This window comes from Pelodiscus sinensis, chromosome 30 (genome assembly GCF_049634645.1).
Source record: "Pelodiscus sinensis isolate JC-2024 chromosome 30, ASM4963464v1, whole genome shotgun sequence".
In the NCBI taxonomy this organism is placed as follows: Eukaryota; Metazoa; Chordata; order Testudines; family Trionychidae; genus Pelodiscus; species Pelodiscus sinensis.
The window spans coordinates 2,519,507-2,653,837 of record NC_134740.1 but is presented as its reverse complement, the minus strand read 5'-3'; the positions used below and the strand labels follow the sequence as shown (position 1 = coordinate 2,653,837).

At 57.4% G+C, this 134,331-nt stretch overlaps 10 protein-coding genes across 14 annotated transcripts in view; 8 read left to right on the top strand and 2 right to left on the bottom strand.

Moving 5' to 3' along the window:
* Positions 1–18,937: 18,937 nt before the first annotated feature.
* LOC112546641 (immunoglobulin lambda-1 light chain-like) lies at positions 18,938–21,755 on the top strand. The gene is made up of 3 exons (XM_075912213.1): positions 18,938–19,027; positions 19,486–19,848; positions 21,254–21,755. Exons 1-3 carry the CDS (start codon positions 18,985–18,987, stop codon positions 21,583–21,585), a joined length of 738 nt encoding a protein of 245 aa, XP_075768328.1. The 5' UTR covers positions 18,938–18,984; the 3' UTR covers positions 21,586–21,755.
* A 3,884-nt stretch (positions 21,756–25,639) lies between these two features.
* LOC142821381 (immunoglobulin lambda-1 light chain-like) lies at positions 25,640–28,775 on the top strand. The gene is made up of 3 exons (XM_075912289.1): positions 25,640–25,889; positions 26,735–27,097; positions 28,300–28,775. The coding sequence occupies exons 1-3, from the start codon at positions 25,847–25,849 to the stop codon at positions 28,629–28,631; spliced, it is 738 nt and encodes a 245-aa protein (XP_075768404.1). The 5' UTR covers positions 25,640–25,846; the 3' UTR covers positions 28,632–28,775.
* Positions 28,776–34,507: 5,732 nt separating this feature from the next.
* On the top strand, positions 34,508–38,126 carry LOC112546642 (immunoglobulin lambda-1 light chain-like). The gene is made up of 3 exons (XM_075911900.1): positions 34,508–34,550; positions 35,989–36,354; positions 37,649–38,126. The coding sequence occupies exons 1-3, from the start codon at positions 34,508–34,510 to the stop codon at positions 37,978–37,980; spliced, it is 741 nt and encodes a 246-aa protein (XP_075768015.1). The 3' UTR covers positions 37,981–38,126.
* Positions 38,127–49,175: 11,049 nt separating this feature from the next.
* Positions 49,176–68,859, top strand: LPCAT4 (lysophosphatidylcholine acyltransferase 4). Of its 2 annotated transcripts, XM_075911977.1 has the most exons (14): positions 49,176–49,334; positions 55,833–55,975; positions 56,074–56,294; positions 57,169–57,281; positions 57,400–57,460; positions 61,027–61,085; positions 61,168–61,202; positions 62,100–62,154; positions 62,262–62,344; positions 63,164–63,289; positions 63,425–63,548; positions 64,155–64,253; positions 64,545–64,701; positions 68,456–68,859. In XM_075911977.1, exons 1-14 carry the CDS (start codon positions 49,260–49,262, stop codon positions 68,593–68,595), a joined length of 1,491 nt encoding a protein of 496 aa, XP_075768092.1. In that variant the 5' UTR covers positions 49,176–49,259; the 3' UTR covers positions 68,596–68,859. The 2 variants fall into 2 exon arrangements, with proteins under 2 accessions (XP_075768092.1, XP_075768093.1); XM_075911978.1 differs by lacking the exon at positions 64,155–64,253.
* Positions 68,860–69,170: 311 nt separating this feature from the next.
* NUTM1 (NUT midline carcinoma family member 1) lies at positions 69,171–77,441 on the bottom strand. Its single transcript, XM_075911976.1, has 6 exons — positions 76,068–77,441; positions 75,338–75,466; positions 75,126–75,262; positions 74,177–74,448; positions 71,573–71,689; positions 69,171–71,461 (listed from the first exon to the last, which is right to left on the bottom strand). The coding sequence occupies exons 1-6, from the start codon at positions 76,505–76,507 to the stop codon at positions 69,596–69,598; spliced, it is 2,961 nt and encodes a 986-aa protein (XP_075768091.1). The 5' UTR covers positions 76,508–77,441; the 3' UTR covers positions 69,171–69,595.
* An 824-nt stretch (positions 77,442–78,265) lies between these two features.
* On the top strand, positions 78,266–80,298 carry NOP10 (NOP10 ribonucleoprotein). Its single transcript, XM_006128280.3, has 2 exons — positions 78,266–78,424; positions 80,009–80,298. Exons 1-2 carry the CDS (start codon positions 78,371–78,373, stop codon positions 80,147–80,149), a joined length of 195 nt encoding a protein of 64 aa, XP_006128342.1. The 5' UTR covers positions 78,266–78,370; the 3' UTR covers positions 80,150–80,298.
* A 3,252-nt stretch (positions 80,299–83,550) lies between these two features.
* On the top strand, positions 83,551–111,912 carry SLC12A6 (solute carrier family 12 member 6). 2 transcript variants are annotated; one of them, XM_075912268.1, is made up of 26 exons: positions 83,551–83,708; positions 85,005–85,972; positions 94,935–94,979; positions 96,248–96,336; positions 96,436–96,567; positions 97,427–97,573; positions 97,670–97,724; positions 97,887–98,017; positions 98,099–98,340; positions 98,420–98,634; positions 100,742–100,900; positions 100,982–101,080; positions 101,209–101,266; positions 101,357–101,531; positions 103,175–103,293; positions 105,226–105,324; positions 107,136–107,255; positions 107,496–107,600; positions 107,680–107,848; positions 109,597–109,792; positions 109,875–110,044; positions 110,127–110,258; positions 110,848–110,955; positions 111,029–111,198; positions 111,371–111,504; positions 111,581–111,912. In XM_075912268.1, exons 2-26 carry the CDS (start codon positions 85,699–85,701, stop codon positions 111,670–111,672), a joined length of 3,435 nt encoding a protein of 1,144 aa, XP_075768383.1. In that variant the 5' UTR covers positions 83,551–83,708; positions 85,005–85,698; the 3' UTR covers positions 111,673–111,912. The 2 variants fall into 2 exon arrangements, with proteins under 2 accessions (XP_075768383.1, XP_075768384.1); XM_075912269.1 differs by lacking the exon at positions 94,935–94,979.
* A 31-nt stretch (positions 111,913–111,943) lies between these two features.
* On the bottom strand, positions 111,944–115,640 carry EMC4 (ER membrane protein complex subunit 4). Of its 2 annotated transcripts, XM_075912270.1 has the most exons (6): positions 115,505–115,640; positions 114,734–114,819; positions 113,093–113,207; positions 112,839–112,992; positions 112,598–112,758; positions 111,944–112,521 (listed from the first exon to the last, which is right to left on the bottom strand). In XM_075912270.1, exons 2-6 carry the CDS (start codon positions 114,811–114,813, stop codon positions 112,486–112,488), a joined length of 546 nt encoding a protein of 181 aa, XP_075768385.1. In that variant the 5' UTR covers positions 114,814–114,819; positions 115,505–115,640; the 3' UTR covers positions 111,944–112,485. The 2 variants fall into 2 exon arrangements, with proteins under 2 accessions (XP_075768385.1, XP_075768386.1); XM_075912271.1 differs by lacking the exon at positions 115,505–115,640.
* On the top strand, positions 115,590–125,641 carry LOC102461598 (granzyme B-like). 2 transcript variants are annotated; one of them, XM_075912273.1, is made up of 4 exons: positions 115,590–115,706; positions 118,170–118,315; positions 121,679–121,945; positions 122,060–125,641. In XM_075912273.1, the coding sequence occupies exons 2-4, from the start codon at positions 118,217–118,219 to the stop codon at positions 122,174–122,176; spliced, it is 483 nt and encodes a 160-aa protein (XP_075768388.1). In that variant the 5' UTR covers positions 115,590–115,706; positions 118,170–118,216; the 3' UTR covers positions 122,177–125,641. The 2 variants fall into 2 exon arrangements, with proteins under 2 accessions (XP_075768388.1, XP_075768387.1); XM_075912272.1 differs by lacking the exon at positions 115,590–115,706 and having other exon boundaries at positions 117,937–118,315.
* Positions 125,642–132,525: 6,884 nt separating this feature from the next.
* Positions 132,526–134,331, top strand: part of LOC102463428 (granzyme B-like) — a 5,505-nt gene continuing 3,699 nt past the window's right edge. Inside the window, exons 1-3 of the mRNA XM_014578957.3 lie at positions 132,526–132,589; positions 133,702–133,849; positions 134,262–134,331. The exon at positions 134,262–134,331 is cut by the window's right edge and continues 66 nt beyond it. Of these exons, the coding sequence (XP_014434443.2) occupies positions 132,526–132,589; positions 133,702–133,849; positions 134,262–134,331 (282 nt within the window). The remainder of the gene's footprint in view (positions 132,590–133,701; positions 133,850–134,261) is intronic.

Here is a 134,331-nt window from a genome sequence, read left to right as displayed (position 1 = left end):
TTTTTCGAAAGAGAGCACCCAGCGAGTCTGGATGCTCTCTTTCGAAGACGGCCTCTTTACATTGAAGAACGCCTTCCTTCGAAAGAGGAACTTTCGAAGGAAGGCGTTCTTCCTCGTGAAACGAGGTTTACCGCCATCGAAAGAAAAGCCGCGTTCTTTCGAAATAATTTCGAAAGAACGCGGCTTGAGTCTGGACGCAGGGGAAGTTTTTTCGGGAAAAGGCTACTTTTCCTGAAAAAACCCCTGAGTCTGGACACGGCCTAAGGTGCCACAGGACTCCTCGACGCTACTGCTCTGTAGTATCCACAAAGATGACCTGGAGGATTTATGGAGTACTTGTTAAGAGTCAGGAGCTGATTTTTTTTCAGATGGACTCCGAAATGTCTCCTTGGTCTTCTAACCACTCTGAGGCCTGAAGTTTGAGGCCAGGGAAAAGTCCAGCATAAATCCACATTCCAAACCGCGGAAGGGGCTGGTTTGGTTCAGACAGAAGGAAAAAGAAGAGTCGTGGTTGGGAGCTCCCCAGACCGCCACAAGAGGGCAATGAACTACTGAGAAAAAACTCACATCTGCTCCGAAGCAGAGGGTCTGGCCTTACGCCTGGGAAATACAGATTTGTTCATCCTTCTCTGTGCTATCATCTAACTCTTCCATCTGCACTTACGTAGCTATCTAGTTCACACATCTCTCTCCCTCTCTGATGATTTTTTCCTTTCAACCTCTCTAACCTCTTCATTGTATATTGTGGAATCTGAAGGCACACTGACTTTTAAATGTTCTCGGATTAATACTATTCACGGAAACCCCATGTCACTTTTTCTTAGTTTTCAGCCTATCCCTGTTGGTTTCGTTTGGGGCTTTCTTTTCATGCAGAGCTACGTATAATGAGTTTAGATGTTTGTACGCAGCGCCAATCACAGCAAAATTGTTACTGATGCTTCAAGTGACTTTCGCCATAAAAAATGAGAGCTTTTAAATAAATAAGTCCTAATGTATGTATGTATGAAACAATCTAATGAAATGTCAATGTATTAAGAACATAAGAACATAAGAATGGCCGTACTGGGTCAGACCAAAGGTCCTTCTAGCCCAGTATCCTGTCTGCCGACAGTGGCCAGAACCAGGTGCCCCAGAGAGGGTGGACCGAAGACAATGATCAAGCGATTTGTCTCCTGCCATCTTTCTCCAGCCTCTGACAAACAGAGGCCAAGGACACCATTTTATCCCCTGGCTAATAGCCTTTTATGGACCTAACCTCCATGAAATTATCTAGCTTCTCTTTAAACTCTGTTATAGTCCTAGACTTCACAGCCTCCTCTGGCAAGGAGTTCCACAGGTTGACTACACGCTGTGTGAAGAAGAACTTTCTTTTATTCGTTTTAAACCTGCTACCCATTAATTTCATTTGGTGTCCTCTAGTTCTTCTGTTTAGGGAACTAATAAATAACTTTTCTTTATCGATCCTCTCCACACCACTCATGATTTTATAGACCTCAGTCTCCTCTTTTCTAAACTGAAAAGTCCCAGTCGTTTTAACCTCTCCTCATATGGGACCCGTTCCAACCCCCTAATCATTTTAGTTGCCCATTTCTGAACCCTTTCCAAGGCCAAAATATCTTTTTTGAGGTGAGGAGACCACATCTGTACACAGTATTCAAGATGTGGACGTACCATAGTTTTATACAGGGGCAGTAAGATATTCTGGGTCTTATTTTCTATCCCTTTCCTAATAATTCCTATTGCAGGTATCTGTTAAGAATCATGACTGTACAGTCATAGAAATATAGAATCCTAGAGCACTAGGACTGGAAGGGACCTCGAGAGGTCATCGAGTCCAGTCCCCTGCCCTCACGGCAGGATCAAGCATTATCTAGATCAGGGCAACTCGACTTTGGAAGCCCCCGGGATCACACTGATACTCACAGCACATGCCGAAGGCCACAATTTAAGTATGGCTGCATATACATGATAGGCATGCCCAGGCACACCCTAATGCAGAGGCGGACTGGCCCAGTGGGCCATTGTGACGGGCTGGCCGAAGCCTGCACGACGGGTGGCGCGGCCCCATCCGATCCGCTGGCCGGTGGAGGAGCAGAGCGCCACCGGGGAGGGGGAAGTGCGGCGATTCTCACCACCGGGCTGCCTGCATGCAGCTCTGGTGCGAGGCGGTGGGGCCCGAGCCAGAGGGCGGGATGCTGGCAGATGCCAAGACACTGGTGTGACGTGGCATTGTGACGTCACGGCTGGCGACCGCCGGATTCAAAAAGGCTCCGGCCGCCCTGCAACTGGAAGGCAGAAGCCAGGAAGGGGTGGGGGAGGGGGGAAATAGGGGGAGGGGGCTTGTGCTGAGGGGAGGGGGCCAGGTCAGGAGAAGAAAGGGGAAGGCACCAAGGGTTGGGGTGCAGGAGAGACAAATGCCAGGGGGCCAACTGGAGACAAAGAGTAAAAGAGCAGGAGGGGAGGTGTCAGTGGGAGGGTGGAGGGGGCAGGGTGGTGCTGGGAGAGGAGAGAGGGGAGGGGAGGGGCATTGGAAGCTAGAGGGGGAGGAGGAGGTGCTGGAAGAAGGCTTGAAAGAAGGGGTGGGCATGAGGAAGGCAGGGATGGAGCAAGTCATGTGTGAGGGCAGAGGAGCATGAGGGGAATGGGGGCAGAGAGTGCTGAGGGGGTGGGTATCAGGGAAAAAGGGGGCAGAGGCAGTGAGGGAAGGGGGAGGCACCAGGAGGGTGCAGGGATAAGGGAAGGTGCAGGTGCCAGGGAATTCTGGGGGTGAAGCAGAAGGGCAGACACCTGCAGGGGAGGGACCAGCACTAGAGGAGAGACACAGGGCAGGTGTTAGGAGAGGGGATGAGGAGGGGTAGCTCACGTGATCAGAGTGGGGTAGTGGAGGAGTGGGCACAGGGGGGAGAGAAGGGCTGGTGGAGGGGGGCAGGTTGCAGCAGGGCTGAGGGCAGTGAGAAGGGCAGGAGTCAGGACAGCAGACGAGGGTGAGGGGTTGGGGGGCAGCAGGCACCAGGGGAGCTGATGGAGCAAGGGGAGGAGACATGGCAGCAGAGGGAAAAAGAAGAGGTTTATAAGAAATGTATTAATAACTTGGGTGTCACAGTGGCACACCCAAACAAGCCCCGTGAACTCGGTACTGGTGCACAACACAAAATTCACTCTGCTCACGGGAGGAAACTCTTCAAGGGAACACTTCCCCCAGCTCTCCGCCCCCCCCGTTAATGTCACACACGTTGGGTTAATGCAATTGCAGGATAGTTGCATGAGGAGAGTTTGATGGGAAAAGTCCTTAGAGGGGGGTCACATGACACCTTTTACTTCTGGTGATGTGTCCATCTTGTCCCAAGAGTGTTACCTCCAGAGACGTGGCTAATGGGAGTCAGGGGGTGTGGCTAATGGGAGTCAGGGGGTGTGGCTAATGGGGGTCAGGGGCATGGTTAACAGGGGTCAGGGATGTGGCTAATGGGAGTCAAAGAGTACATTTAAAAAAATTCTTTGGGTGCACACCCTACTGGAATGTGCTGCGCACGCCTATATTATACATGCAAATCTATAGGCAAATATAGGCAAATAGCTTCTTTCACACTGACGGGCATGGAAACAAAGCACTTCCCACAATGCTCCAGTGCTCCTGGCACTTCCTCCCTGGGGCTAGAAACGCCGACACCCTGTACCCGTCTGTTCCAGCCAGCCCGTCCGCTTGTGTCTTTCAGTGCACACCCTGCTTGGGAGATGCCTCGCCATGTTCAAAGAATCCCGCCCGTGGGCAGAGGTGGAAAGTAACTAAGTAGAAATACTTCATGACACGACTCAAGTTTGGGGATATTTGTGCTTTACTCAAGCCATTTATTTTTGTGATACTTTGACTTTTACTCAAGTAGGGTTGGTTTTTTTTTTGAAAATATTGTAATTTTTACTCCACTACCCTTTCTGGACGCACTTAGTTGCTCACGAGGGATGATAGGAGTTACTATAGAGAACTTTCTGGGTGTCTGGCTGATGAGTCTGGTCCACATGCTCAGGGTTTAGCTAATCGCCATATTTGGGGTCGGGAAGGAATTTTCCTCCGGGGTAGATTGACAGAGGCCCTGGAGGTTTTTCGCCTTCCTCTGTAGCATGGGGCACAGATCACAGCTGGAGGATTCTCTGCATCTTGGGGCCTTCAAAGTATCTGAAGGCTTCAATATCTGAGGCTATGTCTAGACTGCAGGCTTCTTTCGAAAGAGCCTCTTTCGAAAGATCGCGTCTAGACTGCAGGCGGATCTTTCGAAAGAGAAATCTGCTTTTTCGAAAGAGAGCACCCAGCAAATCTGGATGCTCTCTTTCGAAGACGGCCTCTTTACATTGAAGAACGCCTTCTTTCGAAAGAGGAACTTTCGAAAGAAGGCGTTCTTCCTCGTGAAACGAGGTTTACCGCCATCGAAAGAAAAGCCGCGTTCTTTCGAAATAATTTCGAAAGAACACGGCTTGAGTCTGGACGCAGGGGACGTTTTTTCGGGAAAAGGCTACTTTTCCCGAAAAAAACCCTGAGTCTGGACACGGCCTGAGATACAGGTGAGAGGATTATTCTGGGAGGGGTGGGTGAGATTCTGTGGCCTGCACTGTGCAGGGGGTCAGACTAGATGATCATAAGGGTCCCTTCTGACCTTAAAGTCTATGAGTCTATGAGACTTTTCTCACCCCACTGACACGTGCATTCTGATTGTGCATTTGAGCACTCTGATGTGCTAAAACAAAGCCACATGAACATGGGGGCCAGGTAAGGGTGGGGAGACACAAAATCTGAACCCCTGGATTTCATACTTGGGGTTTGCTTAAAGCTGGATGGCCTGGCTTCAAAAGCAGCACTTAGCTGCAATAGAGTCTGAGCGCTTGCAGCTTTGTCTTTGCAGCAGGGAATTTGTTATAAAAGAGGGAGGCAGGTGATTAAGAATAACAGAAGACTGGGCATTCGAACAATGAAGGGATCCTTCGATCATCATGAAAACATTGCCAGGTACTTAAAAGCTAGGGAAGGGGAAAAGGTGTAGCAAGGAGTGTTGTGCTACTGCGATTTGCATTTTGACCAGTATCGTTAAACGTTTAACATGTTTGGTTAGACTTTAAGGTGCGACTAGACCACATGCAGCCGGCCCTTTTCCCCCAAAAGTGCGGCTCTTGAGCCCCCGTCCAACGGCCCTCGCCCCCGATTTCCCTGTACTCACCAGGCCGGTGATTCAAAATGGCACCCAAGTGGGCGGCCATCGACAGGAGCCTGATATGGCCAAAAAGCCTAAGCTTGTTTTTTAAAGCTGCAGCCTCCTTTTTTTTTCCCCCCCTCAACAATTCTTCACATTTTTTCCACTGCTGTTTCGGCTCTCTTTGTTAAATAGGTTGGCCACCATTGTATTAGACCAGGGGTGTCCAAACTTTTTTCAAAGAGGGCCAGATTTGATGAAGTGAACATGCGTGAGGGCCGACCATTTTGCCTGATATTCTTTGAACCATTACAATTAAATGCAAATTAACTATTTTATGCAAAGTTTATTGCAAACGGCATACTTTTCATTTCGTTACATTGATGACAAATCTAAACAGGTGTTAAATCACTCTGCCTTTCATATCTGAAGGCCAGATGAAAAAAAAATCCAGGAAGCTGAAATATATGTCAGGAACATTGTAAAGTACATTACATATTATTGGTAATAAAGGTTGTCTGTCAACTTTTAAGTTCAAAAAATATGAACAGGAACATAACACCAAGTATACATGTTGTGTCCAAATATATTTATAACTGATTTAGACCAACTGACATTAACTGAGATTTTACAATGTATTCATCTCAATACATATGGATTCGTTGGGGACCATAAAAGATAGATATTGGCAAATTACCTGGGGGGCCGTATTAAACCGGAACACGGGCCGCAATTGGCCCGCGGGCCGGACTTTGGACATGCCTGTATTAGACTATTTGTGGGTTTTTTTAAGTTTTTCCTTTTTAAACTTTTAAAAGTTCTTGGTAAACGGGGAGGTGGCCAAATTTGCAGATATTGCAAAATTACTCAAAATAGTTAAGTCCAAAGCTGACTGCAAAGAGTTACAAAGGGATCTCACAACACTGGAATTCAGTGGTGATTAAGTGCAAAGTATTCCACATGCAAAAGTGCAATCCCAACTATGCACACGAGGAGTAACGGTAGTTCAAATTAGAGATCCTAATTCGAACTACCTACTCCGTGCCGCATGTAGCCGCGGGCATGGAATCCGCACTAAGGGGGATTTAAAAATGGCGGCGCCCGGCAAGATGCAAATGAAACCCGGGATATTTTAATCCCGGGCTTCATTTGCAACTTCGAATGGCTACATTAACCACCCTAGTTCAAACTAGGGTGGCAGTGTAGACATACCCATAGTGTCTCTATATAAAATCCTGGTATGTCCACATCTTGAATACTGTATGTAGATCTGGTCACCCCATCTGTTAAGGCTGTTCCCCACACTGGCATGACAAATGGAGAAGTGGGGGCCCACAAAAGCACCCCAAAACCTTATATCTACAGGCTTTGGCACAAAAAACGTCCCCCCGAAATCCTAATACCCAGACTTTAGGAAATTCGCTGTCACTATCAAGTGCTTTTGAACCCGCAAACAAGGTTGGACATTTGAACCTAACCCCCAAAAGAGCTTGAAAAAGAGAAAAGAGAAAAACGAGCTGTAGTCTGTGATAGCTAACTCTTCAGTCAGTCAGACAGACAGACCTTCCAGGACACAGAAATCCACCAATACCGGCTAATTAGAAAAAGAAACCTTTTATGATCAAAACAAAGCTATAGTTGCAAGCATAGTTAAGAGGCTAGATGAAAAAGAGCCACCAATTGATTTAGATACTCCAGGGAAAAGCCTTCACTTAAACTTAGTTACAAAAGAAAGGGGAAAAAAAACATTTTTAAAGAAAGAAAAAACATTTTTAACAGCACAGACCTCAGTTCCAAATTCCCAAACCAGAAAACACTAAAACCTGACGGACTAGCTAAACTTTGACCTACTTACACCTTACACCTTGTCAGCAGACTTTTCTTGAAGAGAGAAAAGGCCAAATACTGTCTAGACCATCCCTGATAGACATTTATCTAACCTACTCTGAAATATCTCCAGAGATGGAGATTTCACAACCTCCCTGGGCAATTTATTCCAGTGATTGACCACCTTGGCAGTTAGGAAGTTTTTCCTAATGTCCAATCTAAACCTCCCTTGCTGCAGTTTAAGCCCATTGCTTCTTGTTCTCTCCTCAAAGGCCAAGATGAACAAGTTTTCTCCCTCCTCCTTACGACACCCTTTTGGATACTTGAAAACCGCTATCATGTCCCCCCTCAATCTTTTCTTTTCTAAACTAAACAAACCCAATTCCTTCAGCCTTCCCTCCCTGTTACCTGGAAGAAACTGCTCTGACTCAGACAAACTTTCTCCCAGTTTGAAATCCTCACCTGCATTGTTCCTGGATGACCAGATACCTGGCTAGAGATGGGAGACACAGTTAACCTTTAGTCCCCAGGTTGCTGGTCAGTCCACCTGATTATGACACCAGCTGCAAAAAGATCTCTTGGATTTGGAAAAGGTACAGAAAGGGCAACAGGGATGAGTAGAAGTAAGGAATAGCCTCCATGGGAGGCGAGATGAACAAGACTGGGACTTCTCAGCTGGGAAAAGAAATGACTAAGGCATATGTTTCTAGAGATCTAGAAAATCACAGATGCTGCAGATCCCTATCCCACTCCCTGGTAGCCCCCTCCTGCACACTGAACCCCTCATTTTGCTTTCACTTCAGAGCCTGGGGAGGAGCTCAGAAAATCTACTAATCCGGGGACCCCCCAAAAGTTAATCTGGCCTGTAGGAAACCCTGAAGCTTGGTCCTTCTCCCTGCCTCCTCTCCCCTCCCTCCACTGCCATGGGGCTAGATCATCCCTGATAAGTGAACGATAGTTCTACATAATAACCCTCTGCAATCCGGTTTTGATTACAATCGCATTTACAAATGTAGGTCTAGTTCCTGATAAACGTTCATTAGCATGGCTGGCCTGTTTCCAACTCCATCTGATGTTATTTCAGAGGGTTTGTGGACATTTCTTTTAAGCAACCAACGTGTGCACGATGCAGTCTGATGAGGCTTCATTCTGCTTCCAAGTGTTTGCAAGAAGCAATCGTGTTAGCAGACAATGAACATTTCATTTGGTTTCCAGCACCCATGAGGAGCGACCAGGAAGTGATCAGTTTCTCCGGCTTGGATGCGTTAATTCAGAGCAATGGTTTAAGTTATACCATGGTTTAAGTTAAGAAAGCTATTGTAGAATCATAGATAGAATCATAGATTACTAGGACTGGAAGGGACCTCGAGAGGTCATCGAGTCCAGTCCCCTGCCCTCAAGGCAGGACCAAATACTGTCTAGACCATCCCTGATAGACATTTATCTAACCTACTCTGAAATATCTCCAGAGATGGAGATTTCACTATCTCCCTGGGCAATTTATTCCAGTGTTTAACCACCTTGGTAGTTAGGAAGTTTTTCCTAATGTCCAACCTAAACCTCCCTTGCTGCAGTTTAAGCCCATTGCTTCTTGTTCTATCCTCAAAGGCCAAGATGAACAAGTTTTCTCCCTCCTCCTTACGACACCCTTTTGGATACTTGAAAACTGCTATCATGTCCCCCCTCAATCTTCTCTTTTCTAAACTAAACAACCCCAATTCTTTCAGCCTTCCTTCATAGGGCATGTTCTCCAGACCTTTCATCATTCTCGTTGCTCTTCTCTGGACCCTCTCCAATTTCAATTTCTATCGAATGTGGCATGTTTCTATAAGCACTTATTAATGACGAGATGGCACCAGCCTTCCTCTTAACTCAATTCATCTTTGTTGTTTGGAAAATGAAATGAAAAGGTTCGTGCTTCATGTCAATCACCGCTCTGGGGCAGGGCTGGAGAGGAAGGGTTCAGGGTGCAGGCCACTGCAGAGAGAAAGGACCACCCTAGCCCTCTCTCACTGCAGCAGCTTGGGCAGGGGCAGATTTACAATGAAACATACTGCGCCCTAGCACCTGGGGGCCCCCAACAACGTGGGTCCCCCAGGGCTGGGCAGTCCAACACTGGATCCACCAACCCCCCCCTCCCTCCCCATGAAGAGATGGCCACTCTGGGGGGGAGGAGGCCGTCCCTCTGCAGAGAAGACTGTGGGGGAGGGTGGAACATTTGTCAATTTCAGCGCTATTGACAATTGAAGGTGCCTCTGTACAAAATCGGACTTACGATGAGTGAATGGACGATTTTGTCAAAAAGTGTAGCGAGCAAGCTAGCTGAATATTGATTGTTTTTTCAAACTGAATACATTTCTTCAGAGGAAGTAAACCTTTGTTTTTCCATTCGTGCGTCAGCTACAGATTTTATTTTTGCACATTTTCGTGTCGGCTTAATGCAAATACAATCTCTCAGCGCGGCCGGAAGTTCTCAAACGATGCTCCGAGAACACCAGTCAGATGGAACGAGGAAAAGTTATTCGTTTTTGGGTTTTTTTAATAAAACACTCCTATCCAAAGCACATTCCGATAATGAGCTCGTGGTACAAACGATATTTGGACAGATCATGAAGCGGACCACCGAGACTGCAGCCGTTTTCAAATAGTCTGGGGAAAAAAAATGTTAGATTGCAAAAACCATCACGGTGCCTCGCTTTAGTTTCATTTGCTACTTATTACTTGTAGGAGGATGAAAAAAAAAGAATGTTTGCAGATGACACTAAGCTAGGGGGAGAGGTAGATACACTGGAGAGCAGGGAGAGGGTCCAGAGTGATCTAGACAGATTACAGGATTGGGCCAAAAGAAATCAGATGAGCTTCAACAAGGACAAGTGTAGAGTCCTGCCCTTGGGACGGAATAGTGATAGAAATGTAGCCGTGTTAGTCTGGGGTAGTTGAAGCAAAATGCAGGACAATGTAGCACTTTAAAGACTAACAAGATGGTTTATTAGATGATGAGCTTTCGTGGGCCAGACCCACTTCCTCAGATCAAATAGTGGAAGAAAGTAGTCACAACCATATATACCAAAGGATACAATTTAAAAAAATGAACAAATATGAAAAGGACAAATCACATTGCAGAACAGAAGGGGTATGCGGGGGGGTGGGAAGGGGGAGGAAGGAAGGTAAGTGTCTGTGAATTGCTGATATTAAAGGTAGGGAGAGTGGGATGTTTGTGAGTTAATGGTATTACAGGTGATAATTGGGGAAACTGTCTTGGTAATGGGTGAGAAAGTTCAAAGACTTGTTAAGTCCTTGTTGGTAAGTGTCGAATTTTAAGTTTCCCCAATTATCACCTGTAATACCATTAACTCACAAACATCCCACTCTCCCTACCTTTAATATCAGCAATTCACAGACACTTACCTTCCTTCCTCCCCCTTCCCACCCCCCCGCATCCCCCTCCTGTTCTGCAATGTGATTTGTCCTTTTCATATGTGTTCATTTTTTTTAATTGTATCCTTTGGTATATATGGCTGTGACTATTTTCTTCCACTATTTGATCTGAGGAAGTGGGTCTGGCCCACGAAAGCTCATCATCTAATAAACCATCTTGTTAGTCTTTAAAGTGCTACATTGTCCTGCATCTTGGGACGGAAGAATCCCAAGCATAGTTACAAGCTGGGGACCGACTGTCTAAATAGTAGTTCTGCAGAAAAGGCCCTGGGGATTCCAGTGGATGAGAAGCTGGAGATGAGTCAACAGGGCGCCCTTGTAGCCAAGAAAGCTAACGACATATTAGGTTGCATTCGGAGGAGCATGGCCAGCAGATCCAGAGAAGTGATTATTCTCCTTTATTGGGCTCTAGTGAGGCCACATCTAGAGTATTATGTCCATCTCTGCCCCCCTCCCCGCCCCCACTATAGAAAGGATGTGGACACATTGGAGAGGATCCAGTGGAGGGTGATCAAAATCATTCGGGGGCTGGAGCACAGGACCTACGAGGAGAGGCTGAGGGATTTGGGCTTGTTCAGTCTGCAGAAGCGAAGAGCGAGGGGAGATTTGAGAGCAGCCTTCAACTCCCAGAAGGGGGGTTCCAAAGAGGCTGGAGAGAGGCTGTTCTCAGTGGGGGCAGATGGCAGAACAAGGAGCAATGGGCTCAAGTTGCAGTGGGGGAGGTCTAGGTTCGATATTCGGAAAAACGATTTCCCTAGGCCGGTGGGGAAGCCCTGGGATGGGTTCCCTAGGGCAGGGGAGGAATCTCCATCCCTAGAGGCGTTTCAGTCCTGGCTTGACCAAGCCCTGGCTGGGATGGTTGAGTTGGGTTGGTCCTGCTTTGGGCAGGGGGCTGGACTTGGTGACTCCTGAGGTCTCTGCCAACCCTGGGAGTCTATGATGCTACAGGAAAAGTTCTTGAACAAACAGACAAACTCTCTCAAATATACAATAGACTAGAAGACTTACATGGGGTAAGTTGCTTAGGTACAGGCCAAGACCAGGTGTGTGTGTGGGGGGTGGGGACCTCGCAGGCCTCTATCCAGCTGTCCCTGGATCTGTGGGGGGTGGTGCCAGGATGGGAGGGCAGTGTCTAGGAGTGGGGGAGTTGGTGGGAAGCAGGCCTTTGAAGGCCTTCCACCCACGCCCCCCAGGCTCATGCCATACAGGCGGTGTGGGGGAGAGGGGAGGGGCCAGGCTGTGGTTCCTGTGGGAGGGGCTAGGGGTGCATTGTTTGGCTCCAGTGGTGCTTTCAGGGGGGCACAGTGGTGGGGCTGATGTAGCTTCTCCCCTCCCCGTCGAGTGCTGGGGCTGCTTACCTGGTGGGCTGGCCAGGAAGAGGGTGGGGCCCATCCCCAGGGTGGGCTGGCCAGGAAGAGGGTGGGGCCCATCCCCAGCTGCCCACTCCCTTGGGGGGTGCGGCTGCCCCCAGGGGTCACTCTGCAGTAGCACGCTCCCAGCTCATGGAGACTGTGAGGGTCACGTCCCTCCTCTCTGCCCTCTCCCTTTCCATGTTCTGGAAACCAATCCCATTCCAGGGGCATCAGAGTGTACGGGCAGGAAAGGGGCATGGTGGCCCACAGCAACCCATGGCCATGGACAAAACCATGGAGTTGATCCATCTAAGCCAACCACCCCACCCTCATCACACGGTTGTATCACCAGCCCCAAGGTCGGCTCTCTCGGCTGAACGACCAAGCAGCCCAAGGCCACCTGGTGTTTATAACTCAGGGTGTTTTTCTCCTCTCCTCCCTCAGCCCTTGTTTGATTTTCTGCCCCTCTTGGTGCTGTTCTGAGGCGCAGGGACTTCCCGCCGGACACCTGCGTCTCCGGAGCAGGGCCGAGGGGACGCCCCGGCTCCTCAAATAGACCTTGTGTTCTTCCGGGAACGGAAACCGAGAAGGGGCCGGAAGGCGGAGGTGGGACTGGTTGAGATACCAGGGTGACTGCAGGCCCTACGCAGGACCCAGATGGTCTCTCAGAATGGGGGTCGTCTCCTTTGCCAGGAATAGCCACATCCCTCTCTGTGGCCCATGCCATATTCCCATGGCAACCTTGTGCCCAGATCCCCTGGGATATCTCAACTCAATGCACCATGCATCTCCCTTCTTCCCCCTGGTTTGGGAGCACATTGCACCTTGTCTGTGGGGTCTCCATGGGGCTGGAGCTTGTAGGGACGGAATGGCCCAACCCCCTTTGAATTTCAGTGGCCTTGGGGTCCCGACTCCCAGAGGTTCCCTTGGAACTCCCAGCCACTGGATGTGACCTTCTCCCCTGGCTCGGGACCATCCCACCAGAGTGGACATAGTGTAGGATGAGCTAGGCCCAGATTGTGAGCTGAGGTGTGTGTGGAAGGGGCAGAGCCAGCCTGCCCCAGGGCTGAGATGCTGCGAGATCCTTCATTGGCCTCTCTAGGGCCATGGGTGGAGAATTCCTGCTTCCCCAGGACCTCTGATGGTGTCCATGAGAGTCCAAAGGACGGGTCCAGCCATCCAGCCAGGCCTCACTCATGTTCTGAAGACCACAGACCATGGGGACATGTCCCTGGGGCAGCCTTTGGCTGATTTCCAAGCAGGTTTCTTGCCCCCTGGCTGAGGCGGGGGGGGGGCAGACAGAGGAGGGGGCTGGTTTCTGGGACATGCCCCTGAGTTTGCAGAGAGCCTGAACCCAGGGGGAGGGAATGGCCCCAGCTCTCCCCGTGTGTCCAGGGCAGGGTTTGCCCCTGGGGTTTGGTTTGGGGGATTTCTAAGAGGAGGGGCAGTGAGGGAGGAGGGATGTGAGTTGTCATTTCTCTGCATGGGTTGGGTTCTGTACATCTGGGCTCCTTTGCTGCCTGTGTGTGGGCAGCGAGGGTTAGCGGTGAGAGCTGGAGGGATCAGGACTCTGGGGTTCTGTGCTCAGCTCTGGGAGGGGAGTAGGGGCTAGTGGTTAGAGAAGGGTTTCCAGGGAGCAAAGACTCCTGGGTTCCATCCTCAAGCATTGAGAGATGAGTGAGGACTAGTGGTTAGAGCAGGGTAGGTCTCTGGGCCCTCCCATCTCTCTCTGTGACCTGTTTCCCCTTCCCTGTCCTCTTCATGCCTCACTGTCCACATAGCTATTTCCGTGCCCCACACAGAGGGGTACCACAGCCCCCCATGGCACCAAGATCCTGACCCCCCCTCCTGGGGATCCCCCTTATATCTCCCCAATCTCTGCACTGACCCCTTCACCGATACCTCTAGCACTGAGCTGCAGGTTTGCTCCCCACCTTCTCTGCCCCACACTCTGCCCCCTCTAGTCCCAGCCCAGCCAGAGAGGACCCAGCTGGGGGGCAGGAGCAGATCTGTGTTGGGACCACCCCAGCCAGGACACACTGAAATCTGCCACCCTCCTTCCTTCCACCCCGTAACTCCATCCCATCAGCCAGGGTTACCTTGTGGGGCAGGCTTAGAGCCACGTGTCACCTCCCCATGCTTTATGCAAATTGGGTTATGAATATGCATCACTCAAAGACGGTTTATGCAAACCAGGTCATGCAACGTGTCAATTTCAAACGTATCATCTGCTGAAATTGTAGATCCTTTTTTTTGTGCCATAGCATTCTTCTATGGAGGTTAGAAATAGGACGTGTGGGTCTGTTTGTGATGGGGTGAATCCCAGAACCCCCCCTGGTATGTTGATTATACCACTCATGCCCCCCTTCCGTCCCCACCACCCTGTCCTGATAGGCCAGATCTTCTGGTCTCCCCCAGACAAGGCACAGAGTTGGGGTGACTGCCCCCTACAAAGCAACCCAGACACTGACCCAACTCAGCTCTGGGAGGGCTCAGTACCCAGGAACCCAACCCCTAAAAGGGACCAACCTCCCAAATTGATCCGACTTTCGGAGTAGTAAGTTCATAAGATGTTCCACCCATTTCATCAGTGAAGAGAGAGATGCACAGTGGGCGCCCCCCTTCTCCACACAAATACATGGGTAACAATAACACCGGGCTCGATCATAAACAAAGGTGTTTTTGTGAAGTCCAAAAAAGGGGGATTTCAGTGGCCACCAGTGAGAACAGTCAGATCGCAGAGGGTCACTCAGTTAAAACGAACAAAAACAGGCCGGCGAGATGCCTAATCCACTACGAAACTTGTTACATGCAAATTCTTACCTCAAACAGCTGCTCTTGTCTCAGGGGAAAAGCTACACGTCTGAGTTCATCCTCCCTCCGGCCCAGCATTACAGCTTCTCCAAAGTCCGTGTGTCCTCGCTGCAGGGGGATGCGCAGTTTCAAAGACCAGCTGAAAATACAGGGGTGAGGGCTTCCCGTGGCTTCAGTAGACTTTCCCCCATGCTGGGAATCCTTTGTTCGATAATGCCCATTCCTATGGAAAAATACCAGGTTCAAGATGGAGTCCAGTTCAAGGCGGCATGGTCCCACTTCTTTCTAGGACCAACCACAGCTTGAGGTTATAGGACAAACATGGCCATTCACAGATTGTTGGCTTAATTACAGAGTCATTAAGTACCACAAGTATGACTAATGGCCTTCTTTTGCACATCATAGAATCATAGAATCCCAGGGCTGGAAGAGACCTCAGGAGTCGTCCAGTCCAACCCAAAGCAGGACCAAACTCAACTCAATCATCCCAGCCAGGGCTTGGTCAAGCCAGGACTTAAATACCTCTAGGGATGGAGATTCCACCCCCTTCCTAGAGAACCCATCCCAGTGCTTCTCCACCCGCCTTGGGAAATAGTGTATCTTCATATCCAATCTAGACCTCCCGCACTGCAACTTAAGACCAGTCCCCTGCCCTCATAGCAGGATCTAGCATCATCTAGACCAGCCGTAGCCAACCCGAGTCATGCGACTCTTCCCCCCAGCCCAGATGTGGCTTGTGAAGCTCCTCCCCCCCCATGGCTCGTAATCCACCCCCACACCGCCAAAAATGGCCCTCTCCTCCTGGCTCCCTGTGCTGACCTGGACTGGGGAGCCATCTGGCGTGGCCGTGAAAGATGAGAATTAAAGATGACATTGGCCAAAAAGACCCAAAACCCATTTAAATGTGTTTTCTTAAAGGGGCGGAGCTTTTTTGTTGTTGTTGTTGTTGACAACTTTGCCCTGGCTCTTCAACTGGATCCACTGCTATCTTGGCTCTTTGCCCAGAATGGGTTGACCACCCCTGGTCTAGACCATCCCGGCTAGATGTCTATCCAACCTGCTCTTGAATATCTCCAGAGAAGGAGATTCCACATTAGGGTACGTCTACACTGCACGCTATTTCAGAATAAACTATTCTGGAAGGAATTCTCTGAAATAACTTATTTCGAAATAGCGAGTCTACGCTACAGAGAAGTCTCAACATGAGTCTGAGGCAGACTCCCCTAATGTGAACGTGTTACCTCGATTTAGAGCCCCAGGAAACAATGGGGAGTATTTACTTTGAATGACCCTGGGAGAGGAGCTATTTCAAAATAGCAACATCGGAGCGTCCACACGACTGCTATTCTGAAATAGCTATTTCGGAAGAGGCGTTATTCCTCTATACTGTGGTTGGAATAAGCCATCCATTATTTCAAAATTTTTTTCAAAGTAATGGAATGGCTGTGTGGATGCACCCATCGTTATTTCGGAATAACGGCTGCTATTCCGAAATAACGATACACCCTTAGAGATATACACAGACCCATGCTTCATCTTTCTAACAGCACAAAGAAGAATGACACGTGCACAAAAACAGGAGATGCGCATTCAGCAGAACGTAACTGTAAAATGGATACGTTACATGCCCTGTTTTGCATAACGTGTCTTCAGCTTATGCATGTTCATGTCCATGAGCCAAATGTCATTAGTGATGGGGGTCCGTGACGATGTTTATAGCTCAAAATGTGTTAACGAGGGTTATCACTGGTGCTCTGGAAACTTAATGGCTCGGTGATCAAGTCAACAACTTGTGAACAGTTTTGTTTGTCCGGTGAGCCCGAACCGGGGTTGCTTGTAGACAGACATGTGGTCAGGTCCATCTGCTTCTGGACCACAATTTGGATCTTGTGTGGTGACTTTCTAGGGGAGGAATGTTTGAACCAAGTACAAGGAACTCATGCCTGGGGCCACGGAGATCCAAAGGTGTAGGGGGGTGGAATTGGCATGAAAAAGTTTTCTTACTGGATTAGGATGAGCTGGTGACTTTTGTTTAGTTTCACTTAGCAACAGACTTTGCTCTGCCTGTTCTCACCTGCCACCACATACATCCTACTTTGTACACTTAATAAAAAGCCTTTTGTTTATTACCCAACCCGGTGTAAATAATTATCCATGGGAGAAGCAACATCTGTGCCTCTCTCTGAACCAGCACCCGCTATGAGAGGCAAGGGGTGGGGGACGGGATGGTGCCCTGAGCACAGCTGGGCCTGACACAACAACAGGCCGGAGGCAGGAGGAGATGCGGTCGGCTGCCTTCCCTCTGGGGCTATTGGCAACAACAGCCCTGAGCCCTCCCCCTGCACGGTGCTCTCCCCGCAGCACCAGGCCTGCCAGCCCCCCAGCCTGGCACCCCACATCCAGACACGGCCCAGCCCCCGTCCGTGTGTCTGTCCAGCCACACCCTATGGGGTTCTGTGTCTGCCCAGCCCCCGTCCGTGTGTCCTTCCGTCCGCACCTTGTGAGGGTCTGTGTCTGCCCAGCCCCCGTCCGTGTGTCCTTCCGTCCGCGCCCTGTAGGGTTCTGTGTCTGCCCAGCCCCCATCCATGTGTCCGTCTGGCCGCGCCTTGTAGGGTTCTGTGTCCAACCAGCTCCCGGCCTGGGCCCCTGGGAATCCCCCCGCCGGCCCCGCTCCTTGTACTTTGCCTCCTGGCACTGGGCCTGGAATTAGGAGCTGCCCGTCGTGGGGAGAATCCCCTAGTGCCGCCCGGCTGTAGGCAGGGACCTCAGCCCCGACACTGCGCTGGGGGGGAGGGATGTTAAAAATGAGGCAAAAGCTGGGAAACGGGAAGTCGTTCTCATAAATCATCCTTTCTTCTGATGCCTGGGTTCCCAGAGCATCCTGCTTCTACCCGCAGCTCTGACCTAGGGGCGTTAATTGTTAGAACGGTTAAAAAACGTGACAGGTCGACACCCCGATCTCTTGGAACCGTGCAAGGCAACATCATACAATAAGAGGATTTTGTGCATCAGTAAGAGCACCTAGACTATAGGCCAGTAACATACCGACCTGTTATAAACTGATCAGATATTATTCATTTTCTCTGCAAGTACCATTCAGTAGCTAAAGTCTTGCTTATAAACTTATTTTAGATTTAGATTTAGATTTAGATTTAGATTTAAGTTTTGATTTCTATTTTGATTTCGATTTAAGTTTAGGTTTAGGTTTAGATTTAGATTTAGATTTAGATTTAAGTTTTGATTTCTATTTTGATTTCGATTTAAGTTTAGGTTTAGATTTAGATTTAGATTTAGATTTAAGTTTTGATTTCTATTTTGATTTCGATTTAAGTTTAGGTTTAGATTTAGATTTAGATTTAGATTTAAGTTTTGATTTCTATTTTGATTTCGATTTAAGTTTAGGTTTAGATTTAGATTTAGATTTATACACACACGAATATATATATCATTGCCATTAAAATATTCAACTATTATTTCAATCTCTTTCTATACTAATCATAACATTGGATCTTCTATAAACACTCAATGATAATAGGACAACAGTCATTGTCCAATCCGGTCAGTCTTTTCTCTTTATGTTTTCACCACGATTCTGCTATTTTTCCTTTTTCTTGGCACCTTAACCTGGTTAATAACATTTTTTAACCCTCATAATGCTCTGCATGTCTCACATAGGCCTATAGAGAAACCTAATTTTCTTTATCTTTTTATATATGTCACCGCAAATTTGCCGACGATTAATATATCTATAAAGAGAGCCTAATCAGAGTTAATGAAATAAAAACACACACCAATTAAATTTCAGCTTAACCAAATGAAATGTAGATCTCGACAGTTTTTGGATTTACCTGTAGATTTCCCTATGTGGATACCGTTGGCATTGTATTTTAGTGTCAGTCTATTTAAAATCATGAAAAAAGACCAAGAAAAAATGAATCCTTAATATTAAATAATCATTAATTGTTAGAACAATAATAGTAATAATAAAGTTGTTAAATAGAAAGAAAAAAAGAAGCTTTGTTCCGCCTTAGATTGTTCTAAATCATTTTCAAACAAAACCGATTCTCCTACAAAGCAAGTAGAAATTTGACTGTCAGGCGCCTCTCTCAGTCCAGCTCCACCCGATGACGGAAGCACCCACTCTGTCTGGGTGGTCAAGTCAGAGTCGTTGCACCTGCATTGGGCGATGCACAGATAAGTCTCCCTCATAGGACCCGGTGCCCGTTGGCTGGGGCGCTGTGCCGGAGAGGGGGCTCAGCCAATCAGGAGCCTCGTCGTTCCCCGTCGAGAGCTGGATTTGCATACGCGGCCTCATAAGAGGCAGCGTCTCCCTGGCCCGTCTCAACTCGGCACGAGGGACAGCGTGAAGGTCGGCCATGCGTCCGCTCCACGGCCTGCTCCTGCTTCTCGGCCTGGCCGGTGAGTTACCCCACGGACACCCCTGACCCAGCCCCTACCCTTGCTCCTGCCCCTGAACCAGCCCTTGCCATTGCCTGAGGAGACATTGGGTGTCACTGACATGAGCAGCCAGAAATAACGGGGTTGAAAGCCAAGGAAATGGATCTCCGGGTCTCCTCTCCCTTCCCATCTTCCCATCCGCACGCACGTCCGTCTGCCTCCTTCCGCCCCCCAGCGCTGACTGGATTTCCCTCCCTCTCTGCATCTCTCCTGCCTCCTCCCCATCCCTGTGTCCTTCCCACACCCCTTGCCCACGGAGTCTCCTTCTCTCTCTCCCTCCGCCCTCAGTGCCCCCACAGCTGTCCCTGGGGTCTCTCCCCTGCGTTCCCCCTTCTCCCTGGGGCGCCCGGCTGGCTGGCTCTCTGCTGCTCCGTGGCCGGGCCTAAGGGACCGCACTGCCCTTGTGTGTCTCCCGACAGACGTCCGGGGGCAAGTCGCCTCCTTCAGCCAGAGCCCCTCGGAGATCTCAGTGTCTCCCGGAGAGACGGCCACGCTGGAGTGCGCCGTGGCCAATGTCGGAGCAGACAAAGTCAATGCGGTCTGGATCCGGCAGAGCCCGGGACAGAAGCCGGAGGGGGTGCTGCTCTTCAAAACAGACCTGAAAATCTACCGAGCACCAGGCATCCCGGAGCGATTCGAACCCTCCCGAGACGCTGCCAACAAGACCTTCCTGCTCACCATCCGCCAGGTCCAGCCTGGGGACGACTCCGTCTATTTCTGCTTTGCCTCCTATACCAGTGGAGAGCAGACGTGGGGCGAGGGGACTCGTGTGCGGGTGCAGAGTGAGTACGGGGCCGGGCGCTCCCCTTAGCAGGCCCAGGGGGTGACAGAGGTGTCTCTCCAGCACCCCCAACATTACACCCACAGTGGCTTTGACAGCCGGTGTCTCTCCTACCGAGGAGGTGGGCATGGGACACAGGCTGGGGGTTGAGCGGATGGGGGGCTATGGCCATTGGTTTTCCCCACCTCTCTTTTATTTCCAAGCTGGGTCCTGTGCTCAGAAGGGACGCCCTGGGCTGGTTTGCCCCCCTAGGAGCCATTTCAAGGGACCCCCTGGGGTTGGCTGGTTGGGTTCAGTGACTGTAAAGCAGCCAATGAAAAAACACTAGCGGAGTTAATTAACGGGAGCCAGGATAAACAACCCGCAGCTAAACAAGGGGAGACTGGGTTTGACCTAATGACAAAGCCCTGAGAGGCAGGCCCTGCACACTGGAAGGGTAGTGATACCTAGTGTTTAGAGCAAGCAGGGCTGCAAGCCAGGACTGCTGGGTTCTCTGCTGGTTCTGGCTGGGCAGTGGGGTCTACCGGTTAAATCTGGGGCTCTAGAAACCAGCACTCCTGGGCTCTCTTCTGCATCCAGGCAGGCCGTGGGAACTATGGGAGGAAGCGGGTCTGGAAAGCAGGACTCCTGGGTTCTTGGAGGGAAGTCTCGGCTAGTGGTTAGAGAAGGGAAGGAGCAGAAAGGCAAGACTCTTGGGATGCGTCCAGATTCTGGGAGAGGAGTGTGGGCTAGTGGTGTGAGCATGACAGGATGGGAACCAAGGCTTGTGGGTTTCATGCTGGTTTTTAGAGGGCAGTGCAGCCTAGGAGTTACAGTGGTGGGGAGAGGGGGCCGGGAACTAGGACTCCTGGGTATTTTCTCCTTAGAGGAGGGGAGTGTCGGCTAGTGGTTATAGCATGGGGGATTTGGAAACCAAGTTTGAATGGTTTCATGCTGGCTCAGGAACACCAGTAGGGTGTAGGGGCTCTGGGAACCCGAACACCTGGTTTCTACCCTGGGGAGTGTGGACTAGTGGTGAGAGCAGGAGGAGCTGGAAACCAAAGCTCCTCACTTTAATCCCGGTTCTCTGAATCCGGTTCTGGGAAGGCAGTGGGGTCTAGTGGTTAAATGGGGAGCACTGGGAATCATGATTCCTGGGTTCTACCCGGGCTGAGGGAGGGGAGTGAGGGCTACTGGTTTGACAAGACAGGGTGGGAACCCAAAGCTACTTGTTTTCATCCTGGTTCCTTGAACCTGGTTCTGGGAGGGCAGTGGGGACTAGTGGTTAAATGAGGGTCTCTGAGGATGAGGACTCCTGGGTTCTACCCTGGCTGAGGAACGGGAGTGCGGTCTAGTGGTTAGAGCATGCAACCAGTGACCTAGCACTCATGGCCCCCTTCCCCATTGACCTCCCTCTGTGCCCGCAGGGAGCGACCTGCCCCAGCCCCGCATGCAGCTCTTCCCACCCGCCCAGGAGGAGCTGGCCACCGGCGCAGCCACCCTGACCTGCCTGGTGAGCGGCTTCTTCCCCGGCTACGTGGAGGTGCAGTGGGAGCGCGAGGGGCAGCGCCAGGCCCAGGGGGTGAGCACGGGGCCGGTGGCGCTAGGCCCGGACAAGACCTACGCTGTGAGCAGCCACCTGACGGTGCCGGTCGGCGAGTGGCGCGCGGGGACCAACTACAGTTGCCTTGTCCTGCACGAATCCCTGTGGAGCCCGCTGGAGAGGACCCTCAGCGCCCAGGCCTGCCGCCCGGCATAGCCCCGTGGGGAGCCTCTGCTGCCAGGGCCAGGGCAGGGTCCAGGACCAGCCTGTGGGGCCAGCGACAAGGCCACGCCAAGGCAGGGACCGCGGGAGGCAGGGAATTGCTTTGTGCTTCTGGGAGCCAGTCCGGCCCCCTGCCCATGGGCAGCAATAAACCATGGACTGAGAGCAAGTGAGCGCCGGGTCGTCTCCAGTGTATCATGGGCACTAGGGGCACAAGGGTGGGGTCAGGGAAGGGGCTGCTATACTGTATAATGGCACATTATTACTGGGGACCAACCATTGTGCATATCTCTCTGGCACTGACAGAGGCTGGAGCTTATGAGCCTTAACTGGGTCAAACAGTCCCACAGAGTCAGAAGCTTTCTTTCGGGAGTTGGACGATACATTTGGAATCTATAAGCTAGAGATAGGACAGGCGGCTTCGGGTCGACCGGTGAATGAGCTGATGCGGGCCCTCATAGAGGTGGCAGACACTTAATGGCGTGGTGCTCAAGTCAACGACCCATGAAAAATCTTTCTACTTTCCAGTCCCAAAAAACCAGCCACACATTCCAGTAAATTTATACTTTGGACCTTACCCACAAGATCACGCTGGGCCAGTCCTTTAGAATCTAAAATCTAATGGTTTATTAACAAAAGAGAGAAGAGGCTGGGAGTAAGGGGATAATACATCACATGCACCAATCACTAAGTTCTCGATGCAGGATCTCAGCAGAGATGTTACAACCTGCTGGCTTAAAAGTCTCCGGTGCACGTCCTCTGTCAGGATGGGACAGCAATCCATCTTGGCTCGCTGCCCCCGCAAGGCTGCATCTGGGATCAGGAGCAGAATTGCAGACAGGATGGAGGTTGCCACGTGACACTTTGTATCTCTCCTGGCGTCCTCCTAGCCAGAGCAGGTCACATGGCCCCGTGACCCATCCCGTGTCCCATGCCAGCAGCCATTATTTGCAGGTTACCAGACGCATCCCTCAGGGGTGTATTGGGTCCCCTGAGAGCCAGTGTCCTTGGAGCCCTGCTAATTAGCACAGTCGTTGGCTGGACATTCCTGGCCCATTGCTCCATCTCAGGCATTCCCAGCACAAGCCTAGAGCCCGTCTTCATAGCCCCACCCGCAGACATCGCACACGGACATGGGTAGCGTGTACAGAATCAGTAGGACATGAGCTTTCATTGGACACCTCCCACAGCCCCCTATGGACAGATTTTGGGGGAACTGACCCCCGTGGGCGCACGAGTGATCTGGACGCTCCCCTTAAAATCCAGTCACATGACAGCTCATGACAGACGTTTCGGGCATCTGGTGAGCATCCGAGTTAGCAGGAAAAGTTTCCTGGTGGCCCAGGATTGGCCGGGGCTCTGTGATGATTCTCACTCGGTACCGGGCTCTGCTCGGCCTGCTGCCCCCTGCCACACCAGGCTCCCACTGGCCACACTGAACCAAAAGCCTTTTATGTATTTCTCAGCCCAGGGGAAATGTTCCCTGGGGTAGCACAGCCTGTTCCTTTCTCTGAGCCCAACCTCCCTGAAATGCCTCCTCCGAGGGGACGGGGAGGAAGGTGCCCTGGGCACAGCTGGGCCTGACACAATAACCGGCCAGTAACAGGAGGAGATGCGGTCGGCTACCCTCACCCTCCGCTCCCTCGACATATTGGCAACCACAGCCCTGAGCTCTCCCCCCACACGGTGCCCTCCCAACAGCTCCAGGCCTGCCAGTCCGGTGCCCGGCAGACAGTCACAAGCCAGCCCCCATCCATGAGTCCATCCGTCCGCACCCTCTGGAGTTCTGTGTTGGCCCAGGTCCCGTCCGTGTGTCAATCCGTCCATACCCTGGCGAGTTCTGTGTCTGCCAAGCTGCTATCCTGAGCCCCTGGGAATCAACCCGCAGGCCCCGCTCCTTCTGTTTTGCCTCCCCGTGCTGGGCCTGGGGTTGGGAGCTGCCCATTGTGGGGAGAATCCCCCAGCGCCACCCGGCCACGGGCAGGGACCTCAGCCCAGACCTTGTGGTGGAGGGGGAGGTTAAAAAGTAAGGAAAGGCTGGGACAGAGGAAGTAATTCTTATCTATCAGAATCTGGGTTCCCAGAACATCCGGCTCCCACCCACCGCTCTGAACTGGGGGTTCATCGTTGGATCGGTTAGAAAACGTGACAGATCCACACCCCAATCTCTTGGAACCGTGCAAGAAAACATGATTTTCTAACAGCTTTTAATAAACAGGGAGCCGCATGTGTATTATAAGCCAGTAAAATGCCGTCACGTTCTCAACGTGCCAGTTAGTCTTCATTTCCCTTGTAAGGACGTCTTAGACACAACAGTGATGCTCTTCAACCTATTGTTCGCTGAACCTTTTTGTGTCTTCATGAAAAATATCATTGATCAACTCTATTATTTTAATTGTTTTCGACACTAACGATTAATCAGAACATTCAGTCTTCAGTAAACACGCGTTGAGAAGAGAAACGTGTTTCCAGAGCAATCCGACGTGGGTTCCCTCCCCTTTCCCGTCACCATGAAAGTGATGCTATTTCTCCTCTTTATCTACCCATGCTGCCGTGAACGTCACCTTCGTTAATCGGTGTAATTTTCTCTGTGGGGTACCTGCACTTAGAGAGAAACCTCATTAGCCTTCGCTCTCTCCCTGTTGCCAGGATTTCTGCCACCATGAAGGCGGGTGAAGAGAGCCAGGCCCCACGTCACAAAATAAGAGAAAAGACGTTCCCGTTAGCAAACTAAACTTTCAATTCTGACTGAAAATACAGAGATCAGGTTTGTCGTCTTTACCACGGAGATGTCTCTATGCAGTTAACTTGTGCCTTCATTTTTTATTGTTTCTGCGTTTTAGAATCAGGAGAAAAAAGAAAAAAGAAAAGAAAAAAATATTGGAATATTAATAAGACTGATAGCTATAAAATAGAAAGGAAAATCTATAAGAGAAAGATCTTGGAATTTTTTTCCAAGCTAGTTCTTTCTAAATCACTCCAGAGCAATCCCGGTCCTATTAGAAGTGAGCTGTAACCGTTCTCCTCTCAACCCCTAGCCAGTAATTTTTGCTTACAAACTCAAACTCTTTCCGTAGAGATGCGGATTAGGGGAGGTGCCTCCGGTCCATTTCCACTAAAGACAGAAAAGTTCTTCTATCGTTTCTACTTCTCTTCCAGGCACTGGGGGTGAAACTGACACGTACTGTCACCGATCTCTGTCAAAAACAGTTCATTTCCGATCAGTTATTAATCGTAGTTAGTTATGAGTTTAACCACTAATTACTAGCTCATAAAACATAGCTAGGGAATTTCTCATCAGATTTTCAAAACTCCTAGGCAATAATTCCTCACTAATCAAACTCAGAAATTCATTGATATACATTGGGCACCTCCAATCTATAAACATCCTTCGTAGTGAGATTACAGCAAGGTTCTGGTCCAGAAAGTCTATCTCCGATGTTTGGGGCATCCTTCATATAAGAGTCTAAAGGGGATTAATTAATAGAACAAAATTAGAAGGAATAAGTAAGAATAATTGTGTAATCCTGCAATTAAAAACCCATCGACCATTTGATATTCATTTCCTGCTCTGTGACAAATCTGTAAGAGCATTCCTAGCTTATTTCATATCGATATGATCTGTATAAGAAGTAGCTAATAATGAGGAGCCAATAATTACCTACTAATGATCAGTCCTGCATTGATGAGCTATTGATGAGCTATTATGGTGCCAGCCCGTGTGGGTCGGACCCCGAGCGCCAGGCAGAAGCAGGTGAGGAACAGACACAAGGACCTTACGACCCACTGAATGACCCCACTTTGACCCCAGGGGGCAGCCCCACAGAGCAGGTGGGGTCCTGTCTCTAGTCTGTCCAACCCCCCTGGACTCCTGGTCTCTGCCCCCCAGCACCTACACCGGCCCCTCCAGCATCTCCTCACCCCCGGCCCTAAGCCCTGGGGCCCCCCGGGGGCCTGTTGACCCTCCCCTGCTGGGCGCCCGTCTCAGCCAAGCCTCACCTGATGACAGCAACCGGGCCTGTGTGGCGAGGACAGAGACGAAGCCAGGACCCCGTGCGGGGGCACTTGCAAGCAAATCTCCCCCCTCACCACCAGAGTGCCCGTTGGCTGGGGCGCTGTGCCGGAGAGGGGCCCCAGCCAATCAGGAGCCTCCTCCTTCCCCATCAGGGGCCACATTTGCATACACGGCCCCATAAGAGGCAGCGTCTCCCTGGCCCGTCTCAGCGCGGCTCGAGGGACAGCGTGAAGGTCGGCCATGCGTCCCCGCCACGGCCTGCTCCTGCTGCTCTGCCTGGCCGGTGAGACACCCCATGGGACCCCTCGTCCAGCCCCTGCCCCTCCCCTTTGCCTGTCCCGTCTCCAAGAAGGCTTATATCTATCTATCTATCTATCCCCATACACCCCCTCTATCTATCTATCTATCTATCTATCTATCTATCTATCTATCTATCTATCTACGTATCCCCACACACCCCCTCTATCTATCTATCTATCTATCTATCTATCTATCTATCTATCTATCTATCCCCACACACCCCCTCTATCTATCTATCTATCTATCTATCTATCTATCTATCTATCTATCTATCTATCCCCACACACCCCCTCTATCTATCTATCTATCTATCTATCTATCTATCTATCTATCTATCCCCACACACCCCCTCTATCTATCTATCTATCTATCTACGTATCCCCACACACCCCCTCTATCTATCTATCTATCTATCTATCTATCTATCTATCTATCTATCTATCTATCTACGTATCCCCCCACACCCCCTCTATCTATCTATCTATCTATCTATCTATCTATCTATCTATCTACGTATCCCCACACATCCCCTCTATCTATCTATCTATCTATCTATCTATCTATCTATCTATCTATCTATCTATCTATCTATCTCTACACACACCCTCTATCCATCTCTCTCTCTATCTCTCTATCTCTCTCTCTCTCTCTCTATCTATCTATCTATCTATCTATCTATCTATCTATCTATCTAACTCCATGTCAACAATCTCTACTTGTCCATCTCTCTCCATTCCCATCCACCCTCCCACCGCTGCAAACTCCAAAACTCCTGCTCTTGGCTTGGGCACAAGGAGCAGGGGTGACGATCTGGTTTGTCTCCTGCAGGTGGAAGGTGCCAATATGCCTCCTTCAGCCAGAGCCCCTCGGAGATCTCGGTGTCTCCCGGAGACACGGCCACCCTGGAGTGTGCCGTGGCCAATGTCGGCGCCGACACAACCAACGTGCACTGGATCCGGCAGAGCCCGGGAGAGAAGCCGGAGGCAGTTCTGAGCTTCAAGACAGACCTGTCCGTGTACCGAGCGCCGGGGATCCCGGAGCGATTCGTCCCCTCCCGAGACGCCTCCAACAAGAAGTTCCTGCTCAGCATCCGCGAGGTCCAGGCCGGGGACGACTCCGTCTATTTCTGCTTTGAAATACTTGATGGCAAGGAGCAGACCTGGGGAGAGGGAACCCGCGTGCGGGTGCAGAGTGAGTACGGGGCCGGGCGCTCCCCTTACCAGACCCAGGGGGTGATGAGGTGTCTCCCGACACCAGACCCACAGTGGCTGTGATGACCGGTGTCTCTCCTGCCGAGGACCTGGGCCTGGGACACAGGCTGGGGGTTGAGCGGGTGGGGGGCTATGGCCATTGGTTTTCCCCACCTCTCTTTTATCTCCAAGTTGGGGCCAGTGCTTGACGGGGACCCCAGGTTGGTTTCCCCCTAGGCGCTATTACAAGGGACCCCCTCAGTTTGGCTGGTTGGATTCAGCGACTGTAAAGCAGCCAATGCTAAAAACACTAGCTGAGTTAATTAACGGGAGCCAGGATAACGAACCCGCAGCTAAGCGAGGAGACACTGGATTTGACCTAATGACAAAGCCCTGAGAGGCAGGCCCTGCACACTGGAAGGGTAGTGATACCTAGTGTTTAGAGCAAACAGGGCTGCAAGCCAGGACTGCTGGGTTCTCTGCTGGTTCTGGCTGGGCAGTGGGGTCTACTGGTTATATCAGGGGCTCTAGAAACCAGCACTCCTGGGTTCTCTTCTGCATCCAGGCAGGCTGTGGGAACTCTGGGAGGAAGAGGGTCTGAAAAGCAGGACTCCTGGGTTTTCGCAGGTGGTTAGAGAAAGGAAGGAGCGGAAAGGCAAGACTCTTGGGATTTCTCCAGATTCTGGGTAGGGAGTGTGGGCTCTTGGTGAGAGCATAACAGAATGAGTACCAAGGCTCCTGTGGCTTTTTAGAGGGCAGTGAAGTCTAGTGGTTACAGTGGGGTGGAACTAGGACTCCTGGGTTCTTTTCTACTTAGAATGGGGAAGTGCTGGCTAGTGGTTATAGCAAGAGGAGCTGGAAACCAAGTCTCAATGATTTCATCCTGGCTCAGGAAGGGCAGTGAGGTCGACTGGTTAAATGAGGGGTGCTGGGAACGGGGATTTTTGGATTCTCTCCTGGTTCCATGAGGGAAGTCAGAGCTAGTGGATAAAGTAGGAGGGAATGGAAACCAAAACTCCTTGATTTCATCCTGGCTCAGGACAGCCAGTGGGGTCTGGTGGTTATACTAGAGTCTCTGGGGAGCAGAACTCCTGGATTCTACCCTGGCTATGGCAGGGGAATGCAGGCTAGTGGTTAGAGGAGACAGCCAGGGACGCAGCACTCCCGGCCTCCCTCCCCACTGACCTCCTGCCGTGTCCGCAGGGAGCGACCTGCCTCAGCCCCGCATGAAACTCTTCCCGCCCGCCCCAGAGGAGCTGGCCACCGGAGAGGCCACCCTGACCTGCCTGGTGAGCGACTTCTTCCCCGGCTATGTGGAGGTGCAGTGGGAGCGCGAGGGGCAGCGCCAGACCCAGGGGGTGAGCACGGGGCCGGTGGCGCTGGGCCCGGACAGGACCTACGTCGTGAGCAGCCACCTGACGCTGCCAGCCAGTGAGTGGCGCACGGGGACCAACTACAGCTGCCTGGCCCAACACGAATCCCTGAGGAGCCCGCTGGAGAGGACCCTCAGTGCCCAGGTCTGCCACCCGGCCTAGCGTCACGGGAAAACACTGCTGCCGGGGGCCAGCCAGGCACTGGGACTGGCCCGTGGGGCCAGCAACACGAACATGCCAAGGCATGGAATTGTTTTGTGCTTCTGGGAGCCGGGCCGGCCCCCTGCCCACGGGCAGCAATAAACCATGGACTGAGAGCAAGTGAGCGCCGGGTTGTCTCCATTGTATCATGGGCACTAGGGCAACAGAGGGTGGGGGTGGGAAGGGGCGGCTATACTTTATAATCGGCACTAGGGCAGCAGAGGGTGGGGTGGGGGAGGGGTGGCTATACTGTATAATGGGCACTAGGGGGCAGCAGAGGGTGGGCAGGGAAGGGGCGGCTATACTGTATAATGGGCACTAGGGCAGCAGAGGGTGGGTGGGGAAGGGGCGGCTATACTGTATAATGGGCACTAGGGGGCAGCAGAGGGTGGGTGGGGGAGGGGCGGCTATACTGTATAATGGGCACTAGGAGGCAGCAGAGGGTGGGATGGGGAAGGGGCGGCTATACTGTATAATGGGCACTAGGGGGCAGCAGAGGGTGGGGCGGGGAAGGGGCGGCTATACTGTATAATGGGCACTAGGGGGCAGCAGAGGGTGGGTGGGGAAGGGGCGGCTATACTGTATAATGGGCACTAGGGGGCAGCAGAGGGTGGGGTGGGGAATGGGTGGCTATACTGTATAATGGGCACTAGGGGGCAGCAGAGGGTGGGGCGGGGAAGGGGCGGCTATACTGTATAATGGGCACTAGGGGGCAGCAAAGGGTGGGTGGGGAAGGGGCGGCTATACTGTATAATGGGTACTAGGGGGCAGCAGAGGGTGGGTGGGGAAGGGGCGGCTATACTGTATAATGGGTACTAGGGGGCAGCAGAGGGTGGGTGGGGGAGGGGCGGCTATACTGTATAATGGGCACTAGGGGGCAGCAGAGGGTGGGGTGGGGAATGGGTGGCTATACTGTATAATGGGCACTAGGGGGCAGCAGAGGGTGGGTGGGGAAGAGGCGGCTAAACTGTATAATGGGCACTAGGGGGCAGCAGAGGGTGGGGGAGGGGCGGCTATACCGTATAATGGGCACTAGGAGGCAGCAGAGGGTGGGTGGGGAAGGGGCAGCTATACTGTACAATGGGCACTAGGGCAGCAGAGGGTGGGCATGGGGAGGCTATACTGTATAATGGGCACTAGGGGGCAGCAGTGGGTGGGGGTGGGGTAGGGGCGGCTATACTGTATAATGGGCACTAGGAGGCAGCAGAGGGTGGGGTGGGGAAGGGGCGGCTATACTGTACAATGGGCACTAGGGCAGCAGAGGGTGGGCATGGGGAGGCTATACTGTATAAAGGTACATTATTATGGCAGAACAACCATTGCGCATATCTCTCTGGCATTCATAAAGCAGGCGGAGCTTATGATCCTTAGGTGGGTCATACGCTCCCACAGAGTCAGAAATTTTCTTTGGGGGTTTGGACGATACATTTGGCACCTCGAAGCTAGAGGTAGGACGGGTGGCTCCGGGCCGGGCGCTGACCCAGCTTCCGAGGGCCCTTGCCCAGGCACCAAACACTTACTAGTGTGATGCTCAAGTCAACGACCTGCGAAGAATCTTTCTGCTCCTGTGAGCCCCGTAGGGATTGGGGCCCAGATAGGCCTGTGGCCAGGCCCTTCAATACTGTGACCCACTTTGGGTCTGGGTTTTATCCCCCCCAAGGGAGACACAACTGAATGAAGCACAAGTCTCTGGTGTACATCCTATGTCAGGACGGGTCAGCGATCCTTCCCGGCGCTCTGCCCCGCCCAAGGCTGCATCGGGGATCAGGAGCAGAATTGCAGACAGGATGGAGGTTGCCGCGTGGTACTTTGTATCTCTCTTGGCGTCCTCCTAGCCAGAGCAGGTCACATGGCCCAGTGACCCATCCCCGTATCCCATGTCAGCAGCCATTATTTGCAGATTCCCAGACTCATCTCTCTGGGGTGTGTTGGGTCCCCTGAGAACCATTGGCCTTGGGGACTTCCTAATTAGCACATTGGCTGGACATTCTTGGACCGTTGCTCCATCTCAGACATTCCCAGCACAAGCCCAGAACCCGTCTTCATAGCCCCACCCGCAGACATCGCACACGGACAGGACTAGCACCTATAGAATGAGCAGGAAATGAGCTTTCATTGGACACCTCCCACGGCTCCCTCTGGACAGATTTTGGGGGAACCTCCCCACGAGGGCACGGCAGTGATCTGGCTGCTCCCCGTGCAATCCAGTCACGTGGCAGTTTGTGAGAGACGTTTCGGTGCTCTGGAGAAGAGTCAGCAGTTGCAGGAAAACTTTCCTGGTGGCTCAGGATTGGCCGGCGCCGTGTGCAGATTCTCACTCGGTACCGGGCTCTGCTCGGCCTGTTCCCACCGGGATCCCACTTCTCACACTGAACCAAAAGCCTTTTGTGTGTTACTCAGCCCAGGGGAAATAATTGTTCCCTGGCGGAGCAAGGCCTGGGCCTCTCTCTGAGCCTGGCCGCCCTGCAACGCCCCCTCTAAGGGGCCAGGATGGGACGGTTGCTGGTCACAGCTGGGCCTGACACAGCAACAGGCCAGAGGCAGGAGGAGACACAGTCGGCTGCCCTTCCCCTGGGCCTATTGGCAACCACAGCCCTGAGCTCTCCCCCTTCATGGTGCTCTCCCCGCAGCACCAGGCCTGCCAGCCCCACTGCCAGGCACCTGGCAGCCAGACACAACCCAGCCCCCGTCCGTGTGTCCATCCGTCCGCGCACTGTAAGGTTCTGTGTCTGCCCGGCCCCTGGCCTGTGCTCCTGGTAATCCCCCCGCCAACCCCACTCCTTGTTCTTTGCCTCCCGGCGCTGGGTCTGGGGTTGGGAGCTGCCCATCGTGGGGAGAATTCCCCAGCCCCCCACGTGGACTCAGCCCAGACATTGTGCCAGAGGGCGGGGGGAGAGGGGTTAAAAATGAGGCAAAGGCTGAGAAACAGGAAGTTGTTCTTGGCAAACAGCATCTGCTGCGGATGCCTGGGTACCGCCACGCACCTCTCCGAACTGGGGGTTCTTCGTTAGATCGGTTAGAAAACATGACAGATCGGCACCCCGATCTCTTGGAACTGTGCAAGAAACAACTTATTCAAACAGCCCATCATTCACCAGGAACAGCCCCTAGACTACAGGCCAGTAAAACACCGTCTCGCGATGAACCACTCCCGTCGCATTCATTGGCCTTGTCAGTACGTCTCAGACACAGCTCTATTGCTCCTCAACCTATTATTCCATGGACTCTTTTATGTCTTAATTAAAAATCTTACCATGGATAGATCTATTACTTTTAATTTCTTTCGACACTACTCGTTAATCGTCCCATTTGAACTTCTAGCCACAAACACGGTTAATAGGAATTTATTCACGGAGCGATGTGACTTCACTTTGCTCTCCTTCTTGCTATCCACCAAGATTACCCAACTTTTCCTGTTTCTTCCCAATAAATATGCATTGCACCTTTCTTAATCGTTGTAATGTTCTATATGGGCACATTTGCTTCTACAGAAATCTCCTTCCTCTTAGTTCTCTGTCAACAAAAATACTCCTGTAACTGACGTGTACAAAGACAGCATAAGAACATGTAATGAAGTCAGAAGAAGACGTTCTGATAAGAAAGCTGAAATTTCAGGTTAACCGAATGACATACAGATCTCTGGGGTTGTCTCTACACCAGCATGATTTTCCGGAAATGCTTTTAACGGAAAAGTTTTCTGTTAAAAGCATTTTCGGAAAAGCACGTCTAGATTGGCAGGAAAACACTACTGTGCTGTCTACACTGGCCCTTTTGCGCAAAAGTCTTTCAGAAAAAGACTTTTGCCCGAACGGGAGCAGCATAGTATTTCCGGAAAAGCGCTGACAATCTTACATGAGATCGTCAGTGCTTTTTCGGAAATTCAAGCAGCCAGTGTAGACAACTGGCAAGTTTTTCCGGAAAAGCGGCTGATTTTCCGTAAAAACTGGCCAGTCTAGACACAGCCTGGTTGTTCATCTTTACCACAGAGATGTAGCTACGCTGTTAACTTATGTGTTAATTTTGAATGTCTCCGTATTGTAAGAGCGGGGGGGGGGGGAGGAAAAAAAAGGAAAGATCGAATATTTTACTAATAATTATAATAGGATTAATAATAACAAAATAGTAAGGAAAATGCATAATAAAAAAGTGTTTGATTTCTTTCCCAATCTTGCTTTTTCTAAACCGCTCCAGACCAATTCGTAACTTCTTAGCAAAGAGATCTAAACATTATTGTCTCAACCTCCAGCTGATGTTTTTTCCTTTCAGAATTTAACTCTTTCCTGAGAGATGGAGACAAAGAGAGATCCACTTGGCCCATTTTCACACAGTAGCATTGAAGAACAAAATGTTTTGTCATTTCGACTTCTCTTCTAGACAACATTGTCACACAGACACATTCAGTCCCAGACCTGAGTTAAAAATATTTTTTCCTGGGATCAATTATTAACAAGTGTTAAGTATGAGTTTTAACCAAAGCTTGCTAGTTCATTAAAGACAGAAAAAGTCTTTCCCATCAGGTGTTCAAAACTGTGATTCAATCATTCTTTATTCAGTAATAAACCTTAGTAATTCCTAAAGATACATAAAGGTGCCTATAATCGATAAACATGCTTCCTAGTCGAATATGTCGATCTTCTATGCTTGATGTGTCCTTCAGAGTAGAGAAACAGAATTAATTAATAATCAATAATGATAACATTAAAATTATCAATTGAAATAATATTGCAATAAGTCACTTACAAACATATCGGTCACTTGATATCAGTTGCCTCTTCTCAGTGATGTATTTATAAAAGCATTTTTAGATGATTTCATGTAGATTCGAACTGTCTGTGACATATTAACTATTAATGAAAAGCCAAATACTAACTACTAATGATCAGACCTTCATTAAGTATAAGAAGTAGCTATTACTGGTGGATCCAATAATTACTGACTAATGATCAGTCCTGCATTGATGAGCTATTAATGGTGCCAGCCAATGTGGGTCGGACCCCGAGCGCCAGGCAGAAGCGGGTGAGGAACAGACACGAGGACTTTGTGATCCTCCGAACGGCCCCACTTTGACCCCAGGGGGCAGCCCCATAGAGCAGGTGGGGTCCTGTCTCCCCTCTGTCCACCCCCCCTTCCAGCCCCGGCCCCGTTGCTCCCTACCCGCCCATCTCCCTTCACATCCCCGCAGAGCCGGATGCCCAGCTGGCGCGAGGGGCCGGGGCTGCGCTGGAGTCGCTGGGCTGCAGCCGCAGATGGTGCCAAGCCAAGCTCAGCGCCGGGGGCCAGGGCAGGGGGGCTGGCCCAGGGGTTTCCACAGCCCCCTGGCACCGAGCCCCGAGGGCCTGTCTGCCCAGAGCCCCTTCTCAGGTGCAGAGACCCCGACCCCTCCCCGGTGTGGGGCAGAGGACTCGGGCATCCAGGCACCCCCCTCCCTGCTCCTCCAAAGGCCAATGTCCCAGGAATTCCCTTCTCTGCCCTCCAGTGCCCAGGCAAGCTCCTCCAGCATCTCAGCCACCAGTCATCAGCCCAGGGGTCCCCCGGGGGGCTGTCACCCCTCCCCTGCTGGGCGCCCGTCTCAGCCCAGCCCCACCCGACGGCAGCAGCCGGGCCTCTGTGGACAGGAGAGAGATGGAGCCAGGACCCCGCCCGGGGGCACCCGCAGAAAAATCCCCCCTCGCCACCCAGTGCCCATTGGCTGGAGAGCTCTGCCAGAGAGGTGGCCCAGCCAATCAGGAGCCTCCTAGTTCCTCGTTGGAGGTCAGATTTGCATACACGGCCCCATAAGAGGCAGCGTCTCCCTGGCCTGTCTCAGCTTGGCAGAAGGGACAGCGTGAAGGTCGGCCATGCGTCCGCTCCAGGGCCTGATCCTGCTGCTTGGCCTGGCTGGTGAGTCACCCTATGGGTGCCCCTGATCCAGCCTCTGTTCCTACCTCTGCTTCTGCCCAGCATCTATCTATCTATCTATCTATCTATCTATCTATCTATCTATCTATCTATCTCCACACACCCCCTCTATCTATCTATCTATCTATCTATCTATCTATCTATCTATCTATCTATCTATCTATCTCCACACACCCCCTCTATCTATCTATCTATCTATCTATCTATCTATCTATCTATCTATCTATCTATCTATCTATCTATCTATCCCCACACACCTCCTCTATCTATCTATCTATCTATCTATCTATCTATCTATCTATCTATCTATCTATCTATCTATCTATCCCCACACACCCCATCTATCTATCTATCTATCTATCTATCTATCTATCTATCTATCTATCTATCCCCACACACCTCATCTATCTATCTATCTATCTATCTATCTATCTATCTATCTATCCCCACACATCCCATCTATCTATCTATCTATCTATCTATCTATCTATCTATCTATCTATCTATCTATCTATCTATCCCCATACACCCCATCTATCTATCTATCTATCTATCTATCTATCTATCTATCTATCTATCTATCCCCACACACCTCCTCTATCTATCTATCTATCTATCTATCTATCTATCTATCTATCTATCTATCCCCACACACCTCCTCTATCTATCTATCTATCTATCTATCTATCTATCTATCTATCCCCACACACCTCCTCTATCTATCTATCTATCTATCTATCTATCTATCTATCTATCTATCTATCTATCTATCTATCTATCTATCCCCACACACCCCCTCTATCTATCTATCTATCTATCTATCTATCTATCTATCTATCTATCTATCTATCTATCTATCTATCTATCCCCATACACCCCCTCTATCTATCTATCTATCTATCTATCTATCTATCTATCTATCTATCCCCACACACCTCCTCTATCTATCTATCTATCTATCTATCTATCTATCTATCTATCTATCCCCACACACCCCCTCTATCTATCTATCTATCTATCTATCTATCTATCTATCTATCTATCTATCTATCTATCCCCATACACCCCCTCTATCTATCTATCTATCTATCTATCTATCTATCTATCTATCTATCTATCTATCTATCCCCACACACCCCCTCTATCTATCTATCTATCTATCTATCTATCTATCTATCTATCTATCTATCTATCTATCTATCTATCCCCACACACCCCCTCTATCTATCTATCTATCTATCTATCTATCTATCTATCTATCTATGTATCTTCATGTCTACAATATCTTCTTGTCCATCCCACCTCTCAGCGCTGACCTCTCTCCATTTCCATGCACCCTCCCACCCCCGAAAACTACAAAACTCCTGCTCCGGGCGAGGGCACAAGGAGCAGGGGTGACGATCTGGTTTGTCTCCCGCAGGGGGACGGTGCCAACGCGCTTCCTTCAGCCAGAGTCCCTCGGAGATCTCGGTGTCCCCCGGGGAGACGGCCACGCTGGAGTGCGCCGTGGCCAACGTTGGAGCGGACACAGTCGTTGTGATCTGGATCCGGCAGAGCCCGGGACAGAAGCCGGAGGGGGTGCTGTACATGACAACAGACCTGTCCGTGTACCGAGCACAGGGGATCCCAGAGCGATTTGAATCCTCCCGAGATGCTGCCAAGAAGAAGTTCCTGCTCACCATCTGCCAGGTCCAGGCTGGGGACGACTCCGTCTATTTCTGCTTTGCCTTCTACACTTCAGACGGAGTCCAGACGTGGGGCGAGGGGACCCGCGTGCGGGTGCTGAGTGAGTACGGGGCTGGGTGCTCCCTTTCACGGGTGCATCCAGGGGGTAGGAGGGGGCTGGAGCAGATCTCAATTCCAGGCTGGTTCTGCCACGTCGCCGTGTCCCACCGTGTCCCTGCCCCTCGCTCCCCCCTCTCTGCAGCAGGGACCAGCCCTTCCCTACCCCCTGGAGTTGCTCATTCCTGTGATTCAGAGAGGCTCCAATAGTGTGGGTGTGGCCAGACGCGGATCTTTCCCTGGGGGCCACACAGAGGCTGGGGGAGCAGACCCAGGGGGTGACAGAGCTGTCTCTGTGATGCCCCCAGACACCAGACCAGCAGCGTCTGTGACCACCCGTGTCTCTCTTGTCCCCACACTGGGCTCCCGAGAAGCTGGGCGTGGGACACAGACCGGGAGGCAGAGCGGGTCGGGGGCTATGGCCATTGGATTTCCCTATGTGTGTTTTATCTCCAGGCTGGGACACAGGCCCTGCAGGGACCTGCGAGGCACGTGTGTTCCCTAGGGGCCTTTTCAAGGGGGCCACCTGGGGCCGGCTGCATGGGACCCTAAACCCTAAATCATCCAATGCCACATACACTAGCGAAGTTAATTAAAGGAAACAATTATAACGGTCCCACAACTGAGGGAGGGGAGATTGGATTTGTCCTGAAGACAGCCCGGATGGGGAAGGCCCTTCACTCTCAGAGGAGAGTGGAGTCTAGTGGTTAGAGCAAGCAGAGCTGCAAGCCAGGACTCCTGGGTTCTCTCTTGGTTCCATCAAGGAAGTGAGGGCTAGTGGTTGAAGTAGGAGGGACCCAAATCCACAATTCATTACTTTCATCCTGGTTCAGGGAAGGCAATGAGGTCTAATGGTTATATCGGGGTTCTGGGAACCAGGACTTCTGGGTTTTACCATGGCAGAGGGAGGGGAGTGCGGGAAAGTGGTTAGAGCAGGAGTGGATAGAAACCAAGGCGACAGTTATATTCTTGTTTTGGGTGGGCAGTGGGGTCTAGTGGTTAAAACAGGGAGGTCTGTGAATCACGAATCTGTGATTTTATCATGGCTCCGGGAGGGGAGCATTAGATAGTGGTTAAAACACGCAGAGCTGGAAACCCAAGCTCCTTGGATCCTGTTTCTTTGAATTTGGTTCTGGGAGGGCAGTGGGACCTAGTGGTTAAATGCAGGGCTCTGGGAACCAGGACTTCTGGGTTCTACTCTGGCTGAGGAATGGGAGAGCAGTCTAGTGGTTAGATCAGGCAGCCAGAGACCCAGCTCTCCCAGCCCTCTCCTCACTGACCTCCCGCTGTGTCCACAGGGAGTGACCTGCCCCAGCCCCACATGCAGCTCTTCCCGCCCGCCCAGGAGGAGCTGGCCACCGGCGCGGCCACCCTGACCTGCCTGGTGAGTGGCTTCTTCCCCGGCTATGTGGAGGTGCAGTGGGAGCGCGAGGGGCAGCGCCAGGCCCAGGGGGTGAGCACGGGGCCGGTGGCGCTGGGCCCGGACCAGACCTACGTCGTGAGCAGCCACCTGACGGTGTCGGCCGGCGAGTGGCGCACGGGGACCCGCTACAGCTGCCTTGTCCGGCACGAATCCCTGCAGAGCCCGCTGGAGAGGAGCATCAGCGCCCAGGCCTGCCTCCCGGTGTAGCCCTGTGGGGAGCATCTGCTGCTGGGGCCCGGCCAGGCACTGGGACCGGCCTGTGGGGCCACCGACACGAACACGCCAAGGCCAGGACCGTGGGGGGCAGAGAATTGCTTTGTGCTTCCAATGGGCAGCAATAAACCATGGACTGAGAGCAAGTGAGCACTGGGTCAGCTCTATTGTATAAAGGCACGTTATTATGGGGGAAACAACCATTGTGCATATCTCTCTGGCATTGCCAAAGGGGCGGAGCTTTTGAACCTTATCTGGGTCAAACACTCCCACAGAAACAGAAGTTTTCTTTGGGGGATAGGATGATACATTTGGCACCTAGAAGCTAGATGTAGGATGGGCAGCTCCAGGTCCAGCTCTGACCGAGCTGACGAGGGCCCTTACGGAGGCTCCAGACACTTAGTGGTGCGGTTCTAAAGTTAATGACCCGCAAACAATCGTTCTGCTCCGGTGAGCCCTGACGGGGGCGGGTACCAGACAGACCTGTGGCCAGGCCCTTCAATACTGTGACCCAGTTTGTGTCTGTGTCTTATCCACTCCAAGGCGGAAACAATTGAGCGGGGCACGAAGAATTCCCCCCTCGAGCCGAGGGGGATGTGGGGTTCCAGCAAGGGAGAGGAAAAGGAACCAACTCACAGGCATTGCCTGATCCCAGGACACTGACCTCTAACCCCTTGGAGACCAGCTGAGAACAGCTCCCACTGAGCTGGTGGATGGATCCCACCCGAGCGAGGAGGCCGCTCCAGTTGTCTCACGGACCGGGCTGGGTCCAGCCACCGCTGAGGGCGTCCCCTCAAGGCAAATTGCTCAAACTCGAGCTCCTTACGGCCCCAGATGGGAGACCGTTCCCAAACAGGCCACAAACCAGTCACTCCCAGCACTTCAGCTACCAATTGGGCCCGTGGGAAGCCTCACGTGCAAAACCCCTCTAGCTCCCCAGCTCTCCCTGTGCCCCAATCAGCCCCAGGCCTGCACAAAGGGGAGGGGTTATGGAACTCAATCTCACCTACCCGGGACGGGTTCTCCCAGTCCCAAGAACCAGTCACTGATCCCTGGTCAATTTCCACTTTGGATCTTACCCACAAGAGCACGCTGGGCCAGTCCTTTAGCATCTAAAAATCGAACGGTTTATTAAAAAAAGAGAGAAAAGGCTGAGAGTCAGGTCGTTGCAGGGAATACGTCACATGCACCAACCACCAAGTTCTAGTTGCAGGCTGTGAGCAGAGATGGTAAAACCTGCTGGCTTAAAAGTCTCTGGTGTACATCCTATGTCAGGACGGGTCGGCGATCCTTCCCGGCGCTCTGCCCCTCGCAAGGCTGCATCGGGGATCAGGAGCAGAATTGCAGACAGGATGGAGGTTGCCACGTGGCACTTTGTATCTCCCCTGGCATCCTCCTAGCCAGAGCAGGTCACATGGCCCCGTGACCCATCCCCGTATCCCATGCCAGCAGCCATTATTTGCAGGTTACCAGACGCATCCCTCAGGGGTGTATTGGGCCCCCTGAGAACCAATGTCCTTGGAGCCCTGCTAATTAGCACAGTCGTTGGCTGGACATTCCTGGCCCGTTGCTCCATCTCAGACATTCCCAGCACAAGCCTAGAGCCCGTCTTCATAGCCCCACCCACAGACATCGCACACGGACAGGACTAGCACCTATAGAATGAGCAGGAAATGAGATTTGATTGGCCACCTCCCACGGCTCCCTCTGGACATATTTTGGGGGAACCCCCCAGTGATCTGGCAGTTCCCCTTAAAATCCAGTCACATGGCAGCTTGTGACAGATGTTTTGGGCATCTGGTGAGAGTCGGAGGTTGCAGGAAAAGTTTCCTGGTGGCTCAGGATTGGCCGGCGCCGTGTGTGGATTCTCACTTCGTACGGGGCTTTGCTCGGCCTGTTCCCGTCTGGCCCCACCGGGATCCCACTGGTCACACTGAACCTAAAGCCCTTTGTGTGTTACCCAGACCGGGGGGAATAATTGTTCCCTGGAGTAGCAAGACCTGGGCTTCTCTCTGAGTCTGGCCGCCCTGCAACGCCCCCTCTGAGGGTTGGGGGGTGCAGTGCCCTGAGCACAGCTGGGCCTGACACAACAACCGGAGGAGACGCGGTTGGCTGCCCCCGCACTCTCCTGTGCCTATTGACAACAACAACCCTGTGACTTCCCCCCACACAGTGACCTCCCCGCAGCACCAGGCCTCAGCCCGGCACCCTGCAACCAGACACGGCCCAGCCCTTGTCAATGTGTCCGTCCAGCCATGCTCTGTGGGGTTCTGTGTCTGCCTGGCTCCCAACTTGCACCCCTGGGAATTCCCCTGCCGGCCTCGCTACTTATGCTTTGCCTTCTGGTGCTGGACCTGGGGTTGGGAGCTGCCCGTCCCAGGGAGAATCCCCCAGTGCCCCCCGGCCGTGGGCAGGGACCTCAGCCCAGACCTTGTACCAGGGGGAAGGGTTAAGAACGAGGCGAAGGCTGGGAAAAGGGAAGTAATACAGCATCTGCTGCAGACCCCTGGGGTCCCAGAGCTTCCTGCCCCCACCCACCGCTCTGAACTGGGGGTTAATCCTTAGATGGGTTAAAAGGAAGTGAAAGATCGACACCCCAATCTCTTCGAATCATGCAAGAAAATATCGCCGTCGATCATCCTCGAATACACAAGGGGCAGACATATATTATAAGCCAGTAAAATACCATCGCGTCATCAACCCTTCGGGTAGTATTCATTTTCCTTGTAAGCCACTCTCAAAAACAGCTGGCTAGCTCCCCTCCCTGTTATTCCATGCACTGATCTCTTGGAACCGTGCATCCCATTCCAACATCCCATCATGCACCAGGAACAGCCCCTAGACTCCAGGCCAGGATAATACCGTCTCGTTACAAACCCCTCCCACTGTATTCATGGGCCGTGACACTACGTCTCAGATATGGCCGAGCTGTTTCTTAGTGTATTATTCTATGGACTTTTATGTTTTACTTAAAACATAAGAACATAAGAACGGCCGTACTGGGTCAGACCAAAGGTCCATCTAGCCCAGTATCCTGTCTGCCCACAGTGGCCAGCACCAGGTGCACCAGAGAGGGTGGACCGAAGACAATGATCAAGCGATTTGTCTCCTGCCATCTCTCTCCAGCCTCTGACAAACAGAGGCCAAGGACACCATTTTATCCCCTGGCTAATAGCCTTTTATGGACCTAACCTCCATGAAATTATCTAGCTTCTCTTTAAACTCTATTATAGTCCTAGCCTTCACAGCCTCCTCTGGCAAGGAGTTCCACAGGTTGACTACACGCTGTGTGAAGAAGAACTTTCTTTTATTCGTTTTAAACCTGCTCCCCATTCATTTCATTTGGTGTCCTCTAGTTCTTCTATTATGGGAACTAATAAATAACTTTTCTTTATCGGCCCTCTCCACACCACTCATGCTTTTATAGACCTCTATCATATCCCCCCCTCAGTCTCCTCTTTTCTAAACTGAAAAGTCCCAGTCGCTTTAACCTCTCCTCATATGGGACCCGTTCCAAACCCCTAATCATTTTAGTTGCCCTTTTCTGAACCCTTTCCAAGGCCAAAATATCTTCGCATTGGTTGAATCTATTATTTGAATTGCTTTCGACGCCACTCAATCATCACATTTGATCTTCTATAAACAAATACGGTTAACAGGAACGTATTCATGGAGCGACGTGACCTCACTGCCCTCTCCTTTTATGTCTCCACCAAGATTACGCCATTTTTCCTTTGTTTCTTCCCAAGTACATATGAACCGCACATTTATTAATCATTGTAACAATATATCTGGGGCACAGTTGCGTCGATAGAAATCTGATTGGCCTCAGTATTCTGTCGAAAAAAATGCTCCGATAACGAATATGTAAGGGCGTAAGAAAAAGACATTCCAATTAGAAAGCTGAAATTTCACTTTTACCTAATAAAATACAGATCTCTGGATGTTCGTCCTTACCACGGAGATGTAGCTATGCAGACAACATACACGTTAATTTTGTAATGTTTCCGTAGTGTAAAATCGGGGAGGGGAGGAAAGATCAAATATTTTAATAATTATTATAATAGGATTCATAATAACCACATAGTAAGGAAAATGTATAATAAAAAAAGTCCGTGGGTTTTTTTCAAATCTTGTTTTTTCTAAACTACTTGTTAGCAAAGAGATCTAAACATTATTGCCTCAACTTCCAGCCGATATTTATTCCTCTCAGAATCAAACTCTTCCCTGAGAGATTGGTACAAAGAGAGATCTACTTGTCCCATTTTCGCATGGTAGTACTGAAGACCGAACCGTTCGGTTATTTCTGCATATCTTAACATCATCAAACCCAGATCTCAGTTAAAAAATTTTTTTCCTGGGATCAGTTATTAATAATTTTTAATTATGTCTTTTAACCAATGCTTGCTAGTTCATTAAAGACAGATCAGATCTATCCCATTAGCTGTTCAGAACTCCGATGCAATAATTATTCAGTGATAAACCTTAGTAATTCATTAAAGTACATTAAGGCACCTATAATCGATAAAAATGCTTGATAGAAAGATCCGAGCATGCATCTGGTCCAGTAAGTCGATCTCCTAATCTTGATGCGTCCTTAGTATAAGAGAAAGAGAATTAATGAATGATCAATAGTGATAACATTATAATTATTAACTGAAATAATTTGGCAATAAGTCCATTAAAAACATATCGGTCATTTGATATTAGTTGTCTCTTCTCAGTGACGTATGTGTAAAAGCACTGTTAGATTATTTCATGCAGATTTCATCTGTCTGTGAGGTATTCATTATTAACGAGGAGCCAATAATTAACGACTAATGATCAGTTCTGCACTGACTAGCTATTAATGGTGCCAGCCCATGGAGGTCGGACCCCGAACGCCAGGCTAAAGCGGGTGAGGAACAGACAGGAGGATCTTGCGACCCACTGAATGCTCCCACTTTGACCCCAGGGGGCAGCCCCACAGAGCACGTGGGGTCCTGTCTCCCCTCTGTCCACCCCCCCTGGGCAGGGCTCCTTCCAGCCCCAGTCCCGTGGCTCCCTGCCTGCCCATCTCCCCCCACAGCCGGCCAAATCAAGCTCGGTGCCGGGGAACTCAGTGGGGGGCTGGGCCAGGGGTTTCCACAGCCCCACGGGGATGCCGGCCCCACAGGAACCAGAGGACCTGCCCCCGAGGGCTTGTCTGCCCAGAGCCCCTTCTCGGGCACAGAAACCTGACTCCTCTTGGGCACGGGGCAGGGAACCCAGGCATCTGGGTGCCCCCCTCTCTCTTTCCCCCTAGGGCCAATGTCCCAGGACTCCCCTTCTCTGCCTCCAGCACCCAGGCCGGCCCCTCCAGTATCTCAGCCCCAGGCCCTCAGCCCAGGGGTCCCCCCGGGGGCCTGTCACCCCTCCTCTGCCGGGCGTCCATCTCAGCCCAGCCCCAGCTGGATTTGCATACGCGGCCTCATAAGAGGCACCGAACCCCTGGCCCGTCTCAGCTCGGCACGAGGGACAGCGTGAAGGTCGGCCATGCGTCCGCTCCAGGGCCTGGCTGGCCCAGCGCTCGCTGGATTTCCCTCCCTCTCTGCGTCTCTCCTGCCTCCTCCCCGTCCCTGTGTCCTTCCTGCCCGCACGCCCAGGGACTCTCCTTCTCTCTGTCCCTCCATCCTCAGCGTCTCTCCCCCCAGCCATCTCTGGGGTCCCTCCCCTGCGTTCCCCCTTCCCCCTGGGGTGCCCGGCTGGCTGGCTCTCCGTCGCTCTATTCCCCTGGCGTAAGGGACCACCCTGCCCTTATGTGTCTCCGACAGACGCCCGGGGGCAAGTCGCCTCCTTCAGCGAGAGCCCCTCGGAGAACTCGGTGTCTCCTGGAGAGACGGCCACGCTGGAGTGCGCCGTGGCCAAGGTCGGGGCGGACACGGTCACTGCACAGTGCATCCGGCAGAGCCCGGGACAGAAGCCGGAGGGGGTGCTGCGTGGAGGGGGTGCTGCGTATCACTAAGGACAAAAAAATCTACAGAGCACCAGGGACTCCGGAGCGATTCGAACCCTCCTGAGATGCTGCAAACAAAACTTTGCCGCTCACTATCCGCCAGGTCCAAGCCCGAGACGACTTCGTCTATTTCACCGTTATACCGGTGGAGAGCAGAGGTGGGGCGGGGGGACCCGCCTGCGGGTGCTGAGTGAGTACGGGGCCGGGCGCTCTCCGTAGCGGGAGGATCCAGGGGGCAGGAGGTGGCCGGGGCAGATCTGAATCCCAGGCTGGTTCTGTCCGTTTCTCGAGGCTCTTTGGCGCTAAAGCATGGGTTCCCAAACTGGGGGGCGTGCCCCCAGTGGGGAGGTGAAGAAATTCCTGGGGGGGACATGAGGCAACCCAGCCACACACCCCCATCAACTCCACCCCAAGTTTTGCTGCTATTTGGAAGGGGCGTGAGGGGGTCTCAAAAATCAAAAAGGGGAGCGTGATGTTGAAAAGTTTGGGAACCGCTCTTCTAAAGGAACCAATGGTAGATGGGTTAATTTCTGGGAGCAATGATCAGGAACCCACAGCTAAGGGAGGGGAGACGGGGTCTGTCCGAAAGACAGAGCCCCGAGAAGCAAGTTCCTTTACTCTGGGAGGAGAGGGTGGTCAGTGCTCAGAGCAAGCAGGACTAGTGGTTACAGAAGGAGGAACTGGGAATCAAGCCTCCTTGGTTTCAGCCTGGTTCTGGAAGGGAAGTGGGGTTCAGTGGTTAAAGGGGGAGCCAGGAATCCTGGGGTCTCTCCTAGCTCTGAAAAGGCAGTTGGGGGTAGTGGTTAGACCAAAGAAGGAGCCGGAAACCAAGGCTCGTCCCTGCCTTCCTGGCATCTGTGAACCAGGACTCCTGATTTCTACCATGGCTGAGGGAGGAGAGTGCAGGCAAGTGGTTAGAGCAAGAGCGGATTGTTACCAAGGCTGCTCGGTTACACTCTGCTTTTGGGAGGGCAGGGGGGTGTAATGGTTAAAACGGGGAGTTCTGAGAACCAGGATATCATGGGGAGGGGAGTGTGGACTAGTGGTGAGAGCAGGCCCGGCTGGAAAGCATAACTCCGTGCTTGGAACCTGGTTCTTTGAATGTGGTGGTGGGTGGAGTGGGGTCTGGTGGTTCAATGCGGGGCCTCATCGAGGTAGACAAGCAAGCGGGGAACCCTGAGAACTGTCTGTCCGGGGTGGGGGTCGGATCCTTTAAGCACGGAGCTCAGTTAGCCTCAGGCAGCAGCCCCACACACTAAGGCTGTGTCCAGACTCCATGCCTCCGTCGACGGAGGCATGTAGATTAGCCAGATCGGAAGAGGGAAATGAAGCCGCGATTAAAATAATCGCGGCTTCATTTAAATTTAAATGGCTGCCCCGATCTGCCGATCAGCTGTTTGTCGGCAGATCGGGAGAGTCTGGACGCGATGCCCCGACAAAGAAGCCTTTCTTCATCGACACAGGTAAGCCTCGTGAAACCAGGTTTACCTGTGTCGATGAAGAAAGGCTTCTTTGTCGGGGCATCGCGTCCAGACTCTCCCGATCTGCCGACAAACAGCTGATCGGCAGATCGGGGCAGCCATTTAAATTTAAATGAAGCCGCGATTATTTTAATCGCGGCTTCATTTCCCTCTTCCGATCTGGCTAATCTACATGCCTCCGTCGACGGAGGCATGGAGTCTGGACACAGCCTATGTCCCAACCGGATGCCCTGCCGGCACTGGCTCCGGCCAGCCTTAACCTCGGTTCAGGGTCCGCTCCGTGTGGACGTGCTATCTCGAAATAGTTTGTGTGTCTAGATGCGTTATTTCAAATGAGCTTAATTCGAATTAACTATTTCAAATGAAGTTAATTGGAAATAGTGCTGCAGTGTAGACATCCCCTTAGGGTCTCTAGCTAAATGCACCCATAGTCACACCCCTTACAATACACCTTGTATTGTCCCGTCCTCCCTCTAGCCTGCCCGGCATTTGCCCCGGGGGCTGGGGAGGGGCAGATCTGGCTGCATTGCTGGGGAACCGGTCCGGCCAGGTGCTTTCTGCTGATACAACCAGCCCTCATCTTCCCGCCCGATCCCTCCGGCCCTGGTGCATCCGTCTGTCCAGCCAGCTCCTGCGTCTGACCTCTTGGTGTCCACCCGTCCCTCCTCCCAGCCCCATCCGTCTGCACTGTGTCTATGCGTCTGTCTGAGGTCTGGCCGTCTGTCCCGGCGGTGTCTGTCCCTCCATCCTGCCCCATATCCCAGACCCCCCCTCCTGTGCCCTGGCTGGCTCTCCTGAGGCCGGAGGTGAACCAAGACTCCTGGGTTCTACCCCAGCACTGGGAGGAGAGTGAGGTCTAGTGGTTAGTGCTGGGAAACAGCACTCCAGGACCTTTTGGGGGTGGGGAACGTGGAGTCAAATAGGGGAGGGGAGGCAGGACTCCTGGGTCCCACGGTGGGTATTGAATCGCCCCAGTTTGGTCTAGTGCTGGGGGCACATTCCCAGGACTGTCCAACCCCCCCTACCCTGTCCCACCCTCTGTGGAAACCTACCCCCGGTGGGCTCCCGCCTCTGGCGAGCCCCAGCTCCTGTTCCTAGCACAGCTCCCGGCTAAGTATAACCAGGCCGAGACTGAAAATAGAGCAGAGGGTACCCAGCTGGGAATTGGGCAGCAGGGAGAGCTGGGGTCAGAGTCAATGCACCGGCCTGGGGGTGCAGGCTGGAATTGTTACCCTCTGAACCTGCTCCCTGGAAAGGGGCAGTGGGGTTCAGTGGTTAGAGCAGACCAGGCTGGGAGCCAGGACTCCTGGGCTCTCTCCTTGGCTCTGGGGAAGGAGTAGGGTCTAGTGGTTAGAGCAGGCCAGGGTCGAAGCCAGAACTCCTGGGTTCTCGCCCCAGCTCTGGGAGGGCAGTAGAGTCTAGTGGTTAGAATAGGCCAGGGTCGAAGCCAGAACTCCTGGGGTCTCTCCCCAGCTCTGGGAGGGCAGTAGAGTCTAGCGGTTAGAGCAGGCTGGGCTGGGTGCTGGGAATCCTGGGTCCTCCCCTTAACTCTGTCCTGACTTGTCAGCTGACCCCATCCGACTGGCGCCCCCCCCCGAGGTGTGCCTCAGTTTCCCCCGCCATTATAGGGGAGACTATCTACCTCCTCCCAGGGACCTAGGCTCTCTCTTCAGGGCTGGCTGGGAGGTCTGCGGGAGGGGGGGTCATGGTGTGGAGACACCGCCCAAGGGCACATTGGGGGGGTTGTTACTGGGCTGCAGACCAGCCCAGCCGGATAAACCGGTTTGGGATCCTGACTCAGCGCAGGCCCCTGGACAGCAGAAGGTTTCCAAGCAGCACAGAGGAGGGGCAGAGTGGGAGGGGGAGGGCGGCACTGTGATCTCACCACTAGCCCGCACTCCCCTCCCAGAACCCAGGGGAGACACCCCCCCTTGTCCTGCCCGTCAGTGCCTTTCATAATAGCTCCCCCTCCGGACTCTTGCTCCCCACCCCCTCGCTGTTGAAGGGCAGCGGGGTCTAGTGGTTAGAGCTGTGGGGGGGGGGGAGCACTGTGAGCCAGGACTCCTGGGTTCTGTTGCCAGTTGTGGGAGGGGCACCAGCAGGGCTGGGGGGGGGAGCGCACATAAGAGAGGGGGGGCTGTTCGGGGGGCACAGACGCAGTCTCTGTGTCTTGGCCCTGTGGCAGAGAGACAGGATGATGAAGGGATGGACAGACTGAGCAGGGGAGGAGGAGGGACGGACAGACAGACGGGGGGCTGCAGGAGAGAAGGACGGACAGACAGATGGGGGGGCTGGAAGGACAGACAGGGGGCTGCAGGAGGGAGGGACGGACAGACAGATGGGGGGCTGCAGGACGGACAGACAGACGGGGGGGCTGGAAGGACAGACAAGGGGGCTGCAGGAGAGAAGGACGGACAGACAGATGGGGGGGCTGGAAGGACAGACAGGGGGCTGCAGGAGGGAGGGACGGACAGACAGATGGGGGGCTGCAGGACGGACAGACAGACGGGGGGGCTGGAAGGACAGACAAGGGGGCTGCAGGAAGGAGGGACGGACAGACAGACGGGGGGCTGCAGTAGGGACGGACGGACGGAGGGCTTCAGGAGGGAGGGACGGACAGACGGGGGGCTGCAGGAGAGAAGGACGGACAGACAGACGGGGGGGCTGCAGGACGGACAGACAGACGAGGGGGCTCGAAGGACAGACAGGGGGGCTTCAGGACGGACAGACAGACGGGGGGCTGGAAGGACAGACAGGGGGCTGGAGGAGGGAGGGGCGGACAGACAGACGGGGGGCTGCAGGAGAGAAGGACGGACAGACAGACGGGGGGGCTGGAAGGACAGACAGGGGGCTGGAGGAGGGAGGGGCGGACAGACAGATGGGGGGCTGGAAGGACAGACAGGGGGCTGCAGGAGGGAGGGACGGACAGACAGATGGGGGGCTGCAGGACGGACAGACAGACGGGGGGGCTGGAAGGACAGACAAGGGGGCTGCAGGAAGGAGGGACGGACAGACAGACGGGGGGGCTGCAGTAGGGACGGACGGACGGAGGGCTTCAGGAGGGAGGGACGGACAGATGGGGGGCTGCAGGAGAGAAGGACGGACAGACAGACGGGGGGGCTGCAGGACGGACAGACAGACGGGGGGGCTCGAAGGACAGACAGGGGGGCTTCAGGACGGACAGACAGACGGGGGGGCTGGAAGGACAGACAGGGGGCTGGAGGAGGGAGGGGCGGACAGACAGACGGGGGGCTGCAGGAGAGAAGGACGGACAGACAGACGGGGGGGCTGGAAGGACAGACAGGGGGCTGCAGGAGGGACGGACGGACGGGGGGAGGAGCGGACAGACGGGGGGGCTGCAGGAGGGAGGGAGGGACGGACGGGGGGGGCTACAGGACGGACAGACGGACGGGGGGCTGCAGGGCGGACAGACAGACGGGGGGGCTGCAGGAGGGAGGGAGGGACGGACGGACGGGGGGGGCTACAGGACGGACAGACAGACGGGGGGGCTACAGGACGTACAGACGGACGGGGGGGCTGCAGGAGGGACGGACGGGGCGGAGGGGCGGACAGACAGACGGGGGGGCTGCAGGACAGACAGACGGGGGGCTGCAGGACGGACGGACAGACGGGAGGGCTGGGGGAGGGGCGGACAGACAGACGGGGCGGAGGGGCGGACAGAGGGATGCGGGTCGGATGCCGGGGAGCCCCGCCCGGCGCGGACACCCCGCCCCGGGCCCGCCCCGTGTCCGTGTCCCGGCCCCCTCCCAGCGCGGCGGGCCTGGCTCCGGCGGCGGCCGCAGGTCCCGGGCGGGGCGATGGAGGGGGGCGGCGGGGGCGCCCCCAGCCCCTTCGTGCACCGGCTGCAGCTCTCGGGGGCGCAGAGGGCCCAGGTGAGGGGCTGGGAGCGGCGCGGGGGGGTCGCAATGGCTGTGGGGGGCGGGGGCCCCACATCTGGGAGGTCAGGGACGGGGGGGATGTGGGGGAGCAGGGGCCGAGAGGATCTGCCTCGGTTTCCCTTTCGCTTTCGCTTTCCCCCTCGCTATTCACAGCCCGTGTCGCTACAGACCCCCCAGCGCCGCCCGCAGCCCCCCCAAACCCCCAGCGCCGCCCGCAGCCCCCCCATACCCCCAGCGTCACCCGCAGCCCCCCATAACCTCCCCAGCGCCGCCCGCAGCCCCCCATAACCTCCCCAGCGTCACCCGCAGCCCCCCCATAACCTCCCTAGCGCCGCCTGCAGCCCCCCACATGCTCCCAGCGCCGCCCGCAGCCCCCTGATCTCCCCGATCCCTCCAGGGCTACCTGTAGCCCCACCCCCCATTCCTCCTCAGCGCTACCCGCAGCCCCTGCTGGTCCCCCCCCCCCCCCCCAAACACACACACACATCCTCCCTGGCTCAGCAATGCCCCTTATATGGCAGGAACCTCTGCATGTGTCTCTTCTGCAGCAGCCTTTGGCATCCTGGTCTTCCGGTCCAGCATGTCTGTCTGTCTGTCTCACCCCACACTGCATCTATCTATCTATCCATCCCCACACCCCCATCTATCTATCTATCTATCTATCTATCTATCTATCTATCTATCCCCACACACACCCTCTATCTATCTATCTATCTATCTATCTATCTATCTATCTATCTATCTATCTATCTATCTATCTATCTATCTATCCCCATACACCCCCTCTATCTATCTATCTATCTATCTATCTATCTATCTATCTATCTATCTATCTATCTATCCCCACACACCCTCTATCTATCTATCTATCTATCTATCTATCTATCTATCTATCTATCTATCTATCTATCTATCCCCACACACCCTCTATCTATCTATCTATCTATCTATCTATCTATCTATCTATCTATCTATCTATCTATCTATCTATCCCCACACACCCTCTATCTATCTATCTATCTATCTATCTATCTATCTATCTATCTATCTATCCCCACACCCCCTCTATCTATCTATCTATCTATCTATCTATCTATCCCCACACACCCCCTTCTATCATTCCCTCTCCTCTGCACTCCCTATACCCCATCCCCCCTTGTAGTACCCCTGTCTCCACAGGCTACAGTGGGTTTGCTCTGTGCTAACAGGCCCTGTGCTCTGGGGTTACTCCTGGTCAGTGCTTCCAGGGGGGTACTTGAGGGGGGAGAGAGAAAACACATACCGGGGATGCTGCGTTCCTAATTAGCAGCCTTCACATTTAGGACAGGAAGGGTTGGCCTTGGAGTCTGAATTATATCAGCTGGGAACGACCAGCTCCCAGAGATCCTTGTGAGCGGTAACTGTACATTGTTATGAACCGCGTATTAATATTGTCCCCCCCCCCCCCAAAAAAAACCACAATCTGAAAGAAAAAATAAAATAAAATCTGTGTCTGTTGAGAATCAAATTGCTTCAGTGTTTGCAGCATCTCCGGGTGCTTTCCCGCCACCGACAGCCAAAACTCTGTGTTTCGAACAGAGATTAATGCAATCGCTGTTTGTATCCTTCCGTTCATTGACAGCCACTGCGAGCAAGTCAAATGCTTCCCTGCTCCGAAATTATAGAGTGCCCCAATTATTAACCCTCACAAACAGGTGACTTCCTTTTGGCACTAGCTGGAAAATGTCATTAAGGAATAGGTTTAAAAGCCAGACACTGGGTTTATTTTTAAACGGACACAGGCAGCAAAACTCTGCTGTGATGATATTGACATGTAATACCCACTGGGGCTGAGTCAAATCCTAGGGATCCCCTGGTAATGATGCTTAGCCTTAAGATGCTAATTGTTTCATCTAGGACACCACTGTGTGACACGCCTGTCAGTTAATCACCGTTTCTATTTATCCACATTGCTGTTTCCTTTTGCATCATCAGGCACGGATGGCGGAAATTCTGCCCTGGTGATACTGAAAATTGTTCCTCATTTGGGTTGCATCTTCTGAGGTTGCACAAGTTTTTACTATTTATTAGGTGTATTACCATAGCGCTATCAGGCCTAAAGACTTGCTTATTAGGTGTTGTGCTATGCTCCCCACGCTGCTCTCAGGACACCAGGTGCTGTATGCTATTAGGTGCATTACTGTAGCTCCTAAGAACCCCTGTCATGGTCCAAGATGCCAGGTACTGTACATTAGATGAATTACGGTAGCTCCTAGGTGGATTATGGTAGTGCTTCGTTACCCCGTTTGCGGCCTGACGCCAGGAGCTGTACGTTATTTATTAGGTCCTACGCACCCAGTTGTGGCCTATGATGTTAGAGTCTGTATGTTATTTATTAGGTGCATTACGGTAGCTCCTATGCACCCAGTTGCGGCCTATGATGCTAGGGGCTGTATGTTATTCATTAGGTGCATTACGGTAGCTCCTAAGCACCCAGTTGTGGCCTATGACGCTAGGAGCTGTATGTTATTTATTAGGTGCATTACGGTAGCTCCTATGCACCCAGTTGCGGTCTATGACGCTAGGAGCTGTATGTTATTTATTAGGTGCATTACGGTAGCTCCTAAGCACCCAGTTGCGGCCTATGACGCTAGGAGCTGTATGTTATTTATTAGGTGCATTACAGTAGCCCCTAAGCACCTAGTTGTGGCCTATGATGTTAGGGTCTGTATGTTATTTATTAGGTGCATTACGGTAGCTCCTAAGCACCCAGTTGCGGCCTAGGACACTAGGAGCTGTATGTTATTTATTAGGTGCATTACGGTATGTCCTAGGCACCCAGTTGCGGCCTATGATGCTTGGGGCTGTATGTTGTCCATTGGGTGCATTACGGTAGCTCCTAGGCACCCAGTTGTGGCCTATGACGCATGGGACTGTAGGTTATTTATTAGGTGCATTACAGTAGGTCCTACGTACCCAGTTGTGGCCTATGATGTTAGAGTCTGTACGTTATTTATTAGGTGCAATACAGTATGTCCTAGGCACCCAGTTGCGGCCTATGATGCTAGGGACTGCAGGTTATTTATTAGGTGCATTACGGTAGCTCCGTGGCACCCAGTTGCAGCTTATGACACCAGGGGCTGTAGGTTATTTATTAGGTGCATTACGGTAGCTCCTAGGCACCCAGTTGCAGCCTATAACGAATGGGGCTGTACGTTATTTATTAGATGCATTACGGTAGCCCGAATAGCCCCGGTCATGGACAGGGCCTGCCCCCAAGAGCTCCTAGAGAATGGTTCCTATCCAGCAACTCACATGTCTGCCTCTGTCATAACTAACCTGGATACCTAGTTCTTGCCCCTGGGTCTCAGCTGGCTGGGCCAGTCTCACCGGGCTGCTCAGAATGACAGAGAGGGAGGGGCGGGGCGTTACTCTTAGTCACTCCTGCGGTATCTGTGGGCGGTGACGTGGGTCCATTGCCCCGGAGGTATTAACCTCTCTCTAGCCCTGCGTGTGCTGGATGGGCGTGGGCTGGCCAGGTGCTGGAATGCACCCATGTCTCGGTGCTGCTACTGCCGTGTTTATTTCCACCTGCCCGGCTGCAAACCCCGGGCCGTGAGCGTGCTTGAAGGGTTTGCTAACGAAGTTCGCCATGGGCAGAGTTAAGGGGTTTCTTTTGCAGCTGCTGAGTTTGAACAGGGCAAATGCTGGAATGTCTCCAGTCATAATTAATAGCCTCAATAGTCCTATTTCCATTTGGTGTTAGCTGCATTGGATGGCTCCTATTCTGAGAATCCTCCAGTATTAATAACTGTTTCACTTTTAGTAGCAGTAACAGAGATTGTGTATTATTTACACTAGTATTAATTTACCTTATTATCAGTGTGTTAGTTTTGCAGAGGGCCAAACTGAAAAGCTCCTACTTTGGAATGGTCTTAATTAATATCCGGATTATGACTCTTATTTAATTATATGCTGGCTTGAATGAAGGGCGGAGAATGTACCTTAAGGTTAATAATACTAATTATACTGGGTGCTAATTAGCTATGAAACTTCAGGGATTGCATGAGTCACATCCCAGAGATTGGTTATTAAGGACAGTTATCCTGAAAAGAAAACAACTTCCCTTTGGAGTTAAAATACCTTGATTCTTTCCCTTTCTGATGAAACTGAATTAAATATTTATTTTCCTAGTTAGTGATTTTAGGTCGGGTTGTGGCAGATTGGACTGACCACAAAAATGCTGAGTTTATTCATTATTTTTAGAGTCGGAGTTTCTCCGAATCTTATTCACAGTTTAAAATGACACTGAAACATTCGCGGATTCATGACCATTTGACCAAACCGTTGGTTTTGGCAACAAGCTAACCAAACAAAAACTCAAATTGCTTCATGCTGATGTTTTTCAAAACACATTTTGAGTTTTGTTTGCATTTCGCTTCAAAATGTCTTTTCCTTTTAGTTTCTGGTTTTTATTTCATGTTGATAAAGAGCCAAATGTGTTAATAAACAGTGACTCTATAAAAAGATGATTCATTCGGCTGCAAAAAAAAAAAAATCAGCTTAGCAGTTTGCCAAAAAAACCCCAAAATTGTCATTTTCGGTCCAACCTGAAACAGAATCCTTTTCGTAGGCTGACTTCCAAATCCCTGGTTCTTTCATTTATTATTATTATTATTATTATTATTATTATTATTATTATTATTATTCATTTAATTCAGCAACAGCCAGAGTTGTCGAGATCAAATTGTGATGTTTCTACAAGACAAATGAAATATGATTAATGATTAAGTCTCCATGCTGTAGGCGTATCCAAAATATAGAAAGTTTGGAAAACTGATCAGATTTTGCAGCCTTTAAAGACATATTGTTTGGTGCCTCGGTTTCCCCCATGCCACCATTTCAGGTGTCTGCAACAGTTAAGGAAGTTCTGAGTAAGCGGATAGAAAAATACAGGAAATGAAAAGTGAAAGCAACCCAAAATCCACAGCAAGGACCCCAGAGTAGGCTGCATTTGCAACATCTAAGCTTTTATTAAGAAGGTGAATAACGTGTTGTATGAATTGGAGTTTGAGCTGGGGTAGTGGAGAACTTTTACATTTATAAAATTGATGATGATTGGTTCAGGCCCTGTATTAGGAAAGTATTGACGGACGCGTCTTATGTTATGATTTATCGTGGTTAGCTGGGCTGTGTCTGGCTGCACAGGGGCCCGTGTGGAGCTGGGATTGGTACATTTAGCATTTGTATTAATAACAGTGTGAACAGATGGAGGGAGACCGATGAATCTGTCCCTGGACCTCAAATCACTCTCAGAAAAGAGGCTCAAAAAGAAAAAAGCCACAAGAAATGCAAAACTGATGCAGACAAAACAGAATCAGCATCTAATAGACAAAACACATACAAACACGTAGAAAGAGTTACTAACACCAGAAAAAGTAAAACACACAACGGGCACGTTAACTTACAAACGGAAAATAACACAAAATATCCAAACACACAAACATCCACAGTACACACAAACATGAAATAGCACAATGCACACAAATACACAGTAAACATCCCACAAACACATCAATATCAACTAAACAAGGAAACAGAAAATAACATAAAACATCCACAGTGCACCCAAAACATCAATCGAATACACAATCAAAAAAACAATGCAACTATGGATATGCAATACAACTAAACACACATCTGAAGAAGCGGGTTGTGCCCACGAAAGCTCATGATACCATCTACATGTTTTGTTAGTCTTTAAGGTGCTACTAGATTATTTGTTATTTTTTTAAGTTTTTCCTGTTACAGACTAACTCAGCTTTCCCTCGGAAGCTTTTGAACTAAACAAATGATATACAAAACAACTAAACACACAGACAGAAAAGGGCACAAGCCACAAAAACTTCCAGTGTACACAAAACAACATAGACACCGAAACAGGAAATAACACAGTAAACCAAAATCATTCACGGTACCCATAAAGGAGACAAACAGAAATGAACACAAATTACATAAAACACACACAACCACGTGACATGAACACACAACAACTAACCAATCGCAAAATAACAGAAAACATCCACCATCCACACAAAACATTCAAAGCGCACAGCATACCTACACACTCACAGAATAACGCAATCCACACACCTGCCACACACAGCAGTCGCATGCACTGAACAACAAGCAGGAGTTAACTAATGCAGCCTAGCAAAACAAGCTAACATACATAGCTCTAAATCCCTGTGACCGGGTTACATGCCTGACGGCCTTTGGAACTCCCTGCCTCATGATCACAACTCCTGCTGGTTCCACAGCTGACAGCTGCTCTTGGCAGCCAGCCTGGACCGGGAACACTGCCCTGGGTGTGCTTGTTTTTGCCCAGTAGTCGTCAGCTCGAGGATAAGACGCACTAAGGGGCCCACACTCACTGCGTTACACTCTGCCCCCTACTGGTGGGGCCGGAGTGGTCGGTGCTGGGGAGGTGACGTCTCTCCCGTTGCTTTGCAGTTCTACCTGCTGGGAGCAGTTCTGGCCCCTCTCCGCGTGGCCCTGGCTTTCCTCGTTCTCTTCCTCGCCTGGCCCTTTGCGCTACTCCAGGTGTTGGGCCGGCCGGAGGCAGAGCTGAAAGAGCCGCTCGTGGGATGGAGGAGGTAAGAGAGACCCCACCCCAATGCCTCCACCCCTCACTCCTGACCCGCATCCCTGTCCACACACACGCACACATAAGTCTCCATCTCTCCCGTTCCAGCGCCGTCTCCCACAGCTCCATCTACTTCCTGAGCCGCCTGATGTTCTTCCTCCTGGGCTTCCTGCGCATCCGGGTGCGGGGCCAGCGGGCATCGCGGCTGGAGGCCCCCATCCTGGTGGCCGCCCCCCACTCCACTTTCTTTGACCCCATCATCCTGTTGCCATGTGACCTTCCCATCGTGGTCTCCCGCACAGAGAACCTCCACGTGCCTGTCATCGGAGGTGAGGGGGTGGGGAGAGGGGCCCTTCCATGGGGTGAGGCCAATGGGGAACGTTGGGGTCATCGGATGGAAGAGCCAATGGAGTAAGATGAGGCGACGAGCCCTTCCATTGCATGGTCGGCCCATTGGGTGTTGCCAATGGAAGATGTTGGGGTCAGCGGATGGAAGAGCCCAAGGGTGGAATGAGGAGATGGGCCCTTCCATTGCATGGTCGGCCCATTGGGTGAGGCCAATGGAGGATGTTGGGGTCATCGGATGGAAGAGCCCAAGGGTGGAATGAGGATATGGGCCCTTCCATTGCATGGTTGGCCCATTGGGTGTGGCCAATGGAGGACGTTGGGGTCATCGGATGGAAGAGCCCAAGGGTGGAATGAGGAGATGGGCCCTTCCATTGCATGGTTGGCCCGTTGGGTGAGGCAAATAGGGTCATCGGATTGAAGGGCCCATGAGGTGAAGTGGGGAGATGGGCCCTTCTATTTCATGGTCATCTTGGATGGTTCCATCCATTGGACCCTTCAACCAGGTACATTCCAGTCTTGGGGGGAACTGGAGCCGCATCCGTGGGACTCCAGCTACAAGAGGGTGGGGCAGGAAGTGGGGCACAGAGCCAGGCCCAGCAATGTCCCATCCTCCCCATTTTTGGTGGGTTGTGCTCCCACTGGAGAGGAGAGCACCGTGGGGATGGGGCAGGATGGAGAGGGCCTCTGAAAGGAGGAGATGCGGGGTGGAGAAAAGTGGAACTCATGGAAGACAATGGGGGGTGGAGGAGACGACCCAAAAGTGAGGACCCAAAGTGGCCCTCTAGGGGTTGGGTGGTGGCCGTTGGTGGTGAATCCATCTCCTGTGCTCTCACCTGTTTCTGTGCCTCCTGCCAGCCTTGCTCCGGTTCAACCAAGCCATCCTGGTGTCCCGCCATGACCCGGCCTCCCGCAAGAAAGTCGTGGAGGAGGTGAAGAGACGGGCCACGTCCCAGGGAAAGTGGCCACAGGTGAGATTGCTCCCCCCGCCCCCTTGCCACACACACGCAATTCCCACCCCCTTTCCTGGATCAGCCCCACATCACCGCCCCATGGTATCTGACTGTATCCCCTTGGTTCCTCCCCCAGGTGTTGTTCTTCCCAGAGGGGACCTGCTCTAACAAGAAAGCCTTACTGAAGTTTAAGCCAGGTAGGAGGAGTAAAATGGCTTAGCTCACATGGGGGAAGGGGGGCAACTAGAGTAACCCCCCCCCCCCACCCTGGGAGACCCACGTCCAGAGACTCCTCACTAGGTGGTGTGACTGGAGGGTGAGATGGCCCAGTGGAGATACAGGAAACCCCAGCCTAAGCATGTGAAACAGGAGGAAACATCGCTGGAGGACACCGTGTAATCCCTTGTATAAATGGTAGGCGTAGACCTGGAGTAATTTGCAGCATGGACTGAGAGTAGCAACACCATCTGAAGCAGAGAGTTAAACCTGGAATAAACCTGGAGTAACATGCTGGGTAAATTGAGAGCTCAGAGTAAACCTGGAGTAACATGCTGTGTGGGTGGAGAGTAGCTACTCTGCCTGAAGTTCAGAGTAAACCTGGAGTAAACCTGGAATGAAATGCTGTGTGTATTGAGAGCAGCTGCTCTCTCTAAAGCGCAGAGTAAACCTGGAGTAAACCTGGAGTAACATGCTGTGTGTGTTGAGAGTCACTACTCTGCCTGAAGCTCAGAGTGAGTAAACCTGGAGTAACATGCTGTGTATATTGAGAGCAGCTGCTCTCTCTAAAGCTCAGACTAAACCTGGAGTAACATGCTGTGTGTGTTGAGAATTGCTGCGCTTCCTGAAGCTCAGAGTAAACCTGGAGTAACATGCTGTGTGGGTTGAGAGTTGCTACTCTGCCTGAAGCTCAGAGTGAGTAAACCTGGAGTAAACGTGGAATAACCCATTGTGTGAATCAAGAGCAGGTGCTCTGTTGGAAGCACGGAGTAAACCTGGAGTAAACCTGGAGTAACAGGCTGTGTATATTGAGAGCAGCTGCTCTCTGTAAAGCTCAGACTAAACCTGGAGTAAACCTGGAGTAACATGGGGTATGTCTACACTACAAAGTTAGTTCGAACTAACGGACGTTAGTTCGAACTAACTTTAATAGGTGCTACACTAGCGCTCCGCTAGTTCGAATTTGAATCGAACTAGCGGAGCGCTTAGTTCGAACTAGGTAAACCTCATTTTACGAGGACTAACGCCTAGTTCGAACTAGCTAGTTCGAACTAAGGGCTGTGTAGCCCTTTAGTTCGAACTAGTGGGAGGCTAGCCCTCCCCAGGTTTCCCTGGTGGCCACTCTGGCCAACACCAGGGAAACTCTATGCCCCCCTCCCGGCCCCGGACCCCTTAAAGGGGCACGGGCTGGCTACGGTGCCCGTGCCAGGTGCAAGCCTGCCAGCACCCAGCTAGCAGACCCTGCACCTGGCACGGCACAGAGCCACCCACCCGATGCCCCCCAGCCCACCCCCTCTTGCCGGGACCAGGCTGGCGGCTCCCGGGAGCTTGCCCTGGACCGCAAGAGGCGGGCACCTTCCTGGGCTAGTGCGGACATCGTGGACCTCGTCCACGATCTCCGCACTAGGCACAGGAAAGTGGCCGGCTAGGGCAGGAGAGCTGCCAGCCTGGCCACCCAGGACCAGGTGTGCATGAAAATCAAGGGGGTCCACTGAGACCCCCGACACTGAGCCCTGAGCTTACAATGGCCGTACTGGGTCAGACCAAAGGTCCATCTAGCCCAGTAGCCTGTCTGCCAACAGCGGCCAACCCTAGGGACCCTGGAGGGGATGGACCGAAGACAATGACCAAGCCATTTGTCTCGTGCCATCCCTCTCCAGCCTTCCACAAACTTTGGGCAGGGACACCACTCCTACCCTCAGCTAATAGGACTCCATGGACCCAACCTCCATCACTTTATCTCACTTCCCTTTAAACTCTGTTCTAGTTGTAGCCTTCACAGCCTCCTGCAGCAAGGAGTTCCACAGGTTAACTATTTGCTTTGTCAAGAACAACTTTCTCTTACTAGTTTCAAGCCTGCTACCCATTCCTTTCCTTTGGTGTCCTCTAGTCCTTCTTTATGGGAACTCAGGAAGAACTTTTCTGAATGCACCCTCTCCACCCAACCCCTGCTTTTAGAGACCTCTATCCTGTCCCCCCTCCGTCTCCTCTTTTCTAAGCTGAACAGTCCCAGTCTCTGTAGCCTTTCTTCATCTGGGACCTGTTCCCAACCCCTGATCATGTTAGTTGCCCTCCCCTCCCCCAGCCTTTCTCTTCCCCTCTCCCACCTCCTTTTCCCAGTCTCCCCCAGTTTTTTTTCAATAAAGACAGAGTCAATGTTGGAAGAAACGTTATCTTTATTTTGTACATCAATAAGAAGGGGGGCTAGGGAAGGGTAAGTGGAAGGAGGTGAGGGAGGAATGGGGTACGAGCCCCCGATGGGGAGGACTGGGCTGGCTCTGCGGGCTTCTGGGGGTGGAAGCTCTCCTGCAGCCCCCCAATTACTCCCTCTCCCTAGATGGCAGCCTGCGGCAAGTGCAGCCGGGCTGATGGCCGAGTGGTGTGATGTGCCCAGTGTGGGCACTCAGGGCACTCCAAGCCAGAACTTCTTTGCAAGCGGGGCACCCCTTAGAACTGTGTGTCCGGGGTGGGGGTCGGGACCCTTTAAGCGCAGCCCTCGGCTAGCCTGAGACAGCATCTCCATGCTCTAAGTCCTCCTTTTATGCCCTGCCGGCACTGCTTCCGGCCATCATTAAGCCCTGTTCAGAGTCCACTCAATGTGGACTTACTAGTTCGAACTAGCAAAACGCTAGTTCGAACTAGTTTTTAGTTCTAGATGCGTTAGTTCGAACTAGCTTAGTTCGAATTAACTAATTCGAACTAAGTTAGTTCGAACTAGCGCTGTAGTGTAGACGTACCCATGCTGTGTGGGTTGAGAGTAACTACTCTGCCTGAAGTTCAGAGTGAGTAAACCTGGAGTAAACGTGGAATAACCCATTGTGTGAATCAAGAGCAGGTGCTCTGTTGGAAGCACGGAGTAAACCTGGAGTAACATGCTATGTTCATTGAGAGCGGCTGCTCTGTTTAAAGCTCAGAGTAAACCTGGACCAAATCTGGAGTAACATGTTGTGTGGTTTAAGAGCAGCTGTTCTGTTTGAAGCACAGCATAAACTTCGAGTAAATCTGGACTAAACTTGGAATAACACACTGTGTGGATCATGAGCAGCAGCACTGTTTGAGGACCAGAATAAACCTGGAATAACACACTGAATGGATCAAGAGCATCAGCTCTGTTGAAAGCATTGAGTAAACCTGAAGTAAACTTGGAGCAACATTCTATGTGTATTGAGAGCAGCTGCCCTGTTTGAAACTCAGATTAAACCTGGAGTAAAGCACTCCTCATAAACGGAACCTCAGTGTAAATATGGAACAGCCTCAGTGTAAATGTCAACTAAGCCGCAGAGTGAAGAGGAATCAGAGTCAATCTAGAGTAACCCTCTAAGTAAACATGTAAAACAATCCACTGTAAAACTAGAGTCAGTGTAAATCTGGAGTAACCCTCTGCCTAAACACCGGATAAATTTAACGTTACTGAATTGTAAACCCAGAGCAAAGGACAATAACCCACACAGAACTCCATGAGTTTCTCCAGGTGATCTCCATTCCCCTAAACCCCTGTGTAAATCCAAAGTGAATATCTTGGTGTAAATGTGTCTGTCTCTCCCAGGTGCCTTCATCTCTGGGGTTCCCATCCAGCCCATCCTCATCCGGTACCAAAACAGCCTGGTGAGTGTCTGGCAGGGATACCAAGACAGGGGGATGGCGCGACTGGGCCGTTCAACCAACACCTCTGCTCTTCTCTTGGCAGGACTCGACAACCTGGGCATGGCGAGGTCCTGGAGTGTGAGTTATGCTTGAGGGAGAGGGGGTCTGTCTGTCTGTCTGTCTGCTGCCCCCTGCTCGGGCAGGCAAGCACTGCAGTGTGTCTGTCTCTCTTCTGCTCACTCCCTGGAGAGACAAGCACTGCTGTGTGTCTGTCTCTCTTCTTCACTCTCCCTGGAGAGACAAGCACTGCTGTGTGTCTGTCTCTCTTCTTCACTCGCCCTAGAGAGACAAGCACTGCTGTGTGTCTGTCTCTCTTCTTCACTCGCCCTAGAGAGACAAGCACTGCTGTGTGTCTGTCTCTCTTCTGTTCACTCCCTGGAGAGACAAGCACTGCTGTGTGTCTGTCTCTCTTCTGTTCACTCCCTGGAGAGACAAGCACTGCTGTGTGTCTGTCTCTCTTCTTCACTCGCCCTGGAGAGACAAGCACTGCTGTGTGTCTGTCTCTCTTCTTCACTCGCCCTGGAGAGACAAGCACTGCTGTGTGTCTGTCTCTCTTCTTCACTCTCCCTGGAGAGACAAGCACTGCTGTGTGTCTGTCTCTCTTCTGTTCACTCCCTGGAGAGACAAGCACTGCTGTGTGTCTGTCTCTCTTCTGTTCACTCCCTGGAGAGACAAGCACTGCTGTGTGTCTGTCTCTCTTCTTCACTCGCCCTGGAGAGACAAGCACTGCTGTGTGTCTGTCTCTCTTCTTCACTCGCCCTGGAGAGACAAGCACTGCTGTGTGTCTGTCTCTCTTCTTCACTCGCCCTGGAGAGACAAGCACTGCTGTGTGTCTGTCTGTTTTTGTCGTCCCCCCCCCCTCCGGTGGAGGGGATGAACCCTGCAGTCTGTCTCTCCTGCTGTACTTTTGGAGGACTAACGTCGAGTGTCATGTCTCTCTCACCACCCCTACCCTGCACACTTTGCTACCCCCAGGCTCAAAGTCATCTGGTTGACGGCATCACAGCTCTGCACCACCGTGGAGGTGGAGGTGAGATTGGACAGGGTGCACCCTAGGGCTGTGCTGGGACAGTGGGGGCCAGCATTCCCCCATTCCCCCCCCTCCATGCTGCCCCCTAAGCTCCTTGTCTCTTGCAGTTCCTCCCCGTCTACCAGCCCAACCCTGAGGAGAGAGTCAACCCCACCCTCTATGCTAGCAACGTGCAGAGAGCCATGGCCCAGTAAGTGGGGCTGGGATTGGGGGGGGGGCACCCACAGGGGGGTTGGCAAGGGTACTGAGGCACGGTGGTGGCGGAGCGGCTGGTGTGTCATGCTGGGGAGCGGAGGCAGAACATGGAGGATGGGGATAATGGATATCTGGGTGGCACAAGGTATCCAGGGGAGTCGGCACGGGGGGCACTGGGTTACAAGTTCCCCAGGGGGGGCAGGAGTGGGAAGCTCAGGGGGGGCTGGATTGGGAAGCCATGGGGCACCAGTGCGTGGGGCCTCAGGGGGGTGGCATGGCCGCAGAGCCAGGCAATTTATTCCCGTGTTTCACCACCCGGACTGGAACTTTTTCCTAATGTCCAACCTCAACCTCCCTTGCTGCAGTTTAAGCCCCTTGCGTCTTGCCCTGTCCTCAGAGGCCAAGGAGAACAAGTTGTCTCCCTCCTCTTTGTGACCCCCTTTTAGATACTTGAAAGCCGCTCTCCTGTCCCCTCTCCGTCTTCTCCTTTCCAAACTAGCCAAGCCCCGTTCCTTCAGCCTCCCCTCCTCGCTCCTGTTCTCCAGACCTTGCATCCTTCTTGTTTCTCTTCTCCGGACCGTCTCCCATGTCTCCACGTCTTTCCCGACATGGGGTGCCCAGAACTGGACACAATCCTCCAATTGAGGCCTCGCCCACGCAGAATGATGAGATGGATGGGGGGCCAGGCACGTAGGGGGCAGGTGGGAGGGAGGGAGGGACATGGGGGTGTGGGGCTTATAGGGGCACTGCGGGGGGGGGGGGTTGGGGGGGAAATCGGAGCCCCCCCTCGGTCTGACCCTGCCTCTCCCCGCAGGGCGCTGGGCGTCCCGGCCACCGAGTGCGAGTTCGTGGGGGCCCTGCCGGTGCGGGCGGTCGGGCGGCTCCGGGTGGCGCTGGAGCCCCGGCTCCCGGAGCTGGAGAAGGAGCTGCGGCGGTCCAGGTGAGGAGAGGGGAGGCAGCGGGGGGAGAGGCCGGAGGGGAGGGACAGACGGATGGACGGTGCAGGGTGGGAGGAGGGGCCGGCCGTGTCCCTCACCTCTCTCCTCCCCCCGACATGGGGATTCCCCCCCTGCAGGTGGGTCGTGGGGGCCCCCTTGCCCAGTGGTGGGGCAGGGACCCTGGGGCGCCGGGATCTCGCACGCTGGCTGGGGCTGCCCCTCCCGGAGGCACCGGTGGGCCTCTGTGCCTTCTTCCAGCAGGTACTGTGGGGGGGGGGGGGGAGTGGGAGAGGTGGGGGAAGGGGATTACCCAGGGGTGGGGGAGGGGAATTGTCTCGGTGGTGGGGGAGGGGTGGGGATTGTCCCAGGAGTGGGGGAGGGGGACAGTCCCAGGGGTGCGGGAGGGGGGTTGTCTGGGTGGTGGGGGAGGGGTGAGGATTGTCCCAGGAGTGGGGGAGGGGGACAATCCCAGGGGTGTGGGAGGGGGGTTATCTGGGGCAGTGGGGGAGGGGTGGGGATTGTCCCAGGAGTGGGGGAGGGGGATAGTCCCAGGTGTGGGGGAGGTGGGTTGTCTGGGGCAGTGGGGGAGGGGTGGGGATTGTCCCAGGAGTGGGGGGAGGAGGGGTTGTCTGGGGCGGTGGGGGAGGGGTGGAGAGTGTCCCAAGAGTGGGGGAAGGGGGTTGTCTGGGTAGTGGGGGAGGGGTGGGAATTGTCCCAGGAGTGGGGGAGGGGGGTTGTCTGGGGCAGTGGGGGAGGGGTGGGAATTCCCAGGAGTGGGGGAGGGGGATTGCAGAGGAGGGGGACGGCTGTGGGGGTGGGGGCCCTGTGCCCACAGGTAACCCCCCTGTCTGTGTGTCTGCCCACCAGGACGCGGGGGGCCGCATGGACGCCCGGGTGGTGCGGCTGGCCCTGCAGGCGCTGAAGGGGGGGCGCGGCCCTGAGGAGCTCATGCGGCTGGCCTTTGAGGTGGGAGGGGGGGCAGGGAGAGTGGGGTGCAGGCGGGAGGGGCTCTGGCAGGGATGCGGAGATGGGGGGCGGGGTTGGGGGGATGGGGTGGCATGTGGGGGGTTGCGGGGGGTATCTGGGAGTGGTGGAATGGGGGGGCCACGGGTGGGGTCGCTGGGAGCTGCGGGGGGAGGGCGCCTGGGGGTCACAGAGGATATAGGAGCTGCAGGTGGAGGGTTTTGGGGGGCAGCAGGGGAGGTGCAGGCCCTGGGGGACTCTCTCCCACTCACCCCGTCTGTCCCCCCCCCACAGCTCTTCTGCAAGGAGGGGGCCGATCAGGGGGGGCCGCGCCTGCCCCAGGGGGGTTTCTGCGCCATCCTGCAGCTGCTTCTGGGGACGCCCTGGGCCGACGGAGCCGAACTCTTCGCCGCGCTGGGCGGGGCGGGGCCCCCCCCCGGGCTGAGCATCGGTGAGCAGCGCTGGAGAGATGGGGGGGCAGGGGGACAAAGCAGCAGACAGATGGACAGGTGGCGGGGGGACGGCCCAGCAGACAGATGCGGGGAGGTCTGTTAGACAGACGGACGGAGGGCCGGACAGACAGACCCGCCCAGACAGACGGACAGGAGGGGGTGTGGCAGACATACAGCCCGACGGTGGGACGGAGGACAGACAGACAGACAGGCGGCTAGACGGAGAAACTGACCCATGGGGAAGGAGAGGGAGAGAGGGAAGGAGGCTAAAACGCCAAGGCGGAGAGACAGGCGGACAGGGCGGACAGACGGAGAAATGAGATGGCAGATAGGCAGGCGGGCAGGAGGACAGAGAGCTGGATGGACAGACAGACGAGGCCAAGATGGGCAGACAGACAGGCAGGGGAGAGAACAGACAGACGAGAGGCCAGGACAGAAGGACCGAGGACCGATAGACGGGGAGGGGGCAGACAAACGGACAGGAGGGCAGACAGATGGGTGGAAGGACAGATAGACAGGAGAGAGAGCAGACAGACGGACGGGGGAGAGGGCGGACGGATGGGTGGGAGGGCAGGCAGACAGACGGACGGGGGAGAGGGCGGAAGGACGGATGGGAGGGCAGACAGACAGACGGACGGGGAGAGGGCGGACGGACGGGTGGGAGGGCAGACAGACAGACGGACGGGGAGAGGGCGGACGGACGGGTGGGAGGGCAGACGGACAGGGGAGAGGGTGGACAGACGTGTGGGAGGGCAGACAGATGGACGGGGAGAGGGCGGACGGACGGGTGGGAGGGCAGGCAGACAGACGGACAGGGGAGAGGGTGGACAGACGTGTGGGAGGGCAGACAGATGGACGGGGAGAGGGCGGACGGACGGGTGGGAGGGCAGGCAGACAGACGGACAGGGGAGAGGGTGGACAGACGTGTGGGAGGGCAGACAGATGGACGGGGAGAGGGCGGACGGACGGGTGGGAGGGCAGGCAGACAGACGGACGGGGGAGAGGGCGGGTGGACGGGTGGGAGGGCAGGCAGACAGACGGACGGGGAGAGGGCGGACGGACGGGTGGGAGGGCAGGCAGACAGACGGACGGGGAGAGGGCGGACGGACGGGTGGGAGGGCAGGCAGACAGACGGACGGGGGAGAGGGCGGACGGATGGGTGGGAGGGCAGGCAGACAGACGGACGGGGGAGAGGGCGGAAGGACGGATGGGAGGGCAGACAGACAGACGGACGGGGAGAGGGCGGACGGACGGGTGGGAGGGCAGACAGACAGACGGACGGGGAGAGGGCGGACGGACGGGTGGGAGGGCAGACGGACAGGGGAGAGGGTGGACAGACGTGTGGGAGGGCAGACAGATGGACGGGGAGAGGGCGGACGGACGGGTGGGAGGGCAGGCAGACAGACGGACAGGGGAGAGGGTGGACAGACGTGTGGGAGGGCAGACAGATGGACGGGGAGAGGGCGGACGGACGGGTGGGAGGGCAGGCAGACAGACGGACAGGGGAGAGGGTGGACAGACGTGTGGGAGGGCAGACAGATGGACGGGGAGAGGGCGGACGGACGGGTGGGAGGGCAGGCAGACAGACGGACGGGGGAGAGGGCGGGTGGACGGGTGGGAGGGCAGGCAGACAGACGGACGGGGAGAGGGCGGACGGACGGGTGGGAGGGCAGGCAGACAGACGGACGGGGAGAGGGCGGACGGACGGGTGGGAGGGCAGGCAGACAGACGGACGGGGGAGAGGGCGGACGGATGGGTGGGAGGGCAGGCAGACAGACGGACGGGGGAGAGGGCGGAAGGACGGATGGGAGGGCAGGCAGACAGACGGACGGGGGAGAGGGCGGACGGACGGGTGGGAGGGCAGGCAGACAGAAGGACAGGGAGAGGGCGGACGGACGGGTGGGAGGGCAGGCAGACAGACGGACAGGGGAGAGGGTGGACAGACATGTGGGAGGGCAGACAGATGGACGGGGAGAGGGCGGACGAACGGATGGGAGGGCAGGCAGACAGACGGACGGGGGAGAGGGCGGACGGACATGTGGGAGGGCAGGCAGACAGACGGACGGGGGAGAGGGCGGACGGACGTGTGGGAGGGCAGACAGACAGACGGACGGGGGAGAGGGCGGACGGACATGTGGGAGGGCAGGCAGACAGACGGACGGGGAGAGGGCGGACGGACGGGTGGGAGGGCAGGCAGACAGACGGACGGGGAGAGGGCGGACGGACGGGTGGGAGGGCAGGCAGACAGACGGACGGGGAGAGGGCGGACGGACGGGTGGGAGGGCAGGCAGACAGACGGACGGGGGAGAGGGCGGACGGACTGGTGGGAGGGCAGGCAGACAGACGGACAGGGAGAGGGCGGACGGACGGGTGGGAGGGCAGGCAGACAGACGGACAGGGGAGAGGGCGGACGGACGGGTGGGAGGGCAGGCAGACAGACGGACAGGGGAGAGGGCGGACGGACGGATGGGAGGGCAGGCAGACAGACGGACGGGGAGAGGGCGGACGGACGGGTGGGAGGGCAGGCAGACAGACGGACGGGGAGAGGGCGGACGGACGTGTGGGAGGGCAGGCAGACAGACGGACGGGGAGAGGGCGGACGGACGTGTGGGAGGGCAGACAGACAGACGGACGGGGGAGAGGGCGGACGGACGGGTGGGAGGGCAGGCAGACAGACGGACGGGGGAGAGGGCGGACGGACGGATGGGAGGGCAGGCAGACAGACGGACGGGGGAGAGGGCGGACGGACGGATGGGAGGGCAGACAGACAGACGGACGGGGAGAGGGCGGACGGACGGATGGGAGGGCAGGCAGACAGACGGACGGGGGAGAGGGCGGACGGACGGATGGGAGGGCAGGCAGACAGACGGACGGTGGAGAGGGCGGACGGACGGATGGGAGGGCAGACAGACAGACGGACGGGGGAGAGGGCGGACGGACGGGTGGGAGGGCAGGCAGACAGACGGACGGGGAGAGGGCGGACGGACGGGTGGGAGGGCAGACAGACGGACAGGGGAGAGGGCGGACGGACGGGTGGGAGGGCGGACAGACAGACGGACGGGGGAGAGGGCGGACGGACGGGTGGGAGGGCAGGCAGACAGACGGACGGGGGAGAGGGCGGACGGACGGGTGGGAGGGCAGACAGACAGACGGACGGGGAAAGGGCGGACGGACGTGTGGGAGGGCAGACAGACAGACGGACGGGGGAGAGGGCGGACGGACGGGTGGGAGGGCAGACAGACAGACGGACGGGGAAAGGGCGGACGGACGTGTGGGAGGGCAGACAGACAGACGGACGGGGGAGAGGGCGGACGGACGGGTGGGAGGGCAGACAGACAGACGGATGGGGGAGAGGGCGGACGGACGGGTGGGAGGGCAGGCAGACGGACAGGGGAGAGGGCGGACAGACGGGTGGGAGGGCAGACAGACAGACGGACGGGGAAAGGGCGGACGGACGTGTGGGAGGGCAGACAGACAGACGGACGGGGGAGAGGGCGGACGGACGTGTGGGAGGGCAGACAGACAGACGGACGGGGGAGAGGGCGGACGGACGGGTGGGAGGGCAGACAGACAGACGGACGGGGGAGAGGGCGGACGGACGGGTGGGAGGGCAGGCAGACGGACAGGGGAGAGGGCGGACGGACGGGTGGGAGGGCGGACAGACAGACGGACGGGGGAGAGGGCGGACGGACGGCTGGCGGGGGAAGCCAGGTGCCTGTTCCCTCCTCTCCTTCTCTTCTCTCCTTCCCCCAGGTCAGTTCCAGGATTTCACCCTGCGGCACCCTGCCTACGCCCCGCTTTTCCACGCCTACCTGCGCCCCCCGGCCCCCGCCCGCCGGGCCCCCACGCCCTGCCCCAACGGCCTTGCCCCCGCCAAGAGCAAGGCAGACTGACCCCCCACCCCACAGCGCACTGTGCTACCCGGGACACACCCCGCAACTCAGGGCCACAAGAGACGGACAGAAGCCAAATTCAGGGTGGGGGGAGGGGCTGATTGTATTTTTGTAAAGAATTTGGGGATTTATATTATTTTGGGGGCTTGGAGGTGGGGGAGGGGCTGGGTTTCTTCTGTTTTGTAAAATGGAAAGGAAGGCTATTTTATATATCAAATATCTATCTCTATAAAAATATATATTATATACCTATCTATAAACGAACTTTTAAGGCAAAGGCATTTTTGAGGCGCGCTCGTAAGAAAACCGGGGGTCGGGGCCCCATGGCAGGGCCTTCCTATCGAAGGTGGTGGTTTCAAGGGCGCCCTCATGCCGCTTCCTGAAACGCTAATGTGAGTTTCAAGGGAGCCCCCTGGAATGGATCCTGAGGCATTTCCATATATAAGGCATTGATCTTGCTGGCTCGGAGGCTGGAAAGGGGGGTACAGCTCTGGAGAGATGCCCCTCAGTGGGGACCCACACTCAACTCTGCCCCAGAGGGCGCCAGATCTGACACATCGTGAGCGGGGCCGAACGTCTGTCTAAATCCCTTTAATGGACCCAGAGAACGACGAGATCGCTCTGCTACCGGCATTTGTGTTTCCGAAAGGTGCCGCCCACTCAATGGGAAGCCAATCCGCATCCTCTGCTTCACCGTCTACATTCCGGGGGCGGGACGTTGAAAGTTGGGCGGTATCGGCCAATGAGGGCCCTCGGTTCCCTCCTCAGCGAGCCCAGGGGCGGGGCGCTCTGTCAACCAACGAGGATCCTCCATTTCATCCTCAACATTCCAAGAGGCGGGGGAACATCTGCCAGCCAATGAACGCTCTTCATTTCCTCCTCAACATTCCAAGGGGTGGGGTTTGAGGGGAGGGCGGGACTGGCTGACAAAGGGATTTAAGGCACTCAGAAAGATCTGGAGATGGATCAAGAGTCAAGGCCCCATCATGGCCGCCCCCTCTTATTGGCTGCGCAGGCGTTTGCTCCTTCTGGCGGCCATATTGTCACCCTTCCTCTTGTGGCTGTGCCGAATGCCAGGGTCTGTGGCCAGTGGCTCCTTCAGCACCCCACTGGGGCATAGCCGGGTGGAGCGCCTCCTCGCAGGATCCCATCGCCCGGGCTGCCAAGTCGGGGAGAGGGCTCTGCCGAGGGGCGTCACACGATCCCTCGGGGCCGAGACGGCGCTCACCTCAGGACTGGAGAGCCGGAGTTTGGACGCCAGTAGAGAGGAAAAAACGGACAGCTCTTCATCGTCTTCCTCATTGTCACCGTGTTTCCCAGCATCCTCCATGTCCGCAGGGGGATGTGCTGAGCCGTTAGCAGCGGCCATCTTGGAAGGGCCGTCACCCATGGCTGAATTGGTCTCTCTTCTCTCCTTTCCGTCATCCCTTGGCCTAGTCCCGTGGCCACCGCCCCGAGTGGCTCTTGCCTCACGTTGTCCTGCATCTTTAGGTCCAGCAGCGGTGCTGATGCCCTTGCCTTCATGGGGGCCGCCATCTTGGAGGGGAAGCTGCCTGGACCCCGATTCCCCCATGAATCTCCGTTCTGGCTCTGCTCGGTGACTGGCCCCAGCCTCTGAAGACCCCTGGCTCTCGATAGGCCTCTTTGGGCCACGCAGGCCAAGGGGAGATGGGTCAGGAGGATGTTGGCCATGACTGTTGGACCTGGGTGACAATTCATGCTCCCCTTGCCCGTCAGCACCCAGGAGGCGCGCGGAAAGGCTGAATGGCTGCCCATTGGCCCTGCTGAGTAGTAATGCTGTAGGGTGGGCGTCGTGCACCCTCGATTCCAGTATGGTTGGTTGACCCGCGTGATTGACATTGTGTTCTCGGGGTGTTGTGGGAGCTGACGCGGGGCTTCCTTCCCTTTGGAGGTGGTTCCCACTCAACTTCATGCTCCCCCGTTGGAGGTCGTGCTCTGTCGAGGTGGCTTCACTCCAGTCGGCCTCCTCCTGGTTTTGATCTCTGACCTTCTCTCCTTGGCCACAACCTTGTTTTCCACGTCCACTGAGAGTTGACCCGACAGCTCTTTGTTTCATCATGGTGGCCCCGTATGACCTCACAATCTCGGCTTGACTGGTCATGCCTGGGGCGTCTCCCAGTGCTTCCCCACCAGCCTGGCCTTGGGTTTTGACCATGTCTTCTGGGCAGCCATCTTGTTTCCCATGTCCACTGAGGTTTGACGCTAGAGCGCCTGGGTCCATCAAGTTGTCCTGTCGGTAATGACACTCCGTTCTTGTTGGGGCATCTCCTAGTCCTTCCCCACCAGCACTGGGCTCCGATTGACCGTTGGCCTTCCCTTCTTGGCCGCCATCTTGTTTTCGGTTAGTGGACTTTAGATTCGCCGGTCCTCCCAAATTGTCCCCCTGTGACCTCAAGCCCCAAGCCTGGCTGCCGGACTGTGTGGTGACCACTGCCCCTTGCCTTCGGCCTCCATCTTGGCCATACCCCTGAGCCTTCTGGGATGCCGTCTCCGCGAGGCTCCGTGGCGAGGAGACTAGTCTCCCTTGGTCTCCACGTTGGAGAGGGGAGGGGCCTCTTGCAGTGGTCATGTCCTCCGGCCTCGTGTTGTTTCCTGGCTGCGGTTGACGTCGCGGGGATGTCCACGTGGGTGTGGGGGCGGGCACCTCCTGTGGCTCCGCCCCCAGCGTCTCACTCTTGGCCCCGCCTCCCCGGCAGGACGACGGCCGACGGCTGGTGGGTCCCTTGTGGCTGTGGCCTTCATCCTCCTCCTCCGACTGGGAGGGGGTGGAGTCTGACTGGGAGGCGGGGCAGGCCGGGGGGCTGAGCTCGTCTTCGGAGAGGGCTAGAAGACGTTTCTCGACCAGCTGTGAGGAGGAAGGAAATGGAGTCACCCGGGGGGATGGGGAGGGATCTGCCTATAGGGGGAAGGGAGGGCGCCGCTCTGGCTCCCCCCTGTGGCCGTGGGGGGTGGATACCTGGCTCGGGGTGAGCCCCAGCTCTTGCTCCAACTCCTCGGTCAGATCCAGGGGGTCACGCCGCTTCTCCGGAGAAAGCAGCTGGGCCAGGAACTGGGGGTGGATCACAGCTTCCACCTGCCGGGGTGGGGAGCGTGAGCCCCTGATGTGGTGCTACTCTCTTCCCCCTGGGGCCTGGGACCGTCCCGGACACCTGGGTCCCCTCCCCTGTCCTGCTCTCTTCCCCCTAGGACCTGGGACCCTCCCTGACACCTGGGTCCCCTCCCCTGTCCTGCTCTCTTCCCCCTAGGACCTGGGACCCTCCCTGACACCTGGGTCCCCTCCCCTGTCCTGCTCTCTTCCCCCTAGGACCTGGGACCCTCCCTGACACCTGGGTCCCCTCCCCTGTCCTGCTCTCTTCCCCCTTGGGGCCTGGGACCCTCCCTGACACCTGGGTCCCCTCCCCTGTCCTGCTCTCTTCCCCCTGGGACTTGGGACCGTCCCGGACACCTGGGTCCCCTCCCCTGTCCTGCTCTCTTCCCCCTGGGGCCTGGAACCCTCCCGGACACCTGGGTCCCCTCCCCTGTCCTGCTCTCTTCCCCCTTAGGGCCTGGGACCCTCCCTGACACCTGGGTCCCCTCCCCTGTCCTGCTCTCTTCCCCCTAGGACCTGGGACCGTCCCGGACACCTGGGTCCCCTCCCCTGTCCTGCTCTCTTCCCCCCTGGGACCTGGGACCGTCCCGGACGCCTGGGTCCCCTCCCCTGTCCTGCTCTCTTCCCCCTGGGGCCTGGGACCCTCCCGGACACCTGGGTCCCCTCCCCTGTCCTGCTCTCTTCCCCCTTAGGGCCTGGGACCCTCCCTGACACCTGGGTCCCCTCCCCTGTCCTGCTCTCTTCCCCCTAGGACCTGGGACCGTCCCGGACACCTGGGTCCCCTCCCCTGTCCTGCTCTCTTCCCCCCTGGGACCTGGGACCGTCCCGGACGCCTGGCTCCCCTCCCCTGTCCTGCTCTCTTCCCCCTGGGGCCTGGGACCCTCCCGGACACCTGGGTCCCCTTCCCTGTCCTGCTCTCTTCCCCCTGGGGCCTGGGACCGTCCCGGACGCCTGGGTCCCCTCCCCTGTCCTGCTCTCTTCCCCCTGGGGCCTGGGACCCTCCCGGACAGCTGTGTCCCCTCCCCTGTCCTACTCTCTTCCCCCCTGGGGCCTGGGACCCTCCTGGACACCTGGGTCCCCTCCCCTGCCCTGCTCTCTTCCCCCCTGGGGCCTGGGACCCTCCCGGACACCTTGGTCCCCTCCCCTGCCCTGCTCTCTTCCCCCCTGGGGCCTGGGACCCTCCCGGACACCTGGGTCCCCTCCCCTGTCCTGCTCTCTTCCCCCTGGGACCTGGGACCCTCCCGGACACCTGGGTCCCCTCCCCTGTCCTGCTCTCTTCCCCCCTGGGGCCTGGGACCTCCCGGACACCTGGGTCCCCTCCCCTGTCCTGCTGTCTTCCCCCCTGGGACCTGGGACCCTCCCGGACACCTGGGTCCCCTCCCCTGTCCTACTCTCTTCCCCCTGGGGCCTGGGATCCTTCCGGACACCTGGGTCCCCTCCCCTGTCCTGCTCTCTTCCCCCTGGGGCCTGGGACCCTCCCGGACACCTGGGTCCCCTCCCCTCTCCTACTCTCTTCCCCCCTGAGACCTGGGACCCTCCCGGACACCTGGGTCCCCTCCCCTGTCCTGCTCTCTTCCCCCTGGGGGTCTGGGACCCTCCCGGACACCTGGGTCCCCTCCCCTGTCCTGCTCTCTTCCCCCTGGGGCCTGGGACCCTCCCGGACACCTGGGTCCCCTCCCCTGTCCTGCTCTCTTCCCCCTGGGGCCTGGGACCCTCCCGGACACCTGGGTCCCCTCCCCTGTCCTGCTCTCTTCCCCCTGGGGGTCTGGGACCCTCCCGGATACCTGGGTCCCCTCCCCTGTCCTGCTCTCTTCCCCCTGGGGCCTGGGACCCTCCCGGACACCTGGGTCCCCTCCCCTGTCCTGCTCTCTTCCCCCTGGGGCCTGGGACCCTCCCGGACGCCTGGGTCCCCTCCCCTGTCCTGCTCTCTTCCCCCTGGGACCTGGGACTGTCCCGGATGCCTGGGTCCCCTCCCCTGTCCTGCTCTCTTCCCCCTGGGGCCTGGGACCCTCCCGGACACCTGGGTCCCCTCCCCTGTCCTGCTCTCTTCCCCCTGGGACCTGGGACCGTCCCGGATGCCTGGGTCCCCTCCCCTGTCCTGCTCTCTTCCTCCTGGGACCTGGGACCGTCCCGGACGCCTGGGTCCCCTCCCCTGTCCTGCTCTCTTCCCCCCTGGGGCCTGGGACCCTCTCGGACAGCTGGGTCCCCTCCCCTGTCCTGCTCTCTTCCCCCTGGGGCCTGGGACCCTCCCGGACACCTGGGTCCCCTCCCCTGTCCTGCTCTCTTCCCCCTGGGACCTGGGACCGTCCCGGATGCCTGGGTCCCCTCCCCTCTCCTGCTCTCTTCCCCCTGGGGCCTGGGACCCTCCCGGACACCTGGGTCCCCTCCCCTGCCCCGGTCTGTGTGCCCTGGGTGCTGGGCCCTGAGGGCCCTGGGGGTGGGAATGTGGCGCCCCCCGGTGGACGCACGCACCTTGCAGACGAAGCTCTCGTCCGCGCAGAGCTGCTCGACGTACGGCAGCAGCGCCGGGTCCGGCAACGCCCCGGGGGCCGGGCTCTGGGGCTCGCCGTGCCCCCCCGCCTCCTCCTCCCAGCCGGGCCGGAGCCCCTCCATGATCTCAGCGTACTGCCGCACAGCTTCCGGCGGGATCTCCCGCGGCTCCCCCGCGGCCGGCGGGCCAGGCGGGCGGCGCTGGCGGCGGCGCGGCTGGCGCCCCTTGGATGCGGCTTTCTTGGGGATGTACACTGCCGGGGAAGGGGAGACACCATGCAGGGACCGGAGGGGGACACTCCTGTGCACCCCCAGTCCTGGAGACCTTCCACCCAGCCCAAAATCCTGCACGGGGGGAAACGTACACGGGTTTTGTGGGTGCGTGCAAGGTTCTCGGTGTGTGCACAAGTGCTCGGTGGGAGCAAAAATAAAACACGCACACGTGCGAAAAAAAATCACGTGCAAATGCCGATGGGGTGTGAACCATTGTGCAAGGATTCTGGGTAGGTGCAAAAGCAGGCAGGGTGCACCCACTGGGGCCAAGTCTCAGGGGGCAAAGATTCCAGGTAGATCTGAAAAGTGCAAACGTTCTAGGTCCGTGCAAAAAGCATCAAAGGGCACGTGCGAGGACGTGCAGATTCTGTGCAAAAAAGCAGGTAGGTCTCAGGCGTGGGCAAGAATCGAGCCCGAGTGCTCGGTATGTACAGAAAAAAAGGGGGGGGAAAAAGGTCCAAGGTGCTATGGAGAGGGAAAAAACCCCGCACGGGTGCAAATGTGCTGGGTCTGTGCAAAAGCCGTGCGAAGGGGTGTGAAAAAACGTGCAAAAGTGAAAGGCTCGTGCCAAAAGAAAAACAGGGGGAGGAGGGGCAGATCGGCCCGTGGGCTGGCGGGAAGTGGGGTTTTCCCTCCCCTACCGGCCTTTGGGGGGTACCTTGCTGCTGGCCGGCGTCGGGGCCTGCTGGGCCGGGGAGATTGGGGGGCTCGGCGGGGAGGGGCTGGAACTGGGAGCTGCTCAGGAGTTTCATTTTCTGGATCTGCAGCTCCTCTTCGGCCTCAAACTCCATGAACCTGAGGAAGAGGAGGGGTCAGGCTGGGGCGGGGGGGGGGGGGTCCCTGGGGCGGCCCCGTGGGGGGGACACTCACTTCTCGGCCATCTCGTAGAAGATCATGCGCTCGAAGTTGCTGCTGCGCTCCCACTCCTGCACGGCCCGCGGCACCCCCTCCTCCGGCGCCAGCTCGGGGCGCAGCCGGCCCAGCGACCGCAGCACGGGGCTGGGGGGCGGCAGCGCTGAGGGGAGCCTCTTGCTCCTGCCCCCCAGCCCTATTCCTCGCTCCCGCCCTGTGCCCCGGCCCCACAGCCCTGCCCCTCCCCGCACTCCAAACCCAAAGCCCCGGCCCCCCAGCCCTGCCCCTCCCCGCACTCCAAACCCAAAGCCCCTGCCCCCCAGCCCTGCCCCTCCCCGCACTCCAAACCCAAAGCCCCTGCCCCCCAGCCCTGCCCCTCCCCGCACTCCAAACCCAAAGCCCCTGCCCCCCAGCCCTGCCTCTCCCTGCACTCCAAACCCAAAGCCCCTGCCCCCCAGCCCAGCTGGTGCCCCTCGCTCCTGACCCACAGCTCCTGACCCCTAGCCCTGCGGGTGCCCCTCGTTCTCATCCTGCAGTCCCTACCCCCCAGCCCTGCCCCACACTCCTGCCCCCCAGCCTTCCTGGTGCCCCTTGCTCCCGCTGCATGGTCCCTGCTCCCCCAGCACTGCCCCTCTCTCCTGCCCCACAACCCCTACTCCCCCAGCCCTGCCAGTGCCCCTCGCTCCCTCAGCCCCTGCCCCCCAGCCCTGCCGGTGCCCCTCACTCAGCCCCACAGCCCGGCTCTCACATGAAGAAGCAAGCCAGGGCCTCGGCGTCGGGCGTGCCCGGGTGGTGCCGCCGGGCCAGGGCCTTGTAGCGCTGCCAGCGCCGATAGTTCTCGTAGACGCCCTTGGAGGTGCAGGAGGCCGAGGGGTCGCTGGCGGGGGGCGCCCGGGCTGGGGCCGCCGGGGGGGCCTCCCTGGGGCCCAGCTCCTCCCCAGCCTTGCTCAGCAGCACGGTGCGGATCCCGGCGGCCAGCTGGAGCCGGAGGGGGGCCCCGTCCCGTCGCGGGGGGCCCCAGCCTGCTGGCGCCCCTGTCAGGATGATGGTCTGGGCCCGGGCCGACTCCGGGCCCCCCTCGGGCTTCAGCTTCACGATGAGTTTGCCCCCGGGGGCGTCGGGCGAGGTCAGGAGCAGGGCGGCGCCAGGGAAGGTGGGCAGCAGGAGGGGGGGCGGCGGGGCGCTCATGGCGGGGATGGGGGTGCACGGGGTCCCTTTGCAGAGGATGTCAGCAGCCCCCCCTGTCGGAGAGCAAGGGCTGATGGGAAACTCCCCCCCCCTCTTGCTCCCAGGTGCCGGGTCGAATGAAAACAATTCCGGAATCCAGAGACATCGGGAGTTCTGAGCTGGGGGGGGGGTTCCGAGCCCGATCCTGGGGTTCCCCTGCACCCGCTCTACCAGGGCCCCTCAATCCCCCCCCTCCGCCCACTTCCACCCCTCCAACTTTCCTGGTGCCTGTCAATCCCACCCTGGGGAGGCTGGCTCTGAGCCCCGCCCCTCTCCCGAGACCCCGCCCCTCCAACTCAAGGCCACGCCCCTTCTATGCTGGAGAACAGTCCCACCCCGTCACCGATGATACAGGGCAAAACACAGTCGTACGCTAGGCTGTTCCTTTCCGCAAGTTAGTCCGGATGGCCGGCGAGGTACACTGAGGCACGTTGCACTGCGTAACGCTACATTTTAGCTACATTCCCGCTTGCCCCCAGTTAGGGTTGCCAGAGAGTTTCACCAAAAATACCGAACGTGGCAGGGGAAGAAAGTCCCAAGCAGCCTTCTGTCCGAGAAAAACAGGTATTTTCTTGTTTTTTTTAACTGGACAGACACTGCAAATACCGGACTGTGCGGGCCAATAGGAGACACCTGGCAAAACTACCCCCAATGTGCATACAGGCTGAACCTCTCTAGTCCGGCACACTCTGTTCCAGCAACAGCCATGGTCTGGCAGCATTTGAGTTAGCTGGGTGTCCACTTGGGCGTGGCCAAGTTTCCCGCTGTCCCATTAAGTCCGTTTACCGCCGTCAGACCTGCCTCTCAGGGTGCGTCTACGCAGCACCCTAAACTCAGAAAAAGAGACGCAATTTGAGCCACGTTTTTTTCTTTGTGATCCTGTCTGATATCTGTTTTGTGGGCATTGATCCTTTGCCGAAGCGTCTGAGACGTTTGTCCAATGCACATAGCAGACGGCGTTATAAGATCAAGAACACATATTCCTGCGCATCCAGAAATACAATTTATGCTATCATGTGCCAAAAGTGTCCGTCTGCTATATACATTGGACAAACGTCTCAGACACTTCTGAGGATCAATGCCCACAAAACAGATATCAGACAGGATCACAAAGAAAAAACCGTTTCTTGCCATTTCAACCAGAAAGGACACTGCCTCAACAACTTGATTACCTGCATCCTGCTTCAAAGGCCTTTTAAGACCATGCTTGAAAGAAAATCCTCTGAACTGTCATTCATGCTTAAATTCGACACTTTACGCCTAAGTTTGAATAAAGACTCTAATTATCTTACTCATTACAAAGATAGCTTCCCCAATTATCACCTCTAATATCATTAGCCCTCCCCCCCAACCTCCTTCTGTTCTGAAATGTCATTTGTCCTTTTCAAATGTGTTCATTTTTTTTAATTGTATCCTTTGGTATATAGGGTTGTGACAATTTTCTTCCACTATTTGATCTGAGGAAGTGGGTCTGGCCCAGGAAAGCTCATCCCCTAATAAACCATCTTGTTAGTCTTTAAAGTGCTACATAGTCCTGTCTTTTGTTAAGGCTAGAGAGCACTGCAACTCCCAGCATGCATTGGGGCCAGAGCACACTACAACTCCCAGCATGCATTGGGGCCAGAGCGCACTACAACTCCCAGCATGCATTGGGGCCAGAGCGCACTACAACTCCCAGCATGCACTGGGGGTAGAGCGCCCTGGAACGCCCGGCGCGTTCTTGGGGCCAGAGCGCACTACAGCTCCCAGCGTGCCCTGCGGCCGCCCTTCCGCCAGCTGCCCGCCGGGTTCTACGCACGTGGCGCGGGGCGCTGGGGCCGCAGCATGTTCCTGCAGTTCTACCTCAACGCGCAGGGCGAGCGGGTTTACACCCTCAAGGTGGGACCCCCCCCCAAGGGGAGCGAATCCGGATCCGCGGGAGCGGCGTGCGCCCCGCCTGCTCTGCAGGGCAGCACCCTGGGGGCGGGAGGGAGGAGCACCGACAGGGCTGGGGGGCAGGGAGGAACACCGGCAGGACTGGGGGGGCAGGGACTGTGGGGCGGGAGTGAGGGGCACCTGCAGGGCTGGAGGGGCAGGGGCTGTGGGGCGGGAGGGAGGAACACCGACAGGCCTGGGGGGCAGGGACTGGGGGGGGGGGGAGGGAGGAACACCTGCAGGGCTGGAGGGCAGGGGCTGTGGGGCGGGAGTGAGGGGCACCGGCAGGACTGGAGGGGCAGGGGCTGTGGGGCGGGAGTGAGGGGCACCTGCAGGGCTGGGGGGCAGGGGCTGGGGGGCGGGAGTGAGGGGCACCTGCAGGGCTGGGGGGCAGGGGCTGTGGGGCGGGAGTGAGGGGCACGTGCAGGGCTGGGGGTAGGGGCTGTGGGGCGGGAGTGAGGGGCACGTGCAGGGCTGGGGGGCAGGGACTGTGGGGGGGGAGGGAGGAACACCGGCAGGACTGGAGGGGCAGGGGCTGTGGGGCGGGAGTGAGGGGCACCTGCAGGGCTGGAGGGCAGGGGCTGGGGGGCGGGAGTGAGGGGCACCTGCAGGGCTGGGGGGCAGGGGCTGTGGGGCGGGAGTGAGGGGCACTGGCAGGACTGGGGGGGCGGGGCTGAGGGGCGAGATAGGGGGACACCTGCAGGGCTGGGGGGGCAGGGGCTGTGGGGCGGGAGTGAGGGGCACTGGCAGGGCTGGGGGTAGGGGCTGTGGGGCGGGAGTGAGGGGCACATGCAGGGCTGGGGGTAGGGGCTGTGGGGCGGGAGTGAGGGGCACATGCAGGGCTGGGGGCAGGGGCTGTGGGGCGGGAGTGAGGGGCACTGGCAGGGCTGGGGGTAGGGGCTGTGGGGTGGGAGTGAGGGGCACTGGCAGGGCTGGGGGTAGAGGCTGTGGGGCGGGAGTGAGGGGCACATGCAGGGCAGGGGCTGTGGGGCGGGAGTGAAGGGCACTGGCAGGGCTGGGGGTAGGGGCTGTGGGGCGGGAGTGAGGGGCACATGCAGGGCTGGGGGCAGGGGCTGTGGGGCGGGAGTGAGGGGCACTGGCAGGGCTGGGGGTAGGGGCTGTGGGGCGGGAGTGAGGGGCACTGGCAGGGCTGGGGGTAGGGGCTGTGGGGCGGGAGTGAGGGGCACATGCAGGTCTGGGGGCAGGGGCTGTGGGGCGGGAGTGAAGGGCACTGGCAGGGCTGGGGGTAGGGGCTGTGGGGCGGGAGTGAGGGGCACCTGCAGGGCTGGGGGGGCAGGGGCTGTGGGGCGGGAGTGAGGGGCACTGGCAGGGCTGGGGGCAGGGGCTGTGGGGCGGGAGTGAAGGGCACTGGCAGGGCTGGGGGCAGAGGATCAGGAGCGAGGGGCACTGGCAAGGCTGGAGGGGGCAGGGGGTCGGGAATGAGGGGCATCGGCACTGCTGTGGGGCAGGGAGCAGAACCGGGCTAGCCAGGGACGATGGGTCTGGCCCCGGTTGCTTTCACACATCCTGTCCCTTTCTCCCTGGCAGAAAGTGGACCCCACGGGCCAGCCGACCTGCTCCGCCCACCCCGCCCGCTTCTCCCCGGATGACAAGTACTCCCGCCACCGCATCACCATCAAGAAGCGCTTCGGGGTCCTGATGACGCAGCAGCCGCAGGCCGTCCTCTGAGCCGTCCGCCGGCACCACCGCTGAGCCGAGATGGGGCCAGGCTCCTCCCCGAAGCCGGCCCCCCGCTGCCGCCGGGACCCTCGCCTGTGTCTAGCCTCCGACTCCACAACCCTGCTCCTCTTGGCAGCAAATAAATTGTCTTGATCCCACATCATCTGTCTGGTTTGCTCCTTCCCGTTTCCTGGTCTGGCCTGCCAGGGAACACCCCCAAATCATTCCTAATTGACCTGTCTGGAGGTGCTGCTGCCAGGCCACTTGGTTTCACCATTGCAACACATTTGTTTAAACAACTTCATCGTAGCCGGGCGGGCGATGAGATTTTTGGGTGTAAAAAGTACCAAAAGAATAAAGTGCTGTAAAACTTAAAGCAAACATTCAGTTTTCTCCAAATTTCAGCTGTGGGGAGGTACCCCCTGGACTTCCCACTCGTACCACGGCGCTAGGGGATCTCTCACGTGGTTCGGGATGGGTCAGCCAGCAGGGGAAGGTGTGGGGCAGAGAGCAGGGACTTATCCGCCCCTGGTGAGGTTGATAGGAACAGTGGGGGGCTTTTGGGAGTAGATCTGGAAGCAGGAACCAATTTGGCCCTTGTCAGTGGTCATTCGAAACTGGGGGGGAGACTGAGGGCCGGATGTGGCCCCCAGCTTACTTGGATCCAGCCCCTGAGACTCCGTGCCCCCTCCCCCCCATTCCTGCATTGGAGAGCCTGTGCTGGTGTTCAGCCCTCTCCCCCCACTGGAGCACACATAAAAAGGGCCAGACTGGGTCAGACCAAAGGTTGATCCAGCCCAGTGTCCTGTCTGCCCACAGTGGCCAATGTCAGGTGCCCCAGAGGGAGTGACGAGAACAGATAATGATCAAGCGATCTCTCTCCTGCCATCCATCTCCACACACTGACTAACAGAGGCGAGGGACCCCATTCCTTACCCATCCTGGCTAATAGCCATTAATGGACTTAACCTCCATGAATGTATCTAGTTCTCCTTTAAACCCTGTTATAGTCTTATCCTTCACAGCCTCCTCAGGCAAGGAGTTCCACAGATTGTGCACTGTGTGAAGAACTTCCTTTGATTTGTTCTAAACCTGCTGCCCATTCATTTCATTTGGTGGCTCCTAGTTCTTACATTATGGGACCAAGTAAATAACTTTTCCTTATTCACTTTCTCCACACCAATTGTGATTTTTATAGACCTCGATCCTATCCCCCCATCGTCGCCTCTTTTCCAAGCCGAAAAAGCCTAGTCTCTTTAATTTCTCCCCATATGGGACCCGTTCCAAACCCCTCGTCATTTTAGTTGCCCTTCTCTGAGGCTAGTATATCTTTTTTGAGATGAGCCCACGTCTGTACGCAGTATTCAAGATGCGGGCGTATCAAAATCTAGGCTTTTTGCTTCTCACCGAGGGTCCGGGCTGTGGGGCAGCACTGATGGGTGGAGGGATCCATGGGGAACACGGCCGGCTCAGCAGCTCCTCAGCACCTCTTGGGGAATGCCAGGCATCGGCTTGGCGTGGAGATGGGAGTTTCTATGACCATGGGAAGGCTTGACAATAACCTGAGTGGGGATTAACGTACAGGCAAGCACGAATAAGGGTGGGGACCCGGCCCACGTGCTCCGTCGGCTGCCCCTTTGCAGGCAGTGGCGGGGGGATTGGCACGGGACACGTGGGCAGCCACGCGGCCCCGAGCGTGGCCCTAGCGAGCGCCTCGCCCTTGGGAGCTGTGGGGGGAAGCCAGGACAGGGATAGCAGGGGGCTGTGGGTTGAGTGTGCATGTGGGGGGGATGCCAGTAGGCTATGGGTTGGGATTCGGGATGGAGGGGCATGGCAGACCTGTGGGGAGGGGGATCCCAGGGGACTGTGGGTCGGGATGGAGGGGCAATCGGGAGGCTGGTGGTGGGGTCGGGGCCTCGCTGACCCCGGCTAGGGCCCTGCCGAGAGAGGATTGCAGGCGGCATCATCCCCTGGCACGCCACAGGCAGGGGCTCAGCTCGGGGGTCAGCCTGTGGAGAAGGAAAATGGGGTGTCCCCTCCACCCTGCACATTGGGGGGGTGTTAAACATCTTGCAGGCTGGGGGCAGGAAGCCAGGGTGACCCCCGCTTCCCTTCCCCGCCACACACTCTGCACCCCCCGAGTGGCACCCTTGCACCTTCCTGAGTGGGCGTCACATTTACCCTTCTAATGCCCCAGCCCTGCATTTCCCCTCCCGTGTGCCCCAAATGCCCCATCGCGTTTGCACCTTCCCTATGCACTCTGACCCCCAATGCCCCTCCCCCACAAATGCCCCTCCCCCATGCACCCTGACCCCCAAAGCCCCTCCCCCACAAATGCCCCTCCCTCATGCACCTTTACCCCAATGCCCCTCCCCCACAATTGCCCCTCCCCATGCACCCTGAACCCCAATGCCCCTCCCCCACAAATGCCCCTCCCCCATGCACCCTGAACCCCAATGCCCCTCCCCCACAAATGCCCCTCCCCCATGCACCCTGAACCCCAATGCCTCTCCCCAACAATTGCCCCTCCCCCATGCACCCTGACCCCCAATGCCCCTCCCCCACAAATGCCCCTCCCCCATGCACCCTGACCCCAATGCCCCTCCCCCACAAATGCCCCTCCCCCATGCACCCCGATCCCCAATACCCCTCCCCCATGCACCCTGACCCCCAATGCCCCTCCCCCACAAATGCCCCTCCCCCATGCACCCTGACTCCCAATGCCCCTCCCTCACAAATGCCCCTCCCCCATGCATCCTGACCCCCAATGCCCCTCCCCCACAAATGCCCCTCCCCCATGCACCCTGACCCCCAATGCCCCTCCCTCACAAATGCCCCTCCCCCATGCATCCTGACCCCCAATGCCCCTCCCCCACAAATGCCCCTCCCCCATGCATCCTGACCCCCAATGCCCCTCCCCCACAAATGCCCCTCCCCCATGCATCCTGACCCCCAATGCCCCTCCCCCACAAATGCCCCTCCCCCATGCACCCTGACCCCCAATGCCCCTCCCCCACAAATGCCCCTCCCCCATGCATCCTGACCCCCAATGCCCCTCCCCCACAAATGCCCCTCCCCCATGCATCCTGACCCCCAATGCCCCTCCCCCACAAATGCCCCTCCCCCATGCACCCTGACCCCCAATGCCCCTCCCCCACAAATGCCCCTCCCCCATGCATCCTGACCCCCAATGCCCCTCCCCCACAAATGCCCTTTCCCCTCCCCCATGCACATTGACCCCCCCCATCATTGCCCCTCCCCCACATTTTCCTTTGCCCCCCGCAGCCCGCCCCTCCCGTCTGAAAAACTACGACTCCCAGCATGCCGTGTCCTAGCCCCAGCGTGACCTCTGACCCCGCTCTTCTATCCTCCCCCCCCACCGTCAACAACGAGCTCGAGCTCAACAACAGCCCTAGCGGCTCGGCCGTGCGCATGCGCCGGGAAGCGCGCCGGGAGGGGGGGACCCAGCTCGCGCATTCCCCTTTCCCTGGAGCCGGCAGCAGCTGCAGCGCCGGCGCGCGGGGACCCCGCTGGAACGCTGCGGAGCAGCCGCCGGCGCGCGCCCGAGGTAAGCCGCTAACGGTCCCCAACGGCCGCCCGCGGCTTTTCCCGCGCTTTCCGAGGGGAGGGGGCGCCGCGGCGCTGGGCAGGGGGGCTGCTGCGCACGCGCAGTGCGACCCACCTCCCCCGCGCAAGTGGGCAGCATAGGGCACCTCCCCCGCCTCACACCCACGGGGGGGGGGTCTTGCACATCCCTTGCACCATTGTCCCACCCACTGGGGGGGTTGCACGCCCCTTGCACCATTGGCCTGGTGACAGACTCTCGTGCTCCCTGTAGCACCATTATGGGGCTCTCGCACGCTCCGTGCACCATCAGTTTCGCATACGTGGTTTGCAGGCACCATTGCTGTCTTGCACGCTCCTTGCACCAGTGAGCAGCAAGGGGCAGCTCTTGCACGCCCCTTGCACAGTCACTTCCTCATAGCAGAGTCCTATGCCACCCCCCTCGTGGGACTCTCGCACAGCCTTCGCACCAAATTACCTGTGCACGGGGGTCTTGCGTGCCCTTTTCACCGTTGCTTTCCCCGTATCTGGTTTGGGCATCCCTTTGCACTGTTGCTCCCTTGTAAGGCTTTCTCAGGCCTCCACAGCACGGGTGTTCACAGGGGCTTTATGTGCCTTACACCACTGATTTCCACCGCCCCCCTCCCGTTGCACACTCTGGCACTAGTTCACAGAGCCTTACCTGCTGATGGGGCTCTCACGCCCCTTCCAGTAGTGCACGACAGACCCACATCCCTTGCACTATTTTCCTCACAGAGCTCCTGCAGCATACCCTTGTCCTGGTGATTTAGTCACAAGAGTCGTACACATTCCTTGCACTATCATTCCTTCTCTTGAGGGGTTGCTCCTCACTAGGATTTTGTGTACCCATCACAGTTTTCCACCATTATCCCTCTCCTGCTGTGGCTTTGCACTCTCTTGTACCCTAGGCACATTGGTGATATGCATGCACTTTCACAATTCTGTCCCCTCTATGGGGACCATATGGAGCCTTCACGTGTTCTCATGTGGGATTTCCTCATGCTCGCACGACTGCGTGCTTTCATGTGAGTTTCACTAGGACCCTAAAGGGAGTTTGTGTATCCTGGCCCTGGGATCCTCTGGAGCAGCCATATTCCCTTGCTCTGCTGAGCATGCTTGCACTACTGACATTTAATAGTTACCTTCTCACCCCAGGACCCTGATGAAAAATTGCACATTTTTGGAATACTCGTGCATCATAATTGTTCCTGGACCTCACGGATTAGTTGCATATGTCTTTGCACCAGAATTTTGTTCAATAATCCTCTCTTTGCACTAGGATATTCCACCTCCTTGTACCAGAGCTGTTTGGAATAGCTGTCACCCTGCACCAGGATCCTTGCACTGTTGCACCAGGTTCACGTGGGGTGTTCGCAACCGGGGCTCTTTGGGATACTTGCTGTCCTTGCACGTTACGTCATTCACCAGTGGGTAATTCTCCATCTCGCACCTGGATCTCTTGGTCTCTCCTTCCTCCAGTGTTGCACTAGGACCGTGTGACATTCTATTGCCGCCTTGCACTGTCACATTTCCGTAACCCACAGACCCCCTTCCTCGAACCGCCTTCCCAGCAGGATACAAACTGTTGCTTGTCTCGGGACACGTGAAACATTCTCCTCCGGGCCCACGGATCCTGCCGTGCACTTCTCCGAGGATTGCCTGCATGCAAACAGCCTCCAGCAAACAAATCATTAACTAAACCAGACAGCCGTGAAATATTTGCCCGGTAAACCATGGGTCAGCTCCGGTGCTCCACCTTTAGCCACACCTGCGGAAAACTCACCTGATACCGACCAGGTGTCTGGGCACCACCTTGCACCAGACCGCGAAGGCGCCACGCTCGATATGAATCCACTCAGTGACGGCACCTGCTGTTACCCTCCTAAATTATCGTTTCCCTTTTTATTTGTTGTTGTTTCTGGATGATTAGAGTTTAAAGCTACCAGGAAGTCGTTCGATTGCTCCGCGCCCGCATGCACCAACGCCACCAGTCCCCGGCCAAAATGGCTTCCGTCCGGTTCATGGTGACCCCGACGAAAATTGACGACATCCCCGGCCTCTCGGACACCAGCCCGGACCTCAGCTCCCGCTCCAGCTCTCGGGTCCGCTTCAGCTCCCGGGAGAGCGTCCCCGAGACGAGCCGCAGCGAGGGCATCAGTGATTTCTCCGGGGCTACCACCTCGGCGGCCACGGCGGCAGGCGAGCCGGCGAGCGACAAGACCTCCAACCCCCATGACGTGGCGGAAGGTAGGTGGGACGTGGCCGGTCACGTGCAGGAGCGTCATCGAGGTTGATGTAGCTGCTGGTGTGGTGATTGGAGCGGGTGTGGGAGGGTGGACAGGGACACGGGTGCATGGGAGGTGGCGCTCTCGTGCGAGAGTAGTGAGCTGCAATGGTGGCAGCGTGATCACGTTGGTGCGAGCATGGGAGAGGACACCAGACATGTCCCCAGTATTGGAAACCGAGGAAGACACTTTTATGGTTGCGTTGGAAGTGGTCCGCTCAACGTGCAACGCACGTCTTTGTGCGCCAACTTGTGTTTACCATGGAGATGTGCACCACAATTCCTGAGTGTGCAGGAGCTGGGAAGACACCTCCTTTAGATGCATTACAAAGGGGTGACTCCTGCATGCAGGGGAGACGGAAAAGGCTCAGTGTTATAGCTGTTGCTGGATGGGACCGTGTTTTCACGGTGGGGGGGTCATGGTGAGTTGACTCGTGGTGTCACTTGAGTGTGAATGTCTCAAGCCAGTTCCTTTTTTGTTTTTCTTCCCTCGTTTTCCTGTGTGGGAAATGCTGAGCAAGGCTCAGGGGGAAATGACTCGGGAGAAGCTGAACTTCCCCTTTTATCCTGTCGATTCCCTTTTTTTAAGGCAGGCTCAAGATGAGAGAGGCGGCTGTCCTCTTGGTCACGGCTGAGTCAAAGTCGGGGTTCCTCCCCGCGGGGGGGGGTGTGTGTGTCAGGCGAATGAGCCCGGTGGGCACGTAGGAGCTGTGCGCCACAGCTGGCGCACCCCGCCCTGAAATGCGTCTGCTTCTGGGGTGAGGCCGCGGCGTCCGAGCGCGTCGGATTGCTCCTCGGTGCTGAGATGCACCCACCTCTGGTGCGGCGCGCCGGGGGCCCCCTCCGCAGCCCTGGGAGTTTAGGACAGGAAGCGGAGGAGAACTTTGAATGGCAAGGAGAGATTTTAAGAGGCAGGGGTGACTCATTTGCTGGGTTCGTGGCCCGTCTCTTGCCGTAAACGCCGGCCGTGCCAGGGCGGGCTCACGATTGCACAAGCTGGGCAGTGGGGTAAGCTCTGACTCAGGGTCAGCCTGGGGCGGGGTGGGAGCTGGTGTGCTACGGAGGCATCCCGTTTTCCACCCCCTGAGCCGGCCAGAAGCTGCCACCCTGGACCCCCTCCTTTACTATCTGGCTCGGTCCCACGTTAAGCTGTGGGTTGTCCCCCTCCGTCCCTGGTGCATCTCCTCTCACGCCCCGTTCACGAGGCCTGGCCTCAGCCCCCCTGCCGCAGGGGCCAAGCTGATCGGCAGCGGGGTGGGGGCAGGAAGGGAGAGCAGGCGTACGGCTATTGCCCGGTTCACACGCGTGTGCCCCAGAGCCCCCCCCCACTGGGCTGTCCCCTCACCGTATCGTCACGGCCGAGGCGTGGAACGCCGCCCACCTCGCCTCCGAGGGCTGCGGGAAATGAGCACGCAGGTACGCGTGTGCGAGGCTTGCAGCCGGAGAACAGATGGGAGCAGACAGCCAGGGCCTCGGGAACGCCGTGTGGCTTTATCTCCCCGGGGGAGGCTGGCTCCGTGCCCCCGTCGTCCTTGGGGCGGATGGGGAGTGGGGAGAAGGCCCTGCGGTGTGAACGGCCGCGGGAAAATGACCCCCCCGACCTGAGAACCCGTTGGCCTCCCTGCTGGGCTGTCTCCCCCCGCCCCATGTTGTGCATCCCCCCCCGCAGCTCCCCTCCTTCCCCCATCATCCCATGACAAATGGCCTTTGTGCAGCTCCTGCCTACGCCTGTTCCTCCGCTCCGCAGACAGCGAGACGGGCTGGGAGAGCACGCAGCTGGTGTGTGTGGGGGGAACCTGCTTCCCCACCCCTCTCCTCCAACTCCAGTCCTCACCTGCAGCTCCCAGCCAACGTTCCCACTAATCTTTTCCCCACCCATGTGTGGATTAAATTTTGTGCACCAAGACGCGCGGCTGTGCACCACCCGTACACACACACGCTGTGGGCGCTCTGCCTCTCACCGGGGTGGCATTCGGATGCTCGGGATACAGGAAAGTCGGCCCCCCCGTCGGCTCCAGCCCCCCTCCCGTTCCACGTGAACGCACATCCTGGTGTGTTGTGTGGTTTGGCCCGTTGATGGCAGCAGAAATAAAGTGGGAAAGGTGCCGGGCCGGGAACCAGGAATTGGCCGGAAGACGGGAGCTAAGGCCACAGGTCTGTGCTGCCATGAAGGCAGCTTGTGTCTGTGTCTGCACAGCCGTGCTTCCCCCCCTCCCGAAGCCAGAGGGCCTGCTACACGCTATAAAAACTCCACCTCCACGAGGGGTTTCGGTGCACGTGGTAAGGGTGACGCAGCGGCTGTGTAGACCCTGCATTACCTGCCTCCGCTCCTGCCCCAAACGGGGCTAGCGGCTGTTGGCTTCTCCCAGGAGCGGCAGGTTTGCAGAAATGTCCGTGGTCCCCACAGCCTGCACCCCCCCTCCATCCAAATTCCCTCCCCTACCACCCGCCTAAGGGCCTGGGCGGGATGCAGGCTGTGGAAAAGGATTTGGGTGCAGGCTGTGTGGGGGGAGTGTGGGTGCAAGAGGAGGCCTGGGGTGTCTGCGCGGGGCTGGAGTCTGCATGCAAGCTCTGGGCTGGGGGTGGGGGTGCAGGAAGGGGTGAGGGATGCAGGCTTTGGGAAGGAATTTGGGGGTTGGGGGGGTGCAGGAGGTTGGGAGAGGAACAGGGTGGGGGGAGGCTCTGGGAGGGTGTGAGGGGATGCAGGGGTGCTGCACTCCACCCAGAGAACACCCCTCTGGGGCGTGGGGGGAGCACACCCCTCATGGGCTGGGGAAGACGTGGGGATCTGTTGACGGCCATGCGGAGGGAGCTTCAGGAAAGCGCTCTGCATTGCTGGCCAGGATTTCAGGGGGGCGGCCAATGGGGCAGGGGAGAAACCTGGCCCCAAAATTTGGTAGGGCCAGGAATATTCCTGCTGCTTGGAGACCAGGGCCCCACAGAACTTCCCCCTTCCATCCTGGCACTGAGGGGCCGTCAGGGCTGTCCTGGCGAGGGATCAGTGGCGGCGAAGGAGAGCGTGAGACTCCAGCTCTCCTCCCTCTCCCCCGGCCCTCGCTGGGTGTCCGCATCGGGGCGCCAGCTATCAGCCCCAGAAGCGGGGCCCGCAGGGGGAGCCCCCCTCCTCTCGCCCTGGGGCCGAGAGCCCGGCACCCGTCTCCCTTTGGCAGCCAGGAGCCGACCCGCCGTGAAACTGACGTCCTTGTCCGTTTCAGCGCTGCTGTTAGTGGGCGTTTCCCTTCCCTTGCCTGCAGGGCTCCCCGAGGGGAGGGGGCTCAGACCCCCACAGGCTGACAGCCGGAGCCCATGGGGAGCCCTGAGGGGAGGGGGCTCAGACCCCTGCAGGCGGACAGCCGGAGCCCAAGCCAAAATAAGGGCAGCCATGAAACGGAGGAGACTGGCCGTTTCGCTGCGGGTTGCTGCTGTGAAATCGCGCTTCCTCCCGGGCTCGTTCCCAGGCAGGGGTGTGCGCCGTGGGTCCAGCCCCCTGGCCTGGCGTTTCCGGCACCGGCGGCTTCTGAACTGATTAGGACCTTGCCCTAATCGCGGAATAAATAGTGAGGGCGTGGCAGGGAGGGAAAAGGCCACCGTGCTCTGGAGTTTGCCCTGCCTGCCCGTCCTCCTGCTCCTCTGCCCGTGCAGGGAACAGGACCCAGGCCCACCCCCCGGCTCTAACCACTAGGCTCCACTCTCCTCCTAGTGCGGGGAACAGACCCCAGGAGTCCTGCCGCCTCCACCCCCAACCTACTAGACTCAGCTCCCTGCCCAGAGCTAGGGAGAGAACCCAGGAGTCCTGCCTCCCCACAACTCCCTTCCCCACACACGCCCGCTCTAACCACTAGACTCTGCTCCTTGCCTGGAGCTGTCCTGTCTCCCCACCCTTTGCACTAAACACTAGAGTCCACTTCCCTTCCAGCACAAGGAACAGAACCCAGGGGTCCTGCCTTCCAACGCCACCGCCCCCCTGCTCTAACCACTAGGCCCTGCTCCTTGCCTGGAGCTGTCCTGCCTCCCACCCACCTCCTCTAACCACTAGACCCCACTTTCCTTCCAGCGTAGGGAAGGGGACCCAGGCATCCTGGGTCCCAGAAACCCTCCCTCTGCTCTAACCACTAGGCCTCACTCTCCTTCTAATGCAGGGCACAGAACTCAGGAGTCCTGCCGCTTCCCAACAACCCCCCCGCCCCCACACACACATTCCCGCTCTAACCACTAGATTCTGCTCCTTGCCCCGAGCTGTCCTGCCTCCCAACTGCGCCTGCTCTAACCACTAGACCCCGCTCCTCTTCCAGCACAGCTGATACGGCCTAGGGGTCTTAATCCGATTCTGCCGTGCCTCTCCGAAAGCCACGCTACCGCGCAGGTGGCTGGAGACGTCTCTGTCCCAGCAGAGGAGCCGTGGGGCTGTTCCCCAGAGCTGGCCGCATGGCTCCCTGCCTCGCCCCGGTGTCGGGGGGAGGAGAGTGGAAGCCCTTGTAGGTGGAGCCGTTAATCCTCTTAGTGCCAGTAACACTCACACGCTGCAGGGGAGGGCGTGTCCCCCCCCACGCACTATCCCGCCCCTTCCCCTCCGGCCTGCTGGTCACCTGATCTCCCAGCGTTTCCAGTCCCCGTGCACTGGGGGGGGGGGGGGGGGGGAGTTAGTGCCGAAAATGCCTCACTTCACTGTCACCAAGGTGGAGGACGAGGAGGGTGGCGTGGAAGAAGGGGGCCAGGGAGGAGGTCCCCCGGCCGGCGTCTGGATCCCCAGCGAGAGCCTGGTGTCAGGTGAGCCGTGGTGTAAACACGCCCCGTTAATCTGCTGAACCTGCAGCTGCCTGGGTTGTCTGCTCGGTCTCCGTGTGTGCGCATGGGGTGGATTTCTCTTCAGTCCCCCCCCCCTTCCCTGATACAAACTCCCTCCGCTCTCCTCGCAGCCTCCCCTGGGGTCTTTTTTTGCACGGCTGGATCGTCTGTTAATCACCAACCCTGCTAGTGATTAGTGAAAAGTGTGCTCTAGTGTGGGGCGGGGAGAGATCTGGCTTCTTCCTGTTGCTGACGGTGTGCTTTCTCTGCCGGCTGGGGGTCTAACCTGAGATCCGCAGCCCCCCGATCTCCTTGGGAAGATCCCCCGGTTGTGGGCCAGGCTCGGAGACCCTGGTGGAGATGGGGGCGTGAGAGGGCGCCCCGTGCACGCTGTAATAGGGTCTGGAGAGCAGGAGTTGCGAAGGGATCTGAGGGGCGAGTAGCTGGGGTGATGTGGGGCCGGCCCAAACCACGCAGCACCCTCTTCCGCGGCCTGCCCCAAACCCCGGTGGCAGCTCGGTGAACCAACCTCCCCACCCCAGAGGTGGCTGCATCTCCGTCCCTGCGCAGTCTCGCTGGGCCGGGGGCAGGTTGCACGCTCTGGGGGAGCTCTTGCTGAATCTGTCCCTGCTTTGGGCTTGCCCGCAGGCGCCGGGCTGTGCCGGCTCGGCCCCTTCCTCCCGCCGGTAACCTCCGTCCCTCCCCGACCAGGCGCTGTGTCGTTCCCGCTGTGCCCGGATCTCCACGGCCTTGAGCGTGGCTTTTCTCCGCTGGGGTGGGGTTAACGCATCGCAGTGTTACTCCGGCTCCCTAGGCGGGACGCCTCTCGCGGTGGCTCTGGGAGGGGAGCGGTGCCTAGTGGGTAGCGCGGGAGCAGCTGGAGAGGGTTCTATCCCAACCTCCGGGGTTTCTGGTCCACCCGTTCTCCCCCCCCCCCACCCTGGATTGGGGCAGGAGGGGGAAAAGCGACCGTCTTCCGCAGGACGTCACCTCTACCCCGCCTCCTGTCACCGCAGCCTGGCTAATTCGATGTAGCGCCAGCCGGGTGGGCAGACAGGGATTATATCCCAAGCCCCAGGCTTCCTGCCAGCCCACCCTCTGCTTCTCATGCTGCTTATCGGCTACGTGCAGAGGAGATGGCCTCCAAAGCGGCCTGGCTAGGACAGTCCTCCAGGCAGCACAGCCGCTCAGATGACCTGCGGAGAGCCAGAATTCCTGGGTTCTCTTCCTCCCCGGGGGGCCGAGGGTCTAGTGGTTAGCGCAGGAGGCTCTGGGAGTCGGGATTCCTGCTTCTTTTCTTAGCAGGAAGTGCCAAACGCTCAGCCATGAAACTCACCTCCCAGCTGCTTGTTTTGTTCGTCTTGAAGGTGCTGCCGGACTATTTGTGGTTGGTTTTTTCTAAAAGTTTTTCCACTGACCGACTAACTCGGCTCCCTCTCTGAAGCTTACGGTCTCAGACCGTGAGAATTTTAGAGTCGCTGCGGGTCGTTCTCTGGAAACATCCGCTCCGTGCGCCGCGGCAGTCAAAACAGCACACCGAATGTTAGGAATCCTTAAAAAAGGGATGGAGAATAAGACCGAGAATATCTTATTGCCTCTGTATAAGTCCATGGGACGCCCGCAGCTTGAATGCTGCGTACAGATGTGGTCGCTCCATCTTAAAAAAGATCTATTGGCATTGGAAAAGGTTCAGAAAAGGGCATCAAAAATGATGAGGGGTTTGGAACGGGTAAATATGAAGAGAGATTAAAAAGACTTGGACTTTTCAGCTTGGAAAAGAGGAGACTAAGGGGGGGATAGGATAGAGGTCTGTACAGTCATGACAGGTGTGAAAAAAGTGAATAAGGAAAAGTTGTTCCCGTAACGTAAGAACTAGGGGTCACCCCATGAAATGAATAGGTGGCACTTTTAAAACCAAAGGAAGGTTTTCTTCATGCAGCGCAGAATCAACCTGTGGAACTCCTTGCCAGTGGATGTGGTGAAGATCAGGACTTGAACTGGGGTCAAAAAACATAAGAACATAAGAACGGCCGTACTGGGTCAGACCAAAGGTTCTTCTAGCCCAGTAGCCTGTCTGCCGACAGTGGCCAGCACCAGGTGCCCCAGAGGGGGTGGACCGAAGACAATGATCAAGCGATTTGTCTCCTGCCATCCCTCTCCAGCCTCTGACAAACAGAGGCCAAGGACACCATTTTATCCCCTGGCTAATAGCCTTTTATGGACCTAACCTCCATGAAATTATCTAGCTTTTCTTTAAACTCTATTATAGTCCTAGCCTTCACCGCCTCCTCTGGCAAGGAGTTCCACAGGTTGACAACACGCTGTGTGAAGAAGAACTTCCTTTTATTAGTTTTAAACCTGCTACCCATTAAGAAAGAGCTAGATACATTCATGGAGGTTAGGTCCATCGATGCGTACTAGCCAGGATGGGTAGGGAGGGTGTCCCTGCCTCTGTCTGTCAGAGGCTGGGAAAGGGTGACGGGGGAGGGATCGCTTGATGGTTCCCTGTTCTGTTCCCTCCCTCTGGGGCACCTGGCCTTGGCCACCGCCGGCCGACAGGACACTGAGCTGGATGGACCGTTGGTCTGACTCGGTCTGACCGTTCTCACGTAAATCTGGTCTCCCCCCGAGGGATCAGATTTACCCTATGCTCAGTAGATTTGACGGGGGAGACCGGTATTCCCCAAACTGGGGGTCCTGACCCAAAAGGGAGCTGCAGGGAGGTCCCCCAGCTCCGAGGGCAGCTCCGCCACCCGCAGTGGGGCAGAAGTAAAGGACGCTGCGCCGCAGTCCCCCTATAATAACTTTGTGATCTCCCCCCCCCATGGGTCCTTTTTGCAATGCCCTGCGTGTGGAGCTTCGAATCTCTGACATCGGGAAACCGACACGTTTTTAAATCCCACCCCCATGGAATTGACCGAAATGGACCTAAATTGGGGAGGGCTGGAAGTATAAAGTTGGGCAAAGGGGGTGGGGGACTGAAATGCCCCTTGCTCTCCAGAGTGCAGGGCAAGATCCCAGCAATCCCCAGTCGTCCTGGGCTGTTCCCGGTCCCCGCGAGCTGGGACAAAGCCGCTGATCTGGCGCCAGACCCTGCCTCATCGGCTGGGAATGAGCGGCAGGCCCGGGAGGGGGAGCGATGGGACTGGACTCTCATTCCCTTTGTCTCTTCTGGCCGGTGAATCCTTTCCCCAGAGCCCGGGGGAGGTGGGAACTCAACAAAGCTTTGATTCATAGCCCGTCCTGACCACCCTCGCTCGGCCCGCCGCCTCCCCCCGCCGCGTCCTTCAGTCCCGTTGCTGTTTCGGTCGAGTGACACGAAAAAATCGGGTCGGATGGGCGTGCTCGGCCCCTCCGCGGTCCAGCCCGCCCCGTGTGCGTCCAAGCGGGAGACGAACCGGTTTCCTGCCCGGCCACTTTTCTGCGTGGCGTGGCCTGGAATTGTATCTGGACCCCAGTGAAACTCCCCACCAGGGTACCCCTTTTCCAGCCTTTAAAACTAGCCAGTTCCCCCTCCTGGGCCTGGAGCAATGCCCCCTCTAGAGGGAAACCACTCCCTGGCCCTTGCGTTGTAATCACGGTGAGCGTTCCCTGTAAACTCGGGCGAGGTTCCCCCGGCGGATGAGCAGAGCGCCCACAAATGTGTATTCGGTTCGACTGGTGGTGCACGGTGCACATGACAAAATGCATTCCGCGCTAGGGCCGCGACTGCTTCACCCTGTCCGTGGTGGACCCAGTCCCGCTACAGGCTGGGACGGGGGCTTTCCAGCCCATGTGGGCAGGACTGGCCCCCCTTCCGCCCCCCCCAAAACTGATTAACCAGTTACACAGGATTTTACAGCCCCGTCCCACAGGGGGATGCGAAAGATTGGGGGGAACCGTGATTTCTTTTTGATGATTGCATCTTTTTTTCGGTTTTGAAATCCTGCTCTGAAAGCGCCGTCCCCGTCCCTTCCTCGTCCCCGTCCCTTCCTCGTCCCCGTCCCTTCCTCGTCCCCGTCCCTTCCTCGGCTGCTTGTGTCAGGGGAGGAGAGTTATTTTTACCCATCCTTTTTGACGTTGGTTTTTCATTCCTTTGCTTTCTTCTTCTTTTGTGATTCATTTTTCCCTCCCCACCCCCATCTTCTGTTTGATTTTCAGACGTGAGTCAAACCTCCATCACAGGGGAACAGTGTCAGCTCTTAGGTACAGTATGGCTCAGGAGTCGTGCGCGTGTCTCTCTCTCTGCGCTGGGCCGGAGGAGCATGTGTGCGTGTCTGTGTGTATTTGTGCTGCCTGCTGGCTTTGTGTGTGTGCGTCTGTCCCTGCGGCCCCCTCGCTGCGTGTGTGCGTTTCCTCCTTGATCTCGCTGCTCTAGGGAGAGGGTAATTGACGTCCCCCCTTCTGCAAAGTCCTCTTTTCCTGGATCCAGCTGTTCCTGGGGTCTTTGCGGGTGCCGGGCCCAAACCAGGTGTGGCTTTCTTCTCGGTCCCTGAGTTCATGGGGAGGCACGCCGGCTGGCGGGAGAACTCGGGGGTTTATTTCAGCCTCTGGCGCCTTGGGGAGACCCGTCCCACCCCCTGTGGCCCAGCACCCCGTTGTGCCAAGCTGAAGGAGTCTGCCTTGGCTTCTCCCCCCGGGTGAGTCCTGGCTCTCCCTGTGCAAACACGCACGGCAGCTGCACACGCCGCGGTGCCGTGGGCCGACAGGAGTGGGCGGCCCTGACGGGGCGTTGCAGGGAGTGGGGCTGGGGAGTTGGTGGGCACCCTGCCCCCCAGGGAGCAGTTGTTCCTGTGGGGCCGGACGATATTGGAACAGGCGGGACTCACCCAGGGTCAACAGGCAGAGGGGGCGGGTCCCAGGGTGGGATCTGGCGGGGCTGGGGGGCAGGATTCCCGGGCGCAGCTGGGGGAGGGGAGTCTTGTCTAGTGGTTAGCGCAGGGAGGGGAACTCCCCAGGTGGGATCCGGCGGGGCTGGGGGGCAGGATTCCCGGGTGCAGCTGGGGGAGGGGAGTCTCGTCCAGTGGTTAGCGCAGGGAGGGGAACTCCCCAGGTGGGATGCAGCGGGGCTGGGGGGCAGGATTCCCGGGTGCAGCTGGGGGAGGGGAGTCTTGTCTAGTGGTTAGCGCAGGGAGGGGAACTCCCCAGGTGGGATCCAGCGGGGCTGGGGGGCAGGATTCCCGGGCACAGCTGGGGGCGGGGAGTCTCGTCCAGTGGTTAGCGCAGGGAGGGGAACTCCCCAGGTGGGATGCAGCGGGGCAGGATTCCCGGGCGCAGCTGGGGGAGGGGAGTCTCGTCCAGTGGTTAGCGCAGGGAGGCGGGTTTCTGCGGACTGTGGGTCTCTGTTTCCGTGTCGGGGAGTCGGTGCCGCTGGAGGGGCAGCGGCTGGCTGGGCTCTGGGGGGGCTCTGGCACCGGCCGCCCCCCCCCAGCCGGCTGCCCCTCACGCCGGGCTGGACCCCTTGTCTCCCCCAGACCCCGGGCGCAAGAAGGACATCTACCTCAATAACATCAACTACGAGGATGGGGACGAGTACTTCGACAAGAACCTGGCGCTCTTCGAGGTACCGGGGGGCGGGGGGGCGCGGGGCCGGGCGGGAGGGGGGGCCCGCGGGCGCCCCTGTGAGACGCTGACCCCCGTGTGGCCCCCTGCCGTCCCGCAGGAGGAGATGGACACCCGGCCCAAGGTGTCCTCCCTGCTCAACCGCATGGCCAACTACACCAACCTGACCCAGGGGGTGCGCGAGCACGAGGAGGCCGAGAACATGGCCCTGGGGAAGAAGAAGCCCACCAAGGTGAGGCCAGTGGGGGGGCTACCAGGGGGGAGGGGCATTGGCGGGGGGCAGGGATGAGATGACGGGGTGCGGGGGGGGAGGGGCTTTGGCGGAGCTGGGGGGGGGTAGCGGGGGGCAGGGATGAGATGACGGGGTGCCGGGGGGGGAGGGGCATTGGCGGAGCTGGGGGGGTAGCGGGGGGCAGGGAGGAGATGACGGGGTGCCGGGGGGGAGGGGCATTGGCGGAGCTGGGGGGGTAGCGGGGGGCAGGGATGAGATGACGGGGTGCAGGGGGGGAGGGGCATTGGCGGAGCTGGGGGATAGCGGGGGGCAGGGATGAGATGACGGGGTGCCGGGGGGGAGGGGCATTGGCGGAGCTGAGGGGTAGCGGGGGGCGGGGATGAGATGACGGGGTGCCGGGGGAGAGGGGCATTGGCGGAGCTGGGGGGTAGCGGGGGGCGGGGATGAGATGACGGGGTGCCGGGGGGGAGGGGCATTGGCGGAGCTGGGGGGTAGCGGGGGGCGGGGATGAGATGACGGGGTGCCGGGGGGGAGGGGCATTGGCGGAGCTGGGGGGTAGCGGGGGGCAGGGAGGAGATGACGGGGTGCCGGGGGGGAGGGGCTTGGCGGAGCTGGGGGGTAGCGGGGGGCAGGGATGAGATGACGGGGTGCCGGGGGGGAGGGGCATTGGCGGAGCTGGGGGGTAGCGGGGGGCGGGGATGAGATGACGGGGTGCCGGGGGGGAGGGGCATTGGCGGAGCTGGGGGGTAGTGGGGGTCGCGGGGCAAGACGGGGGGGTAGGGGCGCCCGACAGCAGCCCCTCTGCGTCTGTCCCCGCCCCGGAGCGGGGTCCTGCCCCCCTCAGCCTCTCCCTTTGCAGACCCCGCAGATGGGCACCTTCATGGGCGTCTACCTGCCCTGCCTGCAGAACATCTTCGGGGTGATCCTCTTCCTGCGCCTCACCTGGGTGGTGGGCACGGCCGGGGTGCTGCAGGCCTTCGCCATCGTCCTCATCTGCTGCTGCTGCGTGAGTCCCCCCCCGGCCCCCCCCCCCCGCCCCCCGTCCCGCCCCCCGTCCCGCCCCCCCTCCGCTAACCGCGCCCCCGTCTCTGCCTCCCCGCAGACGCTGCTCACCGCCATCTCCATGAGCGCCATCGCCACCAACGGGGTCGTGCCAGGTGAGTGGGCCCTGCCCTGAGCCCATCCCCTTGGCCTCGGGCCTTCCCGGCGCTGGGGGGTTCCTTCCTGCCCCCCCGTCGCACCCGGCCCTGGAGCCTGCGGATGGGGATCCCGCTGGACGGCCCCGGCTGCTCCCCGACGCCCCCTCTCTCTCTCTCTAGCGGGGGGCTCGTACTTCATGATCTCCCGGGCCCTAGGCCCCGAGTTCGGGGGCGCCGTGGGGCTCTGCTTCTACCTGGGCACCACCTTCGCCGCCGCCATGTACATCCTGGGCGCCATCGAGATCTTCCTGGTGAGCGCGCTGCCCCTCGGGGGACTGGGGGGGACGGGCTGGCTTGCCCCCCCGCCGTGACGTCTCTCTCTGCCCCCCCAGATGTACATGGCCCCCCAGGCGGCCATCTTCCGCAGCGCCGACCCGCTGAAGGAGTCGGGGGCCCTGCTGAACAACATGCGGGTCTACGGCTCGGCCTTCCTGGTGCTCATGGTGCTGGTGGTCTTCGTGGGCGTGCGCTACGTCAACAAGTTCGCCTCCCTCTTCCTGGCCTGCGTCATCGTCTCCATCCTGGCCATCTACGCCGGGGCCGTCAAGTCCTCCTTCGCCCCGCCCCACTTCCCGTAGGTGCCCGGCGCGCGGGGGGCGGGCGGGAGCACAGGGCCCATCTCCCACCGTCTTTCTCCCTCCCGCCCGGCGCAGGGTCTGCATGCTGGGCAACCGCACCCTGTCCGGCCAGCGCGTCGACATCTGCGCCAAGACCCGGGACGAGGGCAACCTCACGGTGCCCACCCGCCTCTGGGGCCTCTTCTGCAACGGCAGCAAGCAGCTCAACGCCACCTGCGACGAGTACTTCGCCCACAACAACGTCACCGCCGTCCCGGGCATCCCCGGCTTGGCCAGCGGGATCCTCGCCGGTGAGGGCCGAGCCGGGCTGGACCCGCCCCGCGACGCCCCAGGAGCCGAGCACCACTGCTCCCGGGCCCTGGGCTGGGGGGCGGGACCCAGGCGTCCGGGACGCCAAATCTAGGAGACCCTGCAGCTCCCGTCCTGGGGGTGGGACCCAGGCGTCCGGGACGCCAAATCTAGGAGACACTGCAGCTCCTGTCCTGGGGGTGGGACCCAGGCGTCCGGGACGCCAAATCTAGGAGACACTGCAGCTCCCGTCCTGGGGGTGGGACCCAGGCGTCCGGGACGCCAAATCTAGGAGACCCTGCAGCTCCCGTCCTGGGGGTGGGACCCAGGCGTCCGGGACGCCAAATCTAGGAGACCCTGCAGCTCCCGTCCTGGAGGTGGGACCCAGGCGTCCGGGACGCCAAATCTAGGAGACCCTGCAGCTCCCGTCCTGGGGGTGGGACCCAGGCGTCCGGGACGCCAAATCTAGGAGACCCTGCAGCTCCCGTCCTGGGGGTGGGACCCAGGCATCCGGGACGCCAAATCTAGGAGACCCTGCAGCTCCCGTCCTGGGGGTGGGACCCAGGCGTCCGGGACGCCAAATCTAGGAGACCCTGCAGCTCCCGTCCTGGGGGGTGGGACCCAGGCGTCCGGGACGCCAAATCTAGGAGACCCTGCAGCTCCCGTCCTGGGGGTGGGACCCAGGCGTCCGGGACGCCAAATCTAGGAGACCCTGCAGCTCCCGTCCTGGGGGGTGGGACCCAGGCGTCCGGGACGCCAAATCTAGGAGACCCTGCAGCTCCCGTCCTGGGGGGTGGGACCCAGGCGTCCGGGACGCCAAATCTAGGAGACCCTGCAGCTCCCGTCCTGGGGGGTGGGACCCAGGCGTCCGGGACGCCAAATCTAGGAGACCCTGCAGCTCCCGTCCTGGGGGGTGGGACCCAGGCGTCCGGGACGCCAAATCTAGGAGACCCTGCAGCTCCCGTCCTGGGGGTGGGACCCAGGCGTCCGGGACGCCAAATCTAGGAGACCCTGCAGCTCCCGTCCTGGGGGGCGGGACCCAGGCGTCCGGGACGCCAAATCTAGGAGACCCTGCAGCTCCCGTCCTGGGGGGTGGGACCCAGGCGTCCGGGACGCCAAATCTAGGAGACCCTGCAGCTCCCGTCCTGGGGGTGGGACCCAGGCGTCCGGGACGCCAAATCTAGGAGACACTGCAGCTCCCGTCCTGGGGGGTGGGACCCAGGCATCCGGGACGCCAAATCTAGGAGACCCTGCAGCTCCCGTCCTGGGGGTGGGACCCAGGCGTCCGGGACGCCAAATCTAGGAGACACTGCAGCTCCCGTCCTGGGGGGTGGGACCCAGGCGTCCGGGACGCCAAATCTAGGAGACCCTGCAGCTCCCGTCCTGGGGGTGGGACCCAGGCGTCCGGGACGCCAAATCTAGGAGACACTGCAGCTCCCGTCCTGGGGGTGGGACCCAGGCGTCCGGGACGCCAAATCTAGGAGACCCTGCAGCTCCCGTCCTGGGGGGTGGGACCCAGGCGTCCGGGACGCCAAATCTAGGAGACCCTGCAGCTCCCGTCCTGGGGGTGGGACCCAGGCATCTGGGACGCCAAATCTAGGAGACCCTGCAGCTCCCGTCCTGGGGGGGGGTGTCCTAGATTTGACGTCTTGGACGCTTGGGTCCCACCCATGCAGGACTGGGAGCCGCAGTGTCTCCTCGATTTGGCGTCCTGGACGCCTGGGTGACACTGCAGCTCCCGTCCTGGGGGGTGGGACCCAGGCGTCCGGGACGCCAAATCTAGGAGACACTGCAGCTCCCGTCCTGGGGGGTGGGACCCAGGCGTCTGAGACGCCAAATCTAGGAAGTTCTGAGGCTCCTGGCACTGCTTGGAAAATTGGGAAAGGGGGAATGGGGGATCTCAGGCGTCCGGGACAGCATCCCTAGGGGGCCCTACAGCTCCCAGCCCTGGCAGGGGTTGGGGGGGGGACTCGGGTGTCCGGGAAGGCAGTGTGGGGTGCTCCTGGCCAAAAGCCCCCCGCCCCGACTTGTGCAGACCGATGCCCTGTCGCCGACTCGGGGGCAGGCCGGTCCAGCCCCGCGGCCTCAGCCCCTCCTCTCTCCCCGCAGAGAACCTGTGGGGCAGCTACCTGCAGAAGGGGGAGATCCTGGAGAAGGCCTCGGCCCCCTCGGTCGACGTGCTGGGGGCCATGAGCCAGGAGTACGTGCTGGCCGACATCACCACCTCCTTCACCCTGCTCGTGGGCATCTTCTTCCCCTCCGTCACCGGTGAGCGCCGCCGCCGCGGGGGGGGGGGGGGGGGGGACCCCGGCGTCCGGGAGGTGCTCACCCGGCCCCGTCTCTCCCCAGGGATCATGGCCGGCTCCAACCGCTCCGGGGACCTGAAGGATGCCCAGAAATCCATCCCCATCGGCACCATCCTGGCCATCCTCACCACCTCCTTCGTCTGTATCCTGCCGGGGCTGGTGCGGCCCGGGAGGGGGTGGGGGGGGGTCCCCGGAGGGGGTGGGGGGGGTCCCCTGACCTCCTCGCTGTGACCCAGGGCCCACGCCCGCCTTGACTCTGCGCCGGCCCAGATCTCAGCAACGTGGTCCTGTTCGGGGCCTGCGTCGAAGGCGTGGTGCTGCGGGACAAGTGAGTATGGGGGGGCCTTGCCCCATGGCTCCTGGCACTGTGGGGCTCCCCCCCCCCCCCCCCCCGCTGACGGTCTCTCCCCGGCCGCAGGTTTGGCGAGGCCGTGCGCGGGAACCTGGTGGTGGGGACCCTCTCCTGGCCCTCCCCCTGGGTCATCGTCATCGGCTCCTTCTTCTCCACCTGCGGGGCGGGGCTGCAGAGCCTCACCGGCGCCCCCCGGCTGCTGCAGGCCATCGCCAAGGACAACATCATCCCCTTCCTGCGGGTAAGAGTGCGCCCGCGTGGCTCGGCCCCCCGCAGGGCAGGGCCCAGCGGTGTCGTGTGTGGCTGTGTCCCGGCTGCCTCGCCCCAGAGCTGGCCGCATCTCTGCACCGGGCAGTGTTATGTGAGGCTGTCTCCCGGCTGCCTCGCCCCAGAGCTGGCCGCATCTCTGCACCGGGCAGTGTTACGTGAGGCTGTCTCCCAGCTGCCTCGCCCCAGAGCTGGCCGCATCTCAGCACCGGGCAGTGTTATGTGAGGCTGTCTCCCGGCTGCTTCGCCCCAGAGCTGGCCGCATCTCTGCACCAGGCAGTGTTATGTGTGGCTGTGTCCCGGCTGCCTCGCCCCAGAGCTGGCCGCATCTCAGCACCGGGCAGTGTTATGTGTGGCTGTCTCCCGGCTGCCTCGCCCCAGAGCTGGCCGCATCTCAGCACCGGGCAGTGTTACGTGTGGCTGTCTCCCGGCTGCCTCGCCCCAGAGCTGGCCGCATCTCAGCACCGGGCAGTGTTATGTGTGGCTGTCCCCCAGCTGCCTCGCCCCAGAGCTGGCCGCATCTCAGCACCGGGCAGTGTTATGTGTGGCTGTCCCCCAGCTGCCTCGCCCCAGAGCTGGCCGCATCTCAGCACCGGGCAGTGTTATGTGTGGCTGTCCCCCAGCTGCCCCAGCCCAGAGCTGACCGCATCTCTGCACCGGGCAGTGTTATGTGTAGCTGTCCCCCAGCTACTTTGCCCCAGAGCTGGCCGCATCTCAGCACCAGGCAGTGTTATGTGTAGCTATCCCCCAGCTACTTTGCCCCAGAGCTGGCCGCATCTCAGCACCGGGCAGTGTTATGCGTAGCTGTCTCCCGGCTGCCTCGCCCCAGAGCTGGCCGCATCTCAGCACCGGGCAGTGTTATGTGTGGCTGTCTCCCGGCTGCCTCGCCCCAGAGCTGGCCGCATCTCAGCACCGGGCAGTGTTATGTGTGGCTGTCTCCCGGCTGCCTCGCCCCAGAGCTGGCCGCATCTCAGCACCGGGCAGTGTTACGTGTGGCTGTCTCCCGGCTGCCTCGCCCCAGAGCTGGCCGCATCTCAGCACCGGGCAGTGTTATGTGTGGCTGTCCCCCAGCTGCCTCGCCCCAGAGCTGGCCGCATCTCAGCACCGGGCAGTGTTATGTGTGGCTGTCCCCCAGCTGCCTCGCCCCAGAGCTGGCCGCATCTCAGCACCGGGCAGTGTTATGTGTGGCTGTCCCCCAGCTGCCCCAGCCCAGAGCTGGCCGCATCTCAGCACCGGGCAGTGTTATGTGTGGCTGTCTCCCGGCTGCCTCGCCCCAGAGCTGGCCGCATCTCAGCACCGGGCAGTGTTATGTGTGGCTGTCTCCCGGCTGCCTCGCCCCAGAGCTGGCCGCATCTCAGCACCGGGCAGTGTTATGTGTGGCTGTCTCCCGGCTGCCTCGCCCCAGAGCTGGCCGCATCTCAGCACCAGGCAGTGTTATGTGTGGCTGTCTCCCGGCTGCCTCGCCCCAGAGCTGGCCGCATCTCAGCACCGGGCAGTGTTATGTGTAGCTGTCCCCCAGCTGCCCCGCCCCAGAGCTGGCCGCATCTCAAGGCTGGGCACAGAGCTGGCTGCATCCCTGCCTTTCTGAAGCCGGTTCCCTGTGCGCGGGCTCCCTAGGTGTTCGGCCACGGCAAAGCCAACGGGGAGCCGACGTGGGCGCTGCTCCTGACCGCGGGCATCGCGGAGCTGGGCATCCTCATCGCCTCGCTGGACCTGGTGGCCCCCATCCTGTCTATGTGAGGCCCCCGCCGAGCCACGTGGGGGGGGCAGATCCCCGCGTCTCCCCAGGGCCGGGTTCACACAAGGGCTTGGGGGCTGCAGGCCAGGGGCCCTGCAAAAATCCGTCCAGACTCCTGCCCCTCGAGCGCCGCCGGCTCGTCGCCCCTCTGGGCCGCTGCCTGGGAGCCACTGGGGCTGGGAACCGGCCAATGGGGGCCGCGCACGGAGAGACGCGCCAGCAGCCGTCCGCTTCGGGGAGCAGTGGGGGGGGGTCGGTCTGGGCACTGGGACATCGGTGGTACGGGCCTCCCGCCTGCACCCAGCACCCGGCATCTGCTCCAGGTCAGCACCCTTCTGCACCCGACACCCCTCCCAGAGCCTGCGCCCCTCGCCCCCACCCCTCCTGGACCCCGACACCCCTCCCAGAGCCTGCGCCCCTCACCCCTCCTGCACCCGACACCCCCGCCAGAGCCTGCGCCCCTCCCAGAGCCTGCGCCCCTCACCCCTCCTACACCCGACACCCCTCCCAGAGCCTGCGCCCCTCACCCCTCCTGCACCCGACACCCCCTCCCAGAGCCTGCGCCCCTCCCAGAGCCTGCGCCCCTCACCCCTCCTACACCCGACACCCCTCCCAGAGCCTGCGCCCCTCCCAGAGCCTGCGCCCCTCACCCCTCCTGCACCCGACACCCCTCCCAGAGCCTGCGCCCCTCACCCCTCCTGCACCCGACACCCCTCCCAGAGCCTGCGCCCCTCGCCCCTCCTGCACCCGACACCCCTCCCAGAGCCTGCGCCCCTCGCCCCTCCTGCACCCGACACCCCTCCCAGAGCCTGCGCCCCTCACCCCTCCTGCACCCGACACCCCTCCCAGAGCCTGCGCCCCTCACCCCTCCTGCACCCGACACCCCTCCCAGAGCCTGCGCCCCTCGCCCCTCCTGCACCCGACACCCCTCCCAGAGCCTGCGCCCCTCACCCCTCCTGCACCCGACACCCCCTCCCAGAGCCTGCGCCCCTCCCAGAGCCTGCGCCCCTCACCCCTCCTACACCCGACACCCCTCCCAGAGCCTGCGCCCCTCCCAGAGCCTGCGCCCCTCACCCCTCCTGCACCTGACACCCCTCCCAGAGCCTGCGCCCCTCGCCCCTCACCCCTCCTGGACCCCGACACACCCTCCAGAGCCTGCGCCCCAACACCCTCCTGCACCCGACACCCCCTCCCAGAGCCTGCGCCCCTCGCCCCTCACCCCTCCTGGACCCCGACACACCCTCCAGAGCCTGCGCCCCAACACCCTCCTGCACCCGACACCCCTCCCAGAGCCTGCGCCCCTCACCCCTCCTGCACCCGACACCCCTCCCAGAGCCTGCGCCCCAACACCCTCCTGCACCCGACACCCCCTCCCAGAGCCTGCGCCCCAACACCCTCCTGCACCCGACACCCCTCCCAGAGCCTGCGCCCCTCGCCCCCACCCCTCCTGGACCCCGACACCCCTCCCAGAGCCTGCGCCCCTCACCCCCACCCCTCCTGGACCCCGACACCCCTCCCAGAGCCTGCGCCCCTCACCCCCACCCCTCCTGGACCCCGACACCCCTCCCAGAGCCTGCACCCCAACACCCTCCTGCACCCGACCCCCCTCCCAGAGCCCTCACCCCTCCTGCACCCCAGCACGCCCGTGGCGGGAAGGAGTGGGGAGCCGCTGGAGGGCGCGGCGGAGGGGGGTTTGAATTGCCCCTCTGGCCGTGCTGGGACCGCTCCCTGCCCACAGCCGGCTCCCGGCAAGGCACAAGGCGGGGACGTGGCCTCCCTGCCCTCCGCGGGGTCCTGGTGACTAAGGAGGGGCCAGGCTGCTCGGGCCCCGCCCTGCCCCCCGAGCTGGGATCGGGAGCCTCCTGCAGCCCCCTGCCGGCTGTGCCCCCCCCCCCCCCCCCGACTGTCTCTTGTCCGTCTGGGTCCCTAGGTTCTTCCTGATGTGTTACCTCTTCGTCAACCTGGCCTGCGCCTTGCAGACCCTGCTGCGCACCCCCAACTGGAGACCCCGCTTCCGCTACTACCACTGGTAAGGGGGGTGGGGGCTAGTGGTGAGAGCGGGGGGGCTGGTTCCCGGGCTCTCTCCCCAGCTCTGGGAGGGGAGTGGGGGCTAGTGGTGAGAGCGGGGGGGCTGGTTCCCGGGTTCTCTCCCCAGCTCTGGGAGGGGAGTGGGGGCTAGTGGTGAGAGCGGGGGGGCTGGTTCCCGGGTTCTCTCCCCAGCTCTGGGAGGGGAGTGGGGGCTAGTGGTGAGAGCGGGGGGGCTGGTTCCCGGGTTCTCTCCCCAGCTCTGGGAGGGGAGTGGGGGCTAGTGGTGAGAGCGGGGGGGGCTGGTTCCCGGGTTCTCTCCCCAGCTCTGGGAGGGGGGTGGGGGCTAGTGGTGAGAGCGGGGGGGCTGGTTTCCGCGTTCTCTCCCCAGCTCTGGGAGGGGAGTGGGGGCTAGTGGTGAGAGCGGGGGGGCTGGTTCCCGGGTTCTCTCCCCAGCCCTGGGAGGGGAGTGGGGGCTAGTGGTGAGAGCGGGGGGGCTGGTTCCCGGGTTCTCTCCCCAGCTCTGGGAGGGGAGTGGGGGCTAGTGGTGAGAGCGGGGGGGCTGGTTCCCGGGTTCTCTCCCCAGCTCTGGGAGGGGAGTGGGGGCTAGTGGTGAGAGCGGGGGGGCTGGTTCCCGGGTTCTCTCCCCAGCTCTGGGAGGGGAGTGGGGGCTAGTGGTGAGAGCGGGGGGGCTGGTTCCCGGGTTCTCTCCCCAGCTCTGGGAGGGGAGTGGGGGCTAGTGGTGAGAGCGGGGGGGGCTGGTTCCCGGGCTCTCTCCCCAGCTCTGGGAGGGGGGTGGGGGCTAGTGGTGAGAGCGGGGGGGCTGGTTCCCGGGTTCTCTCCCCAGCTCTGGGAGGGGAGTGGGGGCTAGTGGTGAGAGCGGGGGGGCTGGTTCCCGGGCTCTCTCCCCAGCCCTGGGAGGGGAGTGGGGGCTAGTGGTGAGAGCGGGGGGGCTGGTTCCCGGGTTCTCTCCCCAGCTCTGGGAGGGAAGTGGGGGCTAGTGGTTAGAGCAGGGGGGGGCTGGTTCCCGGGTTCTCTCCCCAGCTCTGGGAGGGGAGTGGGGGCTAGTGGTGAGAGCGGGGGGGCTGGTTCCCGGGTTCTCTCCCCAGCCCTGGGAGGGGAGTGGGGGCTAGTGGTTAGAGCGGGGGGGGCTGGTTCCCGGGTTCTCTCCCCAGCTCTGGGAGGGGAGTGGGGGCTAGTGGTGAGAGTGGGGGGGCTGGTTCCCGGGTTCTCTCCCCAGCTCTGGGAGGGGAGTGGGGGCTAGTGGTGAGAGCAGGGGGGCTGGGCGCCCGGGTTCTCTCCCCAGCTCTGGGAGGGGAGTGGGGGCTAGTGGTGAGAGCGGGGGGGCTGGTTCCCGGGTTCTCTCCCCAGCTCTGGGAGGGGAGTGGGGGCTAGTGGTGAGAGCGGGGGGGCTGGTTCCCGGGTTCTCACCCCAGCTCTGGGAGGGGAGTGGGGGCTAGTGGTTAGAGCAGCGGGGGGGCTGGTTCCTGGGCTCTCTCCCCAGCTCTGGGAGGGGAGTGGGGGCTAGTGGTGAGAGCGGGGGGGCTGGTTCCCGGGCTCTCTCCCCAGCTCTGGGAGGGGAGTGGGGGCTAGTGGTTAGAGCAGCGGGGGGGCTGGTTCCTGGGCTCTCTCCCCAGCTCTGGGAGGGGAGTGGGGGCTAGTGGTGAGAGCGGGGGGGCTGGTTCCCGGGTTCTCTCCCCAGCTCTGGGAGGGGAGTGGGGGCTAGTGGTGAGAGCAGGGGGGCTGGTTCCCGGGCTCTCTCCCCATCCCTGGGGGTCGCTGTGGGGTCTGGACTGTTCTCTCCCCCGCCTGCAGGGCGCTCTCCTTCGTGGGCATGAGCATCTGCCTGGCCCTCATGTTTGTGTCGTCCTGGTATTACGCCATCGTCGCCATGGTGATCGCCGGCATGATCTACAAGTATATCGAGTACCAGGGGTGCGTCCCCCTCCCCCCTCGCCCCCCAGGCCGGGCCCCGCTGGGGCTGGGCCCCCGGTTCCCTGACCTCCGGCCCTTCCCTGCCCGCCAGGGGCCAGCGGGCATCTCCCCTGCCTGCAGGAAATCCTGTCTGATGGGTTAGGGTGGCCCACCCCCTGCCTCAGTTTCCCCAGCTGTGGCCCCGCCTCCTTGGGGTGAGGTGGGCAGGCTGTGGCTGAGCCCCGTCTCTCCCCCCCGCAGAGCCGAGAAGGAGTGGGGCGACGGCATCCGGGGCCTGTCGCTGAGTGCCGCCCGCTTCGCCCTGCTGCGCCTGGAGGAGGGGCCGCCCCACACCAAGAACTGGAGGTAGGAGAGCCCCGCCCCCTTTCTCCGTGGGAGGAGCCTCCCCCCCCCCCCCCCCCGCCTGACCCCTGCCTCCCCGCAGGCCCCAGCTGCTGGTGCTGCTGAAGCTGGACGAAGACCTGCACGTCAAGCACCCGCGCCTGCTCACCTTCGCCTCCCAGCTCAAGGCGGGCAAAGGGCTGACCATCGTGGGCTCCGTCATGGTGGGCAACTTCCTGGAGAACTACGCCGAGGCGCTGGCGGCCGAGCAGGTCAGCGGAAGGGGCGGGGGGAGCCGCCCCACACGCCCCACTTCAGAGCCGGGGGTCCCCACGGCGCGGCTTGGCAGCATCGCCCACCGGCCGACGCCAGCTTCTCCCCCAGAATATCTCCCGCTCAGTCTCCGTCCCGGGGGCATCTCTGTGCTCAGGGTCCCCGATTCCGCCCCTCTGGTGGTTTTGAGCCCTGCTTGGTACCCGTTCGGCGCCCCGGCTTTCTCTTCCCCGCGGGACGGGTCATTCGCATGATGCCGTTTCTTTTACAGAGGAACAGGCAGGATTTCTTAGACCCAGGAAGAGCCTTTTTTTGGGTTGGGGACAGGACGGGGCGCTGACTCATCAAAATCAATCCGGGGCCCCCCACAAGTGAGAAACCAAAGAAAAGACAAACCAAACGCTCGCCAACGTGCCCCCGATCTGAGGAGAGAGACATTCCCCACTGTCGAGGCTGTTCCCCTCTCTGGCACGATGAATGCAGACGTGGGGGCCCGCCAACGCAACCCCAAAACCTGATCTCTCCAGGCTTCGGTACAAAACCTTCCCCCGAAATCCTAATATCCGGATTTTGGAAGATAAAACCCGCTGCCCCCAGCCCAAGTATTGGTAAGAGAAAAACCAGGGAGGAGATGGCTTGGGAAATCAGCCCTAAAGTAAAACCAGGACACGCCAGTGACCCCGTACTAAGTTAAATACAAAAGAAAGAACTTTTCTTATCAAAACAGCACCCCAGTTACAAGTAGCGGGAGGGGCTAGAGGGTAAGAGCCACCAATTAATAGCCCCGGGAAGGATTGCCCCATGGGCCAAAACTTAGTTGTAAAAGAGGGAAACCCACTTCTAACAGCACAGACAAAAGATCCAAATTCCCAGCCCAGAAAACAATCAAACCTAACGGCTGTAGCTAGACTTTACCCTACTTACCCGTGATGGAGTCTTTTTCTTGGGGAGAGACGTGTCCTCTGTCTCCCTCAGTAGCTAGAGAGCAAAACGGGCTCGGAGACAAAGGAGGAAAACCCCCAAATTCCTTTGTCCGTTTGAAAATCCTGCAATTCTGTTGGCTGATCGCTACGGCCGTGTCCAGACTCAGGGGTTTTTTCGGGAAAAGTAGCCTTTTCCCGAAAAAACTTCCCCTGCGTCCAGACTCAAGCCGCGTTCTTTCGAAATTATTTCGAAAGAACGCGGCTTTTCTTTTGATGGCGGTAAACCTCATTTCACGAGGAAGAACGCCTTCTTTCGAAAGTTCCTCTTTCGAAAGAAGGCGTTCTTCAATGTAAAGAGGCCGTCTTCGAAAGAGAGCATCCAGACTCGCTGGGTGCTCTCTTTCGAAAAAGCGGATTTCTCTTTCGAAAGATCCGCCTGCAGTCTAGACGTGATCTTTCGAAAGAAGCCTGCAGTCTAGACATAGCCTACCTGGCTAGGCACAGGGGACATAGTTAACCGTCATGGCCATGACACCAGAGCCTGGGGGGGCGAGGCTGGTGGATTGTGTGTGCCCTGCGCTGGCTCCCCATTGCTGGGGGGCAGAGCTGAGCCACGGGGGCCGGATCCAGGGAAGTTGGGGGCCGGACCTTAATTCCCCACCCCGACTTAAAAACAACTTCTGTCCACAATTCCTCCCCAACTTGCGGTGGAGTTTGCGGCCGTACCTAGCCGCTGCCACCAAACCCGGCTTACACAACCCAACCGGCAGCGCCCCACCAGACACAGCCCCCGACAGTCCCCCCCCTCTGTGTGTGGCTTGCAGACCATCAAGCACCTGATGGAGGCGGAGCGGGTGAAGGGCTTCTGCCAGCTGGTGGTGGCGGCCAAGGTGCGGGAGGGCATCTCCCACCTCATCCAGTCCTGCGGCCTGGGCGGCATGAAGCACAACACGGTGGTGATGGGCTGGCCCAACGCCTGGCGGCAGAGCGAAGACGCCCGGGCCTGGAAGACCTTCATCGGTACGTGGGGAGGGAAGGGGGGCAGGCTGGGGACGCCCCCTTCTCCGGCAGGGCCCCTCTGACCCCCGTCTGGTCCCCGTAGGCACCGTGCGGGTCAGCACGGCCGCCCGCCTGGCCCTGCTGGTGGCCAAGAACGTGGCCTTCTACCCCGGCAACGCGGAGCCCTTCGCCGAGGGCCACATCGACGTGTGGTGGATCGTGCACGACGGGGGCATGCTCATGCTGCTGCCCTTCCTGCTCAAGCAGCACAAGGTGCGTGGGGGGGAGGCGGGGGAGCCGGGGGGGGCGGAGCCGGCCTCGGGGGGGGCGCTGACCCCTTCCCCTGTCTCTCCAGGTGTGGCGGAAATGCAGCATCCGCATCTTCACCGTGGCCCAGCTGGAGGACAACAGCATCCAGATGAAGAAGGACCTGGCCACCTTCCTGTACCACCTGCGCATCCAGGCCGAGGTGGAGGTGGTGGAGATGGTGAGAGGCGCAAGGGGGCGGCCGGGGAGTGGGGGGGGGGGCTGCCCCTGGACAGGCAGGACCCGGGGAGTGGAGGGGGGGGGCTGCCCCTGGACAGGCAGGACCCTGAGAGTGGGGGGGGCTGCCCGTGGACAGGCAGGACCCTGAGAGTGGGGGGGGGCTGCCCATAGGACCCGGGGAGTGGGGGGGGGGCTGCCCGTGGACAGGCAGGACCCTGAGAGTGGGGGGGGGCTGCCCATAGGACCCGGGGAGTGGGGGGGGGGCTGCCCCTGGACAGGCAGGACCCTGGGAGTGGGGGGGGGCTGCCCATAGGACCCGGGGAGTGGGGGGGGGGGGCTGCCCCTGGACAGGCAGGACCCGGGGAGTGGAGGGGAGGGGCTGCCCGTGGACAGGCAGGACCCTGGCAGGGGGCGGGGAGCCAGCCATGGCTGAAGAGTGGGAGGGAGGAGTGCCTGGGGCACTGCAGCCTTTCTGCCCCTCGCTATGGGGCACAGCTTTGCCCAGGGGTTGGAGCAGGAGCTGGGACGCCCAGGTCCGGGAGGGGGGGTGTGGGCCCCCCCCTGCTCACCCCACCTACCCCCCCCCGCAGCATGACAGCGACATCTCGGCCTACACCTACGAGCGCACCCTCATGATGGAGCAACGTTCCCAGATGCTGCGGCACATGCGGCTCTCCAAGACGGAGCGGGACCGGGAGGTGAGCCGGGTGGGGACGGGCTGCTCCCCCTCCTGCCCCCCAACCCCCCCTCACCCCTCCTGCCCCCCCGCAGGCCCAGCTGGTGAAGGACCGGAACTCCATGCTGCGCCTGACCAGCATCGGCTCCGACGAGGACGAGGAGACGGAGACCTACCAGGAGCGGGTGCACATGACCTGGACCAAGGACAAGTACATGGCCGCCCGCGGGCACAGGGCCATGCAGGATCTGCTCAACATGAAACCGTGAGCCCCCCGCTTCTTCCACCCCCCGCCGTCCTGGGGGGCTGTGGCGACGCCCACACGCGGCCAGGAACGTCTCCTTCCCCGGGGGGACCCCTGGCACTCAGCGGGGCGGGGGGGGAGCCGCCTTGCCCTGTCTCTCCCCCAGCCCGCCCTGACCCCCTGCCCCCCGCAGAGACCAGTCCAACGTGCGGCGCATGCACACGGCCGTCAAGCTCAACGAGGTGATCGTCAACAAGTCCCACGAGGCCAGGCTGGTGCTGCTCAACATGCCTGGGCCGCCCCGCAACCCTGCGGGCGACGAGAACTGTATCCTTGGGGGTGTGTCCGTCCGTCTGTCTGTCCCGGGCCGGCCCGTGTTGGCTCCTTGACCCGCCCCCCCCAGACATGGAGTTCCTGGAGGTGCTGACCGAGGGGCTGGAGCGGGTGCTGCTGGTGCGCGGCGGAGGCAGCGAAGTCATCACCATCTACTCCTAGAGCGCCCCGAAGGGCCGTGGGGCAGCCGCAGGCCAAGGAACGGGGGGTGGGACCCACGGGGACGGGGATTAGACCCAGCCGGGCAGGGAGGGGAAGGGATCGCCCGTCACCACACTGTGCCAAAGCTGCTTTGCTTCCTTCCCCTTGGCCGCTGCTTCGGGGGGTAGGAGCGCTGTGGGTCGCCCACCCTCCTGCGCTGGGGGGTAGCCCACTGCCCCACCCTGGCCCCCTCTTCCAGGCTCCAGCCACCAAGGAGACACCAACTCATGCGTGTGGCTTAACTTTTTATTTCACACTCACGCCTGCCCCAGTGCCCTGGCAGCAGGTGGGGCTACTGATGCGGAAAGGGGGAGAAGTGGGGTCCTAGCCCCACCGAGCCCTCCGGTTCTCTTCCCTCCCCACTAATCATGTCAGGTTGGACAAGCGGTTTCTGGAGCCCCGGCTTCCTGGGCAGCCTTGAAACAGACAAATCCAATCTTCTCTCCTACAGCTCCAGCTGGAAGGCAGGGCCTGGTAGCTGCCAGGGGGTGGGGGGGTAATTTATTGGGGGTCAAGCCCCGCTTAACAGTGTTGGGGGGGTAGGAGGGCTTTTTTTTTTTGCTCTGTACCAGAACTATGTAAAAAATAAAATTTTATATAGTAGTGCGGCTGCAGGTGCTGGAGGGAGGAGCCAGACTCCTGGGGGGGGTGCTCCCCTTCCCCCACAGACTGTGCTTGTGGGGTGCCCCCTTTCCCCCCACAGCAGGGACTGGAGGGGCGCCAGGTAGCAGCTTTATTCCACACCATTATTTCCAAGTGAGGGGGCGCCGTGGGTCACAGCAGCAGGCCCCCACCACTGTATTCCATGCGCTGCAAGGAGAAGGGAGAGGAGGGTCAGCGGTTCCCTACCAGCCCCCCACAATCCCCCCCACCGTCCCCCCCTCACCTCGGGGGGCTCGATGAAGGCCAGCCAGTCGGAGGCGTGGGTGGGCAGCAGCCCCATAGACTGGCACTTGTAGACGGCCAGGGCCAGCCCCAGCAGGTTCCCGATCAGATACACCAGCCCCTGCAGCAGCTTCTGGCTGGAGCTCTCCAGCAGCTTGAAGGCTGGGGGGCAGGGAGAGGCGTGTCAGCCGGGGGGCGGGGTGTGGGGCGGTCGTGGGGGCGAGCAGGGGGGCGATACTCACTGGCGGAGATGGCCATGAGGGCCTGCAGGGGGCGCCAGGCCATCATGCACACCATCATGGTGGGGAAGATGGAGATGGTGTTCCCGGCCATGTACATGATGAAGAGGTTCATGGGGATTTGCTTCAGCGGCCCCAGCGCCACGTCCCAGCACCGCTGGTGGGGGGAGGAGCAGGGGGGTCAGAGGGGGGCTTGCCCCCAGGCCCCGCCCCCGCCCCGTGCCCCACGGAGAGCCCAGGGGCTCCTGCAGCCGTACCTTCTCCACGAGGATGCGGTCGGTCTCCTGGACGCTGGTGTCGGGCACCTGCTTGTCGGAGTAGCCCACGGGGTAGAGGGACTCGCCCTGGCCACTGCTCCGGTCGCTGCGGCCCCTGGGGGGGAGAGAGGAGGTGTGGGGAGACAGCGTAGGCCCAGGGCGGTGCGGCCAGCTCTGGGGTGGGGAGGGACCAGCCACACACAATGCAGCAATGAGGGGAAGGAGGGGGTAGCTTGCCTAGCACTGAGACCGTCAGCTCTGGGGCGGGACAGGTGGGGGCCACACAGCACAGGACAGCCCGCCAGGGGCTGAGGTGCAGCTGGCTCTGGGGTGGGACAGGTGGGGGCCACACAGCACAGGACAGCCCGCCAGGGGCTGAGATGCAGCTGGCTCTGGGGTGGGACAGGTGGGGGCCACACAGCACGGGACAGCCCGCCAGGGGCTGAGATGCAGCTGGCTCTGGGGTGGGACAGGTGGGGGCCACACAGCACGGGACAGCCCGCCAGGGGCTGAGATGCAGCTGGCTCTGGGGTGGGACAGGTGGGGGCCACACAGCACGGGACAGCCCGCCAGGGGCTGAGATGCAGCTGGCTCTGGGGTGGGACAGGTGGGGGCCACACAGCACGGGACAGCCCGCCAGGGGCTGAGATGCAGCTGGCTCTGGGGTGGGACAGGTGGGGGCCACACAGCACGGGACAGCCCGCCAGGGGCTGAGATGCAGCTGGCTCTGGGGTGGGACAGGTGGGGGCCACACAGCACGGGACAGCCCGCCAGGGGCTGAGATGCAGCTGGCTCTGGGGTGGGACAGGTGGGGGCCACACAGCACGGGACAGCTCGCCAGGGGCTGAGATGCAGCTGGCTCTGGGGTGGGACAGGTGGGGGCCACACAGCACGGGACAGCTCGCCAGGGGCTGAGATGCAGCTGGCTCTGGGGTGGGACAGGTGGGGGCCACACAGCACGGGACAGCTCGCCAGGGGCTGAGGTGCAGCTGGCTCTGGGGCGGGACAGGTGGGGGGCAGCCACACATAACACCACCCAGGACAGCTTCCTTGGCACCGAGGTGCAGCCAGCTCTGGGGTGGGACAGGTGGGGGCCACACAGCACAGGACAGCCCGCCAGGGGCTGAGGTGCAGCTGGCTCTGGGGTGGGACAGGTGGGGGGCAGCCACACATAACACCACCCAGGACAGCTTCCTTGGCACCGAGGTGCAGCCAGCTCTGGGGTGGGGGGCAGCCGCACATAACGCCACCCAGGACAGCTTCCTTGGCACCGAGATGCAGCTGGCTCTGGTGTGGGGGGCAGCCACACATAACGCCACCCAGGACAGCTTCCTTGGCACCGAGGTGCAGCCAGCTCTGGTGTGGGGGGCAGCCACACATAACGCCACCCAGGACAGCTTCCTTGGCACCGAGGTGCAGCCGGCTCTGGGGTGGAGAGTGGGGACAGCCGCATGTCACGCTGCCTGGGGCCGAGATGCAGCTGGCTCTGGGGAGGGGAGGGTCCAGCCCCACACAGCGCCGTGGTGGGACGGGGGGGCCAGATGCAGCCAGCTCTGGGGCGGGGGGAGAACCCCCCCATACAACCCGCTGGGAGGGAGCTGTGTGGGGGGGGAAGAGGAGCGCGGGGCCCGGCCCCCTCACCTGCCCCCACTGCCCGGGCCGCCCAGCTCGATGGCCCACTTGAAGCGCCGGCCCCGGCTCGTCACCAGCGGGGTCCCCATCGCCGCCTGCAGCACCGGGACAGTCAGCACCGAGACCCCCCTGGGACCCCCCCCTGCGGGGCCCATCGCCTGCAGCGCGGGACAGTCAGCACCGAGACCCCCCTAGGACCCCCCCTGCGGGGCCCCCCCGCCTGCAGCGCCGGGACAGTCAGCACCGAGACCCCCCCGGGACCCCCCCCCGCGGGGCCCCCCCGCCTGCAGCGCCGGGACAGTCAGCACCGAGACCCCCCCGGGACCCCCCCCTGCGGGGCCCCCCCGCCTGCAGCGCCGGGACAGTCAGCACCGAGACCCCCCCGGGACCCCCCCTGCGGGGCCCCCCCGCCTGCAGCGCCGGGACAGTCAGCACCGAGACCCCCCCGGGACCCCCCCCTGCGGGGCCCCCCCGCCTGCAGCGCCGGGACAGTCAGCACCGAGACCCCCCTGGGACCCCCCCCCGCGGGCCCCCCCCGCCTGCAGCGCCGGGACAGTCAGCACCGAGACCCCCCTAGGACCCCCCCTGCGGGGCCCCACCGCCTGCAGCACCGGGACAGTCAGCACCGAGACCCCCCCGGGACCCCCCCCTGCGGGGCCCCCCCGCCTGCAGCGCCGGGACAGTCAGCACCGAGACCCCCCCGGGACCCCCCCTGCGGGGCCCCCCCGCCTGCAGCGCCGGGACAGTCAGCACCGAGACCCCCCCGGGACCCCCCCTCACCCCGCGGACGCTGCCGGCCCCGCTCGGGATCAACTTCCGCTTCCGCCCCGCGGCACCGACTTCCGCCCCGGCGCGGCACTTCCGGTCTCCGGCAGCGCGGGGCGGGGCTTGGCCAGAGCGAGGCCCCCGCGATCGCCCCGCCCACCCCCCAGCGCTTTTCCCGCCGGGCAGCCCGGGGCGCGCGCGGGGCGCTAAAGCGACGGTTGGGAATTAAAGGGGAGGGCGGGGCAGGGAGCGTCGGCGGGATTATAGTGCGAGACGGGGGGGGAGGGGGAATTAAAGGGAACGTTGAGGGAATTAAAGGGGATGTCGGGGGGAATTCAAGGGGATGTCGGGGGGAATTAAAGGGAAGGTTGAGGGAATTAAAGGGGATGTCGGGGGAATTCAAGGGAACGTTGAGGGAATTAAAGGGGATGTCGGGGGAATTCAAGGGAATGTTGAGGGAATTAAAGGGGATGTCGGGGGAATTCAAGGGAACATTGAGGGGATTAAAGGGGATGTCGGGGGGAATTAAAGGGAACGTTGAGGGGATTAAAGGGGATGTCGGGGGAATTCAAGGGAACGTTGAGGGAATTAAAGGGGATGTCGGGGGGAATTCAAGGGAACATTGAGGGGATTAAAGGGGATGTCGGGGGGAATTAAAGGGAACGTTGAGGGGATTAAAGGGGATGTCGGGGGAATTCAAGGGAACATTGAGGGGATTAAAGGGGATGTCGGGGGGAATTAAAGGGAACGTTGAGGGGATTAAAGGGGATGTCGGGGGAATTAAAGGGAACGTTGAGGGGATTAAAGGGGATGTCGGGGGAATTAAAGGGAATGTTGAGGGGATTAAAGGGGATGTCGGGGGAATTAAAGGGAACGTTGAGGGGATTAAAGGGGATGTCGGGGGAATTCAAGGGAATGTTGAGGGAATTAAAGGGGATGTCGGGGGAATTAAAGGGAACGTTGAGGGGATTAAAGGGGATGTCGGGGGAATTCAAGGGAACGTTGAGGGAATTAAAGGGGATGTCGGGGGAATTCAAGGGAACGTTGAGGGGATTAAAGGGGATGTCGGGGGAATTCAAGGGAACGTTGAGGGAATTAAAGGGGATGTCGGGGGAATTCAAGGGAACGTTGAGGGGATTAAAGGGGATGTCGGGGGGAATTCAAGGGAACGTTGAGGGAATTAAAGGGGATGTCGGGGGAATTAAAGGGAACGTTGAGGGAATTAAAGGGGATGTCGGGGGAATTCAAGGGAACGTTGAGGGAATTAAAGGGGATGTCGGGGGAATTAAAGGGAACGTTGAGGGAATTAAAGGGGATGTCGGGGGAATTCAAGGGAATGTTGAGGGAATTAAAGGGGATGTCGGGGGAATTAAAGGGAACGTTGAGGGAATTAAAGGGGATGTCGGGGGAATTCAAGGGAACGTTGAGGGGATTAAAGGGGATGTCGGGGGAATTAAAGGGAACGTTGAGGGGATTAAAGGGGATGTCGGGGGAATTAAAGGGAACGTTGAGGGAATTAAAGGGGATGTCGGGGGAATTCAAGGGAATGTTGAGGGAATTAAAGGGGATGTCGGGGGAATTAAAGGGAACGTTGAGGGAATTAAAGGGGATGTCGGGGGAATTCAAGGGAACGTTGAGGGGATTAAAGGGGATGTCGGGGGGAATTCAAGGGAACGTTGAGGGGATTAAAGGGGATGTCGGGGGAATTAAAGGGAACGTTGAGGGAATTAAAGGGGATGTCGGGGGGAATTCAAGGGAACGTTGAGGGGATTAAAGGGGATGTCGGGGGGAATTCAAGGGAACGTTGAGGGGATTAAAGGGGATGTCGGGGGGAATTCAAGGGAATGTTGAGGGGATTAAAGGGGATGTCGGGTGAATTAAAGGGAACGTTGAGGGAATTAAAGGGGATGTCGGGGGGAATTCAAGGGAATGTTGAGGGAATTAAAGGGGATGTCGGGGGAATTCAAGGGAACGTTGAGGGGATTAAAGGGGATGTCGGGGGAATTCAAGGGAACGTTGAGGGGATTAAAGGGGATGTCGGGGGGAATTAAAGGGAACGTTGAGGGAATTAAAGGGGCTGTCGGGGGAATTAAAGGGAACGTTGAGGGGATTAAAGGGGATGTCGGGGGAATTAAAGGGAACGTTGAGGGAATTAAAGGGGATGTCGGGGGAATTCAAGGGAACGTTGAGGGGATTAAAGGGGATGTCGGGGGAATTCAAGGGAATGTTGAGGGAATTAAAGGGGATGTCGGGGGAATTCAAGGGAATGTTGAGGGAATTAAAGGGGATGTCGGGGGAATTCAAGGGAATGTTGAGGGGATTAAAGGGGATGTCGGGGGAATTCAAGGGAATGTTGAGGGGATTAAAGGGGATGTCGGGGGAATTCAAGGGAACGTTGAGGGGATTAAAGGGGATGTCGGGGGGAATTCAAGGGAATGTTGAGGGGATTAAAGGGGATGTCGGGGGAATTCAAGGGAACGTTGAGGGGATTAAAGGGGATGTCGGGGGGTCAGAGACATCTCCCACGGGCGTTCTGCTTGCACTAGGACCCAGCCGGGAAGCCCTAGTGTGCACCGTGCTCGGGTCGAGTTTGTTTCCCGGAGGGGTGATGCAGAGTCCAGCTAACCTGCCCCCCGAGGCCGACATGGCACCTGTCCTTAGGTGGGTATATCTCCACCAGGCCAGATCCTCGGGGGGAAGGAAGCCAAGCGCCACTCAAAATCTCACATGGCCTTCCTCAGCATCACCACCGAGTTGGGACAGGTCCGGTGTGGAGGGTTCCTGATCCGACAGGACTTTGTGCTGACGGCTGCGCACTGTAACGGGGTAAGTGCCTGTGTCGGGCCCCTCAGTTTCAACGTTGCTGCCCATGGGGAAATCCCCCAAAGAGGCATCCGCTGTGGCTTTATGACCAGGGATAGGTGGGAATGTTCACACTGCCCGGGGCTCCGCTAATGTGCAGATATTTATGTTGTCATCAGTAGGGTTCAGAGTTAACAACGTATATGCAATAACGGAGCCTGGATGATCATTCTAGCCTGTGCGGGTAGACATGCTGGCTGTGTCTACACTGGGCCACTTATTCCGGAAAATCAGACGCTTTTACGGAATAAGCTGCGAGTTGTCTACACTGGCCCTTGAATTTCCGGAAAAGCAATGACGCTCTACTGTACAAAATCAGCCGCTATTCCGGAAAAGCTACTCTGCTCCCGCTCGGGCATAAGTCCTTATTCCGGAACACTGTTCCGGAAAAGGGCCAGTGTAGACAGCCCAGTAGTCTTTTCCGGAAAAAAGCCTCAATCGTGAAAATGACGATTGGGGCTCTTTTCCGGAAAAGCGCGTCTACATTGGCCACAGATGCTTTTCCGGAAAAAGGGCTTTTCCGGAAAAGCAGCCTGCCAATGTAAACGCTCTTTTTCCGGAAATACTTATAACAAAAACTATTCTGTTTTAAGCATTTCCGGAAATTCATGCCAGTGCAGACACAGCCGGTATGTTCCTATAACAGCGAACCAGAAGGGTCCAGATCCCCAAATCTCACCCACACGATCTCTTGTCCTCCAGTCTTAGAGAGGCCCAGGACTTGTTATTAAAGGGAGGGAATTTAAGGATACCTCAGACATGCTGTTAATTCTGAACCCTACTCATGACTCGAGCTCAGGATATGTAGCTGAACCAAGAAAAGAAGGGGTATATGAGCACAGTGGCTCATCTACTGGCCTTGGAAGGTACAAATCCTTGTTCTATGGTTAGGGAAACTGAGGAATACAGAAGGGCAGTGACTTGTTCAAGGTCATCCCCCAGGCCTGTGAATAGAGCCAGGTCTCCCGAGTCCTCTTCCAGCACTCTATCCACTGGAGCACACTGCCATCCCGTAACTCCAGTGCATGACTTGACATTAATAACTCCGTCCTTATTCAGTTCCACGGACGCGTTCACTCTTGCGCAAATACTCTCTTGCGCAAATACTCTCTTGCTCTCTTGCGCAAATACTTTTAACGGAAAAACTTTTCCATTAAAAGTATTTGCACAAAATCTTGCCAGTCTAGACACAGCCCCTGTTGTACAGAAACCCCTAGGGCAAAAACAGATCGGCAGAAAATATGCCAATGAGATCACGACTCCTGCAAATGAGTCCCTATTAGCAGGGCTTGACGTCAGGGGGAGAGGCGCCGGCGCAAGAGAGCGCCGCATTCAAAAGGGGAGTAGAGGAGAGCGGCAGAGAGGAGATTAACGGCGGGAGAGGGGAGAACAGAGGAGGGTGCTAGAAGATGGCGGCGGGTGGAGGAGTGAAGGGTGGGAGACGGAGGTCAGAGGAGGCAGGAGGGAGACGGGGACTGGAGCAGAGAGCAGAGCCTGGGGACAGAGGACGTGAAAGGAGAAGCGGAGGTAGGAAGCAGCCCAGGACAGGGCTCCTTAGTGTCTCTGCACTGGGCTGCTTCCTATCTCCGCTTCTCCTTTCACATCCTCTGTCCCATGCTCTGCTCTCTGCTCCACTCCCCGTGTCCGTCCTGCCTTCTCTGACCTCCTCCGACTCCCGTCCCCCTCCTCTCTCCTCCACTCTCACCTTCACTCCTCCACCCACCGCACTCCTCTGTTCTCCCCTCTCCCTCCGTTACTCTCCTCTGCTCCCCTTTTGAATGAGGCGCTCTCTTGCGCCGGCGCCTCTCCCCCTGATGTCAGGGACGCACGTAAGCGCCGGCCCTGCCCTACTCCCCATCCCTGCTTCCGGCTCCCGTCCCAGGACTCGTCCCCCCTCAACGCCACTCAGCTGGGCAGCCACACGGGAACAAGCCGCACAGATCGCTGTCAGAACACCGCGCTCCCTGTGCAACACGGGGGTCGGCGCCGCTGGTGTGCGGAGCGGGTCGCTCTCACCGCCACGGGGCGGCCCTGCCCCGTCACAGCTCGCCAGCTGCTAAAATCTACTCGCCATGAGCGAGCGGATTTGTCCAGCCCTGCTCGTTAGCATATGTTTTGCTGAGACAACTCGTAGAGTAGAAGTAGCCCGGCTGGAAAAACTTAAACAACAACAAATAGTCTAGCAGCACCTTAGTCTCTAAAGCTATGTCTACACTGTCGGGTTTTTTTGTCAGAAGACATGCAAAGATATCTGCATGTCTTTTTGCAGAAGAGGTTTTGCCAATAAAAAGCCCCATTCCGATGGGGCCATTTGTCATAAAAAAATCATCTTTTTTGCAAGATCCTGTAAACCTCGTTTTCTGAGGAATGAGGGATCGTGCAAAAAAGGGTTTTTTCCGACAAATGGCCCCGTCAGCACAGGGCTTTTTATTGGCAAAACCTCTTCCGCTAAAAGGATCAGAAGAAGATATGCAAATGAGCACTCCATTTGCATTTCCTCTTCCGCAAAACGGATTGGCGGAAGGTATGCAAATGAGAGCCCGATCTGCATATTTTCTGCCGAGAAAAACCCGGCAGTGTAGACACAGCCTAAGCTTCTGCAAGACTGTTTGTTGTTTTTTCAGTTTTCCAGTCATCCAGTTGGGGATAAAAGATAAAAAAAAGCGAGAAGGAATGAGAGAGAAAGGTTTATCTCTGTTGTTTACTGTTCCCCACTGGGAAAAAGGTGTAGAGCAGTTTAAAAAGGCACACACATTCCCACACATGGTTCCTTTCTTGTTTTGTTTTTCACTGTCGGGAAAAAAGGTTCAGTGACAGAAAGCATGGGGGGCGGAATCCTCTGATTTTCAACATGGATTTCTTTTCACCGCAATTTTTCACTTTTTTGCGTCTGATTTCGTTTAAAACTTGAAACATTCCGAAAACGCCCCTTTAGATTGGCCAGCGCGTTCCTGTCCCTGGACACACACGGGGCAGGGATCTTGTGAGCTTTTCTCACCCATACGCAACCTTGACTCTCCCACGAAATAGAATCCTTTACAAAACGTGGCCTGGTAAGTTCTTTGTAGATCGAGATCAGGGCCCCGTGGTGCTGTCCACCCTGACAAAGAGCAGGGCCCCGTCGGGCTGTAACTTGCAGACATGGCTAGGCAGAGCTTTGCTCCAAAGAGCTCCCACTGTAAATAGACAAAGAGTTGGAGGGGAAACTGAGGCACTGAGCGGCACTGAACAGATCTAGGAGCAGAGCCCATGTCTCCTGACTCCCAGCCCTGTGCTTTATCCAGTAGGCCTTGCTGCCACGCTGTCCCAACCCCTCTCTTCTTACAGCTGGAGGACAAAGCCAGGCTGACGAAGGCGGTGCAGCTCCTCCCCCTGCCCCAGGAAGGCGAGGAGGTGATGCCAGGAGACGTTTGCAATGTGGCAGGCTGGGGGAATACCCGCGCCCGGGGTTTTGTCCTGCCAAGCAAGCTGCAGGAGGTGGACTTGAAGGTGGTGGAGGCGGAGAGGTGCTGGTGCTGGTGCTATCACTGGTTCGACTCCACCACCATGCTCTGCGTAGGTGACCCCTGGGAAGTCGAGAAATCGACCTTTCGGGTAAGCATCCCCAGCCCAGCAGGGGGCGACGTGGAGACCTGATTCTACTCTGGTTCCCGCACCCACGGGACGGATGGCTGACACCAATTGCAAAACTTGGCCTTTGTTTCACAGGGTGACTCTGGGGGCCCCCTGGTGTGTGATGGCATGGCCCAGGGCATCGTCTCCTATGGCAAAAACGACGGGTCCCCACCCAGGGTGTTCACCAGCATCTCCGCATATGTCCCGTGAATCAAGGCAGAAATAAGAAAGCAGCAGGATTGAAGCACCTGCCTCTGTTTCCTGGCTGTAAAATGGACACGGCACGCCTCAGTGAACTCCCCTGGGGATAAATCCAGCCTGCAGCCCAGAGGCGATGATGATGGGCTGGTGGTAAAGCCAATCAATAAATAGCATCTTATCAGTCCTACCCGTTGTGTTTTCTTTTAGAAAGCCCCGTCACCAGCCTTAGAAAATTGAGTTTTGCAGATTAACAGCCGGATGCCAGGATATTAGAGAGACAACTTGGATCAGAGAGACTGGCCCAATCAAAGAGACCACCTCACCCACCTTGTCTAACTGTAGATCTGTGAAGTATCGGCTACTGACAGAATTGGACAGTGTTTGTTCCAGCGGTTAAAGATTCTTTTGTTTCATTTGACTTTTTTTTATATTGCCTCGAACGCTTTCAAAATCAGGATTTTTCCTCCGTGAAAATGTTCGCTTTGGTCGACAAAGTGGATAAGAAACATCCGATCTATTCTACAAACAGTTCCACCGGACACTAAATCAAGTGGAAAAATGTTATGGACTTTTTGCACCTTCTCTTTTTGAGTTACAGTGGACGGACGAGGGTTAACCTTTGAAACACCAACAAAAACATTTCATGCAGATCTGAAAAAGTCCCATTTTTGAGCTGGTTGAAAGATGTATCCTAATCCACCTTTTCTTTGTGTTTTTACAGCACTATGTGTCTGAGTATTTGTGTCAGAACCACAACATTTGAAAAAAAAACAACAACCAGTTTTGTAGTTGATCACTATATGTATAACATTTTTCTGGAAAATTCAATCCAAACTTCTTTTTTGTGGTCAAAATAAGAACATTCAGTTTCCCTTCCCCCCCATCTTTTTCTAAAGTTTGTAGCAGTTTTTGCTGGAAAAACTTACTCAGAATACATTTCTATGTGTGGGTGGCTCTCACATTGGGTGGAAGGAAAGAATCAGGCTGAGTTTTACAATCAATATCTTTGACATTTTATCACCGTGTCAACACGTGAAAACATCCCATTGTCTTCGGGGCTGGACGGAAAGCAAGGAGAGAAATAGGGCAGCAATTTTATTCCTGTGTGGTCAATAAAATTCCAGCCCAAAATGGTGGTGAGATGGATAAAAAAATAAGGGAAAATAATATTGAATCGAAAAGATTTAAAAAAAATTATTAGGCAAGGCGAGTGAAGGAATCGGTTTTACTGGACCAACTTCGGTTGGTGAGAGAGGCAGGATTTCGATTTGCACAGATCTCTTCGACGTACCCAAGCGACACACAAGTGAAAGTTGGGATTGGTCCTGCTTTGGACAGGGGGCTGGACTTGATGACCTTCTGAGGTCTCTTCCAGCTCTATGATTCTATGAAAGCCAGCTGTTTCCCAAACGTGTAAATCAAAGCTCTCCCCTTGCCCACCTTTTCTCTGTTCCTATCCTGATTTGGCTGCAACCACACAACAAACTACCACCCTAATAGTCCTGTTCCCAGTGAATCCTCCAGCTTCTCGGCTCAGAAGAGCTTGGCACGAAAGTGATGAGCCTGGAAAAAGTTTTGAAAATAATTCTGAGACTATCAAGTATTTTCCGCTTTGGGAAATTAGCTCTTTAAAAGCATCACGCGGAATCCCGAAGGAAACAAGAAAAATGCGGCCACGATTGGGGAATTTCGTCCTGCAGGAATAACGCCCATCTGTGGATGGGCAGATCTCTTGGATAGGCAGCTGCTCTGCAGCCATATCAGCCTCGGGCGGACCGATGGAGAGCAGGAAGCAGTGCTTTTTTTGTTTAAAAAAAAAAACATGTCAGTATTCCAGAGGAAAAATTGTTGGGGGGGGGGGGGCGAAGCAAAACTGGGGTGAGGCCAGCATTGCCCTTTTAAGACATGTGACCCCTTTAAGACACGTAGCCCAGCTGACTGTCAGACATTTGCGTATAGAGGCGCCGGTACACTCCATTCTTTCTGGGTAAGCTCTGACTGGAGATGCGGGTATTGCATCTGGAGGTGCCGGTACCGGGCAGTATCATCACAAAAAAAGCACCGGCAGGAAGTATTTCCAACTGAAAAAAAGTTCTGCGTTAATATACTCACCTAGGAATTCACCAGTGGAAAAAAATCCTCGTTTTGTCTGCCGGCAACACTCCTGCAGACGCCGGTGGTGCCAAACGTGCTGTGAAAACAACATGGAGTGAAAACGGCAAGTCCCTGGTGGGGAGGAGGCCTTGGGGATGGGCGGTGTGGCCACTCCCTCAATGCCCCCCACGGTCCAAGAAAGTCTCCGGTGACCCTCCATCAAGGCTGTTCTCTGCAATGAATGCAAAAGTGGGGCCCCGCAAAAGCAACCCACAAATCTGATCTCTACAGGCTTCGGTACAACCCCCCCCCCCATCCTAATTCTTGGATTTTGGGGAACCCGCTGCCACCATCAAGTGCTTTTGAACCCACAAACAGGGGTGAACATGTGAAACCAACCTCAGGGCACCCAAAGAGCTCCAAAGAGCTTGAAAAGAAAAGAGAAGATACAAGCTGCTGTCTGTGATTGCTGTCTCCTCCTCAGAAGCCTGCAGATCCCACAGACAGATTTTCCCAGACACAGAAATCAACCAATACCAGGTTAATTAAAAATAAAAAGTAAGAACTTTTATTATTAAAACAATACTCCAGTTAGAAGCATAGTTGGAATGGCTAGAGGGTAAGAGCCATCAATTAATATACTCACGGAGGATTCCCTCATTGGCCAAAACTTAGTTACCAAAGAAAGGAAAACCCATTTCTAACAGCACAGACATCACATCCAAATTCCCAGCTCAGAAAACAATCAAACCTGATGGATTTATCTAGACTTTATTTCCACGTGATGAAGATTCTTTTTCTGGGAGAATGACGTGTCTTCTTTCTCCCTCAGTATCTAGAGAACAAACTGGCTCATTGACAAAGGAGGGAAACCCCCCAAAATTCCTTTGTTTCAGTTTGAAATCCCTACCTGCCTTTCTGTTAGCTGAGCAGATACCTGGTGAGGTACAGGGACATAGTTAACCCCGTAGTCCCCAGGCTGCTGGCCATCCCTCCTGGCCATGTGTGCCATAGTGGGGGGCTGTTTGCTCTGTAACCAGGGGTTCCCCTGCACTGTGATGCGATTCCCACTGTCTCACCCACATGTGGATTGGCTCAGACACCTACTCCCAGCTTGAGCAGATAACACTGCTCTTCCCAGGGCAAGGGACAAAGGAAGGGAAGCAGAGACGGCCACCTGGATGGAGGGCAAGATCTGGGAGCGAGGCAGTTTGGGGCTAGAAAACATGAAGGGAACAGCCTAAGCTGGATGCTGAGGGTTGAGGGGAGCGATAGACCCACTAACCCAAGGGGCCTGAGGCATCCGGGCCCTGACTCCTGTAACCACATCACGTCTGCTGTGCTGTACCCTGCCGGAGCAATAAACCCTCTATTCTATGACTGGCGGAGTCTGTTCTTACTGCTACGGGGCTGCAGGATCGGGGGGAACCCGACACGCCGTTACACCATGACACCCTCACACCACACCGGGGCTTGCTTCGGCCAGTGAGCACACTGCCACCTCTCTGAAGACGGCCGAGGCAATCGAGAAAAGCGGCTCATCGGGGAGAGAAGATGCTCTCTGCCCCCATCCCCTAGCAAATAATTCAGCCCACACCTCAGAGAAAGGTTTGTCCTGTCTGTCACGGGGCGTGGGGGAAAAGCGGGAAAAGATACTCAAACTGTGGTTTTCCATTTGCATATCTTTTCTTGTTCGCTCTTTAACATCAGAATATATGAATGGCCACACTGGCTCAGACCAAAGGCCCATCTAGCCCAGCGTCTTGTCTGCAGACAGTGGCCAGTGCCAGGTGCCCCAGAGGGGGTGGACCAAGGACAATGATCAAGCGATTTGTCTCCTGCCATCCTTCTCCAGCCTCTGACAAACAGAGGCCAGGGACACCAATTCTATCCCCTGGCTGATAGCCTATTATGGACCTAACCTCCATGAACTAGCTTCTCTTTAAATTCTGTTATAGTCCTAACCTTCACAGCCTCCTCTGGCAAGGAGTTCCACAGGTTGCCTGTGCACTGTGTGAAGGAGAACTTTATTTTATTTGTTTTAAACCTGCTGCCCATTCGTTTCATTTGGTGTCCTCCAGTTCCTATATTATGGGAACAAGTAAATAACTTTTCTTTATTCACCCTCTCCACACCACTCATGATTTTATAGATCTCTATCATATCCCCCCTCAGTCTCCTCTTTTCTAAACTGAAAGTCCCAGTCGCTTTAACCTCTCCTCATATAGGACCTGTTCCAAACCCCTAATCATTTTAATTGCCTTTTCTGAACCTTTTCTAATGCCAAAATATCTCTTTTGAGGTGAGGAGACCACATCTATACGCAGTATTTAAGATGTGGGCGTACCATGATTTTATATAGGGGTAGTAAGATATTCTTTGTCTTATTTTCTATCCCTTTTTAATAATTCCTAACATCCTATTTCTTTTTTGACTGCCGCTGTACACTGCATGGATGTTTCCAGAGAACTATCCATGATAACTTCAAGCTCTCTTTCCAGATTAGTTGTAGCTAAATTAGCCTTCATCATATTGTATGTATAGTTGGGGTTATTTTTTCCAATGTGCATTACTTTACATTTATTTACATTAAATTTCATTTGCCATCTTTGTCGCTAGACACAACCACAGAGAGCCTGCTGCAGTCTGTGGTTGAGAGAGGAGAAATTAAGGGGCAGGACTTTTACAAGGCAGCCGAAGATTTGCATCCAACGTCTCGGAAGGAGTTGGAACTCTGGAAACCTGTCGTGACGGGCAGGGGAAAGTTTGAGTGGGCCCCGTTAAGAAGGATGCTGATGGGGGACAATGCACAAAGCAAGTCTTATGTTCCCACCTTCCATTTCATAGAAGAAAATTGTTTTTTTTTTTATGTACGGACACATGCAAACTCAGTAATCGCTCATCCCTTGTCCAGCTGGGACCCTCAGAAACCCCAGTTCTGAAAGGGGGTTTATCATAATCGGGAGTGGTGATCCCCTGGTGACTAAGGGGTTTCATTCACATACCTAGCCAAGGTGTTGGGCAATCAGCCAATAACAATGCAGATAGGAAATTCAAACTGGAAAAGAGGGGTTTTTCTCTCGCGTCTTTGTTTGAGATCAGATCATTTCCCCCCAGCTATTGAGGGGGATGAGAGAACAGACTTCTTGCAATGTGTAAGCTGGGAAAAATGTAGCTAGTTCATCAGGGTTTATTGGTTTCCTTGTTTGGGGGTTGGAAAGCATGTCTGAGCTGGCTAATTGTTTTTTCTCTTTTATAACTAAGCCTTATAGCCCAGAGGGATTTTCCTCCCAAGTATTCGTATCAAATGGTGGCTCTTTCCATCTAGCCAATTTACGATACTTGCAGCTGTAGTTTTGTTTTGATAATAAAAGATTGTTTCTTTTTTTTTAATTACCCGGGATTGGTTGCTTCTTGTGTCCTTAGGACTCAGGGCCTAGTTACTAGGACAGAGTCATAGAACCATAGAGCTGGAAGAGACCTCAGAAGGTCATCAAGTCCAGCCCCAACTAAATCAACCCGGCCAGGGATTTGTCAAGTCAGGATTTAAACACCTCTAGGGATGGAGACTCCACTACTTTCCTCAGGAACCCATCTCAGTGCCTCTCCACCCGCCTAATGGTGGTGAAGTCCACCCTTAAGTCCATTCTTGTCTGTGGACTCCCTGGCTGTGTCTAGACTGGCAAGTTTTTGCGTAAAAGCAAGTGCTTTTGCGCAAAAACTTGCCAGCCGTCTACACTGGCGGCTTGAATTTGCTCAAGAACACTGACGATCTCATGTATGATCGCCAGTGTTCTCGCACAAATACAATGACTCTCCCATTCAGGCAAAAGCCCTCTTGCACAAATGCTTTTACGCAAGAGGGCCAGTGTAGACAACGTGGTAGCTAAAATGGCGATTGGGGCTTTTTTGCGCAAAAGCGCGTCTAGATTGGCAAAAGCGCAAAAGCATCCATGCCAATCGAGACGCGCTTTTGCGCCAATACTTTTAACGGAAAAACGTTTCCGTTAAACGTATTTACGCAAAATCATGCCAGTCTAGACGTAGCCGCTTTGTTTTCCCAACTCAGAGCAGAACGGAGGTTGGGGAAAGAGGGAGAACTTTGCCTTTGGGAGGGATTTCCCAAGCCATTGCTTCCCTGATTTTATTGGAATTACTTGGGTGGTGCCAACGGGTCCCCAAAAGCCGGATATTAGTATTTTGGGGGGAAGTTTTTGAACCAAACCTTTTGAGGCAAGTTTTGGAGCCCGGGGAAAGGCAGGGAGGGTGCTGGAAGCCAAAACACCTGGGGTTTCTTCCCAGCTCCAATGTGTCATTTGCCCATAGCACTGCCCGGTCACAGCTCCCAGTTATCGGGTGTCCCAGAGGCGTCTATATCCCCTTCACGTGGTCTCTCCTTTCCCCTGCCTGTGTGGTTCGCTGAGGTTGGAAACTGAGGTGCGTGAGCCTTGCATAGAGCTGAGTTTCCTGCAGTTTCCTGCCCCACTGATCCCCTCCCAGTTGAGTGTATAAACCCCCTCAAGCCCGAGACGGATGCAGCCTCCCTGCACTGCCCCCGAATGTGCAGATCCCGATCCAGATCTTGATCCTGCTTCCTGCAGCCTTCTTCCTACCCCCACCCCCGGAGCTCAGGCCGCTCAGTCTGACTTGATAGAGCTCCCTAGAGGTCTGGGGTACATGGGAAGCTCTGAGGAGTTCAGTGGATGGTATCGGGGAGCTTGTCGCCATCTGTACCCCTGTGTTCACTCCTTGCACAGGACTAGGATACATTTTATGCAAAGCGGCCTTGTGAGGAATCTTCAGAAAACTCATAATCTGCTGATTGGTCCAGGCAGTGCTTTTTTTGCAAATAAATAAAAGGGGAAAAGTTGTTGAGGAAAAAAAAAAAGACCGGGTGAGGCCAGCATTGCCCTTTTAAGAGACGCTACCCCTTTAAGAGACACAGCCAGCTGACCGTCGGACATTTGCGTACCGATACGCGCCATTCTTTGCAGGGAAACTCTGACTGGAGGTGCCGGTTCTGCTCCTGGACATGCCGGTACTGCGTACCGGGCAGTACTGTCACAAAAAAAGCACTGTGTCCAGTAAAAGATAACTTCTCACCCACCTGGTTCCTTTGGGTCAGACTGCAATCTTGGCTGAGACCCGTGTTGCGGGTGTGTACTTATAATTCCATAAGGAGTTTGACTTGGGGCCACATAGCAAACAAAGCCAATCTCTAATAGCACACATAAACCTGTAAGGGAAATTTTAACCCAGATGGACACGCAATCCTGGATTTAAAAGTAGCTGTTCTTCCTCCCGAAGGCAGAGTGACGGCAGACCTGAGATTCATCTGCAAATTTGGCACTGTCTACCTGGGCTTGAATAAGGATATTAACTGGATAACACACTACACAACCAATTTCCCCTGGCTTTGATATTCCCATTGAGTCGGAGGAAGGTTTTTTTACTTGGGTGACGTCGTCCTCTCTCCCAAGACCAGGGACTTGGAGACTCTGGGGTGGTTTTAAAAGCCTTTAGAGGCAAGATTTTTGTAAGGTCTCTTGTGGGCCCCCAGCTTCTGCATGCGGAGTGCCAGAGTGGGGAACAGCCAGGACGTGGTGGCAGCGGTGGGATGTTTAGAAAAGGACAGCGCTCCTCCCATCCATCGCAGTTACGTAGCAAAACTCACCTGTTTCTACGCAGCCTGGAACACAGACATGATGTGTGAGGTTAACTCAGGCAGCACCTTGCATGCATCTCAGAGTTTGAATAGTCAAGGGGGTTTTGTCAGACCGTGCCGAGCTTGAGTGAAATAAATGCGCAACTGAACAGCCTGGCCTCTGGCTCTGAGTTGGTTAATTTAGTCAATTCCAGCTGCCTAGGCTTGCCAGGGACATGTGACGGGGTGCAGGGGATCACAGAAAAGCTCTTGGGGTGCTTCCCACCGGCACTCACTTTGCTCTCTGGGTCTTCTCACCGCCCGGTCCTACTGGGCCTGATCTCCTGGTCTCCCGCAGCCAAGGCACAGCCGAGATCCCTGCTCCCCCGAGAAGCAGCACAGACACTGAACCACTTCAGATCTGAGAAAAATGCAGCTTCCCGGGATACCACTCCCCACGTGGGATCAAACCCAAAGTAATTATTTGGGGTAGTCTCCTTTAGCAAGGACAGGGCGAATGAGCACACTGGTTGCTCCCACGCAACAATCATTTAGGTGGGGTTTCAGAGTCAAGAAAAGTGATTTATTAAGTACACGCAGCCGGATTGTAGTGGTTAGAAGTGAAAACGGGCAGAGCAAAATAGAAAAGAACATTTAAAAGAACAGGAAACACTTTGCTGACTCTGACACTGACACCTCCGTGCAAACGTCTTATAAACTCACCCGAACACTTTTCCTGTTCCAGCTCAGCCTGCAAACCAGGGCCGTCCCTCCCCCTAGGGTCTCTGGCTCCCTTTCTTCCGTGTGTCGCACCAGCCAAAGACAGTGAAACTGCCCACTTCCCATTGGTTTATAGCAGTGTTTCTTAGCAAAATAATTATTTTTATGAGGATCACCAAGGATATTTTGTTGAGTAAAAAAAAAAGCCGGTGGGAGTTAACAAAAACTGGGGGGGAGATGCGGGGGAAAATAATTTACCAAAAAAAAAGAAAAAGGTTTGCCTGCCTCTTTAAGAGCAGCCATTTTTCACTCTGTTGCTCTCCGCGGCACACCTCCGACTGCCTGACGGCACACAGGTCTACCACAGAACACAGTTTAAGAAACGCTGGTTTAGAGACTCCACCTTTGGGGCGGGAATTGTGTTTCTAGCTTCCACCCTTCCGTGGCTAGTGACTACTCGCTGGGGAGGCGAGGTGGTTTCCTAGCACCAAGCACCACGGCGGTAAAAGGGGCTGTGGACAGAGGACCAGAGCTTGAGGGTAACACCCTAGCTGGCTTCCCTTGGCGCTTGTGAAACCACGAAGCTTTCCCCACGCCGTAGCCCTAGCCTCCCACACAAGGGTGACCCACACAGCAAAGCAACAGACACGGAGCCAGGGGATTACGCCATGGAGATCGATCAGTTACGTGGGACAGTTTTGTTCCCAAGTATCTCCGAGTTGTGCACGTTTGGGTCCAGAAGTCCATTTCAGAAAGCACGGGGAGGGGAGATCTGTCACAGGACACTTTTTCCCGGTTAGCAGGGAGCACCGACGGCTCCCTGCTCCATGAACAGGCCGGTACCGGGCCGAGAAATTCCCCGGATGGTCCCGCCAAGCACATACGCTGTAGATCAGGCTAGAGACGTTCTCCCTGAACCAGCCCCCGCACTCACGTCTCACAGGGAGCACACGGCTTGAGGAGCTGCCAACTTTCAGTAGACCCCTGTCCCCACACCTGGCAGGGCTGAATCCCAGGGCAGAGGGGCCTTGGGTGCAGTGAGTTTGTCGGGGCTCAGACCGGAGGGGCTCGGGAAGTATCTCACCGGTTGGCACAAACTGTCTCCAGCGCTGGGAGGGCTGTGGTGCGGGGGCTGTCCCTAACAGCCGTGTGTTGTCTGTGAGACAGGACACCTGGGCTCTCTCCACAGCTCTGGGAAGGGAGTGTGGTCTAGTGGTGAGAGCGGGGGCATGGCGAAATGGAGGGGATCTCCAAGCTGGGTCTGCCACACGTCTCTCGGCTGTGCCATTTCCCCTCTGCACGGCCACAGCTCCCAGGTGTAGGACGTCACAGAAACGGCCACATCCCCTGCATGTGGGGTCACAGACTCCCAGGGGGGCTTCTCAGAAACCCTCCCCCTGTGGTCGCTGGGATGGGGGCTGATGCCTGCTCAGCCCAGCCCCAGCTGGCTCAGGTCTAGCCCCACCCCGGGACAGATCAAAGGGCTCTGTTCCCACCCCCACCGAGATCAGTCCCTGCCACCCCAGCGCCCAGCCCAGAGACACCGGCAGGGAACTGAGCGAGGGCACGGCTTGGTGAATAAGAGCCCCAGATGTGCCCAGCTGTGAGTCAGCACCCAGAGCAGCTGGACACGTCCCTGCTGGACACGTCCCCACTGTGGTCCTCTCCATCCAGTGGTGCATCATCTGTGCAGGGACCCAGCTACTGGACTGACTCATGTTCTATCCTTCCCCCCAGCCCGTGTGGTTGGCTGTGGTTGGAAACAGACACCTGAGCCCTGCAGTTAGATGAGCATGTGCGTGACTTTGCGGTTTCCTGCCCCCTTGAATTCCCCACTGGCGGAGTCTAGAAAAACCCTGCAGGTCTGTGGCAGAGGCACTGCCCAGCACTGACTGTGAACATGCAAGTTCTCATCTTGTTTCTCCTCCCCATGGCCTTTCTGCTGCCGCCTGGGGCTAGGACTGGTGAGTACAGCTGGGTTTGGGGTCCTGGGACTTTGGGGTGAATGGAGGTTCTTAGGGTCTGGGTTCTATCAGTTTTACGTCAGGGCGTGTGATAGATTATACCCCATTGTTGCACAAACAATTATGATAAATTTTATTCCAAGTGTGCCTCATAATTTACAGACCATTATTGTCCTGATAAAATAGCTGTCGCAGGTACATTGGCAGGTAGAGTGAACCCAGAAACAAAGACTAGACGATGCTTCAACTGGGTGTTAATAAAGTAAAATGGCCCTTCACCTGGAAGGATGTTGGACCTGGGTGAAAAATGAGCATCATGGTGAACAAACATCTTGGGTCGTGTGTCTGCACAGACCTTTGGTCTCCTAAGCCCCAGCAGGAGATAATTTAAAAAGAAGAGAAACAATTATAAATGGTGGAAGGAGACTCCTCAAATAACCTCCCTCTGTCTCTTTTCCTCCGGCATTCACAACACCGGGTGCACAAAGGCAGCACTAGGGGATTGTGGGAGGGGTCCTGAGGGAAGGCAAATTGAGCTAGAAAGTTTGCAGGAAGATCTCCCCAGGCAGAGATGAAAACGTGTCACTGCCCTGTTCAGCGGTGATGTCTGTGACAGAGGATGTGGGGGGGCTTGTCTCACCCAGCGCCGATAACCTCGGTGTCAGCCGCTGTGCAGGGAAGCAAGAGCAACAGAAAAGAAAAAAAAGATCCCCTGGGTCAGTGACAGCGGCTCCGAGCTGCACCCAAAGGGAAAGGCCCCGGGTCCCGTTCCCCACCCCCGGAATCAGCACCTCCCTGTCTGGGGGTTGCCAGGCCTGCTCGGGTTCGACCTTGGCCACCAAAGCGATTGTGGAAAGTCCGGGTGGTGACTCACCCACTGCTGGTGCATCTGGCAACAGTCCCTGCCACAAAGAGATCAGAGCTTTAGGCTTCCCCTCCTATCCCATGCGGAGCCCGTTGTGGGGCAGAGCTGAGCCACAGGGCGCCCCCAGGGAGAGCATCGCAGGGGATAGGCTGGTGCTGTGGAGGCTCCACTTTGCAATGTGGAAGTCGGTCTCAGCCCAGCCCAGCGAGTTGGGGAGTCTCTATGTATGGCCCCGGTCTCCCCCAAGCTGAGATCATCGGGGGCTGGGAAGCCCAGCCCCACTCCAGGCCCTACATGGCCTACCTGAAAATACGACGTGGACAGAAGAATTCTTACTGCGGCGGGTTCCTGGTGGCGAAGGACTTTGTGCTGACGGCCGCTCACTGCTGGGGAGAGTAAGTGCCTCTGGGATGGGCTGTGCGGGTGGACGCGGGAAGGGGAGCCGGGAAGCAGAGTCCAGGGGTCTGACTCGGTCAGGGGGCATCAGTGAGTCTCTAGGTGTCTCTGCAGCCAGCGGACTGGATAAGTCAATGGGGCTCTGGGCAGGGAGAGACAGGGAAGGGTCCCATCCCCAGGGTAGCTCTGCAGGGATCTGGGCATGGACCCCTGCCTGGATTGAGCTGAGAAAGATCAATGGGGTGCAGGGGAGCTGGGACCGGGGGGTAAAGTCCCTGAGTTCTGGATCCTGGCCTCAGACCCCAGGCTGCCCCAGTCAGTTGTCAGGGGTGAGCCCCACATGAGCCCGGCCCCCACCGCCAGCAGCTGCCTGACCCCCCAGGCCTCAAGGGTGGCACATGGTTTTCACAGCGCGATCACCGTCAAACTGGGAGCCCACGACATCAGTGAGGAAGAAGACAGCCAGCAAGTGATCCCCGTG

Coding starts and splice junctions, on each gene's coding strand:
- LOC102461598 (XM_075912273.1), top strand. CDS start 118,217: ATGGCCTTCCTCAGCATCACCACCGAGTTGGGACAGGTCCGGTGTGGA. Junction 118,316..121,678: donor CGGCTGCGCACTGTAACGGG/GTAAGTGCCTGT, acceptor CTCTTCTTACAG/CTGGAGGACAAAGCCAGGCT. Junction 121,946..122,059: donor TCGAGAAATCGACCTTTCGG/GTAAGCATCCCC, acceptor TTTGTTTCACAG/GGTGACTCTGGGGGCCCCCT.
- LOC142821381 (XM_075912289.1), top strand. CDS start 25,847: ATGCGTCCCCGCCACGGCCTGCTCCTGCTGCTCTGCCTGGCCG. Junction 25,890..26,734: donor CCTGCTGCTCTGCCTGGCCG/GTGAGACACCCC, acceptor TGTCTCCTGCAG/GTGGAAGGTGCCAATATGCC. Junction 27,098..28,299: donor AACCCGCGTGCGGGTGCAGA/GTGAGTACGGGG, acceptor CCGTGTCCGCAG/GGAGCGACCTGCCTCAGCCC.
- LPCAT4 (XM_075911977.1), top strand. CDS start 49,260: ATGGAGGGGGGCGGCGGGGGCGCCCCCAGCCCCTTCGTGCACCGGCTG. Junction 62,345..63,163: donor GTGCAGAGAGCCATGGCCCA/GTAAGTGGGGCT, acceptor CTCTCCCCGCAG/GGCGCTGGGCGTCCCGGCCA. Junction 64,254..64,544: donor TCATGCGGCTGGCCTTTGAG/GTGGGAGGGGGG, acceptor CCCCCCCCACAG/CTCTTCTGCAAGGAGGGGGC.
- LOC112546642 (XM_075911900.1), top strand. CDS start 34,508: ATGCGTCCGCTCCAGGGCCTGATCCTGCTGCTTGGCCTGGCTG. Junction 34,551..35,988: donor CCTGCTGCTTGGCCTGGCTG/GTGAGTCACCCT, acceptor TGTCTCCCGCAG/GGGGACGGTGCCAACGCGCT. Junction 36,355..37,648: donor GACCCGCGTGCGGGTGCTGA/GTGAGTACGGGG, acceptor CTGTGTCCACAG/GGAGTGACCTGCCCCAGCCC.
- NOP10 (XM_006128280.3), top strand. CDS start 78,371: ATGTTCCTGCAGTTCTACCTCAACGCGCAGGGCGAGCGGGTTTACACC. Junction 78,425..80,008: donor AGCGGGTTTACACCCTCAAG/GTGGGACCCCCC, acceptor TCTCCCTGGCAG/AAAGTGGACCCCACGGGCCA.
- EMC4 (XM_075912270.1), bottom strand. CDS start 114,813: ATGGGGACCCCGCTGGTGACGAGCCGGGGCCGGCGCTTCAAGTGGGCC. Junction 113,208..114,733: donor GGCCCGGGCAGTGGGGGCAG/GTGAGGGGGCCG, acceptor TCTCCCCCCCAG/GGGCCGCAGCGACCGGAGCA. Junction 112,759..112,838: donor CCTCATGGCCATCTCCGCCA/GTGAGTATCGCC, acceptor CCTGCCCCCCAG/CCTTCAAGCTGCTGGAGAGC.
- SLC12A6 (XM_075912268.1), top strand. CDS start 85,699: ATGCACCAACGCCACCAGTCCCCGGCCAAAATGGCTTCCGTCCGGTTC. Junction 96,568..97,426: donor GGAAGAAGAAGCCCACCAAG/GTGAGGCCAGTG, acceptor CTCCCTTTGCAG/ACCCCGCAGATGGGCACCTT. Junction 111,505..111,580: donor CCCTGCGGGCGACGAGAACT/GTATCCTTGGGG, acceptor CGCCCCCCCCAG/ACATGGAGTTCCTGGAGGTG.
- NUTM1 (XM_075911976.1), bottom strand. CDS start 76,507: ATGAGCGCCCCGCCGCCCCCCCTCCTGCTGCCCACCTTCCCTGGCGCC. Junction 75,263..75,337: donor TTCTACGAGATGGCCGAGAA/GTGAGTGTCCCC, acceptor CCTCTTCCTCAG/GTTCATGGAGTTTGAGGCCG. Junction 71,462..71,572: donor TGGGGCTCACCCCGAGCCAG/GTATCCACCCCC, acceptor TCCTCCTCACAG/CTGGTCGAGAAACGTCTTCT.
- LOC112546641 (XM_075912213.1), top strand. CDS start 18,985: ATGCGTCCGCTCCACGGCCTGCTCCTGCTTCTCGGCCTGGCCG. Junction 19,028..19,485: donor CCTGCTTCTCGGCCTGGCCG/GTGAGTTACCCC, acceptor GTCTCCCGACAG/ACGTCCGGGGGCAAGTCGCC. Junction 19,849..21,253: donor GACTCGTGTGCGGGTGCAGA/GTGAGTACGGGG, acceptor CTGTGCCCGCAG/GGAGCGACCTGCCCCAGCCC.